Source organism: Prionailurus viverrinus, chromosome C2 (assembly GCF_022837055.1).
Source record: "Prionailurus viverrinus isolate Anna chromosome C2, UM_Priviv_1.0, whole genome shotgun sequence".
NCBI classification, from domain to species: domain Eukaryota; kingdom Metazoa; phylum Chordata; class Mammalia; order Carnivora; family Felidae; genus Prionailurus; species Prionailurus viverrinus.
The window spans coordinates 97,642,420-97,786,598 of NC_062569.1; the positions used below are offsets into that span (position 1 = coordinate 97,642,420).

Sequence of the window (144,179 nt, forward strand, 5' to 3'; positions counted from 1 at the left end):
TACATTTCTGTGTAATCAACTGATAATGACTTGAACCCAGGGTAGCTTCGAGGCTACTGTGGAATAGTCAGAAAACAAAGACTGAGCATGGATGAATAGAAGTAATCATCCCATGTGAATTTCCCTGGTAATAGCTTTAAAGTAGCAGATGAGGACTTGCTTAATAATACACAACATGATGTAGTAACTCCAACTTGAGCCTCACAAAGACTATTTGAAGAGAAGGTAAGCAAAGGGGAAAAAGAAAGAAACTTGACTTTGTTCAAAAATAGAATAGGGGTGCCCGGGTGGCTCAGTCAGTTAAGAGTCCAACTCTTGGTTTCAGCTCAGGTCATGATCTCACGGTTCATGGTTTAGGCCCTACATCGGGCTCTGCACTGATGGTGTGGACCCTGCTCCAGATTCTTTCTCCCTCTCTCTCATTCTCTCTCTCTCTCTCTCTCTTCCCCTCCCTCATTCATGCATGCTCTCTCTCTCTCTCTCTCTCTCAAAATAAACGAATAAACTTAAAGATATATATAATAAAGCCCCTTCCAGGGTGCTGGCTAATCATCCCTGTTTTAGGTGATACTTTGGCAAAATGAGCTCTTTTTTATTTCCTAATATCTTCAGAAGAGTTCCAGGATAGACAGTAGTGACAATTGATTCTATGTTATAGCTGTTAAGGTGAGTTTCCTGTTTTTGTTTTATTTTTGTTTTCAATTTTTTATTTCTTGTCCCACTTTCTGCATCTTATCAAATTATCATATACATGTATATATATACACACATTCATATTATATGTCTGTGTGTATATACATACATACATACTAACACATATGCAGTGTTTTCTACCCTAGGTAACAAAACTATACTAATTTTTATTTCATTCAACACCCACTCTATTGTAGCATAACAGTAATATACCCAGAGTAAATATTTTTAAATATTTGTTCAACATAGTTTGCCAATTGCAAAGGATTCATGTTCATTAAGATGTATAATTACTTTCATACCATATGCTGTTCTGATATAAATTAAGGTTTGATATTTGAAAGAGACACCTATGATTCCAAGATTAGATCACACTCAATAACCTTTTCTTGTAAGCATATAACATGCTTTATGACTTTCACTCAGAGTTTGGGGATGGCAAAAGTGTTATTGGCATCACAACCCACAACCCCACTTCCAACCTTCCAACCTCATGTTTTCCTCCTCCGTAGACATAATGGTGTTATCTCTCAGTATTTTTTGTTTAGGCATTAAATCTTGAAAATATGCGATCTACATGTGGGGAAACAAAGGGATATGTTACATACAGTGGATAACAAATCGCCATGCTTATGCCACACATGTTGTGAAAATGTCCAGGGGTCAAAAAACCAGGACGAGTAGGGTGGAAGCATCACCCAGGGGCTTTCTTATGTGTAGGAGGTTACTGGGGGCTGGGGCAAGCTTGGAGGGGATGATATATCAGGAGTCTTTTAAGTTGCACATGGCAGAAATACAATTCAAACTTGCTTAGGCAACAAAAGGTATTGACACAGAGAATTGAAAAGTCCAAGAACAGTACTTGTTTCAAGCATTGCTGGAACTAGGTGACCAGACAATGTTACCAGGACTCTGTCTCTTGCCGTTTATTGGGCAGGCTCTTTCCAGATGGTGAGCAAACAGCCATTATAGAAGAAAATTCCAGGGAAGGACCTGGTTTAGTCACTTGCTGGTGCCTAAGCTAATTGCCAAAGCCAGGACATGTATTGGGCTGACTGGCCAGGCCTGGTTCTTACATCTAGTCTCTGTTGAGAAGAGAAAAGATTCAGAGTCAGCTGTATTCAAATTAAATGGCATAGAGTCAACACAAGAAAGAGGTAGTCTATTACCAGTGGACTGTGAAAAGATGCAGTGAACAGATGTCCACTGCTAAGTAACGTTGTGAGAAAGTAGCTCATGGATGAATGCTATAGTTAGGAGAAACCAGTTTTAAAAGTGAGAAGGTCAAAAAGTATGTGCTAAATTTAAGGAGAAAATAAAAGACTTAAGTAAAATTTGTGGTTGCAGTTTTGAGAGGGATTCATTCCCTTGCTGTTGTGATAGAAAATACTGAGTCAGCTGGGCATGCAAGGCTTTGGTGAGAAGATGCTGTTTGAGAAAGACCTGAAAGAGCCACGGAGGTATCTAGGAGAAGAGTATTCCAAGCAGAGGGAACGGCACATGCAAAGGAGACAATGAAGTAACCGAGGGCCAAGATGCCGTCAGGTGTGAGCAAGCAGGGATGATGAGGAGGCCATTGCTGGAATCTTTTAGCCATCATTTAGTGACTGAATCACAACTTGTGAGAGTCACAAGGCCATTGCTGCCCCAAGTTCATCACCAGGTATGATATGTGAGAGTGCTGAATTCTCCCTCTTCTTGGATAGGAGCCTGAGTTGTAACTTGGAGCTCCCGTGGGTAGTTTACAAAGCCAAAGGAAGGGAAAAGGAGGTAGAGACTGACAGTCAAGAATCAAAGTCCATTCATTCATTTATTCCTTCATCCATTCGTGCATTCTTGAAGCGTTATTTGATATCCACTTGCTATTTTCAAACACTCAGGTAACCAGAGCACGAAACAGTAGGACAAAACTCGCTCGCCTAAGTGGTTTTACAGTCTAGCAGGAGTCATCTAAGAAGACTGGGCAGGCTACACTGGCAGGGGGAGTGGGAAGGAGGCAGGATTCATAGGCCTAGGCTGGTAGGAGTTCAGAAAGTCAGCAAGGGGAGCAAGGTCAGTGACCTCCCATGCGAAGACAGAGGCTGCCTACCCTGTGAGGGTGGGGAGATGACTCTTGCCACTGCTGAGGTCAGCACACAGGCGCTGCCTCCCTCTGGCTGCCACTTGGCATTTCCCCTTGTTGACGAAACATCCCAAGGTCTCCAGGCTCTTCCCTGCCTCTACTTACTAAAGGTGGCGGAGGAGGGCTATAGAGGGTAGAAAACAAAGACAGTTGGACACAAAATGTCTCCTTTTGTTTCTACCCTGCATCTTCTTTTCCCAACATGTTGGAAAAGAAATTTTTAGAAAACATAATTCTACCTCTTTTGCTTATAAAATTTGATGCAAGAAAGATACCTTCTTTTTTACCCCAAGTATAAAATGAAATATTCATCTTATCTATAGTTTAAACATAAATTTGCACTCATGATGAATTAAATGAATGCTTGGTTCTCATAGCACTTAGTAACCATTAGCTCCAGGTTATAAGAGGCCCTGGTTGATCAGCTTTTTCACGAACATGAGTTTTGAAGTGACCAAAGTAGTTTCAGGGCTGTAGGCTTCCCGGGCAAACATAGCCGTGAGGAGTAGTGAAAGCCCAGGGGGCATCACAAATTGGTGGTTTGATTTGGCAGGCCAGTGTTATTCTCCTTTACTCTTTAGTTTATTTCCAGAGTGTCTAGGTAGGGCATGAATTTTTCAGTTTGCCACAGCACGGACCAGTTTTGAACCACTCCCTATTGTCTATATCCACATGTTTCACCATCTCTACCTTCTCTTGAAAGCAGGGAAACATCTTATCGTAATATTATTAACTTCCTAGGAATATTAGACATTTAATTCTGAAGTCCTCATGGGCCCACATGCTCTCAAGCCTTAAAGTCCCTGGGTATCACTAAGAGCCCAGATAGTGACAGTTTTGCCAGTCATCAGAAAATGTCTGTCTAGAAAACAACAATTCTAGCATTCTCTTTGAGAGTCTCAAGGACAGGATTAGGGTGGGTGCTCGCCTCAAGGGTGAAATTTAAGGTCACATCAAAAAAAATCAGGGAGGGGCGCCTGGGTGGCGCAGTCGGTTGAGCGTCCGACTTCAGCCAGGTCACGATCTCACGGTCCGTGAGTTCGAGCCCCGCGTCAGGCTCTGGGCTGATGGCTTGGAGCCTGGAGCCTGTTTCCGATTCTGTGTCTCCCTCTCTCTCTGCCCCTCCCCCGTTCATGCTCTGTCTCTCTCTGTCCCAAAAATAAATAAACGTTGAAAAAAAAAATTAATAAAAAAAAAAAATCAGTGAGACAAATGACATATATTTTTTTAAGTTTATTTATTTATTTTTGAGAGAAAGAGACAAAGCGCAAGTGGGGGAGGGGCAGAGAGGAAGTGAGAGAGAGAAAATCCCAAGCAGGCTCCAAGCTGTCTGTGCAGAGCCCAACGTGCACACCTCACAAACTATGAGGTCATGACCTGTGAGCCAAAATCAAGAGTCAGATGCCTAACTGAGCCACCCAGGCACCCTGAGATAAATAATAATGCAGTACTTGCAAAATCAAAATTAATGCAAAAATATCTGTGATAAACAAAATATCAAAATTTCAAATAAAAACAGGTTTCTGTTTGCATGTCTGTGACTCTGCATTACTGCACAATAACATCAGTCCTTTTCAATCAGCCTCCGTTCCCTGACCCAACAAGGCAAAGAAACCCATGGCCACCAACAGGCAGGTTTATGATGGGTGACAACGGTGTGCCAACAGGTTGGGCAACGAACGTGGGGCTTTCCATAGACTCATGTCTAGACCTTTCATTAACCTTCCCACTTGGTTCAGGATGTAGGATAATGTTTAAGTATATATGCATAAAATTGCACACTTTCCCCTTTACCTCAGGCTTCAGTAAGGCACAGGGAAGAAGTTTTATTTTTTCTTTAAGTTTATTTATTTTGAGAGAGAGTATGCGGAAGGGGCAGAGAGAGGGAAAGAGAAAGAATCCCAAGTAGGCTCCACACTGTCAGCGCAGAGCCTGATGTGGGGCTTGAACTCACCGACCATGAGATCATGACATGAGCCAAAACCAAGAGTTGAATGCTTAACCGATTGAACCACCCTGGCACCCCCCAGGGAAGCAAATTTAAGGTCTTCTGTCTATAATTTAGCAGTCTGTATGAAAATGTCTGACTTGTGTGGAACAGTTTACAAAATACATTCAGCCATGAGCCCATTTTAAATACCTACCTATATATTGATACAGATGTAGATAAATAGATAAGCAGACTGTTTTTAGGAGGAGAAGAAGGCAGATAAACAGGCAGACAAACTATATAAAACTGTATCTCTAAATGTTAAAATGTTCAATTGTGGGTAGCAAATTGTGGATTATTTTTATCTTCCTTTTCTTATTTATATTGTTTACCTCTCTACAATGAACCCATATTATTTGGGTAATTAAACAATAAAATTATTTTAAGATTCTTTTGACAAACCCTATGTGCTTTCATAGCCTGATCACATGCGATAAGATGTTAACCAGAGACGTTTCTCTTGGTTTGGTGCCATCTCGGAAACACTAAATATGCTGTAATTACCAATAACACATACCTGTAAAAAAAAAAAACAAATCAAGTAGCCAGTCTGCTGGAAAATGTACATTCAAAATGTGTTTGCCACTTTAATAGAATTCTCCAAGAGCATTTACTAACTCATCTCAGAGCTATAACCTTGCCCTCCTTCCTGATGACTACAAATTTGTTTCCAGGAAAACAGGACAAAACTTCAATTACACAGGAGTAAATATGTGACTGAAAGAGGTGGTGGGTGTGGATGCCAGCCTTACCTACATGATAGGCAGGCATGAGTTTTAATCCCCTAGGAAAAAAGGTGAGTTGTTGTTAAAGAAAGCCCACATTTCTAATGCTTATTAGCTAACATTTAGCTAGAAGGGTCACCAATCGTTAAATTATTTTTATAGGCAGCTTAGCAGAAGCTGTGTTTCCATGACAACAGACAATGTATGGAAAGGTTAAAAAAAAGTTAATGGGATTTGTGGTGATCTCAGTAATGCTCTATGGAAATCACTCATTAATTTGATTTTCCTATTTCTCAGGCTTCCCTGCCAACTGCAGAACTGGATTTTCTGGGGCTGACTGATGTTGGAAATAATGCATTTCTGAGAGCTTCACTGTGCCTTTTTCCTGAGGAGTTGAGAAGGAGAGTTTGATAATCCCTCCCTGATCTATGAGCTGAATATGGGCAGGTACTTCTGTGAAAGACCCATAGCACCCCTCAAACTGACCAAGGGAAGTGAAGGTTTGGTCAGAGCAGCAGGCACAAGTTTATCTTTATTTTCTTCTGGAATCCACATTAGCATGTTTGCTTATAGTTAAATGTTTTATGAGGAAAGAGAAATCAGCCTACTTTCCAAGTTTCTGAACTGAGTCACTGGATGGATGATGGTGGAAAAGATTGAAGGATGAGCAGAGTGTGAGCAGAATGATAGGAATTGTATTACGTCATGACTGAACATTTTAGACCCAAAAGACTACTTCATGCAGACATGGCCATAGTTTTGCTATCAATAGAACATCAGGAATAGTGCCCAGAATATGATTTTATTACCATTTGAAAGATTCACCTGTTGGTGTTGAGGCCTTTTTCACTTGTCCTCAATGTAGTTTTAATTTTTTTTAAAACAAAAATACAAGAGAACAAATCTACACCTTTACTTATTTACTTTTCAGTAAGTTTAAATCCTTGAGGGATACAGCATCTCACAGGTTCTGTGGCCAATGGCTTTAGCAGGAAGCTTGCTTTGGAATTTGGCATGAACCATGCCACTGTTTCCATGAGCATGAGTTACTTTTCCCCAGATTACTCTGGTTTTGTTCAGTTTGCCACCAGGAGTCACTGTGTTGTTCCTTGCTTTGTACACATAGGCACATCTCCTGCCTAGACAGAATTCAGTTTCATCTACAGCATAAACACCTTCAATTTTAAGAAGAACTGTGTACACTCCCTCTGGTTCCAGAGACCCTGCTTATGGCCAAAAAAAGTGGCCTTGGACCACAGCCTTCCAAACATATTTGTCATTTTAGGGGTCCTGTTCCCAAAAGGCATCCACAGGCTCCAAGATGGTGGAAAGAGAAAGACCAACTTAGTTTTAATTTTTATTAAAGTACTCCAGATGTAGATGTTTTAAAGATTTCTGCTCTTTTTTTTTTATACTATTTATTTTTGAGAGAGAGAGAGAGAGTCAGGGAAGGGCAAAGAGAGAGGGAAAGGGAGAAAATGTCAAGCACACGCCACACTCTCAGCATGGAGCTCATCACAGGACTCAAACTCATGAAACTTGAGATCATGACCTGAGCTGAAATCAAGAGTCATCTGCTTAACTGACTGAGCCACCCACGCGCCCCCAGATGTAGATATTTTAGAAGCAACAAATTATGTTGCTTTCTGAACAGAATTTAGAATCTATTTCCATATCTTGAATGGTCTATACTTCCTAGTATCACATTGACTTTGTGTGTGTTATGTATAAGTTAGAATCACATTGTTTTGTATCAATGTGAGGCTGCAATTATCCTTAGTATGTCTTTTAGGATTATTATGAGTTTCTCTGATGTGTCCTTCTCCACCTTAAAAATTCTATTAAGGAGCCAAGAGTTTACAAAGCAAATAAAAACAGATATTCATAGGGGCACCTGGGTGGCTCAGTTGGTTAAGTGTCCAACTTCGGCTCAGGTCATGATCTCTTGGTTTGTGAGTTCGAGCCCCATGTCGGGCTCTGTGCTGACAGCTCAGAGCCTGGAAACTGCTTTGGATTCTGTGTCTCCGTCTCTGTCTGCCCCTCCTCCACTTGTGTTCTATCTCTTTCTATCAAAAATAAATAAAATGTAAAAAAAAAATTAAAAAAACAAACAGATATTCACGTGTAAAAAAAACAGAATCCCAACTTTGACCAGGAAGACCACTAAACAGTGTATATTAATATAGACTTACAATGCTATTGTTTTCAGTGTGACCATGAATTCAGTGGAAGAAGTTTAGAATTATCATTTGAAAAAGAATGATTTTTTAATTTTTGTTTTACTTTTATTTAAATCCAAGTTAGTTAACATATAGTATAAGAATCATTTGAGTAGAATTTAGTGATTTATCCCTTAAATATAACACCCAGTGCTCATCCCAACAAGTGCCCTCCTTAGTGCCCATCACCCATTTAGCCCATCCCCCGACCTAACACTCCTCCAGCAACCCTCAGTTTGTTTCTCTGTATTTAGGAATTTCCTATGGCTTGCCTCTGTGCTAAGTTACAAGGATGTTATTTTGAGGTATAGATTTGGGAGATAAGTAAAAGCATTTATCCTACCAAAAAAAATTTTAAGGTAAAAGAATGCCTAAACAATATACTGCCAATATGGCTCCAACCCACGAAAGACCTTTATCAACATCATATCCCATACCTGTTGAGACCCTAATCGGATTGTGGTTAAGTCCCGGATACTTACTCCAAAGTCTTCGGTGGAAATCACACCAACTCAGAATGAAGTAAAAAACTCTTTTAAATTGGCTCTATTAATGATGCTTCCTGACCCTTTTCTGTGTGGTTTTTTCTCCCAATTAAAAGTTTCACAGTATCAGTGACAAGGAAAGACCCTTTGATTCAGTAAGGACTCATCCCTATGTGACATCAGCTTTCTTCAAAACATTAAATAGGCACCAGCTCCACACAGAGCCAAGTAGAGTTCCTAAGGTATAAGTTGTTCCTCCTCAGATCACTTATTTCCATGATCTTCATTATCATGAAGGCTTTGACATAATTTTCTTTTCCTTGCTAGGGAATTCTATGTGCAGATGAGTGTCAGAAGCTGAAGGGAGTCCACTGGCCATGTTTGTCTACGGTGGGGACTCAGGGTCAGGGCAAAGTATGACTTGTTAGGAATTTGCACCAGGATTGATCTAGGAAATTTAGAGGAAAAAAGAACAGAATCAGACACTTCAGGATTTAAGAACATTGCTGTTTCTCATGGGAGCTGTTTACCTTCTAATACAGGGTACTTAGAAAATGGAATTAGAAGGAAATTTGAAAAGGATGGGTGCTAATGTACAACTTTTTAAAATATAGTATCACCATTGCAGGAACAATGATTATGAATAATCAAGAATCTGATAGCTGACTTGTGTGGGGATACATCCAATAGAAATATTAACTTATTAAAACTGAAAAAGATAGGGGCGCCTGGGTGGCGCAGTCGGTTAAGCCTCCGACTTCAGCCGGGTCACGATCTCGCGGTCCGTGAGTTCGAGCCCCGCGTCAGGCTCTGGGCTGATGGTTCGGAGCCTGGAGCCTGTTTCCGATTCTGTGTCTCCCTCTCTCTCTGACCCTCCGCCGTTCATGCTCTGTCTCTCTCTGTCCCAAAAAAAAAAAAAAAAAAAAAAAAAAGTTGAAAAAAAAATTAAAAAAAAAAAACTGAAAAAGATAGAATGTACTGCATCGATACATGGATTAAAACAAAAGCCAGGGATGGGGTGCCTGGTGGGTGGCTCAGTAAGTTAAGGTTAAGCATCCGACTTTGGCTCAGGTCATGATCTCATGGTTCATGAGTTCAAGTCCCGCATCAGGCTCTGTACTGAAAGCTCAGAGCCTGGAGTCTCTTTCAGATACTATGTCCCTCTCTTGCTCTGTCCCTCCCCCACTCATATTCTGTCTGTCTGTCTCACTCTCTCCCTCTCTCTAAGAATAAATAAACATAAAAAAAAAGCCAGCAGTTTCTAGGAATTATGTATGTCTCTATAATATTTAACTTAGCAAAACCTAGAATAGCTTTCCATTAGATACTTCTCCAGAGTCATGAAAATATTCTGAGGTGATTTAAGTCAAGTCTTAGTGCCTGTTATGAATTGAATTGTGCCCCTCCTCCCCAAATGCATATGTGACCTTATCTGGAGATAGGCTTTTGACAGAGTTAATAAAGTTAAGATGAGGTCATTATGGGGTCAAACTCAATAAGATTGGAATCTTTACCAAAAGGGGAAATTTAGGGGCACCTTGGTGGCTCAGTCAGTTAAGCATCTGACCAAGGCTCAGGTCACGATCTCTCAGTTTGTGAGCTTGAGCCCCACACCGGGCTCTGCGCTGACAGCAAGGAAACTGGGATTCTCTCTCCCTCTCTCTGCCTTTCCCCAACTTGTGCTTTCTCTCTTTCAAAATAAATAAATAAAGTGTTTAAAAAAGGCAGAGGAGGGAATGGAATTTGGATATAGAGATATCCACTGGTGATGTAAAGAGACACAGGGAGAAGATGGTCATTTACACATTGAGGAGAGAGGTCTGAAACAGATCCTTCCCTCCCAGCCCTCAGAAGGAACCCACTCTGCCAACACCTTGATTTCGGACTTCTGGCCTCCAAAACTGTGAGAAAATAAATGTATGTTGGTTAAGCTACCTAGGCTGTGGTACTTCGCTATAATGCCTCAGCAAACTAATACAGCACACAACAATCCCATCAAGGACCAAAGCGATTGGTCCTGACTGGAGGCTTAGGCTTCATCCTTCTTTCCTTTATCAGGGTCACTGATGTCAGACTGGGAAGCCAGAGAGATGAAATGTGAGACGGCACTATGTCAAATCAACTAATGAGGAAAAGAAACACAGAGCCACTGGAGTTTGATTACTCTCATGATTTATTAATATTCAGATTGAAAAAGGAGCCTTAGAGCCGCAAGTTACGCTAATTGGCACATTTGCTTTATTTTATTTATTTATTTATTTATTTATTTATTTTCAAAACAAACTGGGTTTTTGATTTTTTTCCTTTTTGTTCATTCCATCACATTAAAAGGAGGAAAAGAAAAATGGTTTTGAATTCACTCGATATTTTGGACTCCTCAGATGAACGGAACATTGCACACACACTTGGAACAGAGAGAGATAGAGAGGAAAGTGGACTCCCACAGGGCCACACGCACCAGATCAAAAAACTTGGATACAGTGCAAGAATTTCCCGAAATGATTGGATCATCATTACCAAAAACTCGCCATAACAACACCAAGAAACAAAAAATGTTTAAGCCACACTGTTTGACTTGGGATCTTTCCTGCTTTTTTTTTTTTTAAATGTTTGCCACACAGAGAGAAAGAGGGCTAGTGGGTAGGAGAGGACAGACTCACGGACGTGAGCAGGACAGGAAGGGGAACTTCAGAGTGGAGTTGAGAAGAGGGATGGGGAGAGACAGGGTTCAGGAGAGGGGAGAGTGGGGACGTGGAAAGCCATTTCTTAAAGTTCAGGCATGTTCTTGGTCCGCCTCACGTTCTTCTCCTTTACCCTCATCCTGCCGGGCACTTTCCTTAGGTTTGGTTTCATCTACAGCTTCTGAGGAAGAAAACAAGAGCGGGGAGGGGAGAAAGGGGTTAGTATTTTGTCTCATCTCTTCATATGATAGTGCAATGCATGTCTCTTTTTCATACCATTTCATAAGAGATTTAAGATAAAAAGAGATCATTGTTATCTCACTAATATAATTTCCAAGTTCAGAAGGGTTTACCTCCAGGAGGCTCTTCAGTGACATGTATGGAAGAGCTCAGGAACAAAGCTGTGATATTAGGGGAAGGAGCCACTAAACAGAAATTACCACGATCTTTAATCTCTCAGCCTTGCAATCAAGATATCCATACACAGGCTCTTCAAATAAGGAATTGACAACAAGCTTGTATCTCTTTTCAATCCATGTCAAACTGATTGTGACAGATAATTTCTGTGGATCGCTGAACAGCCATTCCAACTCTCTCACCTCTTATTAGTGGTGTCATAAAGGCTGGAAAGTAAAATAATTGAGTTTCCAGATCCCCTTGAAGCTAGAGGTATCCATGTAACACAGTGATGGCCAATTAGATAGAGACAGAATTCCTTGAGGAGGACCCCAGAGAAGGTCTTTGCTTTACTTTCTGTTATTCCTGATAACTGAGACATCAGACAATACCTGGTAGTATAGCAGCTATCTTGTGACCATGAGGACAAAAACTATACACTAAGGCTGGTGGAGCAGAAAGGAGAAAAAACTATCATTGAGTGACCTATCAGTCTCAGACAACTTTACCTCAGACTTTTTCTTGTTATGTGAGATAAATAAACTTTAAACTAAACCATTATGGTAGCTTTTAGTTTCTTGCAGTCAAGAATATTCCAACTGAATATACTTATCCATAAGGCAATGTGCTTTGTTTAACATGGAAGACTGTGTCTTTTTAAAGGATAGTTTCTTCCTCAGGAAGCAGGCAAATTTTCTAACTTTTCTGCCTGGTTTCCTGATAGAACTCAGTCAACTGATTTCATGTGACAGATGGCTCACTAAGACGCCAGCTAGTGGAAAGAGAATTCCTTTGCCCTGAAATCACCCATATTGCTAACCTAAATTCCTTGTGTTGGGTGTCCCCCAGATTATCCCTGGTTTCAATAATTTGCTAGAAAGACTCACAAGACTCAGTATATTGTCCTATTCATGGCTATAATTTGCTACAGTGAAAGGACACAAAACAAAATCATCAAAGGGAAAGTTGTATGGGGTGAAGTTTGGAGGAAACCAGGCACAAACTTCCAAGAGCCCTTTCCCTATGGAGTCATACAGAATGTGCTTAATTCCTCCAGCAATAAACTGCAACATGTATGAGATGTCAGCCACTAGGGAAGCTCATCTGAGCTCACAAGTCCAGAGTTCTTACTGGGGGCTGGTCATGTAGGCACCCTCTGCCTAGCATGTACCAATTCCAGACTCCCAGAAGGAAAATGGATGTCCAGCATAAACCACGTTGTTTGCAACAAGTGTTTAGGCACAATAAAGACTCTTAGGAAATGGTGAGACCCTTCTCAAAATTCAAGTTCCTAGATTCCAGCCAAGGATCAACTTTACAAGCATCCTAAGAAGTGAGAGATGTTAAGACTACAGAAATCGAGGCCTTTTAAGAGACCTCTAGAAGAGTTCACATAAGTGTATGTTTCTTTCAAATCAGTCAACTCTATATTTATATTCAGATGAAGTTCAACATCTACATACAAATAAGACAACTGCTGGAAATATATTTTTGGAATTCTTTCTTTGGAACAACCATCTAATAATATTCTTTTAAATCTGTGAGTAGCAGAAAATGTTTATCTCCTTGGAAATAAATTTGAGTTTTAGAATCAAATGAGGCTGGACTGGTAAATAAGGTAGCAGCTATGATGGTTCATTTTAATGTTACAACGACTAATTTTTGACCAAAATTTTTAAGTCTGATTTATTTTGGGAATTTGTAGCTGACTATCAGTCACTTTCCAAATGTAATTATTATAGTAAGGCTACCTACTATTACTCATAAAGCCATTTTATTGGGCCTAGCCTTCTTAAGTGACCATTATTACTCTTAAAGAACTGGGATACCAATCATATTTTTCAGGAAAAATTTTTGTATAAAACTAACTCAATTCTGATCATTGTAATACTCTATGTACCAGCATTGTCCCTTGTGGATTATAGAACTCTGGTGAACTAATGAATCAGCTAATTTTCTGCCAGAAGAAAGCTTTCAGGTTTATTTCAGTGAGTTTTTTGTTTTTCTTTTTGTTTTTTTGTTTGTTTGTTTTTTATAGCAATCTGGAATTTGCTCAGAGAATTTACTTAGTTCCTTAGCTCTACTCAAACTTTTGGATACTACAGGTATCCCCAAGGTGGTTTACTATCCGTATCACCCAGGAAACAATGAATTTAGTGCCCTCTTCAAACTGCAAAAAAAACAGAACATTAATTTAAACTGGCCTGAAGCATATAGAAGTTTCAGGTGTAGGAACAAGACAAGACTTTAAGCCTTTCTACCTGAAATAAAAACTTGGGAGCTATGAGGTAGATTTAAGGGAGGCTGGGGAACTTGAGAGAAAAGGTGGAAGCAGAATGTCTGTTTATAGAAAAGGAAAGAACATTCCAAAAGGAAAAACAAAAGAACAAAGATTCAGGTAATTCTGAAAAGCAGCCACACTTTCTGTCTTCTGTCAGAGTGGAATCAGGTTAAATTCTCCCAAATGCCTGTACTTTCTCTTGTCATCCTTTGCCTGGGCCTGGGAGAAAGAGTGACAATGGCACCCATCTCTTTATTCTGGCAGGAAGTGCTGCTGTCCACTCCCTGTTAAGAGAGCTTCAATATCTACATATTCTTTCCTTTAAATGCTTCAAAATATTTGAAATATACTTATTTATTCATTTACTTGTTCAATAAGTTGTTATTGAACACCTGTAATGTGCCAGACATTTTTCTAGATATTGAGAAGAGGTGGAAAAAACATTTAAGACTCATTTAAGTCTTTCACAATATATCTTTAACAGACAATGAAATCCACAATCATAGAATGGCAGGGAGACAGGCCTCAAAGAACATCCAGTCACTAGACATAACTCTTTAAGGGTAACAACAACTTCATTTTTGCTCAACTTTGAACCCCCTGTGTCTAGCACAGACAGAACCTAGTGCAGGGAAGGCCCTCAATAAACATGTGTTGAATGAGAGAATGGATAGACATCCTCACTTCATAGATGAAGAAGCAAAAGTCCAGATGTTTCCCTAAATCATACGGTTTTCTCATGACCTAGCCAGAACAAAAACCTAGAACTTCTACTAGTCTCAGTTTCCCATTACATCAGGTGGTCAAACTCGACCAGAGAAGGTCAAGATCAAATCAGTTTTATTCAGCACTAGAAACAGGTAGCTAGGGTCCACAGGCTTTTAGTGATCTAAAAAACTTCTGAGATTAAAAAAAAACTGTTGGCTCCAAAATTTAAAATAAAAAACATAAAATTAAAACTGATGAAGTTCAATTAGTTGACTACAAAAGGGAACATGTCAGTCAACTAGCTGGAACTCAACTGAATACATATAATTATATACACATTATATTTTATACGAGATAAGATTAGTTTTTTATTTACTTGATATTACTGAATACTGAACAAAGGAGTCATCTCTGTGTTAGATGTAGGGATGACTAGCTGGTAGAAATATTATGTGTCAAGTCAGTGGATTCAGCTACATTTTTATAGGCCACCAGGAAATTATGGGGAGAAAAATATGGAGGAAGGAAACAATATAAAGTAAGAATCTTCCACAACCACAAAAGCAGAACAAGAACTCATAATGATATATTTTTTAAAGCATACACAAAAACAGAAACAAGCAAACAACAATAAGCGTACATGCAAGTGAAGGAAATGGTGATCAAATATGAAGCACATGCCTGCTCTAACCAGATCCACTTGGAAGGGAGACTGTGTATGAGTTTGTGAAAAGTTTTAACCTTAGACAAAGGGAAGTTATTGGAAACAAAATCCAAGTTATGTATAAATGGGTCCATTTGAGCGTGAATGCCAGAGAGAACTTCTGGATATTGCTAACTTGTTCCTTCTCCCTCGAATGCCAATTCTAAACAAGTCACTGTAGTTAATAAGTGATGTTGACCATATACTTATATATCTACAATTTCTTACCTGTTCTATTCAGCAACCTCACTCTCTGGAAAGAATCACAAATGACAACTTTCCTGGCCCTTTTTATAAAGTGTTTAGCTATAGCTAACATAGTTGAGCACCTCCTATAAGCTCACAACAATTCTACATGTATTTGTGTCATTTCATTTAATCCTTACAGCTCTTTAATCAGTCCATTTTACAGTTGGGGAAGATGAGGTACTTAGTGAGATGAAGTTACTTACCTAAGTCTGTACTGTTTGTAAATGGCAGCAGTGAATTTCAAACTAGGACAGAGACATCTAGGCAGCTTCTAATTTAGATTCCTCTCCCTGCCCTTATCTTTGCCCAAGAAGGATGGGTGGGCTCAGAGAGGGAACCAGAGCAGGGGGTCCACAGGTGCCTAGGCCTGCAGCCTACACAGTTCAAAAACTGGTCTTAATACAAGCAGCTCAGAATGGAGGGAAGAATCTTGATTAGTCTTGAACAATATGAAATCTGGTCTTGGCACTCTCTGGCACTAATTACATAATTATAAATGCTAGGGATGAGTTAATATGTAATCTTTAGTATTTTGTGCAAAAACTTTGATCACCATGGTGAGTGTCAGAGATAAATGAATGGCTGAGGCCAGCTGGTCACTCCAATTATCATGATCCAATTAGGGTAAATAATCACATTCCCCATCTAGAGGATCAACCTCCCTCTGAGACAGTTATTGCTTACGAAGAGGCGAAGAGGCAGTGGAAGCTAAAGACTGAATGAGATTTTCAGACCAAGTGACACAGAACAAGTGAGTGCAAGTAAATGGGCCCAGAACTGGCAAAAGGGGAAAGCCTGAAGTCATTGATGTGATTGTTGAAAGTCAGCAAGTTAAAGAGTAGAAAGTGCTTTTTCTTTTTCAGTTTAGCTCTGAATAGCAATTTTGCTCATATTAAACATGGAAACCTAATATTATTAAGACATTACAAGAAAGGCAAGTTTAAATGAATCATAGGTTATGCATGTACCAGATGACCAGTGAACGTATTTTCATTAACAGTCATTACTATTCAATACCTAGTAATGGTTTCTCCCCCCCAAATCAGTCTTCACCAAGGGAAATCAGCCCCACAAATCCAGTTTTATTATGAGGCATAATGTATCCTCCCAAACAAATAAAAAAACCAAAACACCTAAATCCAAAAACTGATGATGCATTTTAGTAGTTTGGTCTAAGGGGGGGGGGGGGGAGTATTTTTTTTTTAATGAAATTGGGCAGTGTTTTATAAATATATATATTAAATTATTAGATATTTAAATTCTCAAAAACTATATATAGTCACTTTGAACAGGTGATGTTAGCTTCTGGTAAAGACGTGTAAAATTCTCTGGCACTAGCATTTTAGCCTTGACAAAAACATTACTTCTTTCAGACCCAAAGACCTCTTAGAAATGACCATGTTCATTAGAAGTCTCCATGAATTTTATCATTTCTGTGTTAACTTAAAAAGAAAGCATCATAGAAAGCAAAGTCATGTATTCTTAATGTTCTGGAGTTAAACGCACTAAAAAAGGGAAGAAAAAGCGTGCTGCTCATTTATTCATTTATTTATTCAGTGAAAGGTCCTGAGCCTATGTGCGTTCTACATGTTTCAAATATAGCAGTGGTGCTATAGCAATGAAAACACCAAGTAAGATAAGAATCCCTACCTTCCTGGAAATTATACACCAGTTAATCACTAGCACATTTATATGGCAGTGTATTGTTTGTTGGAGACGGAGAAGCAAAGGAAAAAGTGGTAGCTGGACAAGAAGCACTCAGCCCAAAGGGGCATAATTTCTCCTGGATTTGTAAAGTTGAGTATCTTTAATAAGTTTCTAAATACGGAAAACCCTGGTAACTTTCACATTCTCAATCCACAACCATCATTCCTAAGGAAGATCAAGACCACATTAAAACAGCAATAAAGGGGCACCTGGGTGGCTTAGGTGGTTGACCATCTGACTCCAGCTCAGGTCATGATCTCATGAGTTTGACCCCTGCATCAGGCTCTTTGCTCTTAGTGCAGAGCCCGCTTCAGACCCTCTGTCTCCCTCTCTCTTTCTGCTCCTCCTCCCACTCTCTCTCCCTAAAATAAATAAACATTAAAAAAAAAAACCCAGCAATAAAGATGGAAGTCATTTCTTTATGTATTTGAAATAGTGTGGTGGTAGCCTTAAAACAGTAAGGGGACCCAGGTGGATGATTTCACAGTGGTGCTTGAAAGATGTATGCAAATCGGCTCTCTGATCCTTACTGAAATAGAGTCTAGAAGCAGCTCTTGACTTGATGCATCCCATTCATTTCCTCGAAAGGGTGAGAATAGCACGTCTGCACATTCTGTCGGGAGCAGATACCAGGAGCATATGCAGCAGCGGCTGCTCTCGTGCTCAGTCGGGCAGTTCGGCTGCAGTGCTGCTGGAGTGATGGCGGTGTTCCCAGCTGCTATCGCCTACCCTGAGCTCTAATGGCCCTGTTTACTGGCTCCAGTCCAGGCCCCTCCTCAGCCCTACATTACTGAAATTAGGTTGAGTGGATTTCCGAGTAAAACATTATCTCTTGGGACCTGCCCAGCTCTCCCCAGCCTTGTCAACATTGATTAAATAGAAGCTGCTATCATCCTGGGGCCATGCCTACAATTACTCTACCAACCACTCCAGGCTGGGGTGTTTGCTTTCCCTTTTTATTTTCACTTTTCTTAAATATTAAACGTTATCACCTCAAAGGCTCAAAGGAAAGTAACAAAAAAAATTCTGAAGCTAACTCACACATATCCCTTTGTCACTTACATGGTCTTCCGCTGGAGCTATGTGCCAGATGTCAATCTGGAGCCTGGATCATGGCTTTTGGTGGACACTGGGATCCACATTTTGACCTCCACTTTTGGCCACTTTTTAAATCTTGTTTTACATTTTAAATTTCTTTCAAAGCATTGAGCCAGGATACACCATTTTCATGTCACCAGAATGATGCAAATATTACCTATGCCCCCCACCTCTTGCTTTTTGAGCCTTCGAAAGAGAGGATAATTCTATTGCTTCTAACACTATTCACTTGAGGATTTTAAAGAGTAGCAAGCAAAAATTTAACCAAAGAGAAAACTCAAAGGCAGCATGATGATGGGGTCCCAATGACATCTGAAACTACATACACATGTTTACTTTTCTTAAAAGTTTAGGCCTAGAACCAAGCTGATTTGTATTCTAGCCTTGACTTTGCCACCAATTAGTCATATGATCTCAAAGAAGTTATTTTTCCTTTCTATAAAATCTATACAAATTCTATAAAAACATGAATAATGACTATTCCACCTTATTGCAGGTTGTTTGGAGGTTGAAACAAGAAATCTGAAAGGACTTCATAAAATTTTAAATGCAGCATGAAGTACATTGAGACTTAAAACCAACCTGTGAGATTTGGGTAAAAAAGACCCATCAAGTTTAATATTCTTATCCCAGGAAGATAAGAACCATTTCCCAAAGGAAAACAAAAAACAAAAAACTAAACTTCTTTCTCAGATAATTGATTAAGAGGACTTCTCCCCTAGAATATTCCTGTAGTCTCTGACTCTGATCAGAAAATAAGGATACACGTGATGTGTTAATAAATAATAATAAATTTAGTTAAATTTAGTAGATGTGTTAATAAATAATAATAAATTCAGTTACAGAAGTTGGGAAAGAATCTAGGATCTCTAACGTTTGAAATGAAAGTCAGTGTTTTTTTGGTCTCTCTCGTTTCTTCCTTCCTTCCTTCCTTCCTTCCTTCCTTCCTTCCTTTCTTTCTTTCTTTTCTGAAAGAAAAATGACCCAGAGATTTTTGTTTTGAAAAAATTAAAACAAAAGCCAAAGAACATACAAGTTGACTGGCCTTGAAAACTTCTTAAACAATCTCAGTAGAAAATGTCTGCCAAATCAAAAAGAATGAAATCTTGCCATTTGCAATTACGTGGATGGAACTAGAGGGTATTATGCTGAGTGAAATTAGTCAGAGAAAAGCAAAAATCATACGACTTCACTCATATGAGGAATTTAAGAGACAAAACAGATGAACATAAGGGAAGGGAAACAAAAATAATATAAAAATAGGGAGGGGACACAACCTAAGAGACTCTTAAACTGGAGGGGTTGTGGTAAAGAGGATGGGCTAAATGGGTAAAGGGCATTAAGGAATCTACTCCTGAAATCATTGTTGCACTATATGGTAACTAACTTGGATGTAAATTTAAAAAGTTAAAAAATTTAAAAAAAAGGAAAATGTCTGCCAAACCATCAAAAATTAGTGTTCTAGCTTCTGCCCCCATTAGAAACATGCAGAAAGATTTTAAAAATTGCAATTTATGTGTCTTGCATAGTTGCCCTGAATCATTTTTGGAAAAAGATGGTATAAATGAATAAAATTAAACAGTGTTAGCATTTCTTACCATTCTCATAATGAATAAGTCAACTTTTAAAGGTTAAAAATGACAACAAAATTGGAGGAGTTTTACTCTAGCATAACAGTCAAGGCAATTCACCACCTCATTCTTCCCCTCAGCTAAACTACGTGCCAAATGGTCAGTGGAAGCTGGAGATCTAGTGAGACACAGCTTTCTGTTAGTCCACAGGAGGAATGGAAGATTGGGAGTCAGCATGAACAATCCGTGGCTCCTCGGACACTGAGAAATATGGAGAAAGGTCACATTAAGGATAGAAAAGTGATGCTGTGATATTGAGTGTTGCTAGTAATGATGATCAGAAACAGTTCAGCCTAGAAATTAAGTTTTTCCCCTTTTTTTTGTGGGGAATTTTTTAAATAGTTCAAAATGCCATCTAATAGGAGTTCAACTCTGCATTGACCCCTTTTCACTTCACAGTAGCCCAGGTGAGGAGAATCCTAGCTGGGAGAAAGGCTTAGCTGCATGTCTAGCCTTTATAAACTCCATTGTCTTAGAGGCTAGGAAGATAACATTAATGTGAAAAATCTGACAATAGATAAAACCAGTGGTAAGGTCAAAAGGCATTTAAAAAATGTTAAAACACTCTCACTGGAAAAATAAAAGAGAGCATGATATCTGGAGTAAGACTCTTTAATTGTACTGAGAAGATACATTTGTGGACTCTGATTTCAAAATGGAAGAGGTTCCCTTTAATCCGAATAAAAGTCATATTCATCTTCAAGAACCAACTTCAAATCAGGAGCCCTGAACAATAGTACTGCCTTTTCCATTTTGCTAATTTTATATTACAGATCTTCCTCGACTTACAATGGGGTTATATCCCCAAAACCCCATTATAATTTGAAAGTATCATAAGTTGGGGCGCCTGGGTGGCTCAGTCAGTTAAGCGTCCGACTTTGGCTCAGGTCATGATCTCGTGGTTTGTGGGTTTGAGCCCTGCGTCAGGCTCTGCGCTGACAGCTCAGAGCCTGGAGCCTGCTTCAGATTCTGTGTCTCTCCATCTCTCGGCCCCTCCCCTGCTCATGCTCTGTGTCTCTCTGTCTCTCAATAATAAATAAACGTTTAAAAAATTAAAAAAAAAGAATCATAAGTCAAAAATGCATGTAATACATCTAACCTACTGAACATCATAAATTAGCCTTGCCTATCTAAAACGTGCTCAGAATACTTACACTAGCCTGTAGTTGGGCAAAAATCATCTCACGCAAAGTCTATTTTATAATAAAAGTGTTGGATATCTCATGTAATTTATTGGATGCTGTCCTGAAAGTGACAAACAGAATGCTTGTATGAATACAGATGACTGTATGGGTGCAGAATTGTCTCAGGTGTATTGGTTGTTCACCTTTGTGATCGTCTGGCTGACTGGGAACTTCAGCTCTCTGCCACTGCCCAGCATCATGAGAGGATCGTACCACATACTGCTAGCCTAAGGAGAGATCAAACTTCAAATTACAGTTTCTACTGAATGCATATCGCCTTCACACCATTATAAAGTCAAAAAATAGTAAGCCAAATCATTATTAAGTCAGGCATCATCTGTATTCATATTTCAAGATTTTTTTAGTGAAAGAAGTAAAAAAAAGTAGTATCTATTTCAGATTTGATACATGGCCTACCAAAGCAAAAAGAGGTAGCAAAAAAATTAGTTCACAATATTGGCTCTCCCTTTGCTCGTCAGTCAAGTTTTCACTACATCTCTACATCCCTACTTATGCCTTGCAGATGAGATGTCCTAAGTTCTTTGTCTCAGATGCTGTTGGCACCCTCTCAGGTCCCCATTGCCATCTTCCAGCCACCAGATGTGTTGGCTGCCAATGGCCCACTTCTGACCCTGGAATGGGGATGTGAATTGTGAATTACCTCAACCAGAAGTGTCTGAAAAGTGATGCGTTGTCTGCCCCACAAGACTCCAGGGCCCTTGTTTTTGGGCAAAACCGTCTATTGGTGGTGCAGTTTGTACTTCAAAGTTCTCTGTGGGATCAGGTTGAGACTTCACTTTTCCAGAACCCACATCTTGGACTGTCTTTTTCCCCTGGTCTGTCCTCTTTCTCACCCCTTACAGATTTCCACCAATAAAGTATTCACATAAGAGTCCCATCTCAGGCTCAGATTTTAGAGAATGGGACCAAAGTTATTCCCTTAACCAAAAATTAAGGACTGGAGTTGGAAGGGAGGCCACTCAATTACCTCAGTCAATGTGTGTAGCAAATCTTCAGGGTTTGAATCATTTGGGTTTGCTGCTTAATTGTCTCTCATGACGCAGCTCAAATATTGTTTCCATACCTCCAAAGCTATCCTAGGCATAATTAGTTCCTTCTCTTTGTTTATATGGAAATTATATCTCTTGCATTATACATTAGTTTGTGGTATCCTTTTGTGTCTTCTTGACTGTAAACTAACTTTTCAAAGGAAAAGGATCCATTTGCTAGATTTCAAACTTCTCTAAGGAAGAGACTTTTTTTTTTTTAGTTGGTCTACCTTTTATTAAAACCATGCTCTGACAATTATAGATAATGTAAGTAATAAAGCATTTCCCCACCATCAGGGAAGTGCACACCCACCCACCCACACCATTCTTAGTATGCCACTGCTTGTAGGTTTTAGCATCCAGGCTAATTTCTCAAGAAAGTCATCCATGATCTTTTAGACCGGTTCTTCCATCATGATCCTCAGGCAGAGATTATTTTAAATTTATTTTGTTCACTAATAAATCCCAAATGCCTAGAAAAGTGCCTGGCAAATATTTATATGTATATTCATATTTATATTCATATTCATACAAATTTATTGCTTTCATGAATCAATTCACTTGTTTGTTTTTTTATTTTTTTTACACTTATTTATTTTTGAGAGACAGAGTGAGACAAAGTGAGAGTAGGGGAGGGGCAGAGAGAGATGGAGACACAGGATCGGAAGCAGGCTCCAGGCTCTAATCTGTCAGCACAGAGCCCGACACGGGGCTCAAATCCACAGACCATGAGATCATGACCTGAGCCAAAGTCGGACGCTCAACCGACTGAGCCACCCAGGCTCCCCTCAATTCATTTATATCAACCCCAACTCCTAGTATTATGCTTATCACAAGATGAGCATTTGGTATTTTTAAGGGAAGGAAAGTATGGAAAAATGGAAAATCCCAAAAATGCTTTGTGACATGTAGATAAAACCTTAATTTTAAACCTCAAGCAGAAAAACTTGTAATGATGAATGGTGAACTTGTAATGATGTTCTGAATTTCAAAATGTTGGCTAATAAAAAGGAACCAAAACATTATTCTGGCTCAGAGCCATGGAAAGCATTATGCCATCACCCTCCTTTTTTCTTTCTTTTTTTTTTTCTTTTGGCTGATTTGAATTTTATGTCTATCTTCTAAGTTTATAACAAATTACTCAGATTAAAAAAAACAAATGTAAAAAAATAGATATTTACTAAAAGCATAACTATTTTTAGATGGCGTAATGAATAAGAAAGCTGGTTCTAGAGTCAGACTATTTGCATTTAAATTCTATCTCTGACACTTACCATGACTTTGAGTGAGTTACTTAACCTCCTACTGCTTCATTTTCCTTATCTGTAATTGATGGCAGTATTGTTATTCACCTTTTGGAGTGGTTATAAGATTTAAGTATGTTAATTATTTAAGATATTTAATACTGAATGGTATATTTCAGTAAGTGCTCATTAAGTGTTGGCTATAGTATTAGTGACTGAATGGGAACTAATACTGGCTTAATGTTTACTATGTGTCAAGCATTGTATTAAGGAGTTTCAGATAAAGGCATTCAATATACATCTTCCTTGTTTTTCTATTTCTCCATCAGTGGAAATAATAATAATATCTATCTCATAGATTTGTAAAGAGCATTAAATGAGAGGAAACAAAACCTAACTCCCTGCCACTACCTTGCTTGCCTGTGTATCTAATAAATGATACATTCATGCTTATCCAATCTTAGTGCACAGCCCTCCCTTTTTTTTTTTTCAATATCCCAAGAAAGGGAGAGAGAAAAACCTGTGACTTATTTAGTTTTTTGCTTATAAAATGGAAAAAAAAAACATCATTCTTTGAAAAAGGCTTTGAAGTCAAAGGCCAAAGTCCAGAAATGATTACATCAGCAAAGATGATAACTGGCCAAACTTAAGGGGCATGATTCTATGATGTAGGAAGCAAAAATCAAGGCTGCTAAACAGTAATATTTCAAAAGGCAGGAACTTCTCTGCTATTGCCTCTACTTAAGAACAGAACAATCTCCTCTATTTTATACCCAAAGAATAGCAGCCTATTGGTTTCAAAAGGAAATAACTTTATCTTTGGCCTTTATCTTTGGTCATTTGATTCCATAAATGTTGTAGCAAAAATGTACCACACTGAATGAACAAGAACTAAGTCACCCCCATCCCAGATGTGTAGTAAATCTTGCATCAAGTAGGCAAGTTACAGAGGGGTTGGCAATTCTCCAGGCATAAGACATCATATCTGGGGCGCCTGGGTAGCTCATTTGGTTGAGCACTGGACTCTTGATTTCAGCTCAGGTCAAGATCTTTCAGTCATGGAATCAAGCCCCATGTTGGGTTCCATGCTGACAGTGCAGAGCCTGCTTGGGATTTTCTCTTTCCCTCTCTCTTTTCCCTTTCCCCCTCTCCTCTCTCTCTCTCTCTCTCTCAAAACATATAAATACACTAAAAAAAAAGGAATTATTTCCAATTTTAAGAAAAATTTCCTTATTTGATAATCACCAAATCCAAGACTTGAAAGAGACCTAAGACTTCTCATCCCTTAACCTTAAGGAAAACAAGTAGATACACTGAAAATTTTCAACTTCATTCTGAGAAAGATCTTTTCATTTCCAAGTAGACTTGCTGTCATCTGGGGACAGGGCATATGTTGGGGGAGAAGTCCTTGGGGTTGTGTCGAGGACTGCTCTGATGGCTTATTTTTCTTACCTGTGCACAACACTCTCTCATTTCTGGGCCTCCTGAAGAAAGGAATTCCAACAGACTTTGAAGGATAGTATAAAGATGGCGTAAGAAGGACTGTTCTCTTTTAAAAATTCCAGGCAAATTGGGGCACCTGGGTGGCGCAGTCGGTTAGGTGTCTGACTTCAGCCAGGTCACGATCTTGCGGTCCGTGAGTTCGAGCCCCGCATCGGGCTCTGGGCTGATGGCTCAGAGCCTGGAGCCTGTTTCAGATTCTGTGTCTCCCTCTCTCTCTGCCCCTCCCCCGTTCATGCTCTGTCTCTCTCTGTCCCAAAAATAAATAAACGTTGAAAATAAATAAATAAATAAATAAATAAATAAATAAATAAAAATTCCAGGCAAAGAAATACCATACTTTTTGGAATCCTGTTAATATTGTTAAGTTAGCATTCCCCACCCCCAAAATTTACCTATAGTTTCTCCTGCTGCATTTTGGAGGAAGTTAATAATTTTCAAAAAAAAAAACCCAAAAAACAAAATCAGACCTTAGGTATTTGATATTAATTAATGAGGTCTGTATTTAGGAGATGGGAAAAATTAAACAGGCTTGTTATATTTGTTGGTCATTTTTCATTGAGACTACTTTTTAGCTTTATTTCAATTTTCCAATTTCATTCAAACAGGCTGCTTAGGCATTATACCAGCCTTTTCCTTAGGTGTTTCTATTGTAGTCACCCTAGGTCCCATTTAATGATCAATGTCTCTCAGACCTTAAGAAATCTAAAGAACAATCTTCTAAGCTATACTGGTTTTCATTTAAAAATTCAGCTAATCAGAGTGCCTGGGTGGCTCAATGGGTTAAGTGTCTGACTTTGGCTCAGGTAATGATCTCATGGTTTGTGAGGTTGAGCCCTCCATCAGGTTTCTGCTGTAGGCTTAGAGCCCGCTTCACATCCTGTTTCCCTTTCTCTGTCCATCCATCTCTCTCACTCTCTCTCAAAAATAAGTAAACATTCAGAAAAAAAAAGAAAGAAAAAATTTCAACTAATCATCAGTAATGTTTTAATACAGAGTCAGTTAATATGCTTATTACAAATATTATATTTTCAACATTTGTCTTTAAAGGCAAAAACAGGGGCGCCTGGGTGGCTTAGTCAGTTAAGCATCTGACTTCGGCTCAGGTCATGATCTCACAGTTCACAGGCTCAAACCCTGAGTCAGGATCTGTGCTGACAGCTCAGAGCATAGAACCTGCTTCGGATTCCGTGTCTCCTTCTCTTTCTGCCCCTCCCCCACTTGTGCTCTGTCTCTCTCTTTCTCTCAAAAATAAATAAACATTAAGAAAAATTTTTTTAAAAAGGCAAAAACAGATCCTGGGTTGTCAAAACCAAGATCTGATATTTGAGTAAATGATTCGATTATCTGACTCCAGGATTAAAATACAGAAACCCAAATTAGACATAACTGTAACTCTATAAGAGTCACTCCAATAATGACTATGGCTGCCTAAAAATGTTTCCTACTTGTGAATATCTATTGTTTAGGTAACATTCAGATTTTTAAATAAAAGCACTACACTTATGAATCATGTTCAGCTTGTGCCTTGCCATGACTCGTTATGATGTGTTTGGGTGGTACTTGACTATTATTTATCTTTGTTGTTTAATTTTCCCTTATGGCTATATATATATACAGCACAAATAAAACTAAAGATGTGGCAGTTGTCTTGTTAATTTTATCAATGCAAATGGATAAAACACATGAGTCAGGACAAAAATACAAAATTTGTATATATGGTCATAGAGTTGGCTTATGACTATAAAAATACAGCATAGTAGAAGCTGAAGGAGGTTTTAGAAATTATCAGATCTCAGCCCCTCATTCCTTCCCACAAAAACTGAGGATAGAGAGTCTCCATGACTTGCCCAAAGTCACAACAGATAATTCAGATCTTCCTGGGGCACCTGGGTGGCTCAGACGGTTGAATGCCTGACTCTTGATTTTGGCTCAGATCATGATCCCACAGTGGAAATGGAGCCAAGTGCCATGAGATCAATCCCTGTATTGGTCTCTGCTCTGACAGTGTGGAGCCTGCTTGGGATTCTTTCTCTCTCCCTCTCTCTCTGCCCCTCCCCTGCTAGTGCTCTAAATAAATAAATAAATAAACTTAAAAAAAAAAAAAAAAGAATTCAGAGCCTCCCACAATACCATAATACCTCCCATAGCCTTTGGAGATGAGTGGATTCTACTGCTTGATTTTAACTTGCCTCTCTCTCCAGTGGTCCTAAGAATTTACTGCATAAATTTCTTTCCCTCATCCTTTCCCCCTTTACTCTCTCTAACCTCCCTCCTCCACTCCTTCCCTCCCCCCATTCCTTCTTTCCTTTGTGAAATGAAAGGTAAACCTAACATAATTTTGCTTTAAGGGCTACCAGAAGTACTTTTAGATACTCTGGATATTTTCAGAACCAGGCTATGGATTATTGTTGCATCAAACTTCAATATATTGTACACATTGTGAGGGGTGAAGCAGAAATTCTACGCAGACAGGGGGAAAATGAGGACCTCTAAAATTAGTAACTTGGGTTGAAAAGTTATCGTCAACTAGGGTAGGCTTCATAAACTAAATGACTAGCTACCAGATAATGAAAGTCCAGAATTGCTAAAGTTACTACAAGTGCTATCATATCTAGGAATCTGTAAAAGACCATTACTATGTCCTGAAGAGGAGAAAATGAAAATGCATGCCAGTTCCCCATTGACCACCTTCTTCACTTCCCAATGGAAGCAGAGTGTTAACAAGCCAACTGAGAAGGTTTAACTCAATTTTGAAATTAATTTTAAAAATATTATTGTAATAAGAAAGTCCTACAAAAGATGTTTGTGTTATATGCTTGCATGTGGATAAATAAATGCAATCCCCATCTCTTACCGGGACAATTCATTTTGCACTCATTGTGTGTTTTGGCTTCCTGGAGCCTGTCACATTATGGCACTGCCTTTGAATGAAAAAATTGCTTTAAAAATCAATAGCACTCACTGGAACACAACCAGAACTGTATTGAAAAAGTAGTATTTGTATTTGTACTGATTTTTCTCTTTAGTCAAAGAGCTGAAAGTTCTTTACTTAGTGGCAAAGAATGTAATAGCTCTGGCTCTTGAGGACATTGGGACAATAAGCAATTAAAGAATAAAGATTCACAGTGAGTCTGAAGCTTGCCTGGGATAGAACTATAGAATCATATATGTCCTGCCTGTCGTATAATACTCCCACTTGAAAGATCATCCCACTGAAGGCTTTCTCTCTTTTCTCCACCCAGTGTCATTCTCTAATAAAGTCATTTTTCAAGGCACATTTTCTGTCTAAAATCTACATTCTACTATCTTCCTTCTTTCAAACCCCTATTTATTTGAAAATAATCAAACTATATACATACAGAAACCTTCGAGTAGAAAGGGGTTTTGGAGACCCTCCAGCAATGGCTCACCTTATATACTGGATTCCCCTAGAACACTCCTAGCAGATGGACAGCCTCTGTTTCAATGGGCCATTCCAATTTTAACAGTAACTTATTCCTAATATTTAGTTAAAAATCTATCTCCTCTAAGCTTTCATGCAGGTTTTTCTAGAATAACATGGAACAAAATATATCCTAAATATATATTTTTTTTGTATAAGAAATCCCTAAACACAAAGATAACAGACTCTTTCTTCAAGAAGTTTACAAATCTGTTCTTTTCTTCTTCAAACTGCATGAAAAGCTAAATTGTAGTTATGCTATCGTTTCTTCACCTCATCTTTTATTTCTCTATAAGCTGACTTTAACTGTTATTTTTCTAACAGTATTCTCCTCAAATTCACCGAAAAAGAAAAAAAATCCAAATGGTAAGGCCTTTTATCATTTACCATTGTTCTTGATCTTTTTTTGACAACTTCTTTTGACAGTATTGAGCTTTATGCTCCAGAATACAGTGTCAGTTAAGGAATTTCCCCAATCTTTTGTTTTCTGAAGTCTCTGCACCTTTTTTGTGCTCCAGGAAATGTCTTACTGCAAAACACTCTTCACATGATTCGCTATCCACTCTTTCTCATGATTCCCAGACTTGTGGATGATTCCTTGTTTACCTGTAACAAGGCCAAACCTGGTTCTTTCCCCACTTTGCCTGTACCTGTTGACAAAGCCAGACACAGACCCTCAAATTTCCCCTTCTTTGTCTCATAATTGAGTAGCTGAGATTACAATTTTTTATCCCTTTGAAACAAGCTAGACATGGAGATAAACAAATCCTGTTCAGATAACTGATTACACTTCCTCCTCTGGCTACACAACAACCCTGGTTGTAAGTCACCCCACATATAGCTTGACCATTCCTCCCCATAAATCTTTTTTTTTTCAACGTTTTTTATTTATTTTTGGGACAGAGAGAGACAGAGCATGAACGGGGGAGGGGCAGAGAGAGAGGGAGACACAGAATCGGAAACAGGCTCCAGGCTCTGAGCCATCAGCCCAGAGTCTGACGCGGGGCTCGAACTCAAGGACTGCGAGATCGTGACCTGGCTGAAGTCGGACGCTTAACCGACTGCGCCACCCAGGCGCCTACTCCCCATAAATCTAAAGGAAAACTCCCCTACCAAGACACCATAATCTTGGGAGCTTGGGGTCTCTATTGCAATAGCTTGAATAAAATAATCTCTTTAATTGTTGGTGCATTTTTGTTTCTTAAAATATTCCTTCTTTCCTAATTTTAATGGAAACTATGTTCTGGATTTATTTCTGCTGTTTCCAAGATTTTCTCTTGCCATTATGGGTCTAGTTTTTATTCCCTGTCCCCTAACATGACTGTAATCCAAGACTCAATTCTACATTTTTTGTAGACCCTGCAACAGAAAATGCATTCTCTCTAGTGACTTCAATCCTGACCTCATAACCAGGTAACCACCCTATCTATATCATCACTGTCTTATTGTTAATACTTATACATTATTGTAAGCATATTACTTTCTTTATCACAAAACTTTAATGACTCCTGCCCTCATACACATTAAATTCCAATTTCTACAGCCAAATATTTCTCTATATCCTTGACTCTACTCCTGGCTCCAATCTTATATCTCAATCTCTACTGGATATCATACAATCACTATCACTACAAATATAACCAGGTTGGCCTTATCATTCCTTAAAATCCTCTCTCTCCAAATATACAGATATAAATAATCTGTTGATTCTTCTTTCTCAGCAACACATCTCTCTGAGACCATGAAATGGAAAGAAAAAATAAGGAATTGTATTGATTCTCTTGTTGAAATATGTGCCAAACTCAAAGGGAATAGAGCCCTAGCCATACTACTACTGCCTTGGCATGGATCCAGTAGTAAGCAATGAAAGGGAGTATAAGTAGGTAAGAATAACACAGTATGTAGAGTAAATGGTTAAGGGCAATAGTCAGTAGAAGGTCAACAACAGGAGTAGTCAACAAGTGTTGGAGGCCAGTATAGATAGACCATGGACATTTGGGGAAGTTTATTAGCCAGAAATAGGCCCTCCAATCATAGATCCAAGAACAAGATTCTCATCTCTAAGAGAATGAATGAGAATAAGGCAGAGACTTAGTCTCAGGAAACCAGTGTACAAATGAGATGAATGAGACAGGGACCTGGCTAAAGCAAACGAAGCAGAAGTCTAGTTAGTGGCACCGTTCCTAAGTAAGAGGTCAATTATTGGTGTTTGGGCAAACTTGACTTGGTGCTGAGCTAATTGTGTATAGTGCTCTTTAAATTTACCTAGCCTAGGAATGAGAACAACATCGATTCCAGAATCATACCTCAACAAATTCTCTGACATCATGGAGTTTGAAGGAGGGGACATGACTTTCCTCATGTTTTAATGAGAATGTACTAAAATCACATTTTTTTTTTTTTTGTCATAGTCTCACTATAATTTTGCTTAGACACGTTTGATGTTTGCACTCTGTCTGACCCACCCACATGTCTTTGCCATCACTACTGACTCAGGTTACAAAATTTCCAAAGAGGCTTTTAAACTCATCCAGGGGCCTAGGCCATCATGTCTCATGTTGAGACCAAAAGTAAGAAAATATTAGGGATAGGAAAAATAAATTAGGAGTTAATTTTGTTTTTTAAGTTAGATTTTTTATGAGACCTTAGAAGAATTGGTGAACTAATGGAGATGTAGCAATAAATTTGGGGATAAAGATAGCATTGAAAATATTCAGAAGATATGGGAGAAAATGAAAAAAAAGATTTTTAACTCAATTTTACTATAAATTGTAATATAGAAATTCTATGAATTATCAACACTTCCAGCCAAGGACTACCAGGAACACATCTGCAGTTAAACAAAGTTGGATTTATTGACATGTTGCTCCTAGAGAGAACATAGCGATGTGACACTGCAGTAAGACAGGGTTAGAAAAGACTTATCTGGGCCTGTGTTAGGGAATTTGGAGTAGGATTCAAGGAATCAGAGCTTTGGTCTGAATTGGATGCTTACATGAGACAGGGGTCATTTTATGATTGGTCATCTCAACAAACATTATCTAGGAGGAAGAAAGAATGAGGTGAGTATCAGCACTCACATTAGCCAGGCTGGGGAAATATCTGGCCATTTTATGACTCAGATAATGCCCATAATTAATGTGCATTCAGACACAATTATGGTGGTCTTGTCTTGAGCCATCACACAAAGTCTGATATTGGTGTTCTATAAAATTGATGATGTTGGGGCGCCTGGGTGGCGCAGTCGGTTAAGCGTCCGACTTCAGCCAGGTCACGATCTCGCGGTCCGTGAGTTCGAGCCCTGCGTCGGGCTCTGGGCTGATGGCTCGGAGCCTGGAGCCTGTTTCCGATTCTGTGTCTCCCTCTCTCTCTGCCCCTCCCCCGTTCATGCTCTGTCTCTCTCTGTCCCAAAAATAAATAAACGTTGAAAAAAAAAAATTAAAAAAAAAAAAAATTGATGATGTCAGCAAGAGAATACCAAGGCCCGACTGTGAGTGCCAGGCCAGCACCTGATTGTCAGGAGCTGGTTTCTCTTTCTAAGAAGAAATAAGGGAGATTAAATTTGACATTTCCAGATCTGATGTGTAGCTGTTAAGGCCCTTCCTTGTATTTGCCTGTATCCCACTCCAAAGTTGTCCATCTGGTAATACTTAGGGACGTATGATTCCCTCAAGAATCAGAGAAAGAGAAATAACATTGATTGTCCAGAAACAGTGAAAGATTCTACCTCGGTCCAGTGCCATCAGCTGACACTGATCCTGAAATGCTTTTACTGGCTCTTAAAGATGCTTATGGCTCCCAGTGGACTAATGGCACTGTTTTCTAAATTAAAATATTTTAACTATATAAAATCCTTGGTGAGGAAGAAAGAAGAGTCAGATCAGGATCTGTCACCTCAGTTGTTCTCTCACATCACTGATATGATAAGACAGCAAGTTTGGCTTTACCACCCTCTCTCTCTTCTCCTCCTTCCTTTAATGGCCTGTCAAGAGGAACTTCCATCCTGTGTTGGCATTAATGCCTGCTGTAAATAAAGAAGAAATGGGAGGAAAGAGGAGGAGGGAAGAGAGGGGTGTGTATGATAGAAGCTACATTTGCAGCTCAATTGCAAGGCATCTCTCAGTGTCTAGACACCAGCTGCCTAGTATCCATGGAAACCCACTAACTTTGGCTGATGGGCTGAGGAGTAACGGCTCTCAGGAGATCCAGTGAGAACATGGTGGTGGGAGTGGAAGAAGGAAGGTGGGAGTAATGGCAGAGAGTGAGAGTAATATCAGAGAAAGCAAGAGCAAACAAAACTCTCTTTGAGAAAGGGTGGCATTAACCTTATTACCGTTTCTCTCATGTGCATTCCACACATGGCGACAAGGTAGAAATCTGCCATACCCAGCAGGTGTCAGGACACAGGTTGCTAACGATGAATAGCTGAGCTGGAATGATTATATTCCCATCAATCTCCTGCCATGCCAAAGTACTTCCTCAGTAAACTAAAGCTTTCCACAGTAAACAGACATGATCAACAATTGTCAGTGGAAGTCTCAGGAGTAGGAAATTCCAATCCCCAAGACTAGATGCCACTTTTATAAGCACTCAGCAATGAAGATTGATCTCAGCTCTTTATACCTGAACTGTCCTCCCTTTTTGCTGCCCCATTTTGCCTTGTTATATGCAAGGGTTGGGCTGCTGTTCAAATAAAGAAGGATCTTGAAGGAATGAGTAAGAAATGAAGAGTTAACCAGTCTGGGACAAAATCATCAATCACACAAATATACTTTGTTCTTTTCTTCATAAACAGATTTCTATCATCAGAGGTTTCCAATCCATAGATTTTAAAGCTTTGCATTGTATGCTATAATACTGGTCCCATCTACCACACATTCCTTTTGGATTGGGATTCTTAGGCAGCAATATCCCCAACAAGTCTCATCACCTAATTTTTTCCCAGTCCCACCCTCTACCCACATGTCTCCACTTCACTTCCTTGACCGAGTGCCACCACATACAAACATACCCCTGGGGACCTCCAGGCTTTTTGCTAGTACAGAACAGTCCTTTCTCACCAAAGTTCATTGAGACTATACAGACTCGATTTTCTTGTCTCCCAGGGTTTTCCTTTACTCAGGCATCCTTACCCACTATAGTTAGAATCTAATATAAGACCTGCTGGTTTTAATAGAGTTATCAGGTCACAATACTGTTTTCCAATTTTGCAAAGATAATAGATGTTATGAGAATTAATCCTTGTCACTTTAATCAAAACTAACAGAAATGCCTAAACTATATACCTATATACATATACAAGATACAGTCTGCAGGTTTTAATGCAGTGGTTATTCTGGAGAAATGCTCCCAAGTGAAAAAGAAATGCCCCATTCATTATCATATTGAGCTGTAATCAACATTAGGCAAATTCAACATACTCAGAAAAGGGCCACTAAGAGGTAAATGCTTACTTAACTATAATTTATGACAAGTAGAACATTTTAATCCACCAGGGACTCTTTATTAGACATAAAAGCTTCCCTGGATTTGATTGGATGATGTCCTATGAGAGAAAGGCAGCTCACTCCTAAGCAAAGGTGTGTTTTTGTCATCTATTTCCAGTCAGGGCAGAATTCCCAATGGTTTTGAATTGCTAAAATGGTTCTCTGCTTTTAGAGATGTACTTTGAATGGGGAGATAAAACCAGTTTATTCCCTGTGACCTGTGCACCATGTAGGCAGTGACAGAAGCAGTGAGACTAGGACTTGGGGCTGGTCCTCTGCTACCTCTAGCACAGCCCAGTTACAGTCGCTGTCCAGCTGCCAAGATCTTCTGGTCAATAGGAGGGATGACATCAAACGTCAGAACTATTTGAGCCACCAAAGAACTTTTAGGAACAAAGGAAGATGGGAGAGCATCTGCCCAGGTGGCAGAGGAAAAGTTTCTTTAGTGGCAATAAGGAGTGAACCAACTGAATAAGAGAGTGGTTTGGGGTCACCTTTGTTACCTATGCACTGACCATCGGGATTACTCAGCTACTCTTTCCTACTAAGTAGGTATCTTCTTCCTCACTTGTTGAATTAAGCACACCTATTGAGCACTCACAACCTGCTCCAGTTGCTGGAGATACAGTAGTATACAAAACAATAATGAGACAAACAATCCCCCCCTCAATGGAGCTTATATTATACTACAAATAAATAAGTTAAATGTATAGCATGTCAGGTGGCAGTGAGAGGCAATAAAGAGGGTAAGAAGAATACAGTATGCTAGGATGAGGGTGAGGTGACAATATCAAACAAGGAAAGTCTCTCTGAGGAGGTGACATGTTAACAGAAGCCAAGGAAAGTTAGGGAGTGAACTATATGAGCGTCTAGAGGAGGGAGATTTCCAGGCAGAGGGAACAGGAGGTGCACCCATCCCCTAGCTATGGGCACATGTAGCTGCTGGAGATGTGGCAAGGGCATTAGTATTGCTAGAATAGAGCAAGAAAGGGAGAGTAAAAGAACAGGAAATCTGAGCAGTGACCTAAGGGGATGTTAATTGTCAAGGGCTTTGAAGCCATTTTAAGACAGTGGGCTTTTGTTGAAGCCAGATTTGTGTTAGAGAAATTGAGATGGGCTCAGTTTCTAGACATATTCTGAACGTGGAGCCAAGAAGATTTGGTGACAGATTTAATGTCATTAAAAAAAAAAAAAATCAGGGATAATTCCAAGATATGTGGTCTGAGCCTCAGGAAAAGATGGGCCTGCCATTTCCTGAGATGGGGAAGACTCAAGAAAGAGCAGGTTCAGGGAGAAAAGGCAAGGGTTTGTTTTTCAGAAATGTTTAGTTTGGGGTGTCTATTAGATATACAAGTTGAGATGTAGAGTAAGCGATTATCTGGAGTGGGGACAGAGGTCTGGGCTGCAGATGGAACACTGGGATTTATTAGATTATAGACGATATTTACAACCATGAACCGGGAGAGATGACCAAAGGACTAAATGTGAATGGAGAAGAGGAGGTCCAAGACTGAGCTGTGGGGTACTCCAACATTTAGAAGCCAGGGGACGAAGAAGGAAGGCAAAGGAAACTGGAAGGGAATAGACAACGTGTTAGGAGAAAAATCAGGAAGAGGTAATATGCTGGAAGAGAAATAACAAATGAAGTACTTACTTCAAAGAGTAGAGAGTGATCAACTACCAAATGCTTTTGGTAGGCCAAAGAAGATGAGGTCTTAGAATTCACCACTGGATTTTAGCTAAGTAGAGGTCATTCGTGACTTTGGCAAAAGTTGTTTCAGTGGAGGGTGGGAGGGTAGGCGTGGTTGTTGTGCATTCAAGAGAGATTAAGAAGAAATTTGTAGACAATCAGTGTAGATAACTCTGGTTAAGAATACAGACTCAAGGGATAAACAGCCCTTGGTAACTACTGCTTCCCAACCATTCTGTGCCTTGATTTCTCTGTCTATAAAATGGGGATACGGTACCTACCTCATAGGGTTGCTGTAAGGTGTATGAGACATATAAAATGCATAGATGATATACTAAGTATTAATTAAAATAATCCTAATCATCACTTCTCACAATTCTCAGTAAGATAGGGTCCTTGTTCTATAATCAGTTCTGGAACCTAAAATAATAAAAATTGTTGTTTGAGCAGCTATGAGGGAAACTCTGCTAACCTTGATGACAGATTTGGATCAAACTACCTCAAGGGAATGTCATATTTCATATGTGTCACATATTTTATATGTGTCATACACATAGTGTAACGTTTTGGTGCAATAAAAACAGTTTAATAAAATACACAGTGATCCAGAATGTTTAATGAGTTTGAGCTTTTCCAAGCACTACTACTCTTTAACTTTGAAAGATCCCCAAATATTTTTTTTCTGATCACATTAGGCTTCAGTGGTGATTCTCATAAAGTACTTCTAAATATATAAAACTCAAAAGTGTTAAGGCATTGATATGTCTATGTTACAAAAACAGCTCATCTGGTATTCTGTCAAATAGACATCTTTATCAACTAAGACTTCTGCATTACAATAAAAATTGACATTTGTATAATGATCCTGAAGCATTTTATGACTATAATTACTACACTTCTAATGTTGTGTGTATTTTATTATGTCCCAAACCTTTTCCAATTGAAAATCCAATTATGACTCAGATGGCAATTATTAATCAAAACATTTGATTAATCAGAATGTTCCATTCCCCAATCACAATGGAGAACACAGAATTTACTATAAACGTGTTGTTCCTTTTCTATCTTGAGGACACCCAAGTTTAACAATAAGGGGAAAATAGAAGTAATTATATAGAGAAAGCAGAAATGAGACCCTGATGTATTGACACTCACTAGCCAGGTGTCTGAGATGGGATGTTTAAATTCTCTTACTTCCTAAAAAGGGACAGTGATACCGCTCATCAGAGGGTCAGAGCAGACAGCCTGGTACAAAACATATAAATGTTATCTACACTGTTATTGCTATTACTATTATTGTTGCTATCGCAGTTGTTCTATGGTGAGGGCCTAATAAGTGAGCATCAGACCAAAGATTGAGTAATTCAGAGCTACCAAATATGCATTCGAAGCAAATACACATTGGCTTCACATGCTAATTAAGGCTTGTATTAATATTAGAAAAATAGAGTCACCATTGAGGAAGCCTCAATTAATTATAGGAGCTCAATAAACATACGGGGCATATGATATATTCATATGGATTTACTCCAGATGGATGGCTTTCGGGGTGGGGCTGGAAAAAAACTGTCTCCACTTTGATTTCTCAGCTGCCTGCAGCAGCAGCCTCGGCCACTCAAGGCGTCAGGGATGCTCACAGGGCCTCCTGAATGACTGCACCCCCCCCCAAGTGACAGGGGGACAAATGGCTGCTGTCTCACCACACATCTCCCCTTCCTATCGCCTCCACCCTCCCGCCAGCGCACCAGGCACGTGCCAGCAATGAGCTGCCTGCCTCACTGAGATCCTCAGATCCATTAATAAGCCCTGCAAGGCTGATAATTGGGGATTTGTGGAGCCTGCAGTCTTTCAATAGCCAGGTTGTTATGGAAACCGGAGGCAGGCCTCCATGTCCCTGCTATTGATCCTAAATAAAATAAAATAAAAGTGGAGGGTTAGAAGTGATCATTTCATTCCACTCCCCCCATCGTGTTATTTTAGAAGTTCACCTCCAATGTGCACACATGAGAATTCACAACTCTTCTCTCTTTTGCTTCCCTTCTCAGCACTTCCCCACCCCTTTCTTAATTACAACTGAATGTGTTTTCACCTCTAGCGAAAAATCAGCTGAGCAGGGTACTACAGGAACACCAGAGTAGACACTCTAAATTTAATTTAACACCATGGCATTAATTCTAATTATTTGAGCCAAGAAATCAGTGATGAATATAAATGTGCTTTACCCACCGTTAAAAAAACAAACAAAACAAAACAAAACAAAAACACAATAATTGAACAGGATAAAAAAAAATGGCCTCAGAGTCTCTCACTGGCCTCTCAGGAGGTATTGTTCTGTAGCAAGATGGCCACCACCCACCATGAGTCATGGTATTGTGTGCAATGAAAGGAGAGTCCAGCTCTCAAACTGTCAAGGAAAAGGGGACAGTTTTCTTGGACTACTTTTAAAAATTAGCTGACAACCTCCTTACATTAAAAATACGATCGATTACTGTTTTTGGTTAACGAATTCAGGCACGATGCCAGAGCATACCTGACTGGGATGGCTGTAAGGAACACTAAATGGGTCCAGCCCGGAGGCTGCCTTGGGCTCAGAATCAGGGACTCAGTCTCTACACTGCAAAGACCAGGACACCATTGTTTCCTGCTGAACTTCCCATCTCTGCCCAGCAGAGGGCACCAGTGTAATTCCGTTCCCAGACTTGGAGCCTGGGTGGAATGCTAAGTCAGGAGTTCCTCTCCAGGAAGAAATGACTCCGGGCAAGTGACAGCAATGCTGTCAGTAGGGTTGGTACAACCTATTGTGACTGGGTCCTACTTTTAAGCTGTCCTGAATTAATTTTTATTTTTCAGTCCTTCTGAAATGATTGAACACTCAGACTAAATACTGTTCATTTAACCTGCTTTAAGGAATAAACTAAAATTATTACTAGTCTTTGAAGTGAATTAGTAAGTGTAGATTGTGCTTTGTGTAGATGCTCTTGTAGAGAAACGTCAGGGTCATTCTTGGTGAAAAATAATATAGTAAGACGGAACCTTCAACCACCCTCTATGCACCCTCCATTCATTTGCACTGTCAAGTCCTTTGAGCACTTTAAGGTTTTTTAATAAGCAGGTCCAGCATATCCACCTTCCCCACATGGACACAAACTACTAGGGACAATATCCTCACCAATACTCCATAGTGACGTTCATTTCTTTCCTTTGGACCCTACTCACCAATCTGACCTCTGAATTCCTTCTCTTCAATTACAGACTGCAGCTTGCAGACAGACACATTGCTCTTTACTGATCCTTACCTTTTTTTTCTTTTTTTTTTTTTAATTTTTTTTTTTTAACGTTTATTTATTTTTGAGACAGAGAGAGACACAGCATGAACGGCGGAGGGGCAGAGAGAGAGGGAGACACAGAATCAGAAGCAGGCTCCAGGCTCTGAGCCATCAGTCCAGAGCCTGACGCGGGGCTCGAACTCCTGGACCGCGAGATCGTGACCTGGCTGAAGTCGGAGCTTAACCGACTGCGCCACCCAGGCGCCCCTGATCCTTACCTTTTTTTTCAATCAGACTGTAACTTTCTTTGACAGCAACTATTCCCTTTATACACTTATATCCCCATTGTGCCTAGTGCAGTATGGAAATTATACATACTAAAAATAAAAATTAATTGAATGACAGGGAAATTCAATTGTTGGGACATCTGTGTTTATAGCCTCTATTCTGATACTCATTGTGTGACTGTGGGCAGACCATGCAACCTGAATCCCATAGCATGTTTCATCTTTCATTAAAACACACATCTACACAACCTCTCCTGAAGATTGTTTGAGTACAGTGGATTTTAATGTTTTTGTGTGATGGTCCCAGCTGAGTATCTGACGAAAGACAAGGACACAAGAATGTCATCCATATATACACTTAATATAACATGTTGCAAATGATTTCAGGGGATTAAAAGACCCTCATGAAGCCCACTCATTTGCCAGGTCTAGGCGATTTTTTAAGTTTCCTTTTAGGTCTAAGAATTATTATAAGACTGAAATCCAAGATGTCACAGTTTATAGCTGGTATCTACCTAGAAAGAGTGTATTAGCGATTTCCCTTAAGGGACCCCAACAGTTTCTATTGAATCCCTAGATCACAGTTTCTAAGGGACCAATTACATAGAGCCTAAATTAATCCTAACATCACTACCTGTGGCCTTGGCTGACTTCCAGGCTCAATCATTACTGATAATGTAAGGACTCAGTAATCTTGCTGAGCTAAAAGGTAGACCAAATAGAATAGTCTCTGACTCCCAGAAGAGACTGCAAATCATTATGTGTCTCTCTTGCTGGCCATAAAACATGTCCTATTTGCCCATTAATTTCCTTTATAAAATCGGAAATGTAATGCCATGGGAAAAAAAAGTTTCCTGATAGATTTAGCTGAAAGCAAACGATGGTGACTTTCCATTAGGTACTTACTATGTGTTCAATAAAATACCATAATAGGCACTTTACATGTGATCTATTTAATGTTAACAACCACAAAGTTCAGCAATGAGGGTATTATATTATTTTGGAGCTGACAAAACTGATACTGAGCTAGTGGCATAAAGCGAGTTAGAGACTGGGCCTTTCATTCAAGTCCAATTCTAACACCTGTGATTTTCCCTTGCACTGCCAAGTCTCTAAGGAAGAGAGTTGGCTAAATTCATGGCTGTTGCAATTGTCTGTCTACTGTTGCAGTATCTATGAAGCAATACACTTTTTTGTAGTACTTTATACTCTGAGATAATTTATTTCGGGTTGCCAAAAAAAAAAAAAAAAGATTTTATTTTCTGGATGAAAGAATCTCTTCCACTATTTTACCTATGGACAGATGACAGACAATCCTTGCTTCTATTTGAAGATCTGCCCAGGGGATCTCCCTATGGGGAGAGGGGAGCATGATAACTATTTATTTCAGATTATCAGAAGAGAGGGAAGGCAAAGTGATGTTCACTGAGGACTTACACTCTACCAGGTTCTTTAAATATGTTACATTACCAAATCTTCACAACAATGGTTTGAGGGTAGCATTATCTCCATCTTATGAATGAATAGATAGGGGGTTAAACAAATCATGAAAGCCACATTGTGAGAAACCTGGAAATGAACCCAGGACTCAATACTGTTTGTCTATGGGGCATTCTACATAAAAAATTTTTCAAAAATATGCCTTGGAAACCATAATGGGTCAGTATGAAAGTAGCCATCCATTTAAACTTGCGGAGTAATGAAGCTCTCAACTCCTCTTTCCTTCTGCTGCCTGGAAGCAAGCAGAGGCAGTGTTTCTTGGTGGCGGAGCCTGCACTGGCTGGGGACTGACTCTGCCGTAGAAGGGCTCTAACAATAGTGAGCCCAGGCTGGGTGGGGGCGGGTTCTCCTTGGGGAGCTGGCCCCATCTGCCACTTAGATCTGCTCAGAGACAGAAAATCCATTTGCTAAGGAGCTCTTTAGGCCTGTTATTTGTGACATCGGAATAGAGCTAGAGATGGAAGACACCTTCAAAACCATATCCTTTTATCAGAGAGGAAGGTAAATGTGGCCTGCCTATTCAGCAAACATGTTCAGTCCATTGCTACAGGACCCCCATCTCTCAGTGCCCTTCCTCTGCTCTTCTCTGCCCCTCAAGTCCTACATCTACCATGCTTCATACTTTCCTCTTTCTCTTTTCCACCTTCTCTTCTTCCTCTAGTTCCTTTCTTATTCTTTCTGGTCCCCTGATACTTCCATTTATGGTCCTCATTGACTTTTCTTATTCTTTTCTCCTCTCCTATTTTCTAGCCTCTCCTATTCTTCCCTTCTGCCTCTTCTTTCTTCTTTGTTCTGTGAAGGATCGTCACCCACACCTCATCTGGTTTTTCTGGGGCCCAAACTTCTTCTCCTACTTGAATCAATTTCCCTTCTGAGCCAAACACCCTCATCCAGATGCAAACGGCCTGGGTGACTGGCTGATATTCAGAAATAGGTCATCAAAAGGAGGTTCCTGATTTATAAAGCCTAAACAAGTCGGCCTGTAGGCAATACAACTGGACTCTTGCCTTAAAAATTCTTAACTTTTATTGTGGGTCTTCAAATTTGAAAACTGAAATAATTCTTTCTCTTTCTCAAGCTGTTTACAAAGAGAAATCTCTCCATAGGTGAAATTCGTCTTATTAATTCATCAGTGATGTCCATTAAGGGCTATCTATGTGCCAGGCTCCATCCTGAGTACTGGGACTACAGTGTTGAAAAATGCCAAGTCCCTGCTTTCAAGGAATAGGAAGTCTAGAGAGAGTTAAATAACTCATTTTAGAAAGATAAATACATCATACTAGGCATTGAAAGTGATATGGAAAAAACAAATTGGGTAATGTGGTAGAATTGATGGGGCTGGCCAGGGTGGTGCTGCTCTGGTCAAATGGTCAGAGAAGTCTTCTCTGAGCAAGGGTTATCCAAATGGAGACTTAAGTGCTAAGAGACAGCTAGGGAAGATCAAAGGAGAAAGCAAGTGCAAAGTCCCTGACATAGGAACACGAAGTGTGTCCTAGAAACATTAAAAATGTAGTGTGGCTAAAGAAGAGTGAAGAAGGGCAGAGTAGAAAGACATCAGATCAGAGAAATAAGTGGAAGTCAAATCATACGGGGCCTTGTAGGCCATGGTAATCCTTTAGATTTCATTCTAAAGGTACACACTGGAAGGCTTTCTACAGGGTATTTATATGGATAGGTATACATTTGTAGCTTTGTGAGAGTGGTTTTCAGAGTAATCTATTAGAAATTATAAGAAGAAATCAAACCCTCAAACCCTAAGCCTAAGATTATCATTCCATGATTGGATCTACTCCTTTTATCCAGGTGGGTTATTTCACATTGTGATTTTAATCATTCAGGTGACATTTAGGATGTTAATCTCTGGAGTAAAATAAGAACTGGCCTGATTACCCATGGGTGTTTTCCATTTCAGGCATCCTTTCAGACAGAGGCACAAACAGTTATTATACACTAGGGCTGAGAAGTGGAAGAAAGAAGGGTGGCAGGTTGTTTTAGAATTTTTGAGACAGACTTTGGCTTTCTAGAAATCTTTTTTTTTTGGTAGATATTTCAAAACTACATATATGGGGTTCCTTAAGTGGTTTCTCACCAGAGAGAATGTTTTGTTTATAAAATTATGTTATAAATTGAAGAACGAAAAAATATTACAGCATTATTAGTCTGTCCCCTTAAATAAGATCCAGAAGTTATAGATGCAGTAATTTTACTTAGCCTTGGTTAGTAACCCCAGGTGAGTCACCTAACTTCCATTTGCTTAGAATTTGCAACATGAGCAAATTCTTATAGAATTTGAACAATCTCAGCAACTCCTATTTGAATGCGAACAATTAGAATTTGAGCAATTCCCATAATATATCTGGGAAGATCATATGTTGGTAAAATAAAGAATTCAGGCTAAATGTAGAGTGGATGCCTGAATGAAAAGAGGAGTTCTGATTAAAATCAACTGAGTTTGAATCATGCCAAAATTCAAAGACTTTTGAAATTGGCCCTAAGTTTAGACCAGTAATTTTCAGGTATTATTAGTTAGAATGTCAAAATTTTACCAAGATCCAGAAACCATTAGTGGAGATAAAGGAGATTATGGAATAGTGGAGGACCCAGATCTTTGTGCCAGCCTGGCCCCGCAAAACAACCCAATTTTCAGAAACCATTTCTGAGGTGCTACTCCATGGAATTTCAGGGCTCCAAAGAACACAATTCAAAATTCACCGATTTAAGGTTTTAAAACAAGATTTTAGAAAATAAATTCTCCTTAGGTTTGTTATTTGTAAAATAAGTTTTGAATGACTTCAACACTGTTTGGAATCAAAATAAAATAGGACATTGGTTAATGTACCCAACACCATGCTGAGAGGTTACTCAGACCAATTCTATCTGTGCCTAAACAATTGGACTATAATATGGGGGTGGGAATGGGGAGAGTTATGTTGACCTTCTAAATAATACACATAATCTACTACTTAATCAATATGGCTCCAGTTATCCGTACTTGTGAAGACCAGCTGCCATGAGTGAGATCAACAGTTTTGAACCTGACATTGACCATTTTGCTGGACATGTGTAGAAAGCCAATAAGAGAGAGATTTCTTCATGTATTTTTCAAACTTACACTTCAGAGCCCAGAGGTCTATTTAGAGGGGAAGGAAAGATGCAAAGTAAAAGGGGCCCTGGGTCTCTCCAGCCATCATTTCCCCCTGCCATTTCAACTGGCTCAGCTCTGTGTGGGGGTTTCCTACAGATATATTTGAAACTCATTTGAACAAATGATACCCTGGCTAAAAATTTTGAAAACATCTGTCTTCAATAATTACTCACTAATCTGATCCTACCTTCTATGACTTCACTGTTTCACAGAGCTTTGCCTAGAATTAAAAGCATCATGCTCACTAAAAAGGAAAGAGGCAACCCTTCCTCTCCATTAAGGGCTGGAAATGTCAGCAATGATCACAACTCAATCCAAACCCTGAATTCACCTCTGAAAAGATAAAAACTTCTCAATTCATTAAGAGGATGCAGCTCAGATCACACTTTTGAGGGCAATATATCTATCCTTTCAGTAACAACTATTTTTCTAGCTGTATAGCAGGTACAATTCTAAACTTTACCCTTTTCCTTAATCTTTGATAAATGTACAATGCATAACAGAAATTACTGCAAATGTTAAAACTAGTTCTCAAGGCATACATGTATGTGATATACATATACATATATATGTGTATATATGTGTGTGTGTGTGTGTATATACATACACACACATACGTATATGCATACCTATATATGTTTGTGAGTGTTATAGATATTTATGTGCTTCTATACTGACACACTCTCTGGGAGCTGATAACTACTGTCCAAGTATTTTAGAGTCACCAAAAATAAAGTTTATTACATTATTAGAATATACTGATTTGGGGTATGATAGAGCTGGCTCACATTGGCTACTGAAAGTAAGTTGTTAGCATCGCTGCCCATTTGTGTGTTCAATGACAACACATTGGTAGCCTGAAATCAGCTACAATCAGGGTATTTGTACCACAGAAATTGGCAAATACTACAAATCAAGGCTTTTTGAGTTTGGGTTTTTGTTTTTGTTTTGTTTTGTTTTGTTTTGGAGAGCCAGCTGACCAGCATATCACTGCAGATATCTGATAGAGCCGTGAATCCCGAATGATACGTGTTTTGGGTTTGTTTTGTTTTGTTTGTTTGTTTTTTACACTGTAACATATATCCATGCACAATCATCAGGAAACTCAGATGGCAATGGCCAGACAGTGACTAAAATACATATAGGGAGAGAATGGGAAGGAGAAAGATTATTCTTTAATACCTTAAAATATGATAAATGCTCATTCTAGCTCATATACCAAACAAATCCTATGATGATGACTTCTGATGTGATAGACACACCCAGAGTTCCAGACTTTTGAACATGAAAACCGATTTCTTCATTTATTGTGAGGTACTCTTGCAAAAGCCTGCTTTATCAGGATGTTAGGGAAGTAGAGAAGGCTTTCCCTTTAAAGAAGTTCAAAAGCAATGTGTAATCTGACAACTGCATGAACCTTGTATCCAGACGGCTCTCAGCATAGCCCCCAAACAGTGTTACATCTTAAAGGTCTACCTTTCTGCTGGGGTGAAAAACATGCATAAATAGCAAACCAGAAAGTGACAAGATTTTGCTTCATTTTTACCCTCTGCTTTTCCTTTTTTAAAAACTGGTAAAGAGGAAACTGACGTGTATTTTCTAACAGAAGCCAGGTTCTGTTCTCCACCTAGTATAGGTAAGCCCTCCTTGTTCAAAGAGAAGGAAGGAGGGAAACAAACATCTTCCACTGCTGCTTTTCTTTCCAAAACAATCTAATTACACCAGTGGGAAAATACTGCAAACTCATGGCTAAACTCTGGGCTTTCTCAGCCCTTTCGAATGGACTAGAGACAGTTTCATACAGTGGGGGCCTGCCTTCTTTTTATCAAATACATGACAGTTGCTTCAAGTTTGAGTTTATATGTGGGGAAAAAAATCTATTCAGACTCCCACTCCAACATCCTTCATGGCCTATAGCCTGAATGGCTCACAAGCTATACATAATTATGTTTTATAGCACCGTGGGGAAGGAAAAGAAGCAACAGGACTGCAGAAGCCTGTCTTCTGGTCTCTGTCCCAACACTGTGGGTTTGGGAACATATTAACAATTCATCCTATCGTGGGGGCACAGCAGGTTCAGGAGACTCTTAACACCCTGTGAAAATTACTTAAACATGTCAGATGAAGAAAAGGAGCCAAAGAACCTGGGAGATCACTCCTTCTCCGGCTGTACCTGTCACACACTGGCACAAGCCCCACACAGGTCACTCATGGGGCTGGAACGAAATTAATCACCTGCTTTCAGAAGGGAGCCGCTTTGGTTTCCTCTAGTTCTCAATATGCTTCTGAACACAATGCAAAATGCTCACTCTGGTCTCTGAACAGTTTGAAATCTAGCTACCTCAGGGATGACGTATGCCTCTGAGTAACAGCGAAATTTCCAGCAAGCTCTGTATTCAGCTTCCAAAATAGCAAGAAAGGTTGACAGCAGCACAGCTTTCTGTTTAAGCCAGTGTCTGCCTCCCCTTGTCACTTAGAATCTGCATAGAGGTTGGGATGTGTCATAACATGGGTACTGTTGAGCTATTTTAGAAACAGTGGTGATCCTGAGATCCTCTGTCCAACACTTTTGTTCTAGGAAAGGGTAAACTTACTCCCAAAGAATGCAAGGAATTTGCCTGCCCAAAGTGTTAAGGTTAGAAGCCAGTCTCTTAGGGCAGTTTAGGACTTTCTCTACTGTAATAACATTGTTCACTCATTCTTAGCTCATTCATCAAGTATTTACTGGCTGCCTTCTATTTCCCAATCATTGTTATAGGTGTCAGGGACTCAACAATAAACAGAACATACCATGGAGCTACCTTCCCCACTAAGGATTAATCTTCAATAGCTGCTGCTGAATTATGACTTGAATTAAGTTATTGTGATTTTTGTGTGAGTTTGAATGAAAGGTAGTTTCTCAAGTTGCTTTTTTTTTTAAATAAAAAATACCCCCTTTTTAGTAGATACATGTTGTCCTTCAAGACTCAGCAGAGGTAACCTCTACACCAAGAAGTCTTCCCGGACTATTTCCTCCTATTTAGCTTATACAGAAGTTTAATTTTCACACACTATAAATTTCATCATAGATAGCCTTAGTCCTGACTCCTAGCTCTCCCCATCTCTCTGTACATTCCAGTAACACAACCAGCAGAGAAAGGGGAGATGCTCTCTACACATATCTTCGGAAAGACAGTGTTCCCGGAGCCATCCATCCACCTCCTCCCCTCACCCCTGACTTCTTGACGGTCTTAAGAGTGAAAACACATGTATGTAGTTTATTATTTTTCCAGATTTTCTCTGACAGCCTGAACTCACCGGCAGGCCTTCCCTACATGTCAGATCTGTGTGTGTGTGTGTGTGTGTGTATGTGTGTGTGCATGAGTGTACACACATGTGCTAGTGCGTTGGCAGAAGAGTATGCTACATAAATAGATACAATGCTTAAGCATATCTAAGTTAAATCTTTCACCTTTTCATATCCCAAAGAGAATATTCTGGCAGGGCTATAAGAATGTTCATCCCCACTCTATCTGAGAAATGCACACATCCACCATGCACCAGCAAGAAGGGATCACTTTAGGTGAATGGTTTCTGGTTTCTATTACAAAATCCAAACTATTCTACTACGTAATACTGGAAAAACATATTTAAAAAAAAAAAAGCTAGCCTCAGGACTTACTTGACTATATAGACACTTCCAGGAAAGAATACTATACATGACTTACAAGAAAAGGCACCTAGCCTTCCTACGGTATTTTTTCCCCTTGAAGATATTTAGGAATGGTAGTCTCTATTCCAAATAGAATAGTATGAGATGATCAAACTGGAATGTTTTATCTTCTACATTCCTGTAATTTGTGATCTGAGGATCGAAAATATGTGTGAGAACTGCTAAGTAATCACAACTAAGTTGTACGTCATCTAAACTGTTTTTTTCTTGGAATATATGATAGCCCAATTCTAACCACTTAGGCCTGTTAGCTAATTTCACTAATGGTGTAAGATCCAATTACTGTGATTGTAGAATACATAAAAGAATTGGAGGAAAGTTGTATTAGGCCCATCCATATAATTCTTATGTTTTAGTGACACTCTACAGACAAAATTTTTAAAATTATCAACCACAATTGCCTATAGGTTGCAACCATTGCTGTACACAGGAATCCAAGGCTTTACATACTCTTGAAGTGGTTTTAATTATTTTCATAAATAAGATGGGTATCAAAATAAATCGTGAATTATGTCTAAGAAGACAGTGAAACTACTGACAGTAAATTATGGCCATGATAGCTGTAGATTTTCATCTCAGAGACAGAGTCAGCAGGGGTATAAGCAAGAGTCTAACCATATCAGAAAACATCATTGTCAACTCCTCATTTTCGATCTCAAGTATAAGGTGGGTTAGAAAATTTCACTGAGTTTGTTTTGCAGTCTCCTGGGCCTCCAGTATAACCATAAGCTTTCTTAGAGTTGACTCTTCCTGGATTCTTTGCCCCTCTTTTTAGAGCTGTTTATTACTGCTCTGTCCCCTAAACCCACTTGGCTAATAGTTTAGAAAACAAGGCCCTGCAGGAAATCAAGCATGGTTGAATAAGAGGTCATGTGCCCAGACTTCAAAGATTCCTCTTTAGTCAATCATTGCATACTTGCCTTTGGGAGCTAAGAGGCAGAGAAAACCTAGTTGAGCAACACTTACTTTGTGGGTGTTGGAACTAAGCCCAGCGGGTAGAAGGGCTGGCCCGGAACCACAGCAGGACCTGAACACAAACCCAGGTCCCTTGATTTTAGGGGGTGTTTAGTCTATTATGCTGAAAATACAGAGCGTTGGCACCAGATACTTCCTATAAGATATTAGATCTATTAAAAACATGGATTCTATTCATCAGCCTTATGAAAAAAATTTATGGGCAATTCTTTTAAATAAGCCCAGAAATAAATTATTAGCTTAGGGAGCCAAGCTTTATTGCTGTGAGATCAGTAACTGGCTAAAGCTATTTAGAAGGCAGAGATTCAAGTTTTCCTGATGATAGGTATTGATACGAGGTTCAGCACCTGATTCAGTCATTTTATTATGACGCAAAATTCACCCAGGACTAAGAGGGCTGGCAAAACTTATACATCCTTTCAAACCTCTCCCTCCTCTTTATGCATGTTGCAAAAACATCATCTTGGGGGATCTTTAAGGGCTCAGGTCCTGTAGCTTGAAGGAGCACCACTGGTTTCCTTCTTTCTTCCCTTTTATGTCTGGTTATAGAAAGCCTTCCTTTCTTTATTTAACGAAGCTATGATTGTGAGAAGGAAATAAGAGTAATGACCACTCAGTGCTTTCTAGTCCATTAGATTGAGTGCTCTGCTTTCTCTCCATGTTTAGCCAAATGGACTGACTGTGTAAGCCTTGGGGCTTTTAGTGCTGTCTCCTCCTCCTTTTAATCCTTCTGGGAATCTGTGTGCATGGGTATATGTGCAGACAAAAGAAAATATATTTGATGAATATACATTAGCATCTGAAAATATTCTGTATTTTAAGAAATACGGTTTCATTTTCAGCTCCAAATATAGTTTTACCACTTTAAAATTAGCAGAGTTACTTACATGCCTTTCTGGTTATTAGCTTTGTTTATGAGGCAATAGCAGCTATTTAATATGAGCTAATAAAATAGGTAATAGAAGAGGTAAAAGCCTTCGTAGTATGAGTTTCTTGACTCTAAAGCATCTCTTATCTTTTGTCAACTTACATTTTTTTTAAATGAAGAGAGAGTGATGGCTCTTCAATCTATTAATCTCCATTAAGTTCTTTATATTATTTTAATCATAAATAGAAAGGTATCAGGGTCCTTTAGAAATGTACTTGACAAAAGGGAGGAAAAAGATATAAATAAGAATTTTAAAAGATACTAATTTTGATAAGCCAAATTCAGAGTAGGGATCACCTAGAACACATGAAATCACTTCTGTCTGATTGAGATCTGAAAATTTCACTTTCCAATGTTCAGCTCTCCCAGCACATGAAATGGAGTTAGTAGCACTTCTGTCAAGAATAGTCAATTTTGACTGATCTTTATAGCTCTCTTGGGCCTAACAAAACAGTACTTGAAGGATTTTCACACTAGGAACCCAAGATTCAGAACTAGTTTACTATTTCCAATAATTTGGGAGGTGATGGAGCTGTGAGGGAATTATGATCAGGGAGTATGGTTAATTACTGGTTACTCATCTATAAAAGTAATCACTCATGATTCCTAGACAAGGGTCTATAGGTCTAATTATACAAATGAGAAGGCGTCTCTTAGATATCCCTCTCATCTTCGTTTCTTTCAGTATAATACTTGCAGGAGTGTCAGGGTTCAACGCATGACCTCTGTAATCAGGCTGTCAGGGCTCAGCCCCTGGTTCAGCCACTTGCTGGCTGTTGACAACCATCAGGTGCTGCAATCTCCCTGAACTTCAGATTCCTCATCTGTAAAAGTACTTACACACAGAGTGTTTCTGATGGCTAAATGGGATAATCCACAGACAGCACTCAGCATATGGTCAGACACTTGATAAATCCTCATTAAGTGCTACCCATGATAAAAACTATGTATTTCAAATCTCGGAAAAAAAACCTTAAAAACCAACTCTCCCAGACCTTCCTTTCAAAGATGAGCCAACTCAAGCCAGGCAAAAAGCAATGACTTGCCTAAAATCTAACAGCTGGTTAGTAGAAACATTGACATAGAACCCTGGTGTCCTTATCTCAGTCCAGCATTCTTTCCTCCGCATTACCTTACTGGGCACACAGGATATAGGATGGCCCAGGAAAGTCCTGGTTGGGATTGCCCAACAATAATCAGAAAGTGGTTGCAACTGTTAAGTGAAAGAGAAAATGCAGGAACTGAGATACAACAGCACCTTGAAAGAGATGTAAAGAACTCCAGGGCTAAAACTAAGGTGAGGATTTAGAGTTCTATCAGTTTGACCCCTTGGTTTGTCACTGAATGTGTCTGTGGGCAGAATATGCATTTACTTTGCCTCTATTCTCAGAATGTAAAAGCAGAAAGGAAAATATTACTGAACGCCAGTGGATTGCTGTCAAGAAAAGCCAATAAAAATGATTACTCTAGCGGTATAAAAATGCTCCATAAAAACTTAATAATCAACAGTTTTTAAGCAGGATGCCACTGAGTATCTGACGGAGTGCCCACGTTTTATAGACAACATTTATGGGCTTTCACAACCCAAATTTTCACTCTTTATGAGTTGTGTATAAATTTGGGACATAGTTGAAACCACATCTCAAATCAGAACTGCTTATGAGGCGCCCTGCCAAGTAAGTGTAAATATCCTCTGGAAATCTCACATCTAACACAGAGCTTGGTGGACGAGGATCTGTCTTTTGGAGAGCTAAAAATATTATGGATGGTTACCCTGGGCCTTAGGAAAATTTTGTTTGGAGGAACATAAAGAATTGCCCCAAATCCAGAAACACAGGCTGGGTATTTCATTTTCTTACACTTAATTATGATTCCAGAAACTATAACTTTTGCATCCATTATTTTTGCTAACAGTTTGGCAATTGAGACACACATTACATAAAAACTTTATCATGCTTCAAACTGCACGAAGCACTGTCTCATTCATATTTTGCTCCACAGTGCCTTGCCATACCTTTGGCATCCTCCATACCTCTTGCAGAATTTAATGGAGTTGATATTATTACTGTGATTGTTTTCAACACCATTCTCTGAATTTCATCCCACACCCACTACTGGATCAGGACTCTTTAAGATCAGTGGCCATATCTACTCGTCTTTGTGATCCTAATGTCACACACAGTAAAAAGTTGATATAAATGGAAGAACAAAAAAAGAAAGAAGGAAGAAAAAGAAAGAGGGAGAGGGGGAAGGAGGAAGGAAGCAAAAAAGGGAAGAAAAAAGAGGTAGTTAATTTTTCTGTTCAGACAAATAAAACTCCCCTGTTTCCAAGATCTTTATTGACGATCCCAGATAGAAAGAGGCAATGAGATTATGAAAATAAAATGCAGCCAAGTTCAACCTAAAGAAAACCTAGGGTAACTCAGAGTTATACCTGTTAGTAGTATCAGTCAAGTACCCTGTGGGAACCACCTAGTCAAGCTCTCTGATTTCCAGCCACCTGGATGGGTTACTCTGGTAGTATTGCATCACTGCATATGGCCATGTAGAAATTCTGGAGTCCCCTATTGGGGAAAGTCAATACGATATCATGGAGAAGAGACACAGCAAAATTCTTTCACTGAGAGCCCAATGAACACAGTGTGACATTGCTCAGCAGGAGACACCAAGAACATTATCATTAAAGGCAGCTTGAAAGTTCTCTCCTCATGGCTAAAGGGGAGCAGGGTCCTAGATATGGCTAAATACTCCTCATCCTATAAAAGAATCATCATCAGAAAAGCACTGAAGTCTCTTGGTCATAGGCATATCAAGAGATGGGCAGGGAGAGTGGCAAAGCAGAGACAGGGAGATATAGTTGGATGATTTAAAAAAAAAAAAAAGGAAAGAAAAAAAAAACATAACCAACTCCAAAGGTTAATGTAAAGAGCATCCACCTGTAATAAACCCATAAATAGTAAAAGAAGTGAAACAACATATTTATAATTTACAAAGCATTTCCATTTGTATTAAAGCAGTGATGAGATTTAGTCCAAATTGTTTGACTCTCTTGCTGACAGAAATTATTGTCCTGAATTCTACTGAGTGACTTGTTCTGCCCCAAACCCCACTCCACCCTCTCTGCTTGTCTCTCTATACCCATCCAGACAGCCGTGGAATCCTACAGCAACCCAGGGTAGCCATCTGTTTCCAGACAGTGGAGCTCAATTGGAAATACTGTTATTTTAACCTGGATTAGAATGAAATCCAATGGGAGATAGAGGAAAAAGTGGTACAGGGCTCCTGGGAATTGAGGCCTGCTATGCCGTGATAGATCTCCCTGTCACCTCTAGTTTCTGTGATTCTTGAGATTCACATATCTGGGTAATTTGTGCTTGTCACAAACAGCAGGCAAGGCTAATAGACACATCAGTCGGGATAGAAACTACAGGCAGCATTTCAGAATGTAACCAACATGACAATGCCTGCCCCAAACTCAGAAGCAGTGTAAAATAAAGTGTCCTTTGTGATTACTTTCAAGTACTTCATCCACAGTTTCAATTACCTTTCAATGTACATTTTAAACTCAGACTAATTGAGACATTTTCCAGTTGGAATTTGTAAAATTGAGGTTTTTGTTTGCTTATAAAAACCCAACACATTTTTAATCAAATTAAGTGAATAGAGTAAGCCAGTTGCAGGAGGAATAAGAGTGAGTGAACAAATTTTATCTACAAATTAAATCTAGTTAGTCAATTTCATTCATTCATCCATCCATCACTAGACATTTACTGAGCACGTACTAGATAAAATACTTTATTAATTCATTTGGAATCACCATAATGTGCAAAATAATGAAACCGAATTTCCTTAAAATTTTTAGACTTCTCATTGATTCAAGCAGTCCCTCTTTCTATTGATCCAAATCATGAGCACAAACCTAAAATCACATCACATCTTTGTTTATTCTCATAACGTTAGAAATTGCAACTTAAAAAATATGACTTTGGCAACATCAAATATTTTGTTTTTAAAATCATGATTAATTTTTAAATTTATGAAAATAGCATAATAGGTAGTGCGTCATACATAAAGTGATTTCCAACCATCATATCTGAGACTATAACCTTAAACCTAAAGAAAAACAGTTAACTCTCTTAATTATAAGGAACAAACTGATGGTTATCAGAGGGGAGGTGAGTGGGGGGATGGGTGTAATAGGTGATGGGGATTAAGAAAATACCATAGTCCAGGTGGCTTATAAACAGCAGACATTTATTATTATCATGATGAGCACCAGGTGACGTATGGAATTGTTGAATCACTATATTGTACACCTGAAACTAATATAACACTATATTTTAACTGACTGCAATTACAATAAAAAACAAAACAAAACAAAACAAAAAAAACAACCAAAAAAGTAGTTAACGAGGTTTGTTCTGCTGAGTAAATTAAAATCAACACATCATTCTTCATCATGTGCCTTACCTTTTCTAGGGAAATATCCCCATCTTCTTAACCACAAGGTCTGACCCCTGGGGCAGGTATGTAGTTAGAATAAAGATTTAAAATGAGTCACTGGTAAAAAGAGTTGTGTGATCTGTCTGGGGCTAGGGAATGCTAATAAAAATAATAATTAATATAGTCTGGCTTCTTACAGAATTTAGGGGTTAAGGTGAAAGAAGTTGACTTGAAAATATCTAAAATAAACATCTGCCATATTGTAGTATCTAATTTTGTATCTAAAATGAATATCAAGGCAAATGTCCAATGATTACTTTCTCAATATAATGGCCAGATGCCAAAATATTTCCCTCTTGGAGGAGATCCTTTCTCAGGGGCACAATGTGGTCCGGTCCAAATGTGGGTCCTTGGACACATCATGGGTTAAGTTCACAAAGTTTGAAAGAAGTAAACCCAAACTTTTAAACTGGCACAGAAGCAACTTTATCTTTAAAGTCTTTGAGGCTGAAAGGCATTCATGGGTTATATTAGGCTAGAGAAAAATCTTGGAGACTGTTGACCTCCTTCACCACTACAGATGGTTAGGGTGAGAGATGGGTCTAGTCTCCAGAGGTGAAGTTCTGTTAAATCGATCTTGCTCTGAGAATGCTCTACTCCAATTCTGCACAGGCTTTTTGGGCCATAATAGTGAAAACACTCCAGCTTTCAAGTAAGAGCTCCAAACCAAAGAGAATCCAGTTCCTTTTTATAATCATAGTCAATCCTCAATTATTTATGCATATGGTAGAAAGTCGCATCTTCAATAATAAAATGATAATTTATGTTTGACTTCACAGCATGTTCTATATTTGGGGTTTTTCTTTTGTTTTTGGCAACATCAACAGACTTATTTTCCTAATTAGTTTGACCCTGATTCAATGTTACAATTAACATTCTCTGAGCGTACACACACATACTCACACTACTCACCAATTGATGGTGGGGAGAATGCCCAGAAACATACTGTGGGATAGGCAAAGGTGGTCTGAGATTATGTTTTTGCTGCCAGCAATTCACAAACTAGATCATCTGGATCAATAGGGAGTTGGCTGTACTTATAACCAGGCACTTCCTAGAGCCAAATAATCACATTAGCTAATTCCCATCTATAAAATATATGTAGCCTCAGTAATTACTTATTAAACTAAGTGTATCCAGCACACAGAATCTTTTTTTTTTTAAACCAGGAATACCTAGTTTTACTATTTATGTCAATGCAGTTAACAAGATAATTGCCACATCTCGCTAGTACCAGCAGCTACACAGACCTGCCAGCGTTCTCTCGCAGGCTTGGAGATACTTGGGAATGTAAGTGGCCAGACTTAGCTCGTAGTCCTGCCACTTTGGGGAATTAAGCACAGCTTCCCTTCATTTCTTGAAAACCCTTCTAGACTTTTCCCCTCTCCCTCAATGACCCTGGTGGCCTGGCCTTTCCAATAGGCCCCCTCTGGCCCACCCACCCATGGTGTGGGACCCTCTCGGTTGCTCACCTATCTTCTCCTCGGCTTGGCTGCTCTCCACAGCATCCGTTGGAGGCTGGGCTGTTGCCTTGGCAGCAGCATCCTCTGCAGCAGGGGTGGTGGCGGCAGCAGCAGCAGTGACAGCAGCAGGCACGTCGGCTTGTTTAGGCTCCTCCTTGGCTGGGGCGTCTTCGGCCTTGGAGGACGGCGAGTTGTCAGTGGAAGCTTTAGTGGCACTTTCTGTCTCAGCAGAGCCGGCCTTCTCCTCTGAGGGGACAGGAGCCTGGGGGGCTGCCTGCTCTGTGGCAGCATCAGGGGTGCCCTCCCCCTTCTTCTCCTCGGAAGGAGTTTCGCCTGCCTTGCCGGTTTCCTCAGGCTTGGGGCCAGAGGCAGGGGCCCCGTCAGTGGGAGTGGGACCTTCTCCCTCCTTCTTCTCCACACCGTCAGCAACAGGGGCTTCATCCTTCTCATTCCCTTCAGCCTCAGCAGCTTGGGCATCACCCTTCTTCTCTCCTTTGAGCTTTTTCCTTGTTATGTGTCCACGGAAGCTAGCCTGAATTTTGGTCGCGGCCTTATGAGCTTTATCTTCTGGTTTGATGCCATCTTGTTCGATCTTTTGGTCCTCATCATTTTTTTCAACCTTTGTGGAGAAAAGGGGGGTTTAAAAAAAAACAAACAGAAGAGATGGAGTGATATTTTTTTCCTTCAAATCACAGCATTCAACAAATATGCATCAAATGATTTAGTTTCACTCAGGCTCCATAGTTGAAGTGAAGAGGTCAACAATACCCTGGAAATTCAAATCAAGCCTTTTTTCTCTCCATGATGGAGAATTAAGTAGAGAACACATTATCTGATGGGAAAACCAATGTCCTTTTGACCTTCCAGAATCACTGGCATTATTTTATATGTATTTCTTTCCCCAGATCAATGTCTCTTCATTACCAAACTTAAACCAGCCTTTTTAAAGATGTCCCTTGATAATTCAAATTATATTCATCCTAGGTTTTCATCAAAGAGCTTTGAAAGATACTGGTTTTTCAGAGTTCCGGAAAGGGGACTCTGTGAAAAACGTGATGGCTTAAAAAAATATCATGGGGGGCGCCTGGGTGGCGCAGTCGGTTAAGCGTCCGACTTCAGCCAGGTCACGATCTCGCGGTCCGGGAGTTCAAGCCCCCGCGTCAGGCTCTGGGCTGATGGCTCGGAGCCTGCAGCCTGTTTCCGATTCTGTGTCTCCCTCTCTCTCTGCCCCTCCCCCGTTCATGCTCTGTCTCTCTCTGTCCCAAAAATAAATAAAAAACGTTGAAAAAAAAATTTTTTTAAAAAATAAAAAAATATCATGGATGAGCACTGGGTGTTGTATGGAAACCAATTTGACATAAATTTCATTATATATATATATATATATATATATATATACACACACACATATCATGGAAAAGTCTATTTGTTTCCCCAAGATTTCAAGTCTGGTCAGGAAACCAGTAGGACTGAGGCAAAGAGTATCAGGTTTAGACAACAAATCCATCAGAGTTTAGTGCAAAATGCAGATGAGTTTCAGGGCTTTGAGGGATTTGTTCGGAATGTGACAACTCAGAATGCTGGTCACAAAATGATGTCTACTTTGACCTGTATGTGGTCTAATATCAATAGTCAACACAGATACCTTCAATATTTGAATACAGAAAATGGCCTTTTTTTTTTTTTAGTGAAAAACAAAAAAAGAATGGAAAACACTGTTTCCACTTTTGAAAGAGTAGCATATATTCACTAAATCACAATTTCTTATTCCCAAAGCAATTTAAAACTAAAATTAGTTTGATATTATCATTAATAGAGTCATCCTGGTACTGAAGGCAAGAGACTAGAACACAAAAATTTTTTTTTACCATTTGGTTGTAACATTTATAGAATAAAATATGCTGCAAATAACTTTTTATCCGTAAGGAAATTAAATCATAAGATAGGCAAAAAAGGTATAGTCATGAAAAGAAACGTATAAGCAAGTACACAAAATTCTACATAGCTCCATTGCTCGCCATGGTGCCCTCATGTGGTTAGATATAGTCTCCATTCATTTCTTCCTTTAACTTTTGAACATTTAACTTTTGTCCACTTTTGTGAACACTGTTGTAGGCAATGGGGAAATACAACAGTGAACAATGCAGCCAATGTCCTTCAAAAGACTACTAATAGAAAAGTGCTTATCATATACTACATCCTGTGTTTGGCCCCAATCTTGACTTTGGCCTGATCTTGGCCTCTACTCCAGTTTAGGAGGTAAGCCACAGCAGACCAACACAGAAGTATATTTTCTATCTGTCATACCAGCTCTGTCCCAGTGACCCAGATCTTGCTAATCATAATGTAGGTCTATTTGACATTCTTTGGACAGGCATATGGGCCTGTTGCTATGTAGGTTCATCAACATGCTAGTGGATGGTAGTTTTGAAAATTAACTACATGTGAGAGTAAAAGCAGGGTTAACAATTTTCCATTAAAATTTTTAAGACAAGTTCTTCTTCTTCCTCAGTTAACTGTGCATGTATCCACACAAAGAACAAAAGAGTGGATGAAAAGCACTTTGGAGAGCCCATTGGGCTCCCTCCCCCCAATGCCATGCTGTGACACTGTTCAGTTCTCTAAGGCACTACCACCTTCCCTCCATCCTTCTGCCCTTGATAACTCCTACTGGGATGCACACAGCACAATCTGGGGCACGGGAGCAGCTGTCCCTGCCAGGAACTCTCTGCTCAGAGATGGAAGCATAACTCTGTTAAATTAACAGTTGTGAATGGAGCACAGAGCCAAGATGTTGTTAATTTATTTTACTCTATCTTGAGTTTTCTGAATGAGGCACAGTCTTATATGATAGGACATCTGTACTTGGGCATTGATGCCAAGTGATCCTTTAATACAAATACTGCTTCTTGTGAAAGTAGACAAACCAATTATTTCAGAGTGGGCAGGTGTGCAGAAAAGACCCTCCGATGATTCAAAAAAGCTACAATTTTACAGCCTCCCTTTTCTCTTTAAGAACACAAAGCAAAGGGGATGAAACTTCTTTTAAAAATCTGGAAAACATAAAAAGAAGAAAGCTGAGACTCTGCATGCTATAAAGAAAGAAACTTTACATGGATAAATCAAGGCTCCTCTGTACTCTCCCCCCCACCCCACCCATCTCGCTTTCTCTTTCTCCCCCTTTCTCTCTCTCTCTTCCAATTTTTCAGATTATCTGCCACTTTAACTTTCCAAATGATCAGGACTTAAGTTTCTATACATAGCATCTATGTTACAATATCTATTTAGAGGGCTCAGACTGGGCTTGAGTGCCAGGATTGTGGGACCAGCCTCAATTGAACAATCCAAGAGTATAAGGCACACAAGAGAAGAAGGGGTACTAGGAAGGGAGAGAATCATGTAAGACCAAAGTTAGGAGAGAGAGATGAAGGCAATCTTGTAAGAGCTAGGCAAACAAATAGGCAGGTGTACCTAAAGAGATAATCAAAGTGTTCCATGGGCATGCAGCACATTCTGGAGAAACTGCTGGACCACTTAACATCATTAGAAATTTAGGGAAACTGGATTTTAGAGATTGGTTGAAAAAAGACAACTAATATATGTTTCAGATAGAGGGAAAGAGACGGATTGAGATGAAAGGAGAGGGGAATAAGGGAAGGGGAGGAAGGAAGGGAGGCAAGGGAAAAAAACGAGCCTAACATAAGGTCAGACTTAAACGACTGAATAGAAACATCCAAAGACAAAAATATTTTAAGTAAAAACTGGGTCTTATGCTAGACAGTGTTGGATTGTAAGTGTGCATATCCTTTTTTTTTTTTTTGTACCTTTAATTGATTCTATTAATATGGCTTAAACTACAGGTTATTTTCTGGTAAAATTCCTTTCACAGTACTAGAGGTAATTGGACTAGGAGTACATTTTGGTGACAGAGAAAACAAGAAGAGGACGTTTCCCAAGATTGGCTACTGGGTAACCTAATGTGTCAAGCCACATAGACCTTTTCCTAATTGGAAATATAATAACTTACCTAAGACAAAGGCTATTTGAGCCCAGAGAAACCAGAGATCACTCAGTAAAAGCAGCACAGCTCCTTCAGTTTCTAAAAATGGCCCTGAGAAGTTAAGTGACTTGCCTAAATTTATAGGGTGATTAAGTCAGTGGCCCAGGTTATACTTGACTCAGGTCCTCTTTCCTCCCACCCAACCCCAAGTCCAATTTTATTGCATTAGTGACTTGCAATATCTTAGCCTTTCTTCTGGCAGATAATCCATAAAGCATCACGTCAACATTCTCATTCATTTATTCATTTAACAATACAGAGTGCCTATGCTAGGTACTATGGACACACTACTGAACAGATGGTACTGTATCTACCCACATAAGATTCTTTTTTTTTTTTAATTTTTTTTACACTTATTTATTTTTAAGAGAGAGAGAGAGAGCACAAGTGGGGTAGGGTCAGAGAGAGAAGGAGACACAGAATCCGAGGCAGGCTCCAGGCTCCGAGCTGTCAGCACAGAGCCCAAAGCGGGGCTCGAACTCACAAACCGTGAGATCATGACCTGAGCCAAGGTCGAACACTTGACCGACTGAGCCACCCAGGTGCCCCCATAAAATTCTTTTGTAAGTATGCTTTTGGGAGAGAAATAACCTCATGGTGCTTTAACAATCATTAATTTCCCAGGAATTCACAGTAGATGCCTGATCTTACACCCATTTTGTAAAGAAGTTAGGCCAACAATCTATGTAGTGAGTTACAGGTGCAGAAGGTCTGGAAAAAGGGGATCTCGGTATTTAATAGCTAAAGAATCAGTTCATAAGTCTCATCAAGATAGATTTACTTTTAGGGTGCCTGGGTGGCTCAGTCAGTTAAGTGTCTGACTTCAGCTCAGGTCATGATCTCGTGGTTCATGAGTTTGAGCCCTGCATCGAGCCCTGCATCCAGCTCTGCATTGACAGCTCAGAGCCTGGAGCCTGCTTCGCATTCTGTGTCTCCCTCTCTCTCTCTTTGCCCCCTCCCTGCTTGTGCTCTCTCTCAAAAATAAACATTAAAATTTTTTTTCTAATTAAAATTCTTAAAAAAAAAAAAAGATTTACTTTTGGGATACCTGGCTGGCTTAGTTGGAAGAGCATGTGACTCTTGATCTCAGAGTCTTGAGTTCAAGCCCCACATTGGGTGTGGAGATTACTTAAATGTTTTTTTTTAATTAAAAAAAAATTACTTTTTCAGCTCAGTCCTATAACAAATAAGCTTTGTGCTGACCTCTGATGTTTTCTGAGATCATTTCAAAACTCTCTAATTTTTACATGGGATTGTTGCTATCTGTGAATTAACTGAGGAGGACATTCCAATGCAGTGCCTTACATGTAGGAAGAATCTCATTATAAGTTACAATCACTTTTTCAGGAATCTTCACTTCTATAGCTTATTGTCTTTATTGACAAATTTGTTCAGGAGCTCTAAAGTCTTAAAGGAATCCAAAGTATGTGAAATCTTTACTTTTCAACCAGTGCTAAAACCTTGGATGAATACTGGTCTGAAAAAGATGGATACCACTTTGCTAACTTGTTAGAAACTAGTCAAATTTCTAAATGGATTAGATGAAAGGGGAATAATTTTCAACAGTATTTAAAAATCACAAGTAAGGAAGCCAAATATAAGATGTAGCTATTTAATATCCAACATTGTTGCTCTGGTTAATATTTTCCTTTCCTTCTGGGGAAGGGGGAGTGCATAACTTAGGAGCCATTCTAAGATGTCCAAACATTTGCATTAATTATGTTACAAAAAAACTTTAGGCAAAACTCTATGAATGCCTGACTTCCAGAACTAAAATAACATCATCTGTTCAACTGGGACACCACAATTCATTCAATGTTTTCCAATTATCATAGGACTGCCTCAACCTTCCAAACACAGAAAAACTTGGCCCTATATCTACTTCTGCCAGCCATAAATACTACTATTATAATATTTCAAATTTTCTCTTAAACAAGATTGAACTATAAACGCTTTTAAAAATTCATTGGTGTAACCAATTCTTCTAAGAACATCTTTAGTTAATCAAAATATTTTCTGATTGAGCAAAAGATATTTCTGAGAAGCAAAATTGAAGGACCAGAAATATCTTAAGCCACCCTTTCTTTCTCATACTATAGTTTTCATGCCTATCAGGATCTTATGCAATCCATAAAGGAACCAAAATAAAGTAGTGATGATATATATAAAATTTGGCAGACATCTACTTATGGCTCACTCTAGTTTTCTTAATAATTTATTGAGTTAAAATTCACATAGAAAATTTCACTCTATTTTTAAGCATAGTTTATTTTAAATATATTGATAGCATATACTTTAGAAAAAATGTCCAAGCATTAAAGGATGTCATACTGAAGCTTCTGTATTTCTTTAAACCCAGTCAAAGATCAGAAATTCAGGGATTCCTGGGTGGCTCAGTCGGTTAAGTGTCCGACTTTGGCTCAGGTCATGATCTCGTGGTTCACGAGTTCGAGCCCCGCAACGAGCTCTGTGCTGACAGCTCGGAGACTGGAGCCTGCTTCCGATTCTGTGTCTCCCTCTCTCTCTGACCCTCCCCCCATTCATGCTCTGTCTCTATCTCAAAAATAAATAAACGTTAAAAAAAATTAAAAAAAAAAGATCAGAAATTCAGTGAAATGCCCCTTATGGAGGAAAAAAAGGAGGATGCACCAACCTCCTCCAGTTCTGAAGATAAAATGTCTTCGGATTTCTTTCTGGGCAGTTATAAGGAAGAAAGTGTCATTTTTAAAAGATGAATGGCGTGCCTGGGTGGCTCAGTCCATCAAGCCTCTGCTTCTTGATCTTGGCTTGGGTCATGGTCTCGAGGTTCATGATATTAAGCGCGGTATGGGGTTCGACATGTGGAGACTGCTTGGGACTCTTTCTGTCCCTCTCTCTTTGCCCCTCCCCTGATCTCTCTCTCTCTCTCTCCCTCAAAATAAATAAACAAATGCAAAAATTAATAAAGGAAGAGGCGCCTGGGTGGCTCAGTCAGTTAAGCATCGGACTTCGGCTCAGGTCATGATCTCACAGCTCGTCAGTTCGAGCCCTGGGTTGGGCTCTGTGCCGACAGCTCAGAGCCTAGAGCCTGCTTCTCATTCTGTGTCTCCCTTTCTCTCTGCCCCTCCCCCGCTTGTGCTCTGTCTCTCAAAAATGAATAAATGTAAAAAAATAATAATAATAAAGGATGAATTGACACAGCTATGCTACACATGGTTCCCTCAACACTCAATCTGGTTTGAAGATCTAACTAAGGGTGTGGGTGGGGTGGAGCAAGATGGAGGTTGAAAGCAGTGAAACTGTGCTTTTGCCAACAAGTGTCATCACATTTTAATTTCTTTTAACTTAAAGATTTTTATTTTTTTGAGAGAGAGAGCACATGCACGAACAGGGAGGGGCAGAGAGAGGAAGAGAGAAAAAGTCTTGAACAAGCTCCACGCCCTGCATGGAGCCAGAGGCAGGGCTCAATCTCAGGACCCTGAGATGATGACTGGAGCCAAAATCAAGAGTCGAATGATTAACTGACTGAACCACCCAGGTGCCCCTGACATCACACTTTTAAACTCTGATTTTCAGTCCAGTACAAAATCCTTTTTTAGTTCCTGGTCAGGTGGGAGCACAGCAAATATATAATGACCAAGATCATCTCCAGGGGAATGTGGGACATTGAGTGATTTTGCAAAGCCTGGAAGAGTGGTAGTGAGGCAACTCTCTTTCTCCCTTCAAGTAAACGACGCAGCATATTGCTGCAACTTCAGAGTTATACTAAACGAATAAGTGATGAACCATGGGAATCTACCCCCAAAACCAAGAGCACATGGTACACACTGTACGTTAGCCAACTTGACAATAAATTATATTAAAAGAAGAAAAAAGAAGAAGAAGAAGAAGAAGAAGAAGAAGAAGAAGGGGAAGGGGAAGGAGAAAGACATGTCCATTGGTTGACAGACTACATAAGAAAACCAAATATCCCATTTTGGAAACTGGAATAGTAATGTTAAGTTTTCAGATAAGAGCTGGTTATCAAAATATGGGTCTTTAGCCCACTTTCATATACTATTTATTTAACATGTACAGCCCACCTGCTTCCAAAAGAATACAAGGTGACATATGTATCCTAGTGGAAGAGGACACAGTTTCCTTTCAAAAGAGTTATCTTCCATTTTGTATTATATATTTGTAACTATTTTTGTCCCACAAAGACACAGAGAAGAGGTAAAGGGCATATGGTACTTGGTGGCTTCTAACAGACCTAAATCGGCATAGGAAAGACTTTGTCCATTTTGCTTACAGCTGAATTTCCAGTTTCTAGAATGGTGTCTGGCACATGATAGATGTTTGATTAATGCTTATTGAAAAAATCTAAACTTTGAACATATCTATTAGTGTCATTTCAGAAAGATGATGACAGACAAGGAAGTCCAGCGTTCCATTTTATCAACTTTCATTAAAATTTTTCCTTTCCCAGGGTGCCTGGGTGGCTCAGTTGGTTGAGGGTCTGACTTTTTGCTCAAGTTATGATCTCATGGTTCATGAGTTCAATCCCCACTTTGGGCTCTGTGCTGACAGCTCAGAGCCTGGAGCCTGCTTCGGATTCTGTGTCTCCCTCTCTCTGCCCCTCACCTGCTGATGCTCTGTTTCTCTCAAAAATAAACATTAAAAAAAATTTTTTTTTAAATCTTTCCTTTCCCAGGGATGGAATTCAATAGTTTCTGACTAAAACTGCTATATATTCCCCAATACCTAAGTAACTGACCTCATATGGTGAGGTTGAACACAAAAACCAATCAGAAATGAACGAGGAGAAATCAGACAAGAGAAGTCACAAACCTATAGAATGGCATTGATAATTTCAAAAGGCACTTGAAAATGGAAATAAATCTAAGATAGACAACTGACTTATATTTATCTTATCTATGAATTGGCTGAAGTCATATCCATCAAATTATTTTTCAAATACAAATCTCTGCTTCTCCATTTGTAAAACAGGTGAAAATATTCATTGAAGATTGTTGGAGACCCCTCCCACATCCCTCCATTTATACTTAATCTGTATACTGAGCCCTAGGGCCTGTGATTGTGAGCTGGGGATAACTAGTCCTTTAGTTACTCAAAGAAGAAAGTTCTGCCTCCACACAGTGGAGCTGGGGAGAGCCTAAAGTTGAGATGAAGCACATACTTATGCTGGTCCATCTATCAGAGCATGTGCTGGCCAGAATTTGACAAAACTCTTTTAGAAAACCTTTGAGTGTAAGTCGCCCGACTGAATCAAGGGTTGAAGTCATTGATGCCCAAGCAAGTACTTACTAAGAGTCAGGTCTGGGGAAAAGGGGTGCCATTCTTGAGCAGCGGGAGCAGCCCCTCTGATAAGTGTTGTCCAATGCAGTTCACTGTCTCTACAAGTGTTCACTGCCTCTACAAGTGGCACACACTGAATGGAGGAAAGGTGAGGGAGACACTATATTCTGATCTTGGAGAGTTCCCAATGCCTATAGAGGCCACTGAGCAGGAAACAAAAGGGAGGGACTCCCCATCGAGTGATGAAAAGGCTGGAATCACACAGGAGACTGTGAGAGGGACTGTGAGGCTTCTGCTAACAACTGGACAAAGAAGGAGAACAGCACGCAGCCGATCCATCTGGGAAAAGATAGAAAAGCAGTCTCCCAGCAGACAGTCCCTTGTACCGCCATCACAGGTGAATTCCTCCCAGGTGTGATTTCCCAAGAGCAAATCATAGCCCAAGCTGCTGAAGAAGATACTACAAAATGTCTCTTGTTGGACACTCAGGAGCACAAGACACAATAAGTATTTAAATAAATATTCTTCCTATTATACTGAATAGCGATTATTGATTTATTTCTTGATTGAGCCTCTTTCATAAATTACTTTCTAAGTCAGCAGTACTTGATGTGTTTTGTTCGATGAGTACGTAAATGAGAAAGACCTTCCTCATCCACTATAATACACACCCTTCCTCTTGGTCTACCTAACTTGCTTTTCCTTCTTTGCGCTTATGGTTACCTGACATATTTTTATTTCATTATTAACTAAATCTTTCCTTGGACTATAAACTTTCTGAGAGCAGGACCTTGTCAGTTTTATACAACCCTCAAAACCTCCATAGCTAGAATAGTGCTGGCTCGTAGTTGATGCACCAAAAACATGTATTTGTAGTTGTTGCCAAATGACTCTGCCACACTGTGTCAGTGACCAGACGGCATGTCAGTAAGCAGCAGCCAGCTAACTGGCCAGGTGTCCTCTCTCCACTCTGGGAAATGAATGCTCAGGGTGTATCTATCCTCTTACATGTATAATGAGTTTATAGCATGTACAGGTGGTATTTCAATTCAGTCCTCATCAGAACCATGTGAGGAACACATCACTGTGCCTGTTTTATAATCTAGGTAACTGAGAAAACAGAAAGGGGCCCGTGTTATCCAGCTTCTAGATGACAGGACCCTTTCTCAATCCTACTTCCCACCCAATGCATTTTAAAGAACGCAACAAGTCGGTATTCCCTGATGTTTAAGAGCATGGACTATGGAGTTAGATAGCTGGGCTGGACCTAGACCCTGCCACTGAATCACCAGCTCTCGAATTTGGCTGGTCAGCTTCAGTTTCCTTACCTATAGGACAGGGGGAGAACAAGGCTCTCGCACTAGATTATCACGAGGATTATATGAGTGAGTGTCTATAGAGTTCTTAGCACAGTCCCTGTCGTGGTGCACATGTTCAAAAAGGGCTAGCTGCCACTTTTTCTCATCGTAATCACTGTCCTCATCACTATCATCCCAGAGTAACTTATACATTATCATTAGACTAAGTTTAGACATATTAATAAGATAGAATCTGTAGGGGCCAAGGACAGGTCACCCCAAAATATAGCACATTGGCATATTATTTTGAATTGAAGCTACTTGGGAAACAACCAATGCAAGGACACTCTGTCCCCTTAAAAGTGGGAAACAAATTTCCCATATGAGAAATACCCTCCCGGAGCACCTCTCCGTTGGCTAAGCATCTGACTCTTGATTTCAGCTCAGGCGATGATCTCATGGTGGTGAGATCCTGAGATCGAGCCCAAGGCCCGTGATAGGCTTTGTGCTGAATATGGAGCCTGCTTGGGATTCTCTCTCTCTCCCTCTTTTCTGCACCTCCCCTGCTTTTGTGCATTCTCTCTCTCAAAAATAACATTAAAAAAATAAGAAATGCCTTCCCTGCATTAAGAAGTAAAATGATATCCTTATCACCATAGTGACTTTAAAATTGAGAAAGCTGTAGAAACAAATCTTGTTGTTTTTTTTTCCAATCTGTCAGCCTCAATTCTGCTTAGAATTCCTTATTAATTAAAGTTTCCAAGTGCTTGTTTTCTTTTTCCTGTCAATTAATCACAAATTTATTGTCTTTTTGTTTAAAATGTATGAAAACTTCCTGCCCTGGTCATTTCTTTGGATCTCGGTTTCGTTATTGGGCCTCCATGCACACGTATTAAAACTTTTTTTTTTTCTCCAGTCTCATGTAAATTTAATGCTTAGTCCAGCTGGCAGACCTTGAAGGGTAGAGGAAGAATTTTTCCCTCCCTATAGTACAAATGAGGTTTGACCCTAAGACCTTATTCATCTCCACAACTGCTGGTATCCCTACCCAGGGAGGGGAAGAATCCATTTCCTTAACTTTACAGTGTTACCGAGCTATCTATCCTCAAAGAGATAAGCAGAAGTCTGTCTAAAATGTATACAATACTCAATCCACTTCTTTCCATCCTAGGGAAGGGGGAGGATCTGTTCATAGTGTCAAGCATGAACCATAATCCCTCTCCTCTGCCAACTAACATGCACCAATCCTTCCTAACCATATCCAGCCCTAAACCTCCACATGGTCCAGCATCTGGTGATGAAAGTTCACTTAAACTACAGGTCTACTCATTTTCAAAACATATAGCCTTCACCTGACACCAGCCCTCCCACACACACACACAAATCTCATTCAGCTACTATTTCACTTATCTCTACCCCATGGATCAAGCGATAGACCTTATACATCCAGAGAACACAACTGTCTGTATAGGTTCTGAGAGTACTCTGGTTACTCATGTTTGGTAATACTCATACCTGGTAAAACTGTGGCTGCAGCTGGCAGACATTTTGTGGGGGGTTAGCTTAGGAACCTCTGGTCCTGAGGAGGGAGGGCTTCATGATTTGGGATTTCCAACTCTATCCAACACACCCCCACTGGATAGTTAGTAAAACTCCTCCTGAATGTCACTGTATTTAATACCTAGTGAGGGTACAGAATGTGTCAGAGTGCATGTCCTTATAAAGCCTAGCTGATGGGAGATGGAAAAAAACTGGGATTCCATTTGCTAAGAAAAAAAAAAAAAGACAATAGCTTGAATTTTTATAATACAGGTTATGAAGTACTTTCAACTTCATAAAACTGTTCCTCTAGGCTGAGTAAATGTGCTATCCCTTTTGCAAAATAAAGAAATTAAAACCAAATGGAAAGCCCCACAAATGGTAAAATGGGTCTTAACCCTAGGCCTCCAATCTCCCACATTTCAAGGAACTTAACCAAGAATTCAATCTAAGAATTTAACACTAGACACTCAGAAGGTATCATCAAATAAGTAGCAATCCTCAATGAGCACCAAGACTACCTGAAGTACTTTTTACTTAACAGAATTGGTCTGTATTTCAGATCTCAAAAGGGAGGTGGCTCCGGAATCTCTATGTAGGAGGGATTAGGGGCAGAGATATGTTTGGAAGGGGGAGCTAGGTGATTTTGCCAGAAACTGCACCAACATGGCAAGCTTCTTACAGTAGGCTTATTTATCTGCGGAGGCTGGTGGGATGATTTTGCAGACACTACTATCTATCAGCAATAATTTGCACATGACTTGATGGACTATTATCAATCACCACATAAGTGATTGCACATTTACAGCAGTACCTGAGAAATCTTTTAAAAAGCCTAGTATGTTTTCTCTCTGATTCTAGAAGATATGTTGTTGTGTTCTTCCAGGTGTGGAAAAAATGATGGAGTGTTTTTGTTAGGGGTGGAGCAGGGATGTCAGGTAAAGGGCATACAGTTTGAGGACAAATAGACTTCCATTTAACAGGGTTTCCAGAGGCACCTGGGTGGCTCAGTTGGTTAAGCATCTGACTTCGGCTCAGGTCATGATCTCGCAGTTCGTGGGTTCTAGCTGACAGCTCAGAGCCTGGAGCCTTCTTCGGATTTTGTGTCTCCCTCTCTCTCTGCCCCTACTCTACTCGCACTTTTTCTCTCTCTCTCTCAAAAATAAATAAACATTAAAAAAAAATTTTTTAAACGGTTTCTATTCCCAAGCTACTAGACAGTTTAAGAACAAATACATAGACCCTAGAAAAATCTGTAAATCATAACTGAGTCAAAATTTGCTCATGATGTTTTTGTCCTTGTCATTCTTCCTCTCTTATCATTTGCTCTGTTTTTGGCATCCTGTTCTCTCTTGATTGTCAGTCACTGACACTCACTGATTACATGTTCCCTGGTGTGGTTTGGGGAGCAAGTGATTTGAGTTCAAATCCTGCCTTGGCCACTAGTTAAATATATGACCTGGAGTAAACTACCTAATTTCTTTAGAATACAGTTTCTTAACCTTCAGATTGGAATATTAATACCTACTGTGCAGAATTTTCTTTAGGATGAAAGAAAATGGTATTCACAAAGTGCCTGATACTTGAGAACTCAATAAATAATTGTTTGGAAGAAAACAATATGAGTGAAGTGAAAATTACTACTTTCTGGAGACTAGGGATTGAGTACATTATTTGACAAACATTTTACGATTTTCTCTCTTTGATATCTCATGAAGGAATTTTTTTTCAGGGCTATGCACATTTCATAAAAATATACTCCCTCTGAACAAAGAAAACCCTTTAAAGGTAAAGACTATACACACTAAATAAATAAATAAATAAATAAATAAATAATAAAGGTAAAGACTATAAAATACCATCAGATCCTTGGAGGAAATAATACTAATAATAAATTGAAAAAATTATATATTACTATGTGCCTAGTACTCTTCCAAGTACTTTATATATATTTTATAGACATACAAATATATTTATTAAATATATTATATATATTAACTAGTTTAATTCTAACAAGGCTATACAATGGGTACTATTATTTTACAGATAAAGGAACTGAGGCACAGGGACATTAAATAACTGCTCAAAATCACATAGCTAGTAAGCGACAGAGCCAGGATTTGAACTCAAACTACCTGCGTAGGTTGCATGTGAGATAAGATCATACCACGGAGACAGGGCTGATCTACTCTCTACAGGTTTTCCCTTTAGGTTCCCAGGCAAGGTGAAATGTGGAGAGGGAGATGGAAAAACCCACAGCAGAACTTTCTCAGGGCCAGTGCCTGTTAGGGCTGGGCTATAGCTCCTAGTGTCTAAAGGACCAGGCTTTAGAGCTTGCACTACAATTTCATCTTCCCCTTTCAGATTTCCTTTACAGTAGAAAAGTACAAATACATTTTCAAAGCAGGGGCTGTGGTATCATGACCTCATCACCAGGTGATGCCATGACTCATTTTCCTTGTGAAGATGTTGACAGGGAAGATTCACACTTGAGATGTTGAGAACAGCCCAGAGACTAGGTTCCATATTAATTCTGAAAACAGGAGAGGGAAAATATCAGAGGTCAGAGAAAGCAATACTGGGGAAAGTGGCAAGGGAGGGCCCCAGGTTAGGATAAATTAGGGCTATTTAATGACATAAGAAAAGCAGATGAATGAACTAGTAACCATATGCATTCTTGTCAGGAGGAAGGGCTTGAACAGGTGGTCAAGAGCAGGTTCTATGACTTATTCCCAAATCTAAGGATTTAATCCAGCCAGCGTTCCTGAATTGGACATTGCCTTTTCCTCAAACCAACTATTCTTGTTATTTTTCTCACAATTGTAGGGAAACGGGGAAATCCATCTAGAATGTTCCATGGATGTCATACTAGTTGTTTTGGTTATATTCTAAAAACAGGTCATACTATTTATGCCACATAGTTCACTGGAGGAATCTAGTGACAGTGCTCATCATGGTACAAAGAACCAGCACACCTCCCGCTTTGTGGTTCTGAAGGGTGAAACACTGCACCATTTGGAGCCACCAAAGAAAGAAAGTTCCCTCTTCTCTGTTTTTGAAACTGAGCAGACAAATTCTACAACTTCTGAATTAATCTGTATGAGCCGCCTGGGGATTTATGATAATCTGATCTTCGAGCCAGAATAATTAGGCTGACTTGGGTAAAAATAAGGAAATATTAAGTCTGACTCTGATCTTGAGGTAAATGAAAATTACTTTCCTTTTGAGGCATAGACAATGATGAGATGTGCCATAATCCTCTCATAAGTGATATCACATGACCCAAAGAGCCACCCAGGGCAACAGGTCTGCCTGGCAGTGTGAAACTGAGAGCTTTAAAACAGAGAGCTTTACAGATCTGTCACAACCTGGAGTGGCCTTGGAGAAGGTCCTGAGCTTGAGGCTCCCCGGAAGGAAGGGGGATGTCACCACTCTTCCCTCAGTTCCCATAGACCCATCGGAAGTCAGTGATTCCCCATATTCCTGTATCTGCTCAGGACTAGACCCAAGACTAGGAATAAAATATTCCAGGGCAGTCCAGTAAGCATCTTTCCCTTGTGGCTGGGGCAGCTCAATAGCTCCAGGCTAGAACAATTCCCTACTTTCTATCCAGGCTGAACTCACAGTTAAGTCACATATAAAAGTCCAGTGATCTTGGGGACCCCGGCTGGCTCAGTCAGTAGAGTGTGAGACTCTTGTTCTCAGGGTTGTAAATTTGAGCCCTGCGTTGGGTGTAGAGATCACTTAAAAATAAAATCTTAAGGGAAAAGAAAGCCCGTTGAGCTCAAAACGGTAATGCTAGTACCTCTGCCGCCTCTGTGTGTTGTCATCAGCCTGTGGAGAATTAAGGTAACAATGGGGGTGCTGGCAGTAGGAGCGGAGGGGGTACCCAAGGAGAACCTAGACAAAGATTCTCCTTTTATCGAAAGTCTGAAATTCCACCTTGAAACATTATTCCCTTATTCCCTTATTATTATGCGCTGAAAGCTAACACTATAGACACCCTCTTAATTGGTCTGCCTTCCACTCTCTACCACACCTTTTAGCAGATTAAGCAGAAACAGAATTAGGTTTTACCATTTGTCCACTTCCACCAGTCTGAACCTCCCTGTGCCCCTCCCAAAACACATTAAGTATTCCTGTTGCTTATCACACTAGAAAGTCATGCATTGTTACAGAATGAGAAATCTGTGCAATGGACCCGGTCTGCCCTTCCAGCTTCTCCCATGAACACACCCTTTACTTTAGCCAATTAATTCACATGCTGCTTACTGAACACTCACCTCACTCCCTGAGTTCCCGGACTTCACATATGATGTAGCCCCCCTCAAACATTTCTGTCCTGTGTCTGCTGAAACCCCGCACACCCTTCATGACTCATCCCAATCCTCACCTCCTTGGCAGGAGGAGAATTTCCTTGCACCATCCTAAATGAACAGTCCAGAGCTTTTTCTGCAAAGGGACAGATAGTAATTTTTTTTTTTTTTTTTTTTTTGGCTTTCTGAGCCATATGTAGTCTGTCTCAACTCTTCAGTCTGTCATTGTAGTGTGAAAAAACAATAGGTGCTACATAAATGAATGAGCATGGCTGTGCTCCAATAAAACTTTATTTATGAACACTGGAATTTGAATTGCATATAATTTTAAAGTGTCACAAAATGTTACTCTTTTGATTTTCTCTCAACCACTTAAAAATGTAGGAAAAACACACTCTTAGCCCATAAGCTGTAGTTTGCCAATCTCTGGGGCAAGATACACCATTACATCGAGCTCCCACATCATCCTTGGTTGTATTTTTATTAATTTTTTTTTTTTTTTTGTATTGCAGTTATTGGAGTACTTGTTCTCCAAACTCAATTATTTTATAAGCTTGTTGAGGGCAGGAAGATTGTCTTATTAGTAGAGGCTATGATATGGTGACTTATATTAAGAAATATATATTTGGTCTTTGTCCCATTTCTGGCACTGAGTTCCTAAAACTTGTAAATTTCCTGCAATGACTGAAATAAAGGTGTCTTTTGTTATGTTACTGAGATGACTTTTGGAGAGCACCTAAAGATGGGGCTGGTTGCCTGGAGAACCACCAAGTGATTTGAGGGTTGGAACTTTGAGTTCCATGCCCCCTGACCTCTGGGGAGAAGAGGCAGGGCTGGAGGTTGAATCCAGCACCAATGGCCAAAGATTTGATCAATTGTGCTTAGGGAATGAGGCCTCCATAAAAATGCAAAAGATCAGAGTTTCAAGAGTTTCTTCTAGGTTGCTGAGTGTGTGGAGGTTTGCAAAGAGAGGCACATTCAGAAAGGGCATGGAAGCCCTGTGCCCTTTCCCCAAACCTTGCCTTGTGGGTTTCTTCCTTCTGGCTGTTCCTGAGTTACATCCTTTTATAATAAACCAATGATCCAGTGAGTAAACAGTTTTCTTGAGTTCTACCAGCCACTCTAGCAAATTAATTGAACCCAAGGAGGGGGTCAGGGAACCTCTGACTTGCAGGCAGCTGGTGAGAAGTGCAGGTAACAACCTGAGCTTGTCATTGGTGTCTGAAGTGGGAGCCAATTTCTTGGGACTGAACCTTTAACCTGTGGAATCGATGCTCTCTCTGGATACATAGTGTCAGAATTGAGTCGAATTGTAGGAGGCTCAGCTGGTGTCCAGAGAACTGGGGTTGCAATAGGGAAGCCCCACCCCCACAGTGGAATTGGGTTCAGGACCCTTTGAGAGGCTAACACTTATTGGTCACTTTGTTGCAGGCACTGAGCCAAGTGTTTTACCTGGAAAATATCATAATAATTTGATAAGGCAGGTTTTATTATTTTTTAGTGAGGACACTATAGTATTATTTTCACAGTGAGGAAAATCATAGACTGAAAATGAGCTCACAGGGCAACTTAGAGCGCAAAGGCAGAGGCCCTTCCTGGGCAGGTGAGTTTCAGAGAACTGAGAAATGTGTGGCACTGAAGCTTGCCTACCTTAGAAGGGTTTCTGTCCTGCTATCCCTTAGCTGCCTGCTCAACTCAAAGGGTGCACAAAGACACTCAGACCTGAATCCAGGTATCACACGCGGCTTGAGCAGAAATACAGGGCAGAAGTGAGCTGTGGGCAAATGCACTGCACGGAGAACTGCTGAGCCCCAGGGGAAGGGCCTCGCCTGTGAGCCAGCAGCAAACCAGCTGCACTCCCAGAAGAAGAGAAATGAGCTGCAGCTGGGAGGACATTTGTGGGAGAGAAAAAAAGACTTTTTTTTTTTAACCATCAGAACTGAGCAGGTTGCTTATGTGTAAAACCTTTTGTGGAACCAAGTTAGAAGGTGCTAAGTCACTAGACAAAAGATCACACCCTCCAGCTCAAGATACCTGCCTCCAGGGACTGTTTCTAACAAGTCTCAGGTCTCAGCAAGGACAAGGAAGTGAAAGACATCTGGATTAGCTGAGGGAGCACTTCGACTTGGTATGGGGAGGGGAAAGGGCTCCTTAAATCCCCAGGGCTGTTCTATCAGTGAGAAAGAAAAGACAAGGAGGAAATGCTGTTCACAGTTCTGCTGCTCAACTTTGACCACCTAGAGCTGGGTGGCAGTGTTCATCCCCGCCCCAGATCTGCCAATCAGGATCTGCATTTTCACCAATTCTCTGCGCATCACAGTGTGAAAGGTACTGGCCTACGACATCCAGACAAAACATACCTGTCCCAGGAAATCCACAGTTCCTTTTGAATATTTCTTTACACAAAAGTATAATTTCAGAGGTGCTTCTATTATGAAGCTCATAGAAATAAGAAGCAGCAGGTAGAGCAGCAGAAGCCATGGCTTAGCTATCAGGAGACAAGGGCTATAAACATGATACATCGCAACTTTGCAACCTCGTGGAAGTCTTTTCACTTCTCTGGACCTCAGTTTCTGTGTCTGTACATTAAGGGAGTTGACAGGGAGATTTAAGACTCAAACATTCAAAGTATCAGCGTCCTAGTTGTGTACACATGTATATATGTTCCATTTTCCTATTTCCCTAGAAAAGAAAGCTTCAGAGAATTGACTATCATCCAATCCTACTACCTGGAATGGACAAGGTCTCCACCACACGCTGTCACTTTCTAAAGTTAGTTATATACATTGAACATATCATGAGACTAAGTTCATTCTCAAATGTGCTAATCCCCAGAGGGGATCACCAACCTAGGGGAGCACAGAGTTTGTCCACTGACCAGTCTCCCATGCACCAAGACTCTTAACTGTACAATTCGGGATGACTTTCCTTACATGCTTCTATGAACTAGTAACAATGCACCTCATCAAAACAGACACCACCTTCTTTTAGGCACCGAATTCCAACCCTTTGAGAATGCAGGAACATATCATTCCTCAGTCAGCAAAAAACTGCCTCTTCCCCACCTTCCCTAAAGCCTTTTTGCAGGAGAGAGAAGCCATTCTAAAGGAACACCTTACTTTATAATTTTCAAAGCCTCATTGTCAGTCTGTGTGGAAAATCTGAATGAAATTTACTAGTGGGGGGGGGGACCAACGCTGCTAAAAATAAACAAATGCAGTTTACTCATCCTTTGCCACAGTGGGTTCAACCTTTTTAACCAAGAAAAAGAGGTCAGAAAAACAGAGAAAGAGAGAACTCTAAGTCCCATCAGCTTCCTACCCTCCTCACTAGTGCAGCTTGTCTTCTGCAGCTCTTCTATTCTCCAGGTCCCTTCACAGTCTCTGACTCCAGGGCGGGGCCCATTCAGGCCCTAGAGTAGCTAATAACTACCTCAGCTCTCCCTTTCTCTTCCCTGCAGCTCTCGGGTCAGGTGGATTTGTGGTCACTTACAGCCAAAGACAAAGTCCATCACAGAGTAAGTGTTCAATGTTCAATACATATTGTTAAAGTAAATTTCTAGGCTCAAGATGGTCGCGCTCCTGCCCTTGGAGCCATGTCAGCAAACTGAGTTTTCATAGCCCTGTAAATGCTCCACTTGACCAGAAACAGTGTATCCAGTCAGCCCATCTCCGAATGTAAAGCGAAGCCTGGTATCCATGTCTATTTCCTTGTTCCTCATTCCTTATCCTGTAAAAGCTTCCCGCTTTCCTCCCCATTTTGCAGTTACCTGGAATCCTTGAGACCAGAGACTGCTGGCCTCATGAAGGGTTCAATAAAGTCTGTTTGTAACACCTAAATGACTTCTTCAATCATTTTTAACAGTATTATTGAATGAATGAATGAATGAATGAATGAATGAATACCGGCCGGCACCATGCGTTTCCAGGTTAAGACAAAATCTCACACCAAGTCTAAACTTGGCCACACCTCCAGAAGTCATCTCATTTCCTCCCACCTGCTTCAGGTACCCTCCTTCCCTTAATTGTCCACGGAGTCCGCATTTCATCGCGGTCTGAAACGGAAAGTTCAAATGAAGAAGCCTAAGAAACTTTTTTTCTTCTTTTTTAATAATTTAGGATCATCGTCTCTGGCCCTGACCTAGCTGGTTTTCTCACGCCTGCTACACTCCAATCAAGGCATTCCTATTTACTTTCCAAAGGTCTTTGCCTGCTGACAAGCCTTCCTCCCCTTCCGGTGCTGCGCGCCCGAGGAATGCTAATGTGCTCTTGGCTGCCTCCAAGCAAGGAAAAACTGGGAGGGACAAGAATGCGCCTTCCAGTTGACCCAGCTTTCTCTCCCGTCCTTCCCCACCCACTGAGTAACCTTGACATGACAGAGGGCCCAGTCCCCGCAAGCAGGCTGCTGTCGCTCCTGCGGCAGGCGGGAGTGGAGGCCAACAGACTAATGAAGGGCGAGGGAGGGAGCCCACGCGGCGCCCCTGGCTGCTCCTCCACCGTGGACAGGCCCGGGGCTTTTGTTCTCCGAGCCACCGAAAGAAGCAATTACCGCGCAAACAGGAGTTTGCGGAGGTTGGTTAGAACAGCGATCCGCGGCGAAGCCAGGAGCAGTACCCTCCCCCGAAGGCCGGGCGTTCGGGAGAGGCGGTGCGGTCCTAGCCACGCCCCGTAGCCAGGCCCCGCCCGCCGCGCCCGCAGCCCTGCCCGAAGGCGGAGGCTCAGGGCGGGGGCGCAGGGCGGGGCCGGCGGCGGTAGCCCGGGAGAAACAAAGGGATGAGGTCACCCTGAAGAGAGGCCGGAGGGAACGCCTAAAGGGTGCGGAGGAGGAGTAGCGGAACAAGGCCGTGGGACGGAAACCCGAGTCCAAGTGCTGGGGGGAGGGGCCGGAAGACAAAGGCTGAGCTACGACGCCCCACTTGGGGACGGGAGAACGGGCGTCCGGTTGTAGGTGCTGGGAGAAACGGAGTGCGGAGAGACCAGGCAGGAGCAGCTCTCCTGAGGAAAAATTTTAAAAGTTTGCTTAAACCCTGCTCGGTGCTCCCCACCATGCTGTTCCGCAAACTCCCACGATTTTTGCCAGTTCTTTGAATTGCATGATTTTTTTTTTAAGTCTGGGGTGGGGCACTTGGGTGGCTCAGTCGGTTGAGTATGTTGAGCACCCCACCTCGGCTCAGTTCCGGATCTCCGGGTTTGTGAGTTCGAGCCCCTCATGGGGATCACTGCCTTCAGCCTGTTAGTGGGGAGCCCGCTTCAAATCATCTGTCCCCCTTTCTCTGTCCGTTCCCCGCTTGCGCTCCCCCAAAAATAAATATTAAAAAATAAAATATTAGAAAAAGTCTGGGGTGCTCTAAGGATGGATTCCTGAATCGGAAGCAGTATGCAATGCAGTTTGTTTATATGATTATGTTTATATGATTATTCTGTTAAATGTCCATAGCTTTACTAAGAATGTTAGAGGTGACCATTACCCTGCAAAAGATTAAATGTTACTAGACTGCGGCATTGTAGGAAAAAAAGAGAAAGAAAAGAAACACCTAACATGCAAATGGTGCCACGGTTGAGGAATTCGTTAATCGGGTTAATACCCATCGCCCTAGCCAGGATAAATATTTTGAAGACAAGAGGCAAAAGGTTAGTAAGATTTTTTTGAAGGAAGGCTGAAGGCGTGGTTCTGAACGACCAAGAGATGGGGTTGGAATAGAACTCTCAGGAGGCATTGCCACCCAGGTGTGGGCAGCTGAGTGGAGAAGAATTATTGACCTATCTTTGGTTTTGTCTGGGCTAACATTGAGGCAGGTCATCAAAGGAGCAAGCGTGCACCTCATTATATCCCAACTACCATTCTAGGCCACTCTTGCACTTGGTTAACCTGATACCCAACATTAAGTTCGGAGGGCAGGGGCTTTGGTTGGCCACTTCAACATCAGTTCCTAGCATAGTTGATAGGACATAGTGGGAGCTCCATAAATATTTGTGAAGGAAATAAATGAATTGCCACAATCATACCACATAGTCTCCCCTCTTCCCTATAAACTGACCAGTACCCAAGAGGCCTTGGATCAATTTTGCCATCTGGTGGTAAATCTGGGTAATTGACAAAATCTCTTACCCTGTGTTCCCTTTGTCTGGGGTTGGTGAACAGACACCCAGTAAGTGTTTCTCCGTAGACCTAAGTAACTCACCTTTCCTATGCTTTCACTTCAGGTCACCACCTGCTCACATAAACCACTCATTTCCTCCTTGAGCTTCTTTTTCACTGTTTGTCCCTGCCCTAAACTCCCCCCACCCCCAACGGCATTTCTTCTAGTTTTTGCCCAATCAGCATGAGAAATTTCCTTTTTATCCACCCCTCTTCTCATTCCTCAAGAGAATCCCACTATGACCCAAAGTTGTTTGATAAACAAGAATTTTGCTATAATTTTCATTCTCACGACTGTTGAGTGGGGTAGCAAAACACCTTACCAGAAAAGTTGTGTGTTTGTACATGTTTTTCTTTAAATGAAATTAAATATAAAAAACTGTTTCTGTTCCCTTCCAAAATGCAGTAACATTATTGTTTTCTCCTCTGCTTCCATTACACATGTACAGAATCTCAGCTACGTTGGCTTAACCTGAATTTTATAGACAGGTCTAGAAACCTTCAGATGATTTTATTTCTGTGCAAAAGCATTTTAAGTTTCAAATTCAACATTGTATTTTTGGCATATACTCCATTTGTTTTTTTTTTAAGGACTTTTTTTAATGTTTATTTTTGACAGAGAGAGAGACATGAGCGGGGGAAAGGCAGAGAGAGAGGGAGACACAGAATCTGAAGCCGGCTCCAGGCTCTGAGCTGTCAGTGCAGAGCCCCACGCGGGGCTCGAATTCACAGACCGCGAGATCACGACCTGAGCCGAAGTCACACTCAACCGACTGAGCCACCCAGGTGCCCCAGGAATATTCTCCATTTGTAACTAGGAAATTGCTCGCTTTTTCCAAGAAGCTGTTATCCAAAAGGCTTTCCACTAAGACACTAATACTTTTACTTTTTGGGGAATTGGGAAAGACTGATACTGTTTCCATAATTACAAAACTGAGGTTTAGGGTAAATTCAATGATTTTGCCCCAAAGACAATGTCAGATTAGCCCCCAAAAAAGTGCTCTTTCATCGAGATTAGGGTTTCCAAATCTCAGCATACATATTACCAGCAGGATGTTTGTGTAAATCAGATTCATGGCCCCACCTCCCACCATGCTCACAGAGGGAGTCTGGTGTAGAACCAGCTGTAGAGCACCTGAAATGCATTTTAATAAGTCCCCTAGTGGGCTTTGACCACAATAAGGACTATCATCTGACCACACTCCTGTTTGGAAATAGTTTCCTTGATTTTATTGATAATGTCTGTAGTAAGCAACAGTCAGGATTTTCTATTCCTACTCCCATTGCCTGCTGATTTGGGAGACAATTGGCACTCACCCACACACATGACCAGGAATTCCTATTCTAAATTCCAGCATCACGGACACACTGAACACAGACATGAAACCTAGAAGAGGTCATCAAACCATGTCATTTCACAGCCATAGGAACTGAGGCCTAGAGGTGAAGCAGTCACTGGTAGAGCTGGGGCTAACCTTCATCACCTCCTGTGTTTTTGTTTTGAGTCCCCAAGGTCACAGAGAATGAGAAGGCTGAATTTGGGACAAAGTAGAGAATTGAATTAGATCATTACTGTCAAAAGGCTTGCTTTGGCCTAAGGCAACTGGCAGGTCTCTTTATAATCCTTTCATTCTGGGCCTGAATGATCCAGATTAGCAGACTAGATTGTTCCTGTTACATTTCAATCATAGAGCCATGGTTTGGAGCTGCTGGGTAGTTCGTATGGAATCATGAATGCAGAAAAGCATAGCCTGAAAAAAAGATTATGCTTCTGCCCCAGAAGCAAAATTCCCAAAGGTAGGCGTAATATCTTTGCATATTATAGTTTGTAATGTGAGCAAATTAACTAACAATGTTTTAGCACATTTGCTAAGTCATGGGATACATAGTGATCTTCTGCAAAATTTTGGTACATGCAAAGGTACAGATAGCCTGCGTTCAAGAGAAAGCTCATACTTTAGGTACACACTGAATCACTGTATAACATTCCACACACAAAATTTGACATAGTTTAAAAGGAAAAGAGAATTTATACAGAAAGAAGGTAGCAAAGCTTATAGTGATATACATATCTGTGATAACAGACCTATTCAGTAAGCTCTACCAGTGCAATAAGCTTACCTTGTTTGGTTAGTGTTTTGTTTTAATTTTTAGGGATAACACTGATTTTCATATAGTAACATAAATATACATCCTTAGGGAAAGCAAGTATTTTCAATACAATGAATTCATTGGTAGAAATAGTTTCATCGAATTCTTCTTGTTATATCCAAGGTAACATAGGCTTTTAAAATAAGGAACCATAGAATCCTAGTTTTCAGGGGAGGATCTGGGGACCCCCAATCCTTGCCAGCCCCTGCAGTGGTGAGTTTAGGAATATTCTGGTGTTCACAGGTCAAAAGTATGATCACCTTAATGCAATCTGGCCTCACTGACGTTTGGTTTTTATATCTTAAATGCACAGAGGTTTCCTAATTCCACTTTCTATTCAATACATATTTCTTCCTGAAAACTTTAGAATCAAAGATGTGTTATTACCTTCTCTGGATATGGAAATTTGTCCAATATCACTAGGAATTTTTAAACACACCAAATAATCTGAACCATATTCTGGATGCTCCTGGACTTCCCTGCTAGATGCCCCACTGAAATTTCCTACTCTTTGGGCACATTCAGTAATAGACACTAAAGAGACCTCCATACAGAGTGTTACAGCTGCACTGCACTATGTACATTTCTGGAAAGTGGACTTGGTATTATTTTCCCCCAAGAAACCACCAATTTACACATCTGTTCTTTGCAGCAACAGATATAATTACCACAATGCTGTTTGTAGGCACATGACCCTCTGAAGGGGCACTGGTTAAACATCTGTAAACAGGGATAAACATCATATTGTGTCTCGCTCTCAAGCAATTTGAGTAATTTTTGCTGGAGATAAAAAAAAAAAACAAAAAAAAACCCAAAAAAACTTCTTTTGTTCAGTCTATGTTCAGCAGTGTCTGTTTTCCTGGGAGTGTTACTGTGTGATATTGCTTTGCCCCCAGGAAGGCAGACTTTGCTGAAGCACTCTTTTGGCTCAGGAACACAGTGTTCAAATGAAATAGGGCTTTTAAAAAAAGACTGTGAGAGAGGTGTGCTGAAGTAGTATTGGGTTTGCTCACCATTTCCTCACATCTTCCTGGGAAGAGCTGAGCTCTTCAATAAAGAGAGAGTTTGTATTTCCTAAGTCTCTTTCTCCAGAGAAGAACTTTTCAGGTAAACTTGTGTAATTTGCTGTTTCATCCACTGTAGGTGGCTAAGCGGACAAGTTTGTGATTTGCTTACAGTCATACTAAAAATGGATAGAATAGTCAATATTTGAATCACTTGGTTCTTTCCTCTGAGTACCGATTCTGTTTCATACATATAGTGGCCAACTGAAAAATTAAAATGAAAACAATGGAAAACTTGAAATATAAGCTATTTCACAACAGAGCAGAAAACTTCAAACCAGTGAGAGTCAACTGAGCTAAGTTTCCCAGCTTTAAGAATGGCAGAATTATCTTAACACAGAGGCGATGCATAAATGCTTATATACAGTGGATTTGGGGTAGAGGGAGGAGTGGACAGGAGAAAGACAGAGAGTAGTATTTCCTTCCTACTGTTGTTCCATATATTTGGGGAAATATTTTTTAGGAGTACTTTTTAAATTTCAAATGTTAAGTATCTGAAGTGAGGAGGGGATCTACTTTTTCATGGAAAAATCCATTAAACACAAACAGGGCATTTAAAATTTTAAATGCTGTTTTTAATATAATAGCAATATTTTGGATAGAATTACACAAACTCTAGGACTAGTACAAAGTTGGGGCTTCAGAGATGAGGCCCAGAGGAAACAGGTTGCATATCTGTAAAAAAGGGATTTGAAGTAGATGGTCAAGTTTTTTCTAGCTCGATAATTCTAAAGAATCTATAAACCTACTCCTATGAGAAATAGGAGTTTAAGGAGTAGACACAAAGTAAGAACAGAAACCATTCCTCAAAACCTTCTTAGCCTCCTTTGACACTGGAAAAACTATCCCATAATTTGGTCAAGGAAAAAAATAAGAAAATGCATCCCTGATGTCAGTATTTTTTCACATGAGGTATAGAAATCCAGATGCCAATTTTTAGTTCAGCTTCACCTCTCATTTGGCTATCTGCTTAACCTAATCTAACTCTAGATCCTTCTACTTGACTCATAAATGTTTTGACTCATAGCTTCCCTCTATCAGAGGTTATGAACCGCAGGACACATTCAGTGTAAACATGTATAAAATTGTAATGAATCCACTGTTAATAATGTTACAGAAATTCTCTTCTAAGTAAATTTATTAGCTGCCATTTTGTCTCAAGATGGTGGTCTGAACTATAATTACATCTTTATGTCTACTAATTTTTATCAAAATCTATTAACCTTTCAAAAGTGACCACAATGAAAGAGATATATACAAAATATTAGCAACTTAGCTGAAACATGTCAACAATAAAAATTATTTATTGAACACTAGATTAGAATCAGGAATATAGAGATGTAGAAAATGCAATTCTTGCCCTCAAAATATTTACTATTTATGTAAACAAGCAATAAAATGCTAACAAGAAATAAAATGAAAGAATTAAATAACACAAAGTAGCATACACTCAGAATTAAGTGGGTGGCACAGTTAGTTTGTGCTTTAGAAATTCAGATGAGAAAATCATCACTGAGTCTGCAAGAAATAACAACAGATGGGGGGAATTCAAAGGGGAAAATGGGTTTTGGAGAAAGATGATGGATTCAGTTTCAATCATAAAGATTTGGAAGGGGAATTCAACTAGAGATACCCAGAGATACCTAGAGATAAGAAGCATTTTAATACAGGAAACATAAACTTGAGAGCCCTTTATGAAAAGGTAGTCAGTGAAGCTAAAAAGGTGAATGAGATTTCTAACAAAGAAATTAGAAATTAAAGGTTACAAAGACTAAGATCTTGTTCTGGGGGGATATCTGTATACAGAAGGAGAAAGTTGATCCAGTGAAAGTCAGTCTCATTAAGCATTGAAAGGAACCAGAATAGGAGCCAAGAGAGAATCCTAAGAAGGAGTGTCCAGAAGAGTCTAATGCAATGAAAATGTTAAGTGAAGCCTGAGAAAAAGTCTTCGGAAATGGGAATGCAGAGGCCACTAAGGACCTCAGAAAGGGATTTTAGCAGAGGGGAAGAGGGTGGCAAGGACCAATTACATGTGTTTAAGAGAAGCATGGGCCAGATAAAAATGGAGGAAATTACTATACTCTTTTAAGGATATGGGTATATGGGTTGAAGAAAATTGAGAAACTAAAACTTCCCATTTCTGCGTTGGTAAGTAAAATGGAATGCATTGTAAGGAAATATAGAATTTACATATGAAATGAATGTAGGACATGTTTACTCTTGATGACAGGGTCCAATTCAATTTTCCAGCATTCAGTGTTGATGTTCTCTCACCCTAGGTAATTGGTAGTAATTTCTTTCCTTTTTTCTTTTCTTTTCTTTTCTCTTTTCTTTTTTCTTTTCTTTTCTTTTCTTTTCTTTTCTTTTCTTTTCTTTTCTTCTTTTCTTTCTATGTTTATTTGTTTTTGAGAGAGAGAGAGACAGGGAGAGAAAGAGCACACTAGCGAGGGAGGGGCAGAAAGAGGCAGGGACAGATGATCCAATGCAGGCTCCACACTGACAGCAGGAAGCCCATGCAGGGCTTGAACCCATGAACCATGAGACCTGAGTTGAAGTCTGACGCTCAACCCACTGAGCCACCCGGGCGCCCCAGTAGTAAATTTTTTTCTACCAAATAAACAAAAAACCCAGTCAACCAACCAACCAAACTAAAAACAAATGAGATAATCTTCAAACACTAAGCCTAACTTTTCAAGCAAAATAAAATAACAGCTCACGTGCATGATGTGTGTGAGAAAGAGAAAGAGGGAGAGGAGAGGGAGAGGGAGAGGAGAGGAGAGAGAGAGAGAGAGAGAGAGACTAAGACTTCACTTGCTAAGAAACTAATAATGCTACAACTCACAGAACTCCACCACAAATCCTATGCTCCTCCTTTTGTGGGCCTCCTGGCATATGGGTTCCACATAATTAAAGGTATCCCAGTGTGGCAGAATTGAATTTTACTTTCTTCCACCCACTTTTTCTTTCCTTTTACAGTTTATGAGGAGTTAAGGCTAGATTAAGAAACACTGACTTCTTAAACATGTAATAATATATCAGAGTTATGCTACAGAGAAAGGATCAAGGTTACCAAAGCAAATGTCAGTTGATCTACACGTGCAGCTTCGAAAATTTTAGGGACCAAATGTCTGAAGATTCTAATGCTCACCCCCTAGAATAGAACAGGCACAGAACAGGCACCTCAAGTCTGGGACGGAACTGGGGTGGGGGAGGAGGAGGGACAAAGGGCTAGAAAATGGGAATGAGTGAAAGAAAAATAAATAAATAAATAAGGGAGGCTAGAGAGGGAAAGGGACTCCCAGATGCCTACATGAAATAAACTCCTAATGAACTAAAAGGAAATTCAATGGAAAAAATAAGTGGTTTACATCACCCTCTAAACCGTAGATGTGTTCGTAATTGATATTAGGTTTTCTTCTTGGTTGTAGAGATACCTTAGCACTCTCCCAGATATTATGGACCTAACCAAGAGCTCTTGCCAGTTTATGCTGGGATGAGATTCACTCTCTTTCTCATGGAGATACACCTAGGGAAGGAAGCATTCTAAAGGATGTGAAGATTAAAATGGCCACAGGGTAAGAAACATTGTAGCTTCTGTTAGCTTCCTAAATTCATAGTGCTTTCAAGATGGCTTCACCTCTCAGTAAGGGACGGCTCCTGAATTCTCATGCATTAAACATCATCTGAGGAGCTCGTAAATGAAGTCTCTCTCCCTTCAGAAAACTTCATTTTAAAAATCTCCAGGTGATGCAAAGTCAGGTGATCTATAAGTCACTGGGGAGCATGCTGCTTAACTCACTCTTGTTGCTTAGTAAGCTCTTCTGGCAGTGTTTCTCCTTTTCACTCTGAGCCACTGACCAGTTTTTCACCAGGAAAAAAAAAGAAGGGGCATTAGAATCTTGACAGGATCTGCTGAATACACACCCTCCCAGTCCAACAAATCTCTCATCCTCTTCTTTCTCCTTTTTATTTCAAAGGAAATTTCTCCACAAAGAACCTCTCGTAAAATTTAGGAATTTGAACCCATCTGGTCATTGATATCACATTTGTTTCCTGCTTTACTTAGCCTTTCTGTCTCTCCTTCCCTATTTTCTCTGCTTTACCATAGGTCTCTCCCTAGCTAAAAATAGCACCCTTTTACTACAATCTCATTTCTCTCTCTCTTTTCAGTGCCAAATTTCTTGAATGTGTGGTCTCTGCCAGTTGCCTGTGTTTCTTCCACCTCAGTCCCCTCCTACACCCCTACAATCTGGCTTTCATCTTCATCATTCTACTAAATCGCCCGCTTGGAGGCTATCAATGGTCCTCCCACATGCAATGATCTATTCTCCATTTTAATCCCTTCTTGATCACTCTGATTTAATAGTGTTGACCATTCTGTTTTGGAGTTTTCTCCTTACTGGCTTCTTTGATTCTGTATGCTAGATTTTTATTGACCAATGTTTCTTTTCTTTCAATGAAATATTTTCTGCCACTGAAGGGAGAGTAAGCCTTTCCCTCAGCTCTTCTTTTTCTAACTCTCCCTTATCTGAAGCCTATGGAAATGAATACACTTTCAATCACCCTTTGAGTCACTCGCTCCTGACTCCTTCCCCGCCACTTCCAAATCTTCAATTAAGCATTGTTTTCTGGACACCTCATTCATATAACCCATGCTGGAAATCAAAACCATGATCTTCCTTACCAAACTAGCTCTTATTTTCAAGTTTATCAATTTTGCCAATAGTATTTCTACTCTATTTATCTAAGCTGGAAATCTTACAATCATATTTTATTTCTCTACCCATCCCAGGGCAACTTAGGGGCATTGGCATGGCTTATTGGGTTCAGTGGGTTTGAAATGGGCGATGCAGTTCAATGTTAGAAATATTGTCCAAGGCTAGAGAAGACAGCAGGACTAAGAGGCCAGTAGAAGAGAATCCCCAATCTCAGGCAAGGGAAGGAATTCCTGATAGAGTCCACATGAAGGAGTCAGAATCAGAATGTGGGAAATAGAGCTAGCAATCCAAGAACTAGGGAATTGAAAATGGGGAGCAAGTAAGTCTGTAGAAAGGTCTATCTGTAAAAGAGTAAATGCCTAAAACAAGGGCTGTTTTTATAACTTGCTTTGTCATACAACCTATGCCACATGTCACCTGGTCCGAAGAATGGGAAGAATCACAGGCCAAATGTATTGACAGAGACTTTGCTTCATGCCCTCTAGCCTCTGATATTGGTCCATTTTCCTCAAAAGGGCCACAATTAGCTTTATATTTCAATTCCTTTAGTTGTGAACACCATTTCATCACTCATATTTACAAAAGTAATAATAACTTCTTTTTAAAAATGTGTTTATTTAGTTTTGAGAGTGAGGGAGAGAGAGAGAGAGAGAGACAGCGCACATGTTGGGGGGAGAGGCAGAGAGAGAGAGAATCCTAAGTAGGCTCTGTCAGCACATGGCCTGACATGGGCTCAGTCCCATGACCCTGGGATCATGATCTCAGCCGATATCAAGAGTCTGATGCTTAACCAACTGAGCCACCCAGACGCCCCAAGTAACAATAACCTCTTAACTCATCTTCCAGTCTCCAGTCTCCCTAGGCAATCCCTCTCATGCATATGTGCCCTAAATACCTCTTCTATCATGTCACGCCTTTAGCCAAAAGCTGCTAATGACACAAATTTCTTACCAGGGCAAACCAGTTTTGTTTTTTTTTGTTTTTTGTTTTTTGTGTTTTTTTTTTGGCTAGGCCTCATCTACACACCGATTTCCTCCCTAATTCTCACCATTAAACACTGCACTTTTCTCAGGATGTTCCCCTCAAAGCTGCACAATTTGTTCTTTATCACTCTGTGTAGCCAGAATGCCACTTCTCCTCTCCTCTTGACCACACTCTACTTTTCTCATCCCTAAAGTCCTCATGCTTCCCTGCCTCCTCCAGTGCACATCTGTCATGGCCCCTGTATCCTTTCATTACAGACTACCTTATTTCATTATTTTCATGAGTGCCATTCCACAGTTTGTGTGGATTCCTTAAACATAAGTCTTTTCTCTCCTAAATGGTGGGGTTTACATTCTCGCAATTGACACAATATGTCCTCAGAGTTAGGCCCACAGTACAAGCTCAGGAAATACAAGTTGGTTGCTATTTTCCTGGAAAAAGATACTTGATATATAAAAAAAAATATGAGAAATGGATTTCTAAAATATAATGTAGTATCAAACGGCAATAAGTGCCAGTGGAGGGGTCTCTGTGATTGGGATTTTTCCTGATTATATCTTCACTGTAAGAAATGATAATCTAGTTAGGGCACTGCAAATATTTCTGAGGGCTTATGTTTAATTCAGGATACCTATTGAGCTTTCCCTCCTTTGTCTTGAATTATTTCTAGTGTTTTCCATTTCTTCAGAATGATTTGAAGCATGTGCTCACTCTCTTTCCCTCTCTCATTATACCCTTTCTGAACCTCCATTGGCAGCAACCATCCCTAAATCCTTGCTACATGATCAAGGCACATGATACAAAGCTTGAACACTATAATCTTTAAAAAAGATTTTTTTAATGTTTATTTATTTTTGAGAGACAGAAAGAGACAGAACATGAGTGGGGGAGGGGCAGAGAGAGAGGAAGACACAGAATCCGAAGCAGGCTCCAGGCTCTGAGCTGTCAGCACAGAGCCCGATGCGGGGCTCGAACCCACAAACAGAGAGAACATGACCTGAGCCAAAGTCAGACGCTTAACCAACTGAGCCACCTGAGTGCCCCATTGAACACTATAATCTTGATGTCTTCTTTGACTTCTATCCTTGACCAAAACGCATGGGTTAACTGAGCCCTTCTTGGCTCCAATACATAGGGGAAAAAAAAAAAAAGGTAAAGAAAGAAAGACAAGACAGAAAGAATGACCCAGCAGAGTAGTAATTAGTTGTATAAGCAAACCAAACCTGGGAATGACAGTTTTGGAAGTTTCCACTGTGCCTATAAACAGTTGGCATAAGCAGAGCTGCTTGCAGGAAAAATCTTTATAGGTCACAAATGTTGGACAGATTGGTGGCCTAGGCCAGACAATCTGTTTATCTAAGGCTGACTTACCCTTGGCCCTGAGTTTCTGGACCCTGACAGTGAGGAAATATTAGGAGAATCTGAAATCATGGCTTAAGCTCATCAAAAAGCATAATCTAACAGCTTTGGTTTTAGTATCAAATTTTAAACCTTAAAAGTTAGTCCAATGCTTAATTTTTCTAAATTATTGTTAAACCAGAATGCTGATAAGTGATAATTGACCATAGCCTTAGACACAAACTAGAAATCTCAGTAATCCCTAAAATTCCATAGTTTGGGTTGGTGTGTTTATGTATGTGTTTGCATGCCATTTTTTTTTTAATTTTTTTTTTCAACGTTTATTTATTTTTGGGACAGAGAGAGACAGAGCATGAACGGGGGAGGGGCAGAGAGAGAGGGAGACACAGAATCGGAAACAGGCTCCAGGCTCTGAGCCATCAGCCTAGAGCCCCACGCGGGGCTCGAACTCACGGACCGCGAGATCGTGACCTGGCTGAAGTCGGACGCCTAACCGACTGCGCCACCCAGGCACCCCTGCATGCCATTTTATTTTTCATTTTTTGGGAACTCTTTTTCTTAAGTATTTATTCATTGAGAGAGAGAGAGAGAGAGAGAGAGCGCACTTGGGAGGTGCAGAGAGAGAGGGAGAGAGAGAAAATTCCAAGCAGGCTCCACACTGTCAGTGGAGACCCCGACGCAGGGCTCAAACTCACAAACCATGAGATCATGACTTGAGAGGAATAAAACTAAATTGAATTAATGAGGCTTCATTCAATAAGAGAAAGTGTCTGAAATACATTAAGGAGGTTGGGGACATTCTTTGTGGCAACAAGGGACGAATACTCATCGGATTACAAATATCCAAATTGAGTATTTAGCTCCCATCTCTTGGTAAGCATAGAGAATGGTCAGGCACAGTGACAGTTGACAGGATCAAGACAAGAATACAAAGGCAAAAGGGGTCACTAAATTAACTGCTCAGAGCTTCAAGGACTCTACTTTGGTCTCTGTATCTGACTTTTTGAATGATGAGGGGTAAACAAAATTTTGGTTGGGCCTCTGTACCCTTGTAAGTGAGGTTAACCTAATTTCTCTCATTTGAAGAATGTTGTAAATATATAGCAAACATGAAATATCAGAGATACTCCAGCAAAGGCCAAACTCCAGCCTCACAAGGATATCATGAAAAGGAATTAATGAATCCTGTAGAGGGGACAACCATATCTGATTCATATTTTTAGTCTACATCTTTTAGTTTATAGTAGGTACTCAATAAACATTTCCTGATGAATAAATGAATGATGCATTGTTTAGTTGACTTCTAAAATCCCTTCTAGCATTGACATACTATGAAAGAGGTAAGTGATCTACTGATAAACTAAAATAATGTAAGGGCCAGCCACACATGTACCTTAAAGATATCTTTCTCTGGGGAAAGATGTAAGATTGAATAATAGCTTTGTTAGGCTTCCTGCTCCAACAAGACTGTCAGATGGACCTAGGCATGCTGAACACACCTTACATTAGCAGAGTTCTCATCACACTTCTGCCTGGAATAAAGCCTCTGATGAAAATTGGACTTTGAGAATGCCAGTGGGGGACTAGATTTTGATTCAAGATCAGCTTATAACCACAGAATTCAGTGCCATTTGCCATTATACATTTTAATCTTCAATTCCTACGAATCAAATTTCTTCTTACAATGTCTTGGGATGTCATTAAAAGATTCATTTAAAAATATATACATATATCCATTTATAAGTCACTAATGCTGTTAAAAGATATACACAGAATTCTAGCTGCAACCACAATCATGTGGAGTCATGGCATACTCAGCAACCATAAAGGATTTTTCTTTTTCCTTGCAACTTGAATCTTTTCTAGAAGATCTTGCTATTTTTATCTTGGAATGTTTTTGCCATGTTGGCTCTTGGAAGATTAACCTGGAATGCAAATAGGACATGCGATGGGTGTTCTATCTTACTCAGTGTTTAGAATGCCTCATGGTGTCTGACGTTCTGCTACAGGTTTGTTATCCTTTCTCAACCAGTGTTTGAACCCCTCCCACTCTCACCCATTCATCACCCTGATAGTCCTGTCCAAAGACTATCAGGTAAAATACAATAATCAGTCAAAGCCAGATGGTGCCAGTGGCAAAAGCAAGCATTTCCCCTTACAGCACCCACCATACATAAATAACTAATACCGTGACATTTGACAACTTAATGAGTATAAATTTACCACAGCAGGAAAATCCTCCCCAAATATTTAAACAATTAAAATGTAAAAGAAGAAATGAGTAAGCATTTTGTAGTGGTAGGCAGGGCAAAATTTCTCTTTAATTATTCTTAGGTAATCTAACCACGTATCTGGGACTGACAAATCAGCAGAAAGAAATATACAGGATGCTACTGGTCAAGAGTAAGGGATAGAACTCAAGAAAGACGTGGAGGATAGAGGAATGGATGTATTAGCTATAGCACATTTTTAGCTTATTGTTGTTACTGCATCTGAGCAGAATTTAAATTCATTATTCATTCAAGAAATATTCATTGAGCATCTAATAAGTGCCAGGCCGTGTACGAGGTGTCAGAAAATATCAGTAGCTAAGAGTCAGGAAGTTTACATGCCACTGGTGTGAACAGATAATAATAAATAAATATCTTGGGTGGATATAAAGTCTAGAGAGAAAAATGAAAAGAATAAAAGGGGCCAGAAAGGGAGTATAAGGGTGGGAGTTGCTTTATATGGAGTGAGGAGAGAAAGCCTCCTTGATGAGATCTACACAGCTGAGATTCTAGCAGAGCCCTAAGAAAGTCAGGAAGCGAGTCAAGAGAATAGGTGTAAACAAAGCATTTCAGGCAGAAGGAACAGCAAGTGCAAAGTCCTGAGGCTGTTGCAGTAATCCAGGTGAAAAAGAGTAGCTTGGGCCTGATTTCTTGAGTATTGGGTTGCATCAGTCAAATTCTTGGCTGCAAGCAATAGAAGCTAGACTGCATTAGGACAATATCAGAGCTCACAGTATTAATGGGAAAGCCAGGGATGTGGCTGGAAAAACAGGCAGGAAGCAAGAAAAGCAACCTGAACCCAGGAAACACAGGCAAGCCAAGACCACCAACTGGTTAGGAGATCAGTCTGTGGACACCACCGCCACCAGATCCTGGATGCCCCCACTGCTGAGGATAATTTCTAATTGTCACTGCATGTTTGCATTGCTCCTTGAAGATTCAAAATGGCTGAGTCTAGATCCTGAGATGCTCACATTCCAGTCACCTGGAAATGATGGGCTGCTTTAGCTTCTAACTGTATGCCAGGCTCAAAGTTCTATTCCTATCTTATTGGCCACATCTGTAAGATAGCTAATTATATCTTTGGGTTCTAGACTCTAAGAACCAATACAGATTAGCCCTAAAGAGCATTGAGAGTGCAAGGTGTACAAAATCTAAATCAATGACATTAATAACTCATTTTTCAGTTAGCTAGTTGTATGCTCACTAAACCTCAGACATGCATACACGTACACACACACACACACACACACGCACCAAAGTCCAGAAACTAATCCTTGAAGAATTCCTACAAAAAGATACCTAGACGTAAGATTCATTTAACATAGATACAACACCATCATCGACAGCATCAACTATAAAAAGCCATAGCTAACATTAAGTGCTTATATATGCCAGTGCTTATATATAGTTCTAAGTATTTTATACATATTAACACATTTAATCCTTAAAAATCTTTTAGAGTCATGGCATTTAAGCCTTAATACTTGTCAATGTTCTTATATTCACAAAACTCAACCTCCAGGCCTCCAAGACAAGATGGGTAGTTATACCTAATGAGAAAAAAAACACTTGTTTATTCCTATAATGGGAAGCTTCCTTGAACAATTAGGAAAATACAACTGAAATTAATAATTATCTAGGAGCAGTTTCTAGAACACAGACTTTAAAATAGACACACATAGGTCTGCCATACTAAAGGGTGAAGAGTGGTTTTTTTTTTTCTAAATTAAAAAAAAAACGTTTATTTATTTATTTTGAGAAAGAGAGAGCGCAGGGGAGGGGCAGAAAGAGAGAGGGAAAGGGAGAGAATCCCACACAGGATCCACGTTATCAGTGCAGAGTCCAATGTGAGGCTCAATCCCACAAACTGTGAGACCATGACCTGAGCTGAAATGAAGAGTCGGACACTTAATTGACTGAGCCACATTGCAACCCCCAAGAGTGTTTCTTTTTTAAAAATTACTTCTATGTTTCCTGTATCTTACATAGTTTCTGGCATAGGACATGATTAATAAATGTCTGTTGAATGAATAAATGACTTCCATATAATATTTGAAGAAAATATCTCCCCAAATTCATTCTGGTAAAAAAGACTAATTGAAAAATAAGATGAATGAGTCAAAAGGTAGAAAAGAGAAAGATAACTTTTAGTCTTCATTTGTAAAAGAGTCCTGTCTACTGCTGAACCACGTAAATGCTGACATCACAGGTTTACAATATTTAGGAATTTGTACATCTGGAAATTGAGACTATGATGCTCTTTCATCCTCTGAAAGAAGTAGTACTGACGTAGGAAGGAATTCCTGGTCAGCCCTTCCTGCGCTGAATGACCTTGATCACACAAATGCCAACACTGGCACCATGAAAGGCTGGATGCGGATCAGTGTGCCAAAACTCTGCTCCCTAGGCTTCCTCAGAGGGGCCTCTGGGGAAGGAGGGCGTCGTTGACCAGACGGATCTCTGAGCCTCCAAGCTGTTTGGCCACAATGGCAACTTCATCTGTTTTATATATTTGGGATTCCAAGAAATACCTGGGACAAAAAGTTTCTGTGGCTAAAGAGAAATTAAATAAACAAAAAGGCTACAAAAATTGTAAAATCGGGGCACCTGGGTGGCGCAGTTGGTTAAGCGTCCGACTTCAGCCAGGTCACGATCTCGCGGTCCCTGAGTTCGAGCCCCGCGTCGGGCTCTGGGCTGATGGCTCAGAGCCTGGAGCCTGTTTCCCATTCTGTGTCTCCCTCTCCCTATGCCCCTCCCCCGTTCATGCTCTGTCTCTCTCTGTCCCAAAAATAAATAAACATTGAAAAAAAAATTGTAAAATCTCCTTAGCCCTCCTAGTCAATGATAATTATCACCATCAGGCATAGCATGAAAAAGGATGAAAACTTTTCCCTGGGAGAGTAAATAAAAAGGTAGTGAGGTAAACTGCAGACCCAGGATGTGCAAGCACTGGACAGTGCCTTGTGAAATCGAAGAAGAGAACTCATGAATGGCATTGAAGCAGCATCTAGGGAAACAGGAAAGGACAATACACAAGTACACTTATAAAACATATATGAATGCTCTCTCTCTTTCTCTGACTATGTATGTGTGCATATGTATATATATGCAACATATACCCATACACACAAACAACCTGGGGGAGGAGGAATTATTAGGGAGGTTACTATAGTGATTGCAGTATGGGACCAGATGGGGAATGAAGAAAAGTCTGAAATGATTTATTAAGGAGGGGATTTTCAAAAGAATTTTTGGAAGCAAAACATGGTTTGGCAGAATGGAGGAGAAAGAAAGCATTTCAGGTGGAAAAAATAGCACCACTTATGGTTAGGAGGTAATAAAAGCTTGTGTGTGTAGAATGCCTAGAATATTTTGTTAGCCCCTCATCTATTCTATCCTCTAATCTTCTTGTACCTACATAGGCCTGACCTGTGGACCCCCCACTGGAATCTAGAGAAATTCCCTTAGTTTCAGAGAATTTGGCTGAAATTGGTTTAATCGAACAACCCAGATTGATTAGCTCTTCCTGGAGTATGATAAAATAAATTACTGGCAACTTAAAAATTTACAGTGGCCTGACACTGCAGGTTTCTGGGTATATATCAATCGAGAACCCAGAGCCTTGATGCAGAAATGAACCCAGAGCCTTGATGCAGAAATGGTTTTCCACCCTGTTGAGGGTTCTCTCTTGAGAGCAGCCTATGGAAAAGTCTGTGGAAAGTGGAAGCAAAACCTATATGGCTAGATCACTGGGATGGAATGCAAATCCTCATCTAGAAATGGTTCCAAGTGGTTCCACCTATGTATTGTGGGTCTTCCAATGTTACACCATATCCCACCAAACCAACCTCTCTTATGTTGAATACTTGCTTCTCTCATCTACTCTCTCAGCCACCCAAACTACGCATGCATCTTCTCCACCTCCCACATCATTACCGAAATAAAAAATGTACAACTGAGAAAAGTGACTCATTTTTTTTTTTTTTTTCAGCTGAAGTCTGCCTCATCTTGCCTTCCTTATGTTCATCCATTCCCTAAGCAGACAAATTATATTTCTTTGGTCCTTCCCAATTTTGATTTTAGAGTGAGCATTACCCCAAACTATAAATGAGATGTGTTTCCAAAGTTTGTTTTGCAAGTTAGCAGCTTGAAACTTAGAATATCATTTCCTGAAGAAATAAATTTGAAAGAGCGTTTAAGTTTTCCAGACCAAAAATGTATATTTAATCTCTCTATGTTATTTAGCTTTGGTTTAAAGGGACTTGGCTACTAATGACCATGGTTCATTCTTCTCCCTTCTTGAATCTCATAAGTATACTTACAAAGGAGGCAGACTAAATTGAAGAATATTTCTCCCTCTCCAGAATTCTAAAGAAGAGCCCATTCCTTCTCAGTTTCATTCCCCAGAAGGAATCCTGTTTTTGTGTGTAAGAGACATAAGTTAGATGTTGATAACTCAATGATTACCTGGCCATTCGTTTCTTCATTCCCCTGTAAGTAAATCTACTAGTATCTTTCTGTTTGTTTATCAGTTTGGGGATAGGTACAGCAACATCAGACAGATGGATGCTTCTATAGCACACATACAGGGACCAGGAAAAACAACAACAATTAAACATGCACATTTTTTCTAACTAGAAATTTATTTTTTTAATATATTTATTTATTTGTTTGTTTGTTTGTTTGTTTTTTTAATTTTTTTTTTCAACGTTTATTTATTTTTGGGACAGAGAGAGACAGAGCATGAACGGGGGAGGGGCAGAGAGAGAAGGAGACACAGAATCGGAAACAGGCTCCAGGCTCTGAGCCATCAGCCCAGAGCCCGACGCGGGGCTCGAACTCATGGACCGCGAGATCTTGACCTGGCTGAAGTCGGACGCTTAACCGACTGCGCCACCCAGGCGCCCCTGTTTGTTTGTTTATTTAGAGAGAGTGTACATGACTGCTTAAGTGGAGTAGAGGCAGAGAGAGAAGGAGGGAGAAAATCCCAAGCAGGCTCTATACTGTCAGTGTGGAGCCCAGTGTGGGTCTCAAACCCATGAACTGCAAGATCATTATGATCTGAGCAGAAACCAAAAGTAGGACTCTTAATTGACGGAGTCACCCAGATGCCCCTCTAACTAGAAATTTAAAAGAATGAAAGGAGAGGGAGAGTGCTTACATGAATATACAGATATAGGTCATATCATTAACAAAGACGAAGGATATAAAACCTCACCAAGATCCCTGTGGGTGCAGTACCAGAAGACATCAGTTTTAGGTACTAGGAAAGGGCTTGATGTTTAGCACTAGGCTTAGGAGGCAGATGAATGGGTTAAAAAGACTACAGCAGTATATTTTAAATGGCTACTTACCCTTAGCCCAGATCATAAGAAGTTCATAGTGTCAAGTATGGTTATCTTTCTGTCTATGTTGAAGTATCTCTCTACAAAATGGTGACTGTTATTTGCTGAAGCAACCAGCTGGCACCACTTGGGTGAAATCCAAGTCTGTGTAGTCTTAGCTCTGTGAGATATCTATTAGGTGCCCAATTATAAACTGTGCCAGAGTGAGCAGATTCCATGATTGATCAGTGAAACTGGGTGACTTTTGCCTTAGATCTAACCAAATTTTGCTCTCACTTACTACTCACTAGACCCTGATATTTGCTCATTTGTGTAGGCTCCATTTACTCAACTTTTATTTAATGGGAGCCTAGTATGTGCAAAGCATTGAACTACAGCTACACATAGGCAATAAACGAAACATGATTACTACTTTAATGGAGCTCCTCGTATAGCAAAAGAGCCAGATATTCATGTAAATGAATATTTATAATAAAATCTGTTGCAAGTTGTAGCAGAGGTATATACTAACATAATAATGCAGAAAGGAGAAGATCATCATATCTGCCTGGAGGATGAGGGAATCTCCACAAAACCACTCTAGCCACATTATGTAAATAAATTAGAAATGTGTTATATAAAAAGAAGAGAAAGGAAGACATTCCAGACAAAAGGAACGGTGTTTAGAAGGGAGGGAAAGACAAAACAATATAGGTTATTCCATGAAATTATACAACTGCAATGGAGTGTAGGTTGTGAAGAGGGGTGGATGTTGAAGTTCAAAGAGATACACAAGAACCAGAAACTTAACAAATGTTTTTAAAAGAATCAAATTAAGAGCAATACTAAAAGAAAATAAAAGAGGTGGGGTGATGTGTTAGAAGGTGACTTTCCGAGGGATGCCTGGGTGGCTCAGTCAGTTAAGCATCTGACTTAGGCTCAGGTCATGATCTCACAGTTCATGAGTTCTAGCCCCGCATTGGGCTCTGTGCTGGCAGCTTAGGGCCTAGAGTCTGCTTTGGATTCTGTGTCTCCCTCTCTCTCTGCCCCTCCACCACTCTGTCTCTCTCTCTCAAAAATAAAATAAACATTAAAAAAGAAAAAAAGCAAGAGAGAAAGTGATTTTCCAGACACCACTCAGATGGATTTGCCACAGAAGGCCTCTCAAGTGAAGGCCAGAGAAAGGCCTTGAAAAAGGAATATACATGATGAATTTTTTTTTAATTTAAATGTATTTATTTAAATTCGAGTTAGTTGACATACAGTATAGTATTGGTTTCAGGAGTAGAATCCTGTGATTCATCACTTACATATAACACTCATCCCAACAAGTGCCCTTCTTAATGCCCATCACCCATTTAGCCCATCCCCCTACCACCTACCTCTGGCAACCTTCAGTTTGTTCTCTGTATTTAGAGTCTCTTATGGTTTGTCTCCATCTCTGTTTTTTATCAAATGTCCATTGACTGATGAATGGGTTAAGAAGATGTGAGATGCACACACACACACACACACACACACACACACATATGCACAATGGAATACTACTCGGCAATCAAAAAGAATGAAATCTTGCCATTTGCAACAATGTGGGTGGAACTAGAGTATATTATGCTAAGCAAAATAAGTCAGTCAGAGAAGCACAAATATCATATGATTTCCCTCATATGTGGAATTTAAGAAACACAACAGATGAACATAGGCGAAAGTTTTAAAAACTAAAAGGCCAATAGTCTTGGCAACCAAGCGTATATTTTATAAGTCTTGGTGATAATGAATTTGGTTTTGATTCTAAGTGGAATGGAAAGCTATGAAAAGTTTTTAAGTGGGAGAGTCACATGATCTTATAGGCACTTTAAAAACGACTACTCTGGCTATTGAGGGGAGAAAATTATAAGGTACTGAGGTTAAAAGAAAAGAAATTAGAAAGGAAAGTTATTGCACTTGTCTCCATGGAAGATGAGTGGGTTAGAGATGACAGAGGAGATGGAGAAAAAAGGAAAGAGCCAAGACATATTTTTGAGGTAGAGAGTGAGGGAAAGGAGGAATGAAAGGATATTTTGCTTTTTACTTATAGAAACTGGGAAAAGTAGTAGTATCTAGTGATACAAGAAAGATGGGAGGAATGAAGCAGGATTCTGTTTCCATTTAAATGACGGGATAAGAAAGAAGACATTGGAACAAGAAATGAACGATTTTTAAGGTATGTGGAGATTGGGGATCCTGTTGGTCATGAGACAAAGATTTCCAGTGGACAGTTAGATTTATAAAGCTCTAGGGCACATGAGGTAGTTTTGGCTAGAGAGCGTGGAGAATTTGAGACCCACTAGTCCATGTAGGAGTTGTGGGGATGAATTAGAAACTGCTGGAGTTTCTGCTGAGGAAGAACATGCAAGAATAAGGGTAAACACCTGGGTAATATCAAATTTTCAGTCAGTAGAGAAAAAGGTACTCAGAGGAGAGGGGGAGAGAGTATGTAACCAGAGATGCAGTAGAGAAAAATCAGCTAAAATAGGTGTTATAGAAGCCAAGAAAGTAAAGAGATTCAAGACAGAAGATATATTTCATGGTTTCAAATGTCCCAGAGAGTTCACTCAAGATAGCTATACTTGTCTTTCTGAGAGTTTACTGAGACTTCTATTTGTATTATATATTACCTCAGAGTCAAATGCAGAGCTATTACAGAATAGATACCCAGATATCAATCAATAATATGTGTTTCTTGAGCCAGCCACTGGATGTGATAACTTCAAAGAGTTTACAACCAGTTTGGAGAAATCAGGTACATATAAATATACATGGTCAATTAAGTAAGACTCTGTTTAAATGAATGCTGAAGAAATGGGACAGGTAATATATGCTACTGAAGATCTCAGCAGGGAAGAAGTCACAGAGAACTGTAGTAGTCAGAAAAGTCTTCACAAATAAGAGAACTCTTGGTTCAGGACTCAGGTTGGGTGAGACTGAGCTAGGCAGAAAGAGGACTTTGCAAATAGTGGGAACAACAATGAACAAAAGTATAGGGGAAGTAACACTTAAATTCATATTAAGTCTGGCTGGGCTAGGATGCAAAAGTGGAGGAGGAGCTTAGCTATGGAACATGTTACTTCCTAAGCCGGAAGGCCTTAGACACAACTTAGTCTAATACTCTTGTTTTATAAAGGAGATGACAACCCAGAGAGATTAAATTTGTTTAAATTCACAAGCCTAGTCAATGGCAGAGCCTTTAAAAGGCAAGGCAAGAATAGGAGATTGGTACCAGATTCTGAGGAGCCCCAAAAAACAATCATAAATAAATAAATTGGAATTAACCCTGTACACAAAGAAATACCATTGACATTTTGAGAAAAAAGGGGGGGGGGTGAAATGTAAGATTAACCAACAGGCAGAGTGCAAAGGCAATGCCAAATGCAAGGAATTTTGGTGACTCTCCAGCCTCTCACCTGGATCTTCTCATCTGAACCACAGAACACAAATAAATGATCTGAGTGATGATTTTCTCCATTCTCACAAGGATGGTATGTAACTTGTGTCAGTCCAGATGCATAGGAAAGAGGTTAATTCATTATGTACAATCATGGGTCTTAGGGCTTGGTTGTCTTTTAGATGGTTGGCTGAAAAAGGCTGACAGAAGAAGGAAAGGACAGATGTGAAGGATACTGCAAATAGAATTTGGTAACTGATATTATGGACTTTGTGAGGGAAAGAAGAATATTCCCATGTTATGAGCTGGGAAATTGGGAATGTTCTGGTATCACTAAAAGATATAGTAAAGGAGTTGGAGCTCTAATCTAGGGAGAAGATAATTAGTTTAACACGGGACTTCCTGAGGTACTAACAAAAAATAAAAGGAAAAAAAATATTTTTAGTACCTGGAAATCTTGGATTATGGGAAAATTAAATTTTCTTTCGGCTTACCTATAGTTCTTACAGTTTGGATCTTTATGGATGGATTTTTACAGTATACCCAAATTCAGTCAAAGTAACAATATTGATAAAATATATTTAATAAAATAAACTTTGGTTTGTACCTGGGTCAGATTCCAATGTTGCTAGAATGGTAATGCAGAATTGTAGAGGCCTGCAGAAAAATGCTTAAGTATTGAAAGATATAGTCTTAAATAAAATGGGACAATATGTGTGATGACAAAATTGCATTTCTTTTTTAAGCCAAGGATTGATAATTTCTTCACACTTAAGTGAGGATAAACCTGAATTTGGTCCTGAGGATGCTTGAGTATACTAAAGTATACTAGGGCCCAAACTTCTTAGATTCTTTCCTGAATACACATATTCTTGGGCTTATTATGGGCTTACTGCATCTTTCAGCTGATGTTCAGAAGTAAAGTCAGAGCCATCTGTGGTCATTAAAGTTCCCATGACAGTTTTTACTAGAAGGTTATGGCCCAATTCCAAACTGAGTAATTCTATTTTACAACTCCTCCTCCCTTTTCATTTATAGTCATCTTCATTTCCTCTTCTATACTGGTTTCACCCCAGAGGTGTAAGGTGTGAAGTTCAAAATGGAAGAAAGAATATGCAAGAAACTAGGTCTTCATGTTTTCCATACAACTCTCAGTATTGAACACAAATCTGGCTGAGTTATCAAAAGCTACCACCCTGTGTCTTTCTCTTTCTTTCTTTCTTTCTTTCATTCATTCATTCTTTCTTTCTTTCTTTCATTTGAGAGAGAGAGAGTGCAAGCTGGGGGTGGGGGGTGGCGGCAGAAGGAGGGAGAGAGAATCTTAAACAGGCTCCACACTCAGTGCAGAGCCCAATAAGGGGCTCCATCCCACAATCATGGATCAAGACCTGAGTCAAAATCAAGAGTCTGATGTTCAACCAACTGAGCCACCCAGGCACCCCCACCCTGTATCTTTCAATCAAAAGCAATCAAAGTGTAGAGGAACATTGAATTTATATTAGCATTAAAGACTTACTCAAATGAATACTAAATACCAACCTGATTTCTCCAGAGTAGCTTTCCCAGGTGATCAGAGTAAACAAGTCCTTGAGATTCAAGAGTTAATGAAAGATTGCAAAAGGTACTCTTCAGAAAAAAAAAAAAAAAAGTTTGAATATATCAAAACCCCAGGTCAGATCTGACTAAAGAAAAAGCCAACATTTTTTAAGTGAGATAATATAATTCTCTCCTTCCTTTTGAAAACCTCTGAAGTTCTTAGAAATATTAGTCAGATAAAACTTTGGAAGAAAAATTCTCCAAATGCCTAGAAATGGGGTAAGTTTACAATGGACTACTTAGAAAGTCTCACTACTGCTTTACATCTCTCAAATAAAATAATACCTTTTTAAACATGATTTGAAGAGAAAGAATTTGCAAGTGCAATGTCCACCAAATAATACCAAATACCTATTTCCCTTCCCCCTTGAGAATCCTGTATGTAAGAGTCTGGATAGCCAAACAGCTGTCTCAATACATGTACCTAGACATTTAACTACAAGTTAATCATTAAGAAACTGACAATAAGAAACTGAGAATTTTCTTTTTAAAGAAATTCTGTTTTGACTGGTGGGGTGGGGAGGTAAAGAAATAATGGAGACAATTGCCTATACTGGAGTTTGAATGGAATTGTGGAATGCATCTTTGCAATAGCTGTTAAGGATCCAACTTGGTGATTAGGAGGAGATTTGTACTTCTCAGTTTATACTCCAAGCAGGTAAATTGGTTTCTGAACCAAAGAAAAGTAACAGTAGGAAGGAGGATTTGAATTCTAATAGCTCCTACTCTAGCTAGTTCCTAGGCTAGTTGTGCCAAGAGATTCTGAAGCCCTTTATTTATTTATTTATTTATTTATTTATTTATTTATTTTAATTAAAAAAAAATGTTTATTTATTTTGAGAGAGAGAGGCAGAGCATGGGCAGGGGAGGGGCAGAGAGAGAGGGAGACACAGAATCTGAAGCAGGCTCCAGGCTCTGAGCCATCAGCACAGAGCCTGACACGGGGCTTGAACCCATGAGCAAGATCTGACTTGAGCCAAAGTCAGACTCTCAACCGACTGAGCCACCCAGGCACCACTGAAGCCCTTTAGATTTATATTCTGAAGCAGTCAATTTTTGCTTAACCTTTGGAGATCACTTTATTTATTTATTTATTTATTTTGCCTCATCTAGTTCTTTTATATAGTCATTAATGGGAAGATATTAGGGTCTTTCAAATATTCATTTAAAAATAACATTTTCTGAATAGTTATTGAAACTGGGTTTATAAATAATGGATGTAAGGCTAATTACCAAAATTCTACATTTAGAGCAAACTGGTGCATATGGAGACAACAGCTCAATATTTTAGAAAGTGCCAATTTGCTAAAAATAGATAAATATGATGATTATTGCTGGAATTGATTCAAGGACATTCAAAATGAGATGACTAATATCAAGGGGTAGCATTTCCCTGATACAAATCCAAGGGAGATGTTTTACACCCATTATTGCCCAATCCTTTCATAGAAATAAATCCCAAAAACTAAAAAAGAAAAATTAGAGCAAAGCCAGCCCAGGTCAAATTAGCAAGAATATATGATAGCTGGCATTCCTCTTAGACAGGTAGTACCTGCCAGAATTCAGCTCCTGGAAGACCTTGGAAACTCGGTGCTTATCAACTCCAGGTGTGGAGATTTGCCTTAACTTTTATTTTTTTTATGTATAAAAACTCATAGGATCAGTTATCTGTGTGGTTGCTGCTTCCTTTTTGAATCATCAGTGATGACAACCCTACCAAAAATAGGAATATATATATATATATACACACACACACACATATATGTATATATATACATATATATACATATATATGTATATATATATATATCTTTCTCAGCCAATTTATTCTCTTACTAGATGCACAGGTGTGGGCTTCCACAAATTGTGTCTAAACCGTGTGACTTGGCCCTTCCTTCCTTCAATCAGAGATAAGTGGTCTATTGGTAACTAGTTGATCCAAGAAGGATCCATCATATTCATTCATTCTCAGTCTTTCTCTGTTGTGAGTATGAAAAGATGATATATATACACATACATGTATACATGTATATTTATCTCTCATTTAGAATTTTGAATTGTGAGATAGTTAAGGTTATTAGTAACTGAGTCTTTTAAATGCAGAGCTCCAGAAGTAAAGTCTATGAATTCCTGCTCTTGAGATTACCAGATCTAATCTAGTTTCCATAAGCTTGGCTATTCAACTTCTTAATTTTGTGTGATAGCTAGTTTCCCTTCCATAGATCCTTTTCATAGACACTTAAAATTGATTTCTATTACCTGTAACCCATCAAAGTATACATAAATAATAGAAGTGTGTGTGTGTGTGTGTGTGTGTGTGTGTAAAGAGAAAGAGAGACTAAGAGAAAGACACAAGAGAGAGACAGTGGCTAGCATGAAGGATTAAGGGGTGATACTGACCATTAATAAACTAGAAACATCATCAAAGAAATAATTGTTTCCCTCTCTACACCAACTTATTTCAAAATTAATAGTTAATATGGCTTTCTATTAAACTCTATATGAGACCAACATATAAAAGATTTTCCAAAATATGCACATTTTTTCTACATTAGACTTCTAGTCCTGGACAAACTGATTCAATTATTACACTTTAAAATATTTTCAAATATATCCATATATTAGGAAATCAAATTCTTTGGGTTATAAAGTTCAATTGCTTATATGAGAATTGATAAATTTATTTTATTAAGTTGGTAACTTATGTCAGTCAATCAGGGACACAGGAAAACAGAAATGTCTTTTGTAGAGATCCTGAGACTTTAAAAGATAATACATGGCATTAGAGTTGGGTTGGAAAAGGTTCAGGATGGCATATCACTTCTTCTGATCACAGTTAATAACTGATGCAATGAGGAATCTTGAAGCTGTATGAAAATGGTGCTCAGGGGATAATCTTTGAACCGTGCTTCCCCAAGTCAGGCTTCATCCCCATTTTCAGTCTCCCAACCAACCTCATATGCCTATTCTTCTGTCTGACTGGGCCCTCATGTGATGGATGTGAGCACAGCATGCCTTATCTTAGTGCTGAGAACCCAGTTTAGAAGTGAGGTGGGGGTGGGGTTGGGGATGAGGGAGAAGGAGCCAGCTTAGCAAATGGAGAAGAGAAGAAACCCAAATGTGAAGGAAAGACTAAAACAGGAAAAAAGAAAAAGAAAAACAGTGGATATTTCTAAATGCATTTGAACTGATCCTTCGGGTTTCATGACAATTTGAACATTGGCTTATTTAAATTCTGTCACTGAAGTTGTTGAAGGAAATGGTAACGATATACTATGCTTCCATCCATTAGCATGGTTAATATTTACTCTGGATAATAAGAGAGGAGGGGTGGGAATGGCAGATAAATATATAGACACATTCTGTACAGAGAGCAAGGGTACCTCTTTGCAGAGAACCATGAATACCGTGGGTTTCAGTATGTGGAATTCCTCAATTGATAATGCCTTCCACTTGACAAACACATTGTTCGCAAAACACTTTTATTTTTATCACTTTATTTTGAGCCTCACACCAACCTAGTAAAAAAGGCAAGGCAGGATTTGGGAGTGTTCTTTTTATGTGCCCACTACATAGATGGATAAACTGAGGCTCAGAAATATTAAGTTACTTACCCAAGGTCACACGACAAGCAATTGGCAGAGCCAGCTCTAGAACCCAGGGGAAGGGTTTATTTCACTACAAAGACATGAAACAGGACATTAAACACAGAACATCTAAGAGAATAAGATCTGTAAATAATTAAGGACAGGAAATCTGGAGGGTCACACTCCCATACTATAACCTGAGTTCACTGCAAGTGAGCCACTCTGATCTAAGCAGACAGGAAAGGGAATTGTAACTTTGACCACAACCACCTTGTAAGGAGGACCAATAGAATTGAGTGTGCATTTACACAAAGCCAGCTCTGAAGAAGTTCACAGAATGGTCTTCTGTTCCAAAACATCTCCCCTAATGACCCATTATGGTATCTCTCCCTTCCTACTTTTATCAATGAATATTATTTATTGAGAAGCTACTATGTGCTAGACAAAGCTTAAAATATCTATTTTGTCTAAAACACCTATTTGGAAAGCTGGAAAGAACACTTTTTCTTGAAGTTCTCTTTTCATAGCTTCACACATCAAACACTAGCCTGGGCCAATGTCGCTTAATCAGAAAACTCCACCCGGACCTGAAGAGGAAGAACAAAAGAAAAACTCAAAGAAAGAGATTGAAAGAGATTGCAAGCAATGAGCAAGATATGGAATAAAGGTGTGGAGATTAGAAAATATTACCTAGCTTTAGGAGCTGAAGACCAACATCACCTATAAATCATTTTATCTTATTGCTCTTCTGAAGGCCATGCCAATTCAGTCAGAGAAAATATACTACATAGAGTCTGGCCAAGATCATGTTCATAGAAAGCTGTGGTTGCAGTTTGCCCTATGGTAGCCACAATAGGCCGACTTCAGAATCCAAATCCCTTCAGTCTATTAAAATGTAAGACAAAGTTGATCTGATTCTCATTCACATAACAGACATTTGAGGAGCTACTTACCATTTAACCCCCCTTTACCTCCATGAAAGATTTCCCTTTGTGGAACAGTATTCTGTGGATACTTCGGTGGGAAGGAAAGAAACCCAAAAGAAGACAAAATTGATTCTTGAACACAGGCCCCCCCTGAGCACAGGCCAACACTACATGTACTTTTGGAAGTTTGTGTATCAATGAAATAAATCAACTAAGTAATCAAGAGATTGAGTCAACATGTGTAAGTAAGCACTTGTGGGGTCCTAAAGGAAGGATACTTGAAGATCCAAGATTGGTAACCATATGTCTAACCTGGCACTATGCTAACCTCAGAGGGTGGACTAGTTTGCTGGGCTGGTGGTGGAAAAGGAGACTGAAGGGAGGTTTTCAAATAGTAACAGTTATAGTAGTTTGGAGAATTGCAATATAAATGGGCTCATTTTGTGCCTGCTTTCATTAAAAACTGATGGTTGTGCTACGTATAGGTTAATACTAAGAATCAATGATGATTAGCTTCACCTTAAAATTGGATGCCAATAGATTAAACAAAAATCTACTGGTTTTTGTTTATGTTTATGTTTATGTTATGTTTATGTTAAATCTAATGGTTCCATCCATTTAGATATGCCACAATTTATGGAAAGTTTGTAAGCCTGGTTTTGTATTAATTTAGGAAACATACAATGCACTGATAAAACCAGTTACTGTATGTGTCAAACATTGTGATAGGCCTGGAAGTAGAGAAAGAATTAAGACTCCACCCAAGCAGCTCACAGTAGAGATGACAGTTTGGGAAAAAAAAAAAAAAAAATGCTATGTAGTAAAACAGGTGATATGATTGTGATGTTATAAAATATAGCATAGTCACAAATAAAGTGGAACTTAGGAAGGTCAAGAATGGCTTCAAAGAGCTAACTCTGACAGAGGAAATGTGAATTTTCCAGGCAGGGAGAAAGTGTCATGTCAGTATGTGCAAAGGCACCAAGGCCTGAAATGCTGATGTGGTGTCATAAGGTGTGAGCAGGTATTTGAGGATGTCATTGGAAAGGTAGGCAAGATGGGGGCGCCTGGGTGGCTCAGTCGGTTGAACGTCCGACTTTGGCTCAAGTCATGATCTCAGGGTCTGTGAGTTCGAGCCTCGCGTTGGGCTCTGTGCTGACAGCTCAGAGCCTGGAGCCTGCTTCGGATTCTGTGTCTCCCTTTCTCTGCCCCTCCCCCGCTCATGCTCTGTCTCTCTCTCTGTCAAAAATAAACATTAAAAAAAATTTTTTTTAAATAAAAAAAAAAAAGAAAGGTAGGCAAGACTAGATCATGTCATCCATGTTGAGGACTTTATATTTTAGTTTACAGTTAACAAGGGACTACTGGTGTATTTCAACAAGGAAAATAAAATGACCAGATTTGCATTAGTTAAAGATTAAGTGTGGTGTTCTATGCAAGAAGAATTGGAGGAGACCAAGAGGGAGATAGGAAGTCTATGCAAGAAGCTATTGCCTTGGCCCAGATGAGAGGTAATGAAAGTCAGAACCAGGTTATTTGTGGTGGAGTTGAAAAGCAGAGGATGGATTCAAAAGCTTTTTACCTAGAATCAAAAAATTTATTATCTGGATGTGAGGATTGATAGAACGGACTGCCTCCAAGATTTCTCCCAGGTTCCTAGAACTCAGAAGCTGAATAGAAGGTATTATAGCATAAAAGTAGGAATCTACAGGAAGACTAAGTGGTACAACATAGAAGATACTGAAACTGGTTCTGTACATTATTGCGGGTGTCTGGAAATACCTAGACCTAGTGATATCCATGGATTAGGTGCTGAGGAAAATCTATAGTCTACAGATTTGGAAATCACCCAGTGGTTAAAACTCCCAACATGGATGACATCACCTAATGTATCAATGGATGTTCAATTAGTGTGTCGATGGATGCCATCTACTGGATCAAGATCATTAACCAGAAGATAATTGATATTTGGGGGGAGGAGAGTGAAAAAGCCAGCAAGAAGACTGAGAAAAGCTTATCTGAGAGGGAGGAGAGCCAGGGTAGCTGCCAGGGGAGACAAGTGAGGAATTTCAGGAAGAGGAAGGGACCACAATACAAAATACCAAAGAGATATCAAGTAAGATGGAAACTGAAGAGTCACTTTTTGTGGTGTCTTTTTCAGAATATGAAAACAGAAGCTATATTAAAGTAAATGGAATAAGAAATGAGGAGTGATGAAGAAGAGGAATCACCCATGACCAGAAGGAACTGTTCGCTAACAATAGGCACACAACAATCCTGACAAACTGGCAATTCCAAGCCAAGAGTCAACATCACAAAACTTGGAGAGAAAATTTTCTCACTTTTGTATTGATTTTGTCTTCACGTGAGTTTGGTTTAATCCCTACAGATACTCTTTAGGGTCAGGAAGTCGGGTTTTTGTTAGTTTGGTTTTATTTTTTATTTTTTAGACTCCATCTCATAGGAAGAAACTGAAGCTCAATATTATGTGATTCATTCAAGATCACAGAATCATTAATTGGCATACACTGAGGACTCTCAGCACAGTGCTCTTCCCAACACCTCAGAGAATGTTAAGCAGACTTCAATACAATTTTGCGGAGGCAACCTGACCACACTTCAAAAGGGAGAGCTGCCCATAATCACTTTTTTTGCTGGACAACAGACACGTTTGGCTGCCTGAATGCTTCTATGATAGCTAATAAGGAAGTGAATAATTAAATGCTGTATCTTCTCTTGAGATGACCTGCTACGTGCATCATTTGAAATGTTCCTTTAATATTAGAGGAAGATTTTAGACTTATCTTACTGTCAATGAGAACAAGGGAACATTTGGTTAATATATATATGTGCTCTACTGTTGACTGATAGAACACCCCCCCCCCTTCTTTATGAAGCCAGGTAAAACTGAAGTCTGTGGATTAATCAGCCCCAGGCACAACACTGACAATTTCACCATGACGGAGGCAAAAGGAGACCCTAAGCCACTCTCCCTCTCTGAACAGGAGCTCTGCCCTTTCGAATAAAACATGAAAGGAGGTTTCTGTAGTTTTGCCAACTCAGCAAGAGAGAAAATTAACCCTACATTTTCTTATCCCAATTGCCTCCGCATGGGTGTGGAGGGGGGACCTGAGTTGCAGGCTTACAGCCTAAGGGCACAGGGCTCATTGTGAATGCACCCTGGCATGGGCTAGAAGGAATTAGAGTCACCAGATATGAACTCATTTCTAGATTTACCATGAATTTTCTAAGGTTCCCTGCAAGTCCAGATAATTTGGCAGGAAAAAAAAAATGTCCTTAAATGATTGCTTCTTCTGTTTAAATTTGGATATGTGTGATAGAAATCACCATTAAAAAAAAACCAGTTTCAATTATATTAAGTAGAATGCCTCCATTTAATTAATTCACTTAGTCCCTGGGTGACACTGGGTGTGGCTCAGTGAGATTTAGGAGGAATCCAATTTATCACTAGGCGGAAGCGTCTGCACCAAGCGGCAAGGCGGCATCCTTCCACACCTTTCCAGCACTGCAAGGGAAAGGCGCAGTGAGGCTGGAATTCCAAACCACAGCTCACACTCTCTCAGATAAGATTTATTTGTTTTACGAGGAAAAAAGCAGATGTTGGTGGGGTTGAGAGGTGGGGCCGGGGGTGGGGCTACTTGCTTGCCCCGGTATTCTTTACACTTAGATTGCAATTTAAAATCCTTATTTTTAAACAAAGGAAACACCTCAGTTCTCTGGCTTTGTGGACTCAGATCCCATCTTGCAAGTTTTTCATCATCTGCAATATGCGTGGTAATTCAGCTATTTAAAGTTAGCCCCAAGATATTTGAAAATCACAAACCAATACAATCTCCAGGATTCTTTTATTTTATTCCTCCTCTGTCCACTCCTTTACCATCCTCATTGTCGCCCCATTCCCATTCTCTTCCTGCTCTAATATTCCAGAGTGGTAATTAATGGCTAATAAAGATCATTTACGCTTTCCTCTCACCCACTGGCCATGTATTACAACTCAGAAATCCAAGATTGCTTCTTTATGCGGCTCAAGTGGAAGAGGAAGGAAGTGCAATCCCTCCACCCCCTCCCACGTTTCTGCTGGATTTCATGGGTGTGGCAGAGTTTAGACCTTTGCAGGTTTTTGCCCTTGTTTTATTCCCTGTTAAGTACGAGGATGATGAATAGATGGCAGAAGGGTAAACACAATCGGGTTCTGCCTTGAATGATATAGGATCATTTCACGAACAAGCAGGAAACCTGTGTGAGACTTAAGTACTCACGCTATATAAATGCCAGTCAGTGTAGTATGGAGCCCACGCCCTGAATACACCATTTCCTTCTGTCTGATTTAATGGTACCCTAAATACTGACTTACGTGAATGATACACAACAGTACTCAAGAGGGCACATGACCATTTCACACAGAAGTACACATGTATGAAATGCATGGGTAAATACAATATCTATACCTTTCATTTTCTCTCTCGAATATGAATTATGCTAAGACACATGCGGGCATGTGGAATCTATACAGAGTACATGCATGACTGTTGTACATGGAGTATGCGGATGCTACACGCATTTACATGCGAATTTCTACAACTCCCTAAACACACAATTTCAGCTTTATCACTCTGCACATCCCAGTGAATGCTTGGGGCTGTTAGTGAGATAGAACCCAAGTAAAGGCAGCTGTCCCCTTTTTGGGAAGGGAATTATTTTAGCTTCAATTCCCTTTCTAAAATTATACTTGGTTTCCTTTGTTGAAGGGGGTGTGTGTATACTTGTATGTGTATACATATGGTGGCAAAAAGTTATAAACCGGTACATTTTTCTATCTGAAATTAAAGCTTTTCTAATGAATAGCATTGGCTTCCTTAGGGCTCCGCCTTCCTAAATTTTATTTCCTCAGCTCACCAGTGGGGTAACCTCAGAACCTTTCCTTGACAGTGTGCTTAACCCAGCCACCTGTATCTATTGCATTTATGTATTAGAATGAAGGAAGACAAGGAAAGGAAATGTCCTGGTTTGAAAAATGAGCCAATGGAGGCATCAATCTCTGGAACCACAGAACATTTTAGGAAAGTGGTGCATGTAAGACTCTCATGCTCTTCTTCAAACACTCCTATAGGATCCACACACAAAACCCCTGGGGTACCTGCTTTATTTATTTATTTATTTATTTATTTATTTAACTTATTTTTCCCATGCCTCTCCACCCTCTGCACCCACTGATCTGCTCTTCTGCTTGTTTCCCTTCCCCTCCCTCTTCCTTCTCCATCCTTATCACCCCCCACCCCTCCTTCCAGGGCGATGGCTAAATGTGCAAAGCTGGCAGGCTGTTTCGTCTCCACTCCCCTCCACCCCCTTCGGATTCAGCGAGTGTATTACAAATTGCCCAATACCCAATACCTGTACAGGAATAATGCCCAAATCCTATCTCTTGCACCCCACCCCTAAGGCAATCAACCTGCAAAGGGCTTTTTTGACCCAGACGGCCTCCCTTCCCACGAGTATGCACACACACGCGCGCACACACACTTCCCCACACCTCACACCCATTTTTTTTTTCTCTTTCACCTTCGCCAAAATCACTCAAACACGTTCCAATAAATGTTTGAAAGCTTCATTTGAAGAATGCCAGGGCACTGCCGGTTGCTGCAGAATACTGAACTCGTCATTCCTCCCCACCTTCAGCCCAATCAAGTTTCTAAAATGTCTTTCAAGAAATAAGTGAGCAATTTGCCATAGAAGAGAAACCTGGGTAGTGGGGGAGGGAACGAGGGGACTCAGATTCTCGCTAATCCCGTCCGTGTCCCTCTTCCTGATGAAAATGAGTCACCATGCTTATTATCCAAAATGTGAGCCCGTCTCCGGTCACTGACAACCCCAGGAAAGATGCAAGGGAAGGGAGAAGGGAAAAGACCTGATTTCCAACAGGTAATACTCGGCTCGTCTTTCCCATCCCATCGCAGCCCAAAGCTCCTAGGGGCGTGGTCCACCCTCTCCTCCGACCAGCTGGTGCACAATCGGCTACCGATCTTGGGAAGGGGATTTTCCCCTTCCACACGGCCAATTTCCCTCACAGCCCCAGTCGTCTTTAGCTTCTCTTAAAAAAAAAAAAAAAAATCTCAAAACACAGTTTCATTCATTCATTGAAAAATAAATAAATAAATCCTTCCCATGTTTTTCCATTAATACCTGCGCCCATTTGAAGCTCCTGCATGGACGAAATAAGGCTTCTTCCGCAGCACATGTGAGAAAATTGTACGACAGAACAAGCAACACTTATTACTGAATATTATTCCTTCACCCCGCTTTTTTGCAAATAATTTAAAGGACTGCCTCCCCATCTTGTAGGTAGAGTCCACATCTTCTCCCCACACCCCTCTCTATATCCACACCCGCAAAACCAGAGACCTAAAACGCTGAACATTCACTAAGAGCCCCCAAAATCTTATTTCTAGCCAAACAGGCATCTTTTTTTCTAACCTCATCCTAATTAGTAGCAGCGTTCCCAGACCAGAGCATGAAAGACAGACTGGAATAAAAGCTGGGATGCAACCATCAGTTACCATATGCTAAGGAAACGCGGGCACCATGGCCAGAGCACAAGCAGTTAAAATATTTTTTCCCCCTGCTTTTACAGGGAAATATTGCAGTCTGGTAATTTCACAACAGCAAGAAGTAAAAATCTTTAGCTCTACCTGTTTGGTTCTTCTCATACAGCACAGCATGGTTGTATCGTCCCTTGCCTTCTTCCTGCCTTCTCTCCTTCCTCCTCTCTCTTTCTTATTCCCCCCCTCTCCACCTCTTTTCTGCTCGCTTGCTCACTCGCTCTCTCGCGCTAGCGCGCTCTCCCTCTCCCTCCCTCCCTCTCTCTCTCTCCCTCACACACACCAGGGCAGTTAGCAGCAACTGTAAGGTCCACAGCTACTGCTCAACGCACATGCTCGCTCGCTCTCTCTCCCTCTCCCTCGCCGGCTCTCTCCTCTGCCCTCTCTTCCTCTCTTTTCTCCCCTTTCCCCCGTCTATCTGTCTTTTTCTTCCCTTTCTCTTTCTGAGAATTGTTCACTAGCTTTCAATGACTAATCACTTCCCCAGCCCCCACCCCCCTTCTAGACAGGCACCCCCCTCCCAGTCCCCTGCCAGCCTCATGAATATTTAAACATCTCCAATCTGGACCCAATTACCCACCGACTTTCCCACTGCATTGAGAGGATGGTGGGGTGGGGGTAGAGACGGATATTCCAGCCTGTTCTGGAGATTGGATGGAATGTGTTTTAGGGAAGAGGGGCTTGAGAAACGCTTGTATATCTTTACTAACTCTTCTCTTTTCCGATATCATAAAAGCAAAGAACAGCTATTCCCAATGAGTAGTCAGACCTGTTCCAATATAAGTTATATTTGCTATTTAGATTTTATGTACATTTAATAATTGTGAGGGTGAAGTTCTCTCAAAAAAAAATGAAACAATATGTAAATATCATACTGTATGTGTATGCTTCTCAGTATTCATATAATCTAAAATACATATATAAGCTTAAGTATGCACAAAAAAACATATCTTACAATATCCTTGAGAAATCCACATGAATATGTAGCATTTTAAACATTCTAAGCACTTGAGTTAAGAAATGATAACCAATGTTTAGGAATTAGCATCCATATCTAAAATCACATGGTGGTTCTTTTCTGAATGCACTCATACCTGTTTGAAAATTGGAGTTTCAAAAATATTATAAAAAAGGGGGAGGGGGCACGTGAGTGGCTCAGGTGGTTAAGCATCCAACTTTGACTCAGGTCATGATCTCACGGTTTGTGAGTTCAAGCCCTGCATCAGGCGCTGTGCTGACAGCTCAGAGCCTGGAGCCTGCTTTGGATTCTGTGTCTCCCTCTCTCTCTGCCCCTCCCCTGCTTGTGCTCTGTCTCTCAAAAATAAATAAATGTTAAAAAAAAATTTTTTTTTTAAGAAAATTGGGGTTTCTTCTAATTTTACTAAAGAAGTAGAACACACTTGAAAAATAAGTCTGTGTAATATTAATGGTACCCAAAATGATAGTTTACAGTTTGGGCAAGAAGAATAAAAGTAAACTTAATTGTTATGAGAAAAAAAAAAAAACACCTATATTGTGATGTCTATGTCTTCAATTCCTTCTATGGCCTTTCATAAGTTGGTAGAGGAAAATATGACTTTAAGAAAAAGTATATACAAATTTTTAGATATATGGTACTGTGTGATCTTGAGAATGTTACTAAGCCTCTCTGTACCTAATTTTCTAATCTGTAAAACAGGAATTATAATGCCAACAAGTTGTGAGTACCAAATAATACAATGTACATAAAGCACACATTGGAATGGAGCCATTCTTAATACATGTAACTTTACCTTAGAGACTGTACTTTTCTGAAGTTTTGGTGGCATTTTTAAGTGAATATCTCAAGGAACTTTTCAAACTATTTCTTGTTGTTCATTAGTGATGACAAAGATCCCCAATAAAACACCTCATATTCTTTCCAGTCTCTCCTAGACACAACTTTACTTAGTAGATTTCAACCAGACAGCTTATTATCATACATATTATTGGGATTACTGAGCTTAATAGGTGCTTAATACATTTTTACAAAATTCAAGATACATCCATCTCAGAATGGACTATCATCAAGAGATATTTAAGGGATGATGGCTATAAAGTATCCCCAGAGGTCTTTCTGAGAATGATCTACTTCAAATCCAGCCTTACTTGTTCTTTTACTCATATTTGCTCCTTAATTTTCATATTTTACGATATGAAACAGAATTAAATCCTGCGTTTAATATTTTTTTAAGTTTATTTATTTATTTTGAGAGAGAGAGAGCTTGAGTGTGGAAGGGGAAGAGAGGGAGAGAGAGAATCCCAAGCAGGCTCTGCATTGTCAGCACAGAGCCCAACATGAGGCTATTATCTTACAAACCGTGAGATGATTTTGTGAGCCAAAATCAAGAGTCGGGTGCTTGACCAACTAAGCCACCCAGGCACCCCCGAATTTAATATTTTTTAATGTAATAATGAGTCTAGTCAGGGTCAGCTTTCAAAAACAATGGATGTAACTGGTGAAGAGGGCAAAGAATGGGTAAGAATTGACTCCATCAGAGATATTCCAGTTGTGGGTGAGGACCACCCTACCTGCCTGCTGGGGACTAGAGATTAGAGATGAAAGGAAGCAGAGGAGGTGAAGACTGGGGGCAAAGGAGAAGAAATTGCTTCTTTTGGTGTTTAAATAGACACATGACTTCACTGATTAAGATCATTTTGTCAACTATGGCAACCTAGTTGGCCATAGAATGGGGCTAACTCTTATCCTTTTCAATCCACTCCCCTCTGCCTTCCCAATTATATCTTGTTTTTGGAAGCAACCTTGGAAACAACATGATATAATGAAGTCAAACAGAGCCTAGAGCTAAAAACCAGGCATGGGCATGGGTGAACTCTGTGAGTAAATACATTAAACCATCTTTTTTTTTTTTTTAATCTTTAATGTTTATTTTTGAGAGAGAGAGTGAGAGAGAGAGTGAGCAGGGAAGGAGCAGAGAGAGAGACAGCAGAATCTGAAGAAGGCTCCAGGCTCTGCACTGTCAGCACAGAGCCGGACATGGGGCTCAGACCCACGAACTATGAGATCATGACCTGAGCTGAAGTTGGACACTTAACCGACTGAGTCACCCAGGTTTACACCCAGGCTTTCATCTATTACCCAAAATGAGGTAGGTATGATCTTTAATCCCATTTTGATAGCGATACTAAAGCTAAGTGAATTAAGTACCTAGGCTAGGTCACATGACTAATAAGAGGTAAAGCTTGGACTCCAAAACCCTCTTAACCACTAAGCTACATGGCATTCAGTGGTCCTCTATACCTCATTACCTCTGGTCCTGAGGGAATTAGATGATGCAGTGGAAGTTTTTGTGGTGAAATGAAATCAGCATTCTGCAAGGTCCACCTAACAGTCCCAGCCCTTGCCTTAAGACCCATGGAGGACAAGCTGATACCCTCATCCAACGGGAAGCCCTCTGTATACTTCTGACCAAATATCACATATTTCAACCACTCTAAGGTGCCTCAATATTTAAGGTCCTCACCATTTCAAATACCACCCTTTGGACATACTACATTCAGTCAATGAGCCTCTAAAATTACTTTCCAGAAGGGAGCTCAAAATTCCAAATTTAGTTTAAATATTATGGAATCAATTCCAGTACATTTTTCCCCCCTGAGCAATGGAGGTTATAGGATGGTAAAAGAATGAGAAAGAGAAAAGCACACTGATCCGATCTTGGCAGACAGATGAATGATAAGATAAGGTAAGATAAGATAAGATGAGATGAGATGAGATGAGATGGGATGAGATACCAGTATTGTCCTGATACCTACTAGTGTATTCAATGTACCCACTAATCCTTATCCCCTTACAATCAATCCCAGTAAATGCCTAGGCTTAAGCCCCATGGTTAAACCTTATATAAATTTAATTAGCAGAATAACTAATGAGACTGTCAGGTAACTTCCTAACTATAGGTTAGGCAGTAACATCATTCTAGAAAAGGGTGAAGAATGGTGGAGGACAGGTGCCAGTTCCATTCTCAGATCTCTTTGAACTTCATACTAAAGTGATACTGTTTTCATAATAAACCCAGAAGTCTCTGGGCTTTACTAAGGGCTTTGTCCAGCTGTATGCCATTTTAGGAATAGTACTGGCACTTGAGAGAAGAGTGTCAGTAATGTTCCTCTTTTTATTTTCCCTTTCAGGTGCTAATTTTTCTTAACTTTTAGTCTTAGCTTTTTACCTACTGTATTCTTTGGCTACAGCTGCCATAACAAAATATCACAAACTGAGTGGCTTAAACAATGGAAATTTATTTTCTCACAGTTCTGGAGGCTGGAAGTCCAAGATCAAGATGCCGGCAGGATTGGTTTCCTCTGAGGGCTCTACGGGAAGTATCTATTCCAGGCCTCTTTCCTTGGCTTGCAGAAGGCCACCCTCCTACTGCCTCTTCACATGGTTGTTCCTCTGTGCACGCAAATCCCTAATGTCCAAATTTCTTCTTAAAGGACATCAGTCATATTGGGTTAGAGCCCACTCATGTGACCTCATTTAACCTCAATTACCTCTTTAAAAGCCCTAGATCCAAATACAGTCACATTCTGAGATACTGGGGGTTAGAGCTTCAACATATGTCTTTCGGAAAACACAGTTCAGCCCTTAACACCTAAATTCTCCTTTGGTACTTTTGCATATCATTTACTTATGCAACATTTTACTAAAACATCCCACCCTCAAGGAGATACTCACATATGTGAAAAGTGAAACAAATGCTGACATGACTCAATGTCAAATGTGAGCTACAAGAATTTAGAACACGAGAGAAATCACGATAGGGTATACCTTTCATTTCATGATTAGGATTTGAAAAAGTACAGAAGACGCAATGAGTTTTAGAGAAGGGAAAGAGGTCATGTTGGAAAAGGCAAAATGTACAACTAATCACTGAATGATCAAGAGACTGTCAATATGCGGAAGAGGGGCAGTTGTAAAGGAGGGTAGAAAGAGTGAACCTTAGAAGGGCAGGCCACACTCAGATTGGGAAGAGCCTTAAGGGTCGGGCAAAGGGGGTGTATTAGTGTCCTAGGGCGGCCATAACAAATTTCTGCAAACGTGGGGGCTTAAGACAACAGAAATTTATTCTTTCAAATTTCCAGGTGTCCAGATTTAGGGTGGCAGGATTAGTTCCTTCTGGAGCCTCTGAGGGAGAGTCCATTCCATCACCTTCTCCTAGCCTCTGGTGGCTATGGCAGTCCTTGGCATTTCTTGGTCTGAAGATGCATCAGTCCACTCTGCCTCCATCATCACATGGGCTCCCTTCCCTCAGTCTCTGAGTCTTTCCCTCTTTTTATGAGGACACTTGTCATTGAATACAGGGTCCACTCTAAATCCAAGATGCTCTCATTTCAGGATCCTTAAATTAATTACATCTCCAAAGAGCCTTTATCCAAGTAAGACCACAGTCCTCAAACTGAGGGTTAGGGTTTAGACACAGATTTTTGAAGAACACAAGTCAACCTACTAGAGAGGATTAGACATAAGGTTTGTTACCGCAACAGTTTAGACAATGCCTATTGTAATGTTGTATGGTATGGAATGGTGAGAAGAGTACACTGGGCCCTGGTGAGAGAATTACAGAATTGTTCTAATGCCTAGGTCAGGGAGGAAAGGTGGAGAGAAAGTGAACTGTCATTCACTGATTGCCCAGTATGTTTCAGGTATCACATATTCTGTACTTTCCCATATTTTGTCTCATTCACCTCACAGAAGAATATCTTGGGGGAAGAGAAAAATGGAAGAACCAAAAGTGGTTTGGAGATTGGGCCTGGGCAGCCTTGAGAATGAAAATAGGAAATCCAGATGTGAGGAGGTCCAGAAAAAGGGCTGGTGCTGTGAGGGAGGTGATGAGCCCATTTGGAAAGCATTCATTTTAAGGAAGCATTGAAAGGTTCAAGTGCATTGCAGGATCAGATTGTAAGAAAGAAGGTGCAAAAGGTGTCTGAGCCTGCCAAAGGTTTCCAGGCAGACACGGCTCCATCTGGTTCCAGGGAGAGGCCAGCCTCTATGAAATGATGTCACCATATTAGGCTGATAGCATTTCAGTACTGCCTCACTGCCAGAATTCATCCTGCTTCTTGTGGACAAAGACCTGGATGGTTCTTAGGACCCTCTAAGTCTATCCGTCTTTCCAAACATGCCTCAAATGTCCAGAGTTTCTCCAGCGCTCTGGAGACCATCTGAATCTGTGAGTAGCCAGGGAAGTCTCAGGGAGGGAACCGTGTGCTGGTGGCACAGAAGACGAAAGGCATGTGGCCCATAAGCTAAGATTCAGTAACCATGCAGCTCACGAGGAAGTGTGATTGCCTGAGTGGACAAATCTAACTCAGTGGCTCGTGGAATGTGTTAAGCAGCCGATGTGAAAAATTCCATCAGGTTACACAAACCTCTACCACCAACACATAATCAGAGGCTGAAATGAGAGTTTCATTTGATTTGGTCATTGAAGGGACCACGGAACTTGCTACATACTTCTTCTCTATTGCCCCTGAAGTTTTGTGATAGCTTGTTTGCCAGCCTACCTCCTCCCTGTAATGCACATTCCTGGATGGCAAGCACCATGTCTTGGCCTTTTTAATTTGTTTCTGGTATTTCCAGCAGGAGCATAGGTGCATTTTATGTGACCTAAAGCTTATATGATTTAGGGGAGATTTCTTTAAGAAAAAGAATACAAGTTAAGTATGAAAGTGGATATTTATTTATTTGGAAAAAGAAACCACACATCTCTGCCTGACACATCTATGCAATTTCTATGTTTTTGGCTACCTGTTCTTTGATCATCTCTTTATATAACAATGACTTTGTAATGTAATCTTCTAAAAGAGAATGGAAAGATAGTCTAGTCCTTCCTCTCACACAGTTGATTGGATTTGTTTTTATTCTTGGCAGTTGGGGGTGCTTAAAACATGAGACCACATACAGAGGTACTTTCGGTAAAGGGTGCAAACAATAATGCAAAAACACAGGAATTCTGAGAAATTTCAGAGAAAAAATAGCATGATACATTTATAAATTGTGAATTATTAACTATGTGGCATTATCAAATTTATTCCTGCCAGGAATAAATTTGGTTTTGGTTAGGCTTTGGTGAAAACTGAATCTCTCACCTAAAATTTTATAGAGCAGATGATTGGAAAACTTTCCCACAGACGAGCTTTTGGTTCATACATTTCAAATCTTGTTTCACATCTTTACCACATTACTCAGGAGCGATGTGATATAGGCCAAGTGATGTTTATATTTGAATTCAACCTCTGGCTTGGTACTTCAGGTTACCATGCCCAGTGAGCTGGCTCACTGTATTCCTTGCAGCCATAAATGGCTAGCAATAACTTACCTGTACATAAAAGCTCCAAGAAGAAACCTAAATATATCCCATTAAACCCAATCTAAATGTAACACCAATACAACCACATCTTACCTGGTTCCCAGAACTGCCACTCAACACAACCTGATTGAGGGGATATGTTGCAAAGGGGAAACTTGAGTGGAAAGAGACACAAGTCTAATGGATTCTTATTAAAATATCTTACTATTTCTTATTTTATACAAATGTACAAACTTATGGCTCATGGCCCATGTAAGTGAGGTCCCCTAAAGCTTAAGCTGAATTAGCTTCTTTGTAAATTTGCTTCTCATTTCTAATATTGATACAGAGCCATTAAGTCTTCAATAAAAAGTTGTTAAATAAGAATATGAAGGAGGGAAAAAGGGAGAGAAGAAAGGGGGGAAAAAGGCAAGAAGGGAAAAAAGAGAGGGAGGAAATATTCAAAAAATATTCGAACTAAATTTTAAACATTAACTTTAAGGATTCCCTAGTTGTTTTATTTTCTTTTATTTTTTTAAGTTTATGCATTTATTTTGAGAGTGAGAGCAAGCATGCAAGTGGGGACGGGGCAGAGAGAAAGAATCCTGAGCAAACTCCCTGCTGTCAGTGCAAAGCCCTATGTGGGGCTCAATCTCACAAATCATGAGATCATTACCTGAGCCAAAATCAAGAGTCAGATGCTTAACTGAGCCACCCAGGTGCCCCAATCCCCAGTTGTTTTAATCTGCAGTTGTTATTTTGTTCTACACAGACATGGCTGTTTTTCACCATCTCCGTTCACATCCTGAGTTTGTCCCACTCTAAACTTCCTTCTGGAGAAATAACAAAATGCAGCCTTCCTGGCAGGGTCCAAATAGGAGACTCCCCATATGTGTTCCATTAAATGTTAATCTCCCACTATGTGGGGAATCAGAGAAGTGTCCTTCTCCAAAGACTATATAGCTAAACTCACCACCTTGTATTTTCTCCCATGTTTTGTGATACCTCTTTTACTATTTCCGATAGACTACAGAATTTTAGGAGGTGTGGTATACTATCCAATGTATAGTTGGACAGTAAGAGAAACTTCAGATATATAGCTTTATATTATTTAATTTGCTCATTTTGGCTTCAAGCATTGATAGATTTTACTTAAACATTATTAATTTCAACCTTCATTCAAACAGGGTAGCTCATCCTGTAATACAATCCCTTGGTTTATTTTTTTCCTTATTCCTTCTCCCCACTCCACCATGATTCTGTCAAGTCTAAAACTGAGCTTTTTTGCTTAAACAACTTTGATCCTTTTCCATCTGAAATCCAAGTCTACTCGTCTTTTTTTTTTTTAATTTTTTTTTCCCAACATTTATTTATTTTTGGGACAGAGAGAGACAGAGCATGAACGGGGGAGGGGCAGAGAGAGAGGGAGACACAGAATTGGAAACAGGCTCCAGGCTCTGAGCCATCAGCCCAGAGCCTGACGCGGGGCTCGAACTCCCGGACCGCGAGATCGTGACCTGGCTGAAATCGGATGCTTAACCGACTGCACTACCCAGGCGCCCCAGTACTCGTCTTTACATTAAAATTCTTCACAGTGAAGCCATCCAAAACATTGAGCGGCTAATGTACTCTGTCCACAGAATTTTCTTGAACAGACTTCCCCATTCTCTCTCCTTAAAACTCTGGGATATATATTTCCAACAATCTTCATCTGCTATTCCTTCAAATCCCTTATAGTACCTGTTAGATCCTCGAAAATTCTTCTGCTGATTATTTGGTTTTCTATTTCCAAGTCTCAATTTTTCCCTTCATCTCAAAGCCCTCAACTTCTCTAAAATTCAACAACAAAAAAATTCCACCATTCATTTCTCAAAGATTCTTTGTTGTTTGAAATACACCTCTCTGAATTCTCCAGGCCAAATAGCACACCATCTACAACTGCACTGTACTTCAGTTCACACCATAGCCTCTTTAACCCACAGAAGGAGATTTACCACAAGAATATGATATTATATTCATATTATTTTATGTATATTTTAATACATTTATTTAGACTGTACAGCATTGAGCATTTTTAATTCCTGAAATTGGAGCTCAAAAATGTCATCTCATCTATCTCTCTGTCACTAACTAATGACCCCAAAGTTTTGCTTAAGTTTTTTTTTTTTTTTTTTTAAGATGGAGTCTCTCATTAAGGTTTTATCATCCTCATTCCTAGTGTCTGATATATTAGGAGTCTTTTCCCCTCATGTTAGCATATTGTCGTCTTCTGGGGCCCTTCATCAGAGTGGATGTGTTTAATGGCCTGAAGAATAATGAGGATATGGGCCCTCTCTTAACAAATCTTCAAATAATCAGCTTCATAGAAATTGGGCTGTGTATGCCTCCAGTTATTTGCACTGTATGCTCCTGAACTTCAAAGATTCCAGAAGGTTTGGATGATACCTATGAGGTCATCTGGCCCAGGTCGCCATTTGATGTTACCAAATGTTAAAACATCCTGTGCTTGAAGGAAAACATGTTACTTCTAAACCTTTTCATTTTGGGGGGCACCTGGGTGGCTCAGTCAGTTGGGCATCTGACTTTGGCTCAGGTCATGGTCTCACCATTCCCGAGTTGGAGACCTGCATCTGGCTCTGTGCTGACGGTTTGCCTGTTTCAGATTCTGTGTTTCCTTCTCTGTCTCTGTCCCTCCCCGTCTTGTGCTCTCTCTCTCTCTCTCTCAAAAATGAATAAACATTAGGAAAAAAAATTTTTTTAAACCTTTTCATTTTTTAACTTTTGACAATGTTTTGGACATTCTTTCCTATAGATACTGATATTTGTCTCCCTATAAGGTCCACCTGTTAATCTTGTTTGAATTCCCTTGGGCCGCTAAGGATAATATCTCTTTCACATACTATTTCAGCAAGGGCCTAACTACAACTTGCCCATACTCCCTGTCTTTTGGGTACCAAGTATCTCTTGAGCTATTTTTCATTTAACAATGTTTTGAGTCCTTCTGTTCTGGTTACTCTCCTGTCTCCTTTCAACATACAATTTATCCATATTCTTAAAATGTAGCATCCCTACCTACTAATTACACTTGAAGTGAGAAAGAAATAAGTCAGTGCCATAATTCTAGATGTTAAATATCAATCAGTACATCATGGAAGTGTAAAAGATCTCTGTGTGTGTCCCACCACACCATTAAATTGTGAACTTATTCCATGGTGTGCTGCTAAATGTTTAACAACTTGCTCTCAAGGGGCTAAGGGTGAGGGAGACATGATTTGTAGCCTTTGCCACTTTCCATGGTGTAAATACTCCTACCATGTCCTATTACAAGCTACAAATGTGGCATCACTCAATGCAGAGCTGGGAAGAGATGAACAGCAAAACAGCATTATATAGTATTTCCACCCAAGAGATACAATAGAAATAAATAATCTGAAGAGTATAGATAATAGTAAAAAAAAAAAAGGAAGAGATATGTTTTCAGTATTCGTTACCTTTGTTTTTAATATAATTTATTTAAGTTTATACAGTTTAATTTTTAGTAATGGCTGTGTTTAAAAACTGATTTGCAAAATTCCTGAAAATACAATAATTAGTTTGCAAAAGTTCATCCAGCCATATATCATACCACTTATTTACTCCAACTAAAATTTTGTGACATTTATTTATGTGTGACCCTGCTAAACTACACCTTCCTCAAATTGTCTAGTTCCATTGTTGACTTTTCTTTTTTCATCTGGGTAAAATATTGAATATTGTATACGTATTCTTACTTATTTGTGCCTTGTTAGATTCAACCAATTATTTTACCCTGTCAATAACTCTTTAGATCCTAATTCTGTCATCCTATATGTCTGTCATCTTTATCCCTCTGGCTTCATGTCATCCACATATTTGATGAGCAAGTCTTATGTATTTTATCCAAGGTGCTGAATTAAAAAAAAAAATGCTTGCCAGGACAGGGCCAAGGACAGAATCCTTGGCCATGCAAATAGAATTCTCTTTCCACACAGGCATCAAACCATTAATCAACATCGATTCAATGAGATATTTGTCTACTTAATAATAGCCTTTGCATCCAGTCCAAATCTCTCCACCTTGTTTGTAAGACTCACGAGGTTATTTACAAAGTGCATGACTGAAGTCCAAAAACCCTCACTTTCTTCTGTCTCATGTCAGAGAAAAAGTTTACCCTCCCCCAATGCAAAGCTGATCACTTTCTCCACGATTCATCAATTATGCCTCCTCTCTTTTGTCTTTTCAATCTGCCTCTTCTTCCACCTCCATCCCACCAGCATATAAACATAGCATATACACAGTGCCAGAAAAGCCTTTGTTTATCTACTCTGCTTTTGTTTCCCATTTGAAATATTACACATTCCAGTTTGCTCACTTTTCTTGGGCTTACTCTTCCATCCCCCGCCTCTATTCTCAGCATGACCAATACCAGGATCTTGTACCACTTAGGAAGTGAATGCATTCGGGTGAGACTTCACTCGTTTGCTGCTTTGCCATCTTCAGACTTAATCTGAACCTGGCAAAGTGGAGGTGGAAGTTTCCCCTTATATCTGGAACAGTGTCTTCTCATAATTCCTCAAGATCTTGGCTCTCCTAGTCCCTCTCTTATAGCATCACGCTCTTCCTCTCAACTGAATCTCTAAGCCTCATCTTTTAAAAGACTCTAGCTTCTCCCATGTCTTCACAGATAAAATATTCTCCTTCAAACCTGGCCCTGCATCATATTCTGCCCATCATCTTTACTTCTTCACCTCCTTCTCAATTGTCAGTTATTGGTCATTTGCCTTTGTAGTCACCAGTTCATTGGCCCCAGTTAGGTCCCCAAGAACCTCATACTTGCCATCACTCGCTCTGTCTCTCTTACACACACACACACACACACACACACACACACACACACACCTTTTCATTCCTTACCTTACAAGGCTTCTCTGCAGCTTCAAAACTAACCACTCCTTGTGTTTGTTTGCTTTATTCTTTAATTCCCTTTTATCTTTGTTTCAATGACACTCATTCTCCTAATTTTCCTCCTCCAGCTCTGGATGCCTCCTCTTTCTTCTTGTCAGATTTCTCTTCCTCAATCACCACTTGCCTGGGCCTTCTCAGCACTGCCCACAGCTTCCTCCACCACCACCACCTCTTTCTGTGTGACTCCCAATTCTGTATTTTCAGCCCAGACCTTGTTGGAATTCTGCTTCAAATACAGATCTCCATATGCATGATTCACTCTCCCAAAATGAACATCTTATCTTCCTCCCGCGTCCTCTCACCAAAATATGCACCTCCTCCTGGAATCTCTATTCTGGTTTATAGGACTGCCACTCACTCACTTGCCCAGGCCAACAATGCGCTCTCTTCTTCGTCACCTACAGTCAGCCAGTAGATCAGGAAACCCTTTACGTATCAATTCTTTAAGTTCTCATTTCTTGTCTGATGTTTTGTGATAGGTTTTGAATTACTTCCCTGCCTGAAATCTCTCACTTCCTTAATCTATCCTGTACCCACGGCCAGTCATCATTCTAAAACAACCATACCAGATCATGGACCTCCTGTTTGTAATATCCTTCTTTAACTACCAGTTAACTGCAGGAAAAAGTCCAAATGCCTCACCCCCAGGCAGTCTGCCTATCTACCTCTCCAATGACATCCCTGAACACCAAATTCATTGCATTCTCCAAAGAGGTCTATGCCTTAATTATCTCTGTCTTTTCACACACTGACTGACTCACAGAATAACTGCGCCCGTGTTTAGTGATGAAATTCTCATTCTTCCAAATAACAGCTAAAATAATCTCTCTTCCACGAATCATGACCACATTCCTCATGCCACTATTTCGTGTGTTAGTATTCTCTCCTGTACCCTCTCCTGTCAGGCACTTGCCACACATTATTGATAGTATCTACTTACTTGGCTATGTCCATTGTTACATGGAAGTTATGAAACTAACACAATTCTTAAAGGAAGAAATTGAATTATATTTATCTTTGCATCTCCAGTTCTTAGCACACGGCCCAGCACATCTTAGGTAACTCAATATATTTTCACTGAAAGAGTAACTTTCCCTTACTTTCTATTTTATACCCAAATCAAAGAAAGATGTATGGAAACTAGCATGATTTATTCCTGGTGATCTTTGGGACCAGTACTTTTTCATTTTTCTTCCCAAACCAGAATTTCAATATTCAACTCTAGATAAATGTGCCAATATTAAGTCCCTTAGCTTGTGGGATCATTTTTTCCTCCTCATTTTAATTTTTGAAAACAGAAATAAAAATTTTCCAAGTTCAACACTCCTGCTCCAGAAACAGTAGAGATATAACTCTGCCATTTTACATAAAGGTCCTCACTGTTGGGTAAAATCTTATGTGTGCTGATACAAAACTAGAGACAAAATAGGTGTATCTGGAATATCTTAGAGCTATAAGTAACTAACTAAACTCAATTACAAAGGGCTTAAAAATATCATTTCTGTGTTCTATACCAAGAAATATGATGGTAGGTGATTGCATTCACTTATCTCATGGATGGAATCATTAGGTTCTCAGGTTCTCTTTTCTATGCTCTTCTATCCTGAACTATTTTGTTTGTCTGTTTGTTTGTTTTCAATCCCATGTGTGTTGCCTCTGAGGTAAAGCGGCTGGGGCAGCTCTGGGTTTTACCAATGCTTTTCAGAGGGGGAAAATGGAGGAAGCCACACAAATATTTGTAACAAAGTCTACATTTTATAACAAAGTAACAGCTTTCCCAGAAACTTTCAGGCAGATTTGCCCTATGTTGTGTTGGACAGATCTGAGTTGAATGATCATACCTGGACCTCAGGGAGATTGGAAATGTAACTACTTATTTTACTTTCTTTTAGCTTCCACTATGGGAAAAAAAAAAAGTAAGGGAGAATGGGGTTGAAAACCAACTCTGCCTTGGGGGATAAGATCAGGTGTGACTGGTCGCTGTTCTGTTTCCCAGTCTGTATTGGCTTTATCTTCTATTACTCCATTGTTTTCTTAATTCAAAAATTGTACTGAACTTGTCTCTGGATAGTTTGAAGAATGCTTCTGCTGCCTTTCCCACCTACACAGCATCTGTTTTGAATAATTTTTCTCCCCTGACTTCTCCCTGATCATTGACATTTTTGAAGGCAAAAAAATCTCATTTTTCTACTCAACTTTCTAACCTCTTTAGGCCCATTTATATTATTTTGCCTTTACCAGTGCTGATAACTAACTCACAATTTAATATAATTTCTCAATCTTGCTAGCGTTCTTCTTAATTCCTTTTCTAAATCATGAATATAACACTAAACAGAACCAATTCAGAATGTACAATATTAAATTTTGAATTATCCTAATGAAAACATTTCTTATCAACTATATACATACTCATTTTAGAATTTTCTCACATCTCTAAACCAAATCTGAAGCCTTTCCATAGAGTTAAAGAAAGTCAGAACTGGGGTGCTTGGATGGCTCAGTCGGTTAAAGTGTCCAACTCTTGATCTCAGCTCAGGTCTTGATCTCAGGGTCATGAGTTCAAGCCCCATGTTGGGCTCCATGCTTGGCATGGAGTCTACTTAAACAACAACAACAACAACAACACACAACTGAAAGAAGCTTCTAGCCTTTTTCATTTTATTAGTTAGATAACTGAGACAGAGAAAGTCAAAATGACTAGTTAGTGTTTTGAGACAATGCTAAAAACCCTGGTTTCCTGGTCTCCAGTTTGATGTTTTCTCCACTAGGTTGAGATGTGAGTGGTGTTTGCATGAGAAACATTTGAGAGACCAGAAACACTAGGCCAGTGGAACAGGAGCCAAGGAAATGGGCTATAGTATTGGTCCCAGAAAGGGGAAGGACAGAGCCCAACTGAAAATCATGGAGCAAGCTGAGGAATGGTTTAAGTGATCTTGGGCACAAAGTCCAATCTGGTAGGACAGGGCACAGCAGTGGGTGAGCCCTTGGGAGCTAGGCAGGTGGCAGTCATGATTCTGGGAGTTGTGTCCATATGTTGCAGAATCCCTGCCAGAAGGCTGTGTTTGGGCGAGTCTCCAGTTCCCGGAGTGGAGAGCTGACAGGTGCCAGGTGGGGTCCAGGCCCTAGCCAGATGTACTACAGTTCAGAGTGTGGCTCTGGTCACAGGGAGGGGATGACAGTCTCTGGATGACTGGTTGCAAACCAAGGAGGAGGAAGTTAGGCAGAAGTAAGATAACATGGCCAGGGCCAATTTCAGGGGTAGTACTATGACGTGGGCCACTCAAGCACCCGTGGCTCACTCACCCAGAACTGAAGCACTTGGATCTGAGGGCCAGTAAAAGATGCTTGTAAGGCATGGAGAAAACCCAACAGCCACAGCTGAATTTTCAGACCTCAGGTCTAGGGTCAGGATTTAATTTAAAGTCTCACCAGGCTCAGTTAGCACTGGCTTAGGATCAGAGATAGGACCAAGCCCATAGGTTTGCAGCACTAGTAAACGCTGTCAGGAGACTAGAATGCCACACCCTGAAGTTGCTAGGATCCAATCTACACTTAATGTTTGACCTAAAATTATATTGGGGCGGGGGATGGAAGAAGGCATGTCAGGATCCACAAAACTCAATTTAATAATTCCATAGGAAAAGTTTATCTTGCAGCTTTTTAAAAAAGCATCTCAGTAGTAGGTGGTGTTCATGAATTCATTATCTGCAGTGTGTTTACAGATTTGTATGTCTTAATATAGTTACGGTGTTGGTCTGTGTTAATTTTAGGTCTTCTTTAGCAGCACCTTCATTCTCTGAGACTTTTAAAAAATAGAGACAGCACGGAAACAGCTATAAGGACAGTATATGTTTTATAAAAAATATATCCATAAGATGGAGAGAATGCATGGCGGTCAGGATTCTGCAATCAATACAACTGGGTCATTAAGGTGACCAAGACCACCAGACCATGAAACACTTGGTCCAATCATTTCATCCGTCTTAATGACCAAAGCCAACCAACTGCACAATGATACAATCAATTGCTCAGTAACTATCCATTATGATGGCAGAAAACAAAACAAAACAAATTGGCAGTGTTTTGGTCAGTTTAGTAAAGCTACACAGACAAGATTGCCAAGCATATGCTGGCTCCTAGTTTTTATGCCTTTTGTGGTCCAGATGCATTTCCTTCATTCTGATTACTTCACAATACTCAACTCCCCCAAGTGTTTATCTCTAGCTTGCTCTTTGCCATTAGTTTCTGTCTACTTTACTTTCTTCAATTTGTCTTGTTTGTGACAGATTTTTAAAGCAATCGGTACTTCATTTTTAAAGTCATTATTCATTTTCTCTCCCTACCTATTTATTATGCCTCATTAGAAAATTTATTTTTGTGTGTGTTCCATGCTTTGCTACTACATTTATACATGAGCTTTCCAATTTGCCTTACTTCTCTTTGATAGCATTAATTCAAATAGAACATATAAGTAGAAATATTATAGATACATATGTTTTTTAAACATTAGCCTGGATATATATTTGTTTACACAAATATCTGCCTATGTATTTCTAGATTAGCTATAATCCATATCCAAATACTTAAATCACCTATTCTAGATATATTATGTTCATATCTTGCAAATGGATTGATCTACTTTTTCCCTCTGGAATTATACTTAACACTATGTCCAGCTTTAATTCTCCTAGCTTTCTATAGTGGTCAGATTCTGCTAAGTTTTACCATTGCTTTGTACTCCTTAGCTTTTCTAGGCTGGTCTACACAATACTTCATCAAACAGAAGCTAAATATTTGGTAATCTAATCGCTGTTGTGTGTGTGTGCATTCAAGGGAGAAAAGCAGACTAACTTCTTTACTGATTTCTCTATTTTAATGAAATTATTAGAATTGACTAAATGTTTTGGTCCATGCAGGCACAGAAAATAATTTTGCAAAACCTTTATTTCCTGAAAAAAATTTTGACTAAAGAAGAAAGGTTTATGGTAAAAATATAGCTTTTTGTAAAAAGGTGAAAAGGATCAGAATCATCTCTATTTTCTAAGAATTTGCTTTGTACTCATCTGATAATTAGTCTGAGTGTCGAGCTCCCTGTGTTTTCAGGTGTGTGTGTTGTGTGCATGAATGTGCAAGTGCATGCATATGGATGCATTTTGGGTGGGGGGAGGCAGTTACCATAGTTAAAAGATAGTGATGGGCGACTCACTGCAATGACTGGATTACAGATACAGTGCGTATGTGCCTCAGGCCCTGCAATAGGAACAGATGGTAGTTGAGGTCAGGTGAGGTCAGGTCTAACCAATTGGAGCAGGGGAACTGATTATAAGGATTAATGGTGGGCAGGTGAGGGTGTGATAGGGGTCAGGGTAGGCAGCTGCTATTTGGGGTACTTGAAGTCAGAGAAACAAATTTCCAGGCAAGGCAGTCAGGCGTATGGTTGGGCTCTGGAAATGGGACTAAGAGAGCACTTCAGACAGAAACCAACCATGGTCTGGGCAGCCTGCCTGAAGTAGCTTTAATAAATTCCACAGTCCCTGGAGGACTTTTGTTCTCAAAGTCTCAGACTTTTATTCTCATAGCTCCTTCTATCTAGTAGAACTTCAGTTAGCATAGCCAACTCAAATCTTTGTTCCATGTATAGATTTCTTCTTATCCATAGTCTGTACGAACCCAATCATCTCTACAATCTAAAGAGCTATTTATCTCCATCTCAGACAGAAATACCCTTTTTTTCCATGTTGAACGGGACTATTCAGAGATGTCAAAGACCGGGAAGGGTTTGACAAGCTGAAGAGGAGTAAAATTTTACTCTTTATAAATACATGATCCGTCTTTCAGGGAACCCATCTGTCTGAGTAGACTGACCCAGGTTAAGAGCCTTTACACTTTCCTCCATACAAAATGTTTTCCATTTGTCTTGGAAAACCCTGGACTTTAGAGAGCTTGTGGCAGAAATCTCAGGCAGGGCAGATGCACTAATATCAACTAGTACTCAAGGATTACCTGAGGAATTTAAAAATTGGCTATTATTGCTTGCTCTAACAGGTGTAAGAGTTAAAGATTTCATGAAGTTCATACTCATCTCACTAACTGCTTGGGAAAATGTGGAATTTGTGTACATGTCACTGTTAAGGTAAGCTAGAGGAAGAAAAAGAAATGGGAATGTCTTATAATTGGAAATATATTTGGTCTTTGTCACCAGTTTTTGTCACAGAGCTCCAAAAACTGTTGGCATTTCCTGAGTGATAGGAGGGTTATTTTGGGTAGTCATAAGAAGCTCACTTTGATCACCTTTGAGTTTATGCTAATGAGGTGGCTTTGGGTGGGGCCCTTATATAGTCTCAGGATGGGGTTGCTGGTCACCAGAATGACTAAACTGATTATGGAGTATTGGAACTCCCAGCTCCTCCCTCCATTTCCCAGATTTGGGGAAAGGAGGTGAGGCTAGAGATTGGATTATAAAAACTTTTTTTTTTTTTTTAATTTTGTATTATTCTTCAAAGAGAGAGAGCGAGAACTCATGAGCAGAGAGAGAGAAGGGGAAAGAGGACCTGAAGCGGGCTCTACATTGATCGCAGAAAGCCCTATGCGATGCTATGCAGGGCTGGAACTCACAAAACTGTGAGATCATGACCTGGGCCAAAGCTGGACGCTTAACTGATTGAGCCACCCAGGTGTGCTGGATTATAAAAACTCTTGAACAATACAGTTCAGAGAGCTTCTGGATTGGTGAACACATCCACCTGCACGGAGGGAAGCTCTTTGCCCTGCTTCCTAAACCTTGCTTTATGCATCTCTTCCATTTGGCTGTTCCGAGTTTTGTCCTTTGTAAGAAATTGGTAAGCATATGTAAAGTGTTTTCCTGAGTTCTGTGAGCTATTCTAACAAATTATTGAAGTCAGAGAAGGAGGTGTGGGACTGATCCCTCTGGTCAGTCAGAGGTGCTAGTGGTCCAGGACTGGTGTGTGCTGTGGGGGCAATCTTGTGGAACTGAGCCCTTAACCTGTGGAGTCTGGGACAGCTATCTCATGATAGTGAATGTCCTCATTGAGTTGAATTGTGACCAAGTTGGTGCCAGAAAATTGGAGAATTGATTGGTGTCAAGAAAAACCCTCCAAGAGAGGAAGATTAGTTTGAAGGTTATTGCAGAACTCAATCAGTCAATTCATAAGTTAAAAACAAAAAACAGAAAAGTAGGCACAGGGGTTTTGTTTGAATGGTTTTGTACATCTTTCCATACTAAAACCTAGAAAATCTATCAAATTTATTAGTGGGTGAAAAGGAATGTGCAGTTTAAGGGAAATTTATGATACATTAGTTTAAATTTTTTTTTTTCAACATTTATTTATTTTTGGGACAGAGAGAGACAGAGCATGAACGGGGGAGGGGCAGAGAGAGGGAGACACAGAATCGGAAACAGGCTCCAGGCTCCGAGCCATCAGCCCAGAGCCTGACGCGGGGCTCGAACTCAAGGACCGCGAGATCGTGACCTGGCTGAAGTCGGACGCTTAACCGACTGCGCCACCCAGGCGCCCCTATGATACATTAGTTTAAATAGTCTAACAAAATCTTGCCAGTAATTAAGTTTAATTCCTACTTCTCATTTCCAGTGAGCCAAAATAGAAGAATACATTTACCAAATGATAAAAGTAGGGCTGCTTGATCAACACTAAATGATAGTTCCAGAGAAGAAGAGAACAGCTCTCATGTTCTAGCTGGACTCTTCACTCATTGATCTGCCAACTTTTTGAAGATGGGGCTGTAATTCCTAAGAAAAGGTAGGAACACGATCTGTATTAGTGATGATTTATTGGTGCTATAAGTAAAAGTAAACTGGAAAATAATGGCATAAACAGGGAAGCAATTCATTTTTCTCACATAACAAAAGATATAAGAGGTAGGTAGTTCAGGGACAATTTGGCCGTTCAGAGGTGCTCTTTAGGACCAAGGATCATTCTATCTTCCTGCTTTATCAACCTTGGCTTAGGGCTTCCATCTTTGTGGTTACAAGATGATAATTATAATTACATAAATCACATCTATGTTCCAGGCAGAATGAGTGAAATAACAAAAACAAAGGGAGAGACGAAGCAAAAAGCCAATAGTCGGTCCTTTTAAAAGGCTTCCCATAGGGGCGCCTGGGTGGCGCAGTCGGTTAAGCGTCCGGCTTCAGCCAGGTCACGATCTTGCGGTCGGCGAGTTCGAGCCCCGCGTCGGGCTCTGGGCTGATGGCTCAGAGCCTGGAGCCTGTTTCCGATTCTGTGTCTCCCTCTCTCTCTGCCCCTCCCCCATTCATGCTCTGTCTCTCTCTGTCCCAAAAATAAATAAACGTTGAAAAAAAAATTTAAAAAAAAATAAAAATAAAAAAAAAAAATAAAAGGCTTCCCATAAAGTTTGTACCAGGTGATTTCTGTTTATATCTCATTGGCCAGAACTGAGTCACATGATGGTATTGATTTGTGCTACCTCAGAATTCATACAGTAGTCCCTAGTTCAGTAGTCCCCAGTTCATGGTTTCTCTTTGGGTGGTCTCAGTTACCTGTGGTCAACCATGGTTGGGAAGCAGATGATTGTACTTCTGACATACTGTCAGAAGGTCAATAGTCTAACCCTGTGTCACAAGGCTTACATCATTCACCTCACTTCATCTGAGCATGTAGACATCTTATCATGTCACATCATCACAAGAAGAAGGGAAATACAGTACAATAAGATACTGAAAGAGAAAGAGAGAGCACATTCATATATCTTTTATTACAGTACATTGTTTTTATTATTTTGTTTTGTTTTTAGAGAGAGAGAGAAAGTGTGTGAGTGGGGGAGAGGGGCAGAGGGAGAGAGACAGGGAAACTCAAGCAAGCTCCATGTCTAACGTGGAGCCCAATGCAGGGCTTGATCCCACAACTCTGGGATCATGACCTGAGAGGAAATCAAGAGTCGGATGCTCAAACAACTGAGCCACCCAGTCACCCCTACCGTATATTGTTTTAATTGTTGTATTTTATTATTAGTTGTTAATTTCTTACTGTGTCTAATTTATAAATTAAACTTTACCATAGGTATATATATAGGAAAAGCATAGTACAGATTTTCCTTGACTTATGATGAGGTAACATCCCAATAAATCCGTTGTAAGTGGAAAATATCATAAGTTGACAATGCATGCAATACACCTAAGCTAGACAACATAGCTTAGTCTAGCCTACCTTCAATGTGCTCAGAACACTTCCATTAGCTTACAGTTGGGCAAATCATCTCACACAAACCTGTTTCCCCATAAAGAGCTGAATTTCTTGTGCAATGTTTTGAATACTGTACTGGAAGTGAAAAATAGAATGGTTGTATGAGTACAGAATGGTGAGCATATACTGGTTGTTCACCCTTGTGATTGCCTGGCTGACTGGGAGCTGCAGCTTGCTGCCACGGCCCAGTGTCACAACAGAGCATCATACCACATATTGCTAGTCTCGGAAAAGATCAAAATTCAAAATTTGAAGTACAGGTTCTGTTGAATGTGTATTGCTTTTGCATCGCAAAGGTGAAAAATTGCAAGTTCAACCATTTTTAGTGGGGGAACAGCTGTATATATGAGGTTCGGAACTATCACAGTTTCAGGTATCCACTGGGGGTCTTGGGACATACCCTTCTGGGATAAGCGGGGACTACTGTGCATTGAAAACCTAATGCCGGGGCGCCTGGGTGGCTCAGCCGGTTGAGCGTCCGGCTTCGGCTCAGGTCATGATCTCACGGTTTGTGAGTTCCAGCCCTGTGTCAAGCTCTGTGCTGACAGCTCAGAGCCTGGAGCTTGTTTCAGATTCTGTGTCTCCCTCTCTCTCTGCTCCTCCCCTGCTCATGCTCTCTCTCTCTCTCTCAAAAATAAATAAACATTAAAAAAATTAAAAAAAAAAAAGAAAAAAAAAAAGAAAACCGAATGCCAATGCAATGGTATCAGGAGGGGATGTGATTAGGTCATGGGGCAAAGCCCTCATAAACAGAATTAGCATCCTTATAAAAGAAGCTGAGAAACTCCCCATGCTTTTGCCATGGGTTACAGCTACAAGACATTTTCTATGAACCAGAAAAAAAAAACAGGCTGTCACCCAGACACTGAATCTGCTAGTGCCTTGATCTTGGGACTTGCCAGCCTCCAGAACTGTGAGAAGCAAATTATTGTTTATAAGCCACCCAGTTTATGGGATTTGTTATAACTCCCTGAAGGGACTAAGACACATGATCATTCCTTGCTGAAGGTGGTCAGGAGTCATTCCTTAGCAGTTTAGCTGAGCATATTGTATGCTTAATAAAAGTCATAATTCTGAGTCACAGATTAAGGGAATGAATGCTGTGTTAACAACCAGCACTGATGCTTTCACTAGTTATAAATAATGACCGTCTACAAAACAAAAACATTAACTTCATAGCTATCAACCAAAAAACTCCAATTCCCTTTCCTCTTTTCTTCTCATTCTTCTTTTTTTAATCAAATCTCTTCCCTACGTCTTATCTCGCTCTCTAGGCATTTTGTCCTCTCTTTTCTCCTTACTTCTCTTCCTCTGTTCTCTTTTGTTGTAACACATATTCTTAGTACAAACTTACACTTTTCTTTAGTTCCATTAGATAAAATACCTGTTTCGTTAATATGCTGTTGCACAATAAATCACTGTTCAAAGTTAGTGGCATAAAGCAGGGGTCAACAAACTTTCTGTAAAGGCTATATAGTAAACATTTCAGCTTTATGGGCCATGTGGTCTCTGTCACTATAGTGCAAAGGCAGCCACAGGTGATATGTAAACATGTATGATTGTTTCTCAATAAAACTTTATTTACAAACAGGTGGTGGGCTAAATATAGCCCTTAAGGCTGTAGTTTGCCATCCCTTGACTTAAAACAACAATGATTTATCATTTTTCATGATTTTGTGAGTTGATTGACTCAGCAGGGCAGTTTTTCTATTCCATGTGGTATAACTGAAGTTACTATTTGGCTGTATTTAACTGATAGTTCAACTGGAGATGAAACATTCAAAATGGCTTCTCATCCTCCAGGTCCTTTCTCCACATAGCTTCTCGTTATTCGGTCTGAGCTCTTTACAGAAGGGAATATGGCTTTCAAGGGGAATAGACAGAGAGATCAAACTTGAGATTGCAAGTGCTTATCAAGCCTCTGATTGCATCACTTTGCTAAAATCTCACCTGCCAACACAAGTCACATGGCCAATCCCAGAGACAAAATGGGACAGGGCTATATAGGGGTGTGAATAACCAGAAGTATGGATCACTGGGGTGCCCCAATATGAGAAAATACCACAGTCTGCCTTCTAGCCCTCAATGATGCTCTCTCCTACATTCAAAATATACTCAGCTCCTTCCCAGACTCATACAATACTGTCCCACTTCAGCATCAGGTTGGTGTCCAGCATTTTGTCATATAAATTAGTTTCATGTGTAGATATGGTCCCTAGGGTATGGATCCTCTGGTTAAGAGAGCTATGAACTAAAACAAGTTATCTGCCCCACACATCCAACATTCAATGGTGAAAACAGGAAAGGATAACTTCAATAGATATTCCCTTTCCAAAAATGGCAGCAGGGGGAGGAGGCAGAAGGCCTATAGTTATTGCTCCATAGCAATTTTGTAATCCATTGGGGCTTATGTTCTTAGAGGAAGTGAATGTTTGTTTTGATCCCCAGAACTCATTCCTTAATCCAGAGCTCTCCTCCACTTTTTGATCTTTTGGAATCTCTTTTTTTTTTTTTTTTTTTTTTTTTTTCAGAATGTGAGAGAGGAGAGAGAATGAGTGTGCAAGGGCGGGGAGAGGGGCAGAGGGAGAGAGAAAGAATCCCAAGCAACCTTCACACTCGGCACAGAGCCAAACGCAGGGCTTTATCCCATGACCATGGGATCATGACCAGAGCTGAAATCAAGAGCCACTCAACTGACTGAGCCACCCAGGGGCCCCATCTTCTGGATTCTTGGTTTCACTTTCTGAGATGGCCTTCCTTTCTATAAATAATGGCTATGCCTACAGCTGAGTAGTACTCTCAGATGGCTTCCTGCCAATAGTAAGTTGTTTGGCTCTTTTCATTTTGACCTATTCCTTTGAGTCCAAGCTGATACAACTCTTTAAAACATGTTGTGGACTTTTAGATATCAAGTTTAAAATCCATTCCGTTAGGCAAAAGCCCACACCCACAAATCCCATGTCATAGGTCTCTCCCTGATTTGAGCTCAGAATAAGTGTGTTGTGGTAAAATACCCTTAATATTCTCAGAAGTGATTTTGTTTAGGCGAGGGGACCTGCGAAGCATTGCCTTAAATCTGTCAGAGATCTAAACAAGTGATCCAGCTGCTGTAACCTTGATTCTCTATTTGCCTTCAGGCCTCCAGGATGACAGCATCTTGGAGTTGATCTTTTTCCCTGAGGAAAATTCTTACTTTAAGATGTTTTAAAGATGAAAACTTGAAACAGTGAAAATGAGAAACAGTTATAGGCCTAACCCAAAAAGTCTGAGTTGGAAATATTTCCTCTCTGTTCTGCTTAAAAACTGAATAGTACTTTCTTTAGCTTCTATTTCTCTTACTATATCTTACCGTAAATGGCTTAAAGCACCGATTGGCACATTCAATATTCTGCCTACAGTTAGCTACATTCTTAATTTTCAACTTTTTTAAGTATCTAATTTTTCTAGCTTCTAAGTTACCACAGGTGACAATTCCTTCATTCCTTTACCAATATATAACATAGGTCCTTTTTTCTCCAGCCTTTCACAGAAAGTTTAGTTCTTCTAGGCTCCACTCACAGTCTTCTCACTTTTGCATCTTCCCTGCAGTCCCAAATTCTGTATTAATCATATATATTTTTTTAATTTTCTGTATTTCATGATGCTTTGAAGGATCTTGGGGCCTTGCTGACCCAGGAGAGACTGTCCGTCCCCAGGCTAGCTAATCCCTAGAGATAGCAAAAGACCACCTTGCTAGTGTAACTTGCATATGCAAAGTAACTAATCCAGAGCCCATACCGCCAACTACCTTCTTTGCCAAACTGTCACACATTGCCCTGCCTTAGTCACCCCAGGGCAAGGTATCACACACTCAAGGCAGTCTCTACTCTCCAGAGCCTGCTGAAATTATTCAAATGAACCAATCCTAAACCTGCTTACCCTGATTACCTACCTTGCCCACTCCTTCCCATGAAAACCACAATAAAGGCCATGCTATACCTTTACTTCTGTTTCTTGACAGAACTTGGTGCTTCCCCATGTGGCCCTGCATAGGGTAGCAAGCCTCTTCCTCTTGAGAACTGTAAGAGAACAAGCTGCCTTTTATGTTTTTATTTTTTTTTTTATTTGAGAGAGAGAGAGAGAGAGAGAGAGAGCATACACAAATGGGGGAGAGGGGCAGAGGAAGAGAGAGAGAATCTTAAGCAGGCTCCACACTCAGGGTGGAGCCCAACATGGGGCTTGATCCCACAATTCTGGGATCATGACTAGAGCCAAAATCAAGAGTCAGACACTCAACCAACTGAGCTGCCCAGATGCCCCCAAACTGCCTTTTCAATGGCAAGCATCTCCTGATCTACTGGCCTTACCATACCTTAATAAAAACAAACTTCTAGGTATATTGCAAAGAAATCCAATATCATATACTTTAGTTTTTTTTAATTTTAAAAATGTTTATTTTTGAGAGAGAGAAAGAGACAAAGTGTGAGCGGGGGGGGGGTGGGGGGGGGGTGGGGAAGGGTGGCACAGAATCCAAAGAAGTCTCACGGCTCTGAGCTGTGAGCACAGAGCCCAACATGGGGCTCAAACCCACAAACCCTGAGATCATGACCTGAGCTGAAGTCGGATGTTTAACTGACTGAGCCATCTAGGTGCCCCTTAGTTTTTTGTTTGTTTATTTGTTTGTTTTTTATAATAGCACCCTACTTTTAGGTACCAATTTCTATGTCAATTATTTGTTGGTACATAATAGTCACTTCCAAACCCAGTGGCTTAAAATGTCCATTATTTTTTATTTCTCACAATTCTGTGAGTTGGCTGGCTCACCTGAGCATTTTCCTGCTCCATGTGGTAGAGATGAGGTCACTCAAGTGGTTGTATTCAGCTGGGAGCTCACCTAGGTGTGGAATGTCCAAGACTATCCTCCAGGGCCTGTCTCTACTTGTCTTCTCATCACTCAGTAGTCAAAACTGAACTTCTCTGTAACATGGCAGCTGGTTCCTGAAAGTGAACATTCCAAAAGACAATCCCCAGTGTGCAAAAATTTATCAAGTCTCTGTTTGAGTCATGCTTGCTACTGTCTCAGTGGTCAAACCATCAGCTAGCTCATACTCTATGTGGGAGAGGACTAACCACGGGATGAATACTAAGAGGTATGGGTCCTCTGGGGCCATCAAGGTAATAGTATACCATACCAGTGTGATAATGCCATTCCAAGTTTCTTTTTGCTTTGGGGAATAGCCCATGGAGTGTAGCAGAAAATGTATGCATGCTGTGATGTGGTGAAGACAAAAGGTCTGCAAGACATGGATGTAGACAAGACAATCTTGAAAGATTTGATTTTTCACTACTCAATTAGCCATGCTGGCATTCTAAAGACACAAATTTTCATTTTCCTAGAACACATCCTAATCTAGGATTAAATGGCATTACACTGCAAGTAAGCTTGTATTTCATTGATATCCCCATCACTAGTAAAGAGGCCTACTCTGGCTAACTATTTGGGACTATGAGATTTTCCAATAAAATTTTGTTTTCTTTGCTGTCATTGTTCCTGTTCCTTTTTCCTACAAAGATTCCTTTGGTTACATTGACATTCTGAGAAGAGACAGTTTTCAGCAATTATCCACATGGAAACATGTGCTACTTACGGCAGTCTGCTCTTGCTTATTTCCTATCTTGCTAATTTTGTGAAATTGGTTATTTGTGAATAGTTACTTGATTACAGAAATAACTTACTTAAGCTTAGAATTGTTGTAGACACTTAGACGATTAAGGTCATCTACATGAAATCTGAGTCATTGAGATAAAAAGGGGACATGCAGGCTACCATCTGACTACCAAATATTTATATGTATGGGAATATCTCTGGGCTTTTGAGTCACATAAAGAAAGTCAAACTGACAGCTGCCTTATTGAGAGGTTAAAAAGTAGGAGGAACTCCATCCATCAGATTACTCATTCCAGATATCATCCTGAGTCAGGCCTCTTCCAAATATAATTACTACTACCGTCTGTACATTAATCTCTGCTTACACCTTCTATTTTAGATAAATTGTTGCTTCTGGGTCATGGATTCATTTAGATACACTCTTATTTCAGTCCTCTATGGGTTTCAAAGTAGGATCCACGTATAACACTCATGAAAAAACTCTAAGTGCCATTTTAAAATACAGATTCCTGAGCCTTGCCTCAGACCTACTACATTAGAGTTTCTCAGGTTTGAACTCAGGCATCTGGATTCTTTTTGACAAGTGTCTGTGTTTGTTTCATGTACTCTGAAGTTCAAGGATCACTGTATAAAGGGAAAGACAACAATAGGGTGTAAGATCCAACCTGAGTTAAATAGTATTAGTGTTTGGCTGCTGAGAGGAAGGGCAAGATCTCTTCCGGCAAAATTCAGAACTAAGGTTTGTCCTTGGAGACGTTTTTATCTCCCTTTCATCTTTGCTCCCTCATATTCTTCAATAATTCAACACCAATTGTCATTAGTCCAGCTAACACCATGAGGTAGGCACTGGGCCTCGAGCCTCACAAAATTCTATGGTATAAGGCATAGTATCATCCCCCCATTTTGCAAGTGAGGATATTGAGGTTCATTGAAGTTATGGAATTTGTCTAGAACAGGAGCTAAGTAAGGTAGAGTTAGGATTTGAGTGCACATCTGTTCTACAGTCACTTGCCTGAGAAACTCATTCACATCATAGTGTTGGGGGTATTAGGTTTCAGATGCATGAAAGTCCCTGCATCTAGCTGAGGCCATGTCTATTTTTTTTTTAATTGAAGTGTAATTAACAATGTTATATTAGTTTCGTGTGTACAACATATTGATTCAACTATTCCACACACTACTCAGCACACACCAGGGTAAGTGTAGTTACCATCTATCACCAAAGAATCATTATAATATTTTTAACTACATTCCCTATGCTATAGTTTTCATCTCTCTGCTTATTTACAGAAACTTCAATGCCAGCACCCCTGAGAAGCACTTTTCTCTTTCCTTTTTAATCAACTCAAATTTTCTTTTCGGGGAGTATTTCTTCCAATATTTTGAACTAAAGACCGAAAGGCTGATGGCTGGTGTCCTCTCCACCTCTGCCTTCTCTGGAATGTTTATCAGGCAAGATGCCGCCTCTTAGTACACACCTCACTAAATATCTCCTGGAAAAAAATGACTAGAAGCTGACTTACTGAGAGCGCTTTCTTCCTCATAAATGACTCCATTGGAGCATATGCTTCATGTCCATGTTTTGGTCCCTGTTTGAGCTCCAGCACCTAGAAGAGTGGTTGGTGCACCAGTACTCACTAAATGTTGACTGAATAAATGAATGAACACACTGATTTTTTTTCTCAGTTTTACTGAGAAACAACTGACACACATCACTGTGTAAGTTTAAGGCACACAGCATGACGGTCTGATTTACATATGTTGTAAAATGATTGTTTAACTAACATCCATCTTCTCATATGGATACAATAAAAAAAGAAAAGAAAAAGGAAAACGATGCTCTCCTTGTGATGAGAACTCTTAAGATTTATTATATTATTAACTTTCCTATATATCATACATCAGTGTTAGCTACAGTCATCATGTTGTACCTTACATCCCCAGTACTTATTTATAAATGGAAGTCTGTACTTTCCAACCACCTTTCTCCAATTCTCCCCCACCCCACCCCAGCCTCTGGTTATTAAAAATCAGAACTCTTTTTCTACGAGTTTTGAAATTTTTTATCAAAGATTCTACATATAAGATCACAGAGTAATTGTCTTTCTTTGACTATTTCATTTAGCACAATGTCTTTATGATACATCCTTGTTGTCACAAATGGTAGGCTTTCCTTGTTTTCTTATGGCTGAATAATATCCCATTGTACATATATACCACGACTTCTTTATCCATTCCTCCATGAAGGGACATGCAGGTTGTCCTCATGTCTTGGCTATTGGAAATAATGCTGCTATGAGCATGGGATTACACACATCTTTTCAAGTTAGTGTTTTCATTTCCTTTGGATATAGTTTGAGAAGTGGAATTTCTGGATTATATGGTAGTTCCATCTTTAATTTTTTGAAGATCCTCCATACTATTTTCCATAATGGTTCCAATTTACAATTTCACCAACAAAGCACACAGGTTCCATTTTCTCCACATTCATGCCAGCATTTTTTATCTCTTGTCTTTAACGATGGCCATTCTAAGAGGCGTGAGGTGATATTGCGGTTTTAATTTGCATTCCCCTAATGGTTAGTAATTTTGAGAGCTTTTTTTTTTTTTAATGTTTATTTATTTTTGAGAGAGAGAGAAAGAGACAGAGTGTGAGCCAGGCAGGGGCAGAGAGAGAGGGAGACACAAAATCTGAAGCAGGCTACGGGCTCTGCGGTCTCAGCACGGAGTACGCTGGAACTCACGCCTCACAAGATCATGACCTGATCCGAAGTCGGGCACTTAACCAACTGAGCCACCCAGGCACCCCGAGCATTTTTTCATGTACCTGTTTGTCTTTTGTAAGTGTTTTTTGGAGAAGTATCTGTTCAGGTCCTTTGCCCATTTTGTAATAGGGTTATTTCGTTTTTTTGTTTTGTTTTGCTATTGAGTTGCATGAGTTCTTTATATATTTTGATATTAACTAACCCCTCATCAGACATATGCTTTGGAAAATTTTTTTCCCCCATTCTGTTGATTGTCTTTTAAAACTGCATTTTAGGGATGCCTGAGTGGCTCAGTCGGTTAGGCTCCTGACTCTTGGTTTCGGCTCAGGTCATGATATCACAGTTCATGAGATAGAGCCCCACATGGGGCTCTGTGCTGTCAGCACAGAGCCTGCTTGGGATACTTTCTCTCTCTCTCTCTCTCTCTCTCTCTCTTTCTCTCTCTGCCCTTCCCCTGCTCGTGCTCTCTCTCAAAATAAATAAACTTAAAAAAATAAAAAAATAAAAAATGTTATGGCTCTCATCAGAAACTAAGAAGGTGGGAAAGCTAAGATCTGGGTTACAGTTCCCAGGACAGGAAAGTTGCTCTGCTAGATACATCAACCCCATGTCCTGTGCACTGATCAGCTGCAGCTATGTCCCAACAAGTGACCCAGGAATGGGAATTTTAAGTGCTTCACCACAAATATTTGGCTAAATGCCAATAGAGTTCTATAGATATTAAAGCCAAGCTATACTTTTCTCATAAGCCTATGTATTCATTCTTTCCCTCATTAAACAAATATTTATTGAGCAACTTCTATGTATAGGCACAACTCTAGGCACTGGGCATACAGTAGTTGACAGAATTATCAAAAGTTCTAGTCATTATAGAGTTTCTTATATTTTGTTTGGGGTTGATGGGGGGGTGAGTGTGGGGAGGAGTTGGTAAAAAGGAAATAAAGACCATGACTAGGTCTGCTAAAGAGAAGAGAACACTCAGATCAACATCAAATGTATATGCATTGGAGGAGGTCACACATGAGAAGGTTGCACTGTGTGTGGCCTTCCCACACAGGGCTATCACTGTCAAAAGGGCTGCATTTGGGACACACTTGGACTGGGGAAAACAATGATGCCAGGACAGATCAACCCCACCATTCCCCTCTTCCTCTGGATCATGCATTTCTATACTGAATATGAGAATAGAAAGGATGTTTCTTGTTCACTATGAAGCTTGTAGTACAGGTTCTGCTGTTTTGTATTCCATAGATACCATGAACTTGTGCATCACGACTGACAGGGACTAGGTAACAGGTGCAGAAAGAGAGGATGAAGCTGCCTGCTCTGTGTGGTGGGCAGAATGAAATGGCATTGTCAGGAAAAACCACATACTTTACCTCACTCACTCTCCTGGCACAGCCATCTGGCCTGGACTGCAGCGATGTGGGGAGATCCCTGTTCCTTATAGCTTAGGAGGATTCTCCTTTTGGAGACCCCAGATGTGCTTATTTGGGCAATCTCAAACAGGATCTGTCTGGTATCTCCCCCCTCCTCCAATACCTGTGCCTCTGATGCTGGTCCAAGTGTGTTTTTGTGTCATCTCATTTTGTGCCAAGAATGAGATACATAATTCCTAAAATATCATTTGCCCTTCTCCTGAAAACATCTGGATCCACTCCTTTATTTATTTATTTATTTATTTATTATTTTTTAAAGTAATCTCTATACCCAAGTGTGGCTCAAACTCACAGCCTAGAGATGAAGAGTCACATACTCTACCAACTGAGCCAGTCAGGTGCCCTTAGATCTACTTCTTCTTGAAGGACTGATACATTTTTATTAATGCTTTACTCTTTATTTCCTCTTAAAGTGTGAACAATCAAGGGAGAGTTAAATCAGTAAGTTCCTAACACATGCATGTGAATTAATTACTCAGGCACTCGACAGAAGAACTGAGAATAAGGAAACTCTCAAGTCAGGTAAAAAGTGCATATGGGGTGCAGAGAGGTGGGGGATACATGCACACAGCCTCAAATTGCCAAAGCCAAACTCTTCCTTCACTAGTCTTGCTTGGGACACCCCCAAGGTGTGGCAGTTCACCAGTAAGTTGTAGGGATAAGTGCCCAAGCTCTGGAGTTAGCAAAATGGGTTCTAACTCTGACATCATTTCTGCATATCTGAGTTATTCTCTCTGAACCTTAATTTTCTTAGCTGTGAAAAAGAAGAGTGGGGGATAACGACACTTATTTTTTAGCAGTGTCATGAGGATCACATAAGATGATATACACTGGGTGACTGGCAGTGCCTGACACATAACAAATCCAAGGGCAGTGAGCTTTAGGCTGTGTTTGGAGGATTCCGGGCTTATAGGAGGCAAGTCAGAAGACCCCAGGTCACTTCCATCACCACAGTTGCCTTATTCACCTGGAAGGGATTAGGAAGGTGGGGTAGGGGCAAGGCAGGGTCACATAGGTGATGCACTTTGCTGTTCATGCTAGCCTGGCCAAAATCTGCAC

At 39.9% G+C, this 144,179-nt stretch overlaps 1 protein-coding gene and 1 pseudogene across 1 annotated transcript; both read right to left on the bottom strand.

The window, feature by feature from the left end:
- Positions 1-6,466: 6,466 nt before the first annotated feature.
- On the bottom strand, positions 6,467-6,810 carry LOC125175420 (60S ribosomal protein L35a-like; annotated as a pseudogene).
- A 4,015-nt stretch (positions 6,811-10,825) lies between these two features.
- On the bottom strand, positions 10,826-111,912 carry GAP43 (growth associated protein 43). The gene is made up of 3 exons (XM_047876376.1): positions 111,807-111,912; positions 55,075-55,684; positions 10,826-11,096 (listed from the first exon to the last, which is right to left on the bottom strand). The coding sequence occupies exons 1-3, from the start codon at positions 111,834-111,836 to the stop codon at positions 11,008-11,010; spliced, it is 729 nt and encodes a 242-aa protein (XP_047732332.1). The 5' UTR covers positions 111,837-111,912; the 3' UTR covers positions 10,826-11,007.
- Between the last annotated feature and the right edge of the window lie 32,267 nt (positions 111,913-144,179).

Bases quoted from the DNA above. Each gene is read 5' to 3' on its own strand.
- GAP43 (XM_047876376.1), bottom strand. From the start codon at position 111,836: ATGCTGTGCTGTATGAGAAGAACCAAACAG. The intron at 55,685-111,806 runs GTAGAGCTAAAG...TTCTCCACAAAG, and splicing joins GTATGAGAAGAACCAAACAG to GTTGAAAAAAATGATGAGGA. The intron at 11,097-55,074 runs GTGAGCAACCGA...TTTCTTCCTCAG, and splicing joins CCAAGCCGAGGAGAAGATAG to AAGCTGTAGATGAAACCAAA.